Genomic DNA, 144,179 nt, shown 5'->3' on the forward strand with positions numbered 1-144,179 from the left:
TCTAGTTCACACTGTCCATACTAGATTAATATTGCTATCAACTGTGCTGAGATGATCTAGTTCACACTGTCCATACAACATCAACGATACTTACAACTGTGCTGAGATGATCTAGTTCACACTGTCCATACTAGATTAATATTGCTATCAACTGCTGAGGTGATCTAGTTCACACTGTCCATACTAGATTAATATTGCTAACAACTGTACTGAGGTGATCTAGTTCACACTGTCCATACTAGATTAATATTGCTATCAACTGTGCTGAGGTGATCTAGTTCACACTGTCCATACAAGATTAATATTACTCACAACTGTACTGAGGTGACTTAGTTCACACTGTCCATACTAGATTAATATTGCTAACAACTGTGCTGAGATGATCTAGTTCACATTGTCCATACTAGATTAATTTTACTCACAACTGTACTGAGATGATCTAGTCCACACTGTCCATACTAGATTAATATTGCTAACAGCTGTACTGAGATAATCTAGTTCACACTGTCCATACTAGATTAATATTGCTATCAACTGCTGAGGTGATCTAGTTCACACTGTCCATACTAGATTAATTTTACTCACAACTGTACTGAGGTGATCTAGTGCACACTGTCCATACTAGATTAATATTGCTATCAACTGCTGAGGTGATCTAGTTCACACTGTCCATACTAGATTAATATTGCTATCAACTGCTGAGGTGATCTAGTTCACACTGTCCATACTAGATTAATATTACTCACAACTGTACTGAGGTGATCTAGTGCACACTGTCCATACTAGATTAATATTGCTATCAACTGTACTGAGGTGATCTAGTTCACACTGTCCATACTAGATTAATATTGCTATCAACTGCTGAGGTGATCTAGTTCACACTGTCCATACTAGATTAATATTGCTAACAGCTGTGCTGAGATAATCTAGTTCACACTGTCCATACTAGATTAATATTGCTATCAACTGCTGAGGTGATCTAGTTCACACTGTCCATACTAGATTAATATTACTCACAACTGTACTGAGGTGATCTAGTGCACACTGTCCATACTAGATTAATATTGCTATCAACTGCTGAGGTGATCTAGTTCACACTGTCCATACTAGATTAATATTGCTATCAACTGCTGAGGTGATCTAGTTCACACTGTCCATACTAGATTAATATTACTCACAACTGTACTGAGGTGATCTAGTGCACACTGTCCATACTAGATTAATATTGCTATCAACTGTACTGAGGTGATCTAGTTCACACTGTCCATACTAGATTAATATTGCTATCAACTGCTGAGGTGATCTAGTTCACACTGTCCATACAAGATTAATATTACTCACAACTGTACTGAGGTGATCAAGTTCACACTATCCATACTAGATTAATATTGCGAACAACTATGCTGAGATGATCTAGTTCACATTGTCCATACTAGATTAATTTTACTCTCAACTGTACTGAGATGATCTAGTCCACACTGTCCATACTAGATTAATATTGCTAACAACTGTGCTGAGATAATCTAGTTCACACTGTCCATACTAGATTAATATTGCTATCAACTGCTGAGGTGATCTAGTTCACACTGTCCATACTAGATTAATATTACTCACAACTGTACTGAGGTGATCTAGTGCACACTGTCCATACTAGATTAATATTGCTAACAACTGTGCTGAGATGATCTAGTTCACACTGTCCATACTAGATTAATATTGCTATCAACTGCTGAGGTGATCTAGTTCACACTGTCCATACTAGATTAATATTACTCACAACTGTACTGAGGTGATCTAGTTCACACTGTCCATACTAGATTAATATTGCTAACAACTGTGCTGAGGTGATCTAGTGCACACTGTCCATACTAGATTAATATTACTCACAACTGTACTGAGGTGATCTAGTGCACACTGTCCATACTAGATTAATATTGCTATCAACTGCTGAGGTGATCTAGTTCACACTGTCCATACTAGATTAATATTGCTATCAACTGCTGAGGTGATCTAGTTCACACTGTCCATACTAGATTAATATTGCTATCAACTGTGCTGAGATGATCTAGTTCACACTGTCCATACAACATCAATATTACTAACAACTGTGCTTAGGTGATCCAGTTCACACTGTCCATACTAGATTAATATTGCTATCAACTGCTGAGGTGATCTAGTTCACACTCTCCATACTAGATTAATATTGCTAACAACTGTGCTGAGATGATCTAGTTCACACTGTCCATACTAGATTAATATTGCTATCAACTGTGCTGAGATGATCTAGTTCACACTGTCCATACAACATCAATATTACTAACAACTGTGCTGAGATGATCTAGTTCACACTGTCCATACTAGATTAATATTGCTATCAACTGCTGAGGTGATCTAGTTCACACTGTCCATACCAGGCGCGTATCCAGGATTTTCTAACCCGTGGGGCGCGAATTACTATCTAAGCGGAGCGCCACCATCGGTTGGCGCGGAGCGTACAAGAAAATTTCTGGTTTTGATACCCCCCCAGATCACCGGAAATGACACTTCTCGGGCTTGAAAATGACCAACCAAATGTACACTTTTGCCTGATAACCAAGCATGGGCGTCAGCAGGTTTCAGAAAGTGAGGGGGACACTATACTATCTAAGCGGAGCGCCACCATTGGTTGGCGCGTAGCGTACCAGAAAATTTTGGGTACATAAGACCCCCTAGATCGCAGGAGACGGCCTTCCTGAGTCGTTTTTAGTTACATCAGAACCAGATCTGTGAGGAGAAATTTTGTCTCACAAAACTAAATTCCGACAGAAAGTACTGGTAGAAAGATGCCGTTCTGACACCAAGGGAGACCAATTAAACAGCGTCCATCTCAAACGAAATATTTTCGGTAGTTTGGTATCATATAATACCCTGCATACAGGCAGAATACTGTCTGTAGGGCCTAAAATATATGATATTACCTTCCTGGTTGAGTCTTCGACTTGTTTTCAAGTTGAAATGCGTCGTTTTCTCTGATTCACAGTGTAGGGCAAGGGGAATTCCATTTCTGGCGAGAAGGGGTGCTTCCCCAAACACTCTAAAACATCGTTCAAACATCGCACAAACTTTTATCAGAGGTCTCGGACGAAGCGGGGAGGGTGAATATCAGAGGAAGGGGGATAAAGGGCCAAGCACTGTTCTAATTTCCAGTGCAATTTATTGATAATGATTCTTAAGTTAGATTCTACTTGAATCAGCTCAGCAATTGTGATAGAAAATCGCGCATATGCATGTGATTTTTTTAATATGTGCTCTGAAAAGTGGGGGGGGGGGACAAATGATATGATATCCCCTCCACTTTTGAAAGTGGGGGGACATGTCCCCCCGTCCCCCACCTGTTGACGCCCATGGAACCAAGTATTTCCCAATTTTTTTCCATCCATAACCTTTTTGAAGATTGTCACCAGTCACACATCATGTTCGACCTCATTGCATGTCCTATGGATCATTGCTTTTGTAGGCGATTCTACGTCACGGCCCACAATATCCGAAAGCCCCACTTTTCAAGGTTTTAAGCCCATTATTTGTTGAGAATTTGAAAATTCACATTTCTCGTGAATAAAAATCACTTGAAAACATACCCATAATGTTGCACAAAATTCAATCTATGGACAACCAATAGGGAAAAACCTCCTTCAACCCCTAATAGACAGGTACAAATTGCACGAGTAGAGGAAAGTATGATGAAGAATGTTGGTCAGTAAATTTTCGAAAATTCAGACACAGTTAATTTGTTGGTGTACAAATATTAAAACCTCTTATTATGGCTATTATAAAACTTGGTTGAAGGAAATGAAAAATTCCAGATATTTCCGATATCAGGTATATCGAAACTGAACACTACACACATAGGCGTAGGTCCCGTAGGAGGCGGGGCTGCAGCCCCCACCCCCCCCCCCCCCCGCAACCAATTTTTTTCGGGCACCTACTGAAAGAAAAATAAATAGCAATGAATAGCTTAAACATTATCTCCTGGTAATTAAAATAAAGTTCTAAGACATTTGGTTGTTTACATTAGCATCCGGCGGTATACTGTGCTACTTTCACGGACCGTAAGGTACACGATGCCATGCAATGTAATGACCGATGCTTGCTTACATGATATTGGCATCGATATGTTGAACGCGCGCAAAGCGCGCGAAAAAATTGGCTTTTTTTCGGGCAAGTCGTTACAGCCCCAAATCCAATTGGGCTACGCCTTCGACTACACACATAGACAGTTTTTGAGGCTGTTCATCGTGGAACAGGCATTTCAATGCTCACTGATATGATGTTATATCTGCTCTTTGCTTTACAAATTCGAACAGGCGTGTAGCGGGTAATTGCCAAGGGAGGGGCGAAGCCTGTATGCAAACTATCTAAGCGAAGCGCCACCATGTGTTGGCGCGAAGCGTACAAGAAAAAGTTTGGCAGAAAATGCCTCCCAGATCGCTGGAAATGACACTTCCCAGGCCTTGTAAGTTGCATCTAAGCATTGTCTATTTTGAAATTACTAGCGATGTCATAAAGAAAACTTGCTCGGGGGGGGGGGGGGCGGTCGCCCCCTTCCCGAAATGCGTCATGTTCCCGACGACCCCGTCGAGTTCAAGACCAGCCACAGTTGGTTCCATATAGCACAATTGTACAATTGTTTAAGGCGTCCATACACACACACGCGTTATGATAGATCATATAGTATTTATATAGATACATTAGTGAGAGAGGAAACATGGAAACGTCAAAAATGGAGATGTTGGTGTAAGGGGTAAGGTGAGGCGCACACCCCCTCCGTAATCCTTGATCTGTCACTGGCTACCCTGTGTATATAATAGGGATCAGCGCTTTAACTATGACTGTTCCTCTTTCTCTTCCCGAAGTCTTGGCTATCTTCTACTCCCTCCCTTTCTCCTTTTTCTCTCTTTTTTCTTCTTCTTTTCCCTTCCTTTCTCTCCTCCTTTTCTTTTTCCCCCTCCTTTTCCCTTTTTTCTTCTCTTTTTTTCTCTCCTCTTTTTCTTACCCGGGGGGCGCGCGCCCCCAACACCCCCCCCTGGATACGCACCTGCATACTAGATTAATATTGCTATCAACTGTGCTGAGATGATCTAGTTCACACTGTCCATACAACATCAATATTACTAACAACTGTGCTGAGATGATCTAGTTCACACTGTCCATACTAGATTAATATTGCTATCAACTGTACTGAGGTGATCTAGTTCACACTGTCCATACTAGATTAATATTGCTATCAACTGCTGAGGTGATCTAGTTCACACTTCTCCATACTAGATTAATATTGCTAACAACTGTGCTGAGATGATCTAGTTCACACTGTCCATACTAGATTAATATTGCTATCAACTGTGCTGAGATGATCTAGTTCACACTGTCCATACAACATCAATATTACTAACAACTGTGCTGAGATGATCTAGTTCACACTGTCCATACTAGATTAATATTGCTATCAACTGCTGAGGTGATCTAGTTCACACTGTCCATACTAGATTAATATTGCTAACAACTGTACTGAGGTGATCTAGTTCTCACTGTCCATACTAGATTAATATTGCTATCAACTGTGCTGAGGTGATCTAGTTCACACTGTCCATACAAGATTAATATTACGAACAACTGTACTGAGGTGATCTAGTTCACACTGTCCATACTAGATTAATATTGCTAACAACTGTGCTGAGATGATCTAGTTCACATTGTCCATACTAGATTAATTTTACTCACAACTGTGCTGAGATGATCTAGTTCACACTGTCCATACTAGATTAATATTGCTATCAACTGCTGAGGTGATCTAGTTCCCACTGTCCATACTAGATTAATATTACTCACAACTTTACTGGGGTGATCTAGTGCACACTGTCCATACTAGATTAATATTACTAACAACTTTACTTTACTGAGGTGATCTAGTTCACACTGTCCATACTAGATTAATATTACTAACAACTTTACTGAGGTGATCTAGTTCACACTGTCCATACTAGATTAATATTGCTTTCAACTGTGCTGAGGTGATCTAGTTCACACTGTCCATACTAGATTAATATTACTCACAACTGTACTGAGGTGATCTAGTGCACACTGTCCATACTAGATTTATATTACTAACAACTTTACTGAGGTGATCTAGTTCACACTGTCCATACTAGATTAATATTGCTATCAACTGCTGAAGTGATCTAGTTCACACTGTCCATACTAGATTAATAATGCTAACAACTGTACTAAGATGATCTAGTTCACACTGTCCATACTAGATTAATATTGCTATCAACTGCTGAGGTGATCTAGTTCACACTGTCCATACTAGATTAATATTACTCACAACTGTGCTGAGATGATCTAGTTCACACTGTCCATACAACATCAATATTACTAACAACTGTGCTGAGATGATCTAGTTCACACTGTCCATACTAGATTAATATTGCTATCAACTGCTGAGGTGATCTAGTTCACACTTCTCCATACTAGATTAATATTGCTAACAACTGTGCTGAGATGATCTAGTTCACACTGTCCATACTAGATTAATATTGCTATCAACTGTGCTGAGATGATCTAGTTCACACTGTCCATACAACATCAATATTACTAACAACTGTGCTGAGATGATCTAGTTCACACTGTCCATACTAGATTAATATTGCTATCAACTGTGCTGAGGTGATCTAGTTCACACTGTCCATACAAGAATAATATTACTCACAACTGTACTGAGGTGATCTAGTTCACACTGTCCATACTAGATTAATATTGCTAACAACTGTGCTGAGATGATCTAGTTCACATTGTCCATACTAGATTAATTTTACTCACAACTGTGCTGAGATGATCTAGTTCACACTGTCCATACTAGATTAATATTGCTATCAACTGCTGAGGTGATCTAGTTCCCACTGTCCATACTAGATTAATATTACTCACAACTTTACTGGGGTGATCTAGTGCACACTGTCCATACTAGATTAATATTACTAACAACTTTACTTTACTGAGGTGATCTAGTTCACACTGTCCATACTAGATTAATATTACTAACAACTTTACTGAGGTGATCTAGTTCACACTGTCCATACTAGATTAATATTGCTTTCAACTGTGCTGAGGTGATCTAGTTCACACTGTCCATACTAGATTAATATTACTCACAACTGTACTGAGGTGATCTAGTGCACACTGTCCATACTAGATTTATATTACTAACAACTTTACTAAGGTGATCTAGTTCACACTGTCCATACTAGATTAATATTGCTATCAACTGCTGAAGTGATCTAGTTCACACTGTCCATACTAGATTAATAATGCTAACAACTGTGCTAAGATGATCTAGTTCACACTGTCCATACTAGATTAATATTGCTATCAACTGCTGAGGTGATCTAGTTCACACTGTCCATACTAGATTAATATTACTCACAACTGTGCTGAGATGATCTAGTTCACACTGTCCATACTAGATTAATATTGCTATCAACTGCTGAGGTGATCTAGTTCCCACTGTCCATACTAGATTAATATTACTCACAACTTTACTGGGGTGATCTAGTGCACACTGTCCATACTAGATTAATATTACTAACAACCTTACTTTACTGAGGTGATCTAGTTCACACTGTCCATACTAGATTAATATTACTAACAACTTTACTGAGGTGATCTAGTTCACACTGTCCATACTAGATTAATATTGCTTTCAACTGTGCTGAGGTGATCTAGTTCACACTGTCCATACTAGATTAATATTACTCACAACTGTACTGAGGTGATCTAGTGCACACTGTCCATACTAGATTTATATTACTAACAACTTTACTGAGGTGATCTAGTGCACACTGTCCATACTAGATTTATATTACTAACAACTGTACTGAGGTGATCTAGTGCACACTGTCCATACTAGATTAATATTACTAACAACTTTACTTTACTGAGGTGATCTAGTTCACACTGTCCATACTAGATTAAAATTGCTAACAACTGTGCTGAGGTGATCTAGTTCACACTGTCCATACTAGATTAATATTGCTATCAACTGCTGAGGTGATCTAGTTCACACTTCTCCATACTAGATTAATATTGCTAACAACTGTGCTGAGATGATCTAGTTCACACTGTCCATACTAGATTAATATTGCTATCAACTGTGCTGAGGTGATCTAGTTCACACTGTCCATACAACATCAATATTACTAACAACTGTGCTGAGATGATCTAGTTCACACTGTCCATACTAGATTAATATTGCTACCAACTGCTGAGGTGATCTAGTTCACACTGTCCATACTAGATTAATATTGCCAACAACTGCTGAGGTGATCTAGTTCACACTTCTCCATACTAGATTAATATTGCTAACAACTGTGCTGAGATGATCTAGTTCACACTGTCCATACTAGATTAATATTGCTATCAACTGCTGAGGTGATCTAGTTCCCACTGTCCATACTAGATTAATATTACTCACAACTGTGTTGAGATGATCTAGTTCACACTGTCCATACTAGATTAATATTGCTATCAACTGCTGAGGTGATCTAGTTCCCACTGTCCATACTAGATTAATATTACTCACAACTTTACTGGGGTGATCTAGTGCACACTGTCCATACTAGATTTATATTACTAACAACTTTACTGAGGTGATCTAGTGCACACTGTCCATACTAGATTAATATTACTAACAACTTTACTTTACTGAGGTGATCTAGTTCACACTGTCCATACTAGATTAATATTACTAACAACTTTACTTTACTGAGGTGATCTAGTTCACACTGTCCATACTAGATTAATATTACTAACAACTTTACTGAGGTGATCTAGTTCACACTGTCCATACTAGATTAATATTGCTTTCAACTGTGCTGAGGTGATCTAGTTCACACTGTCCATACTAGATTAATATTACTCACAACTGTACTGAGGTGATCTAGTGCACACTGTCCATACTAGATTTATATTACTAACAACTTTACTGAGGTGATCTAGTGCACACTGTCCATACTAGATTTATATTACTAACAACTTTACTGAGGTGATCTAGTGCACACTGTCCATACTAGATTAATATTACTAACAACTTTACTTTACTGAGGTGATCTAGTTCACACTGTCCATACTAGATTAAAATTGCTAACAACTGTGCTGAGGTGATCTAGTTCACACTGTCCATACTAGATTAATATTGCTATCAACTGCTGAGGTGATCTAGTTCACACTTCTCCATACTAGATTAATATTGCTAACAGCTGTGCTGAGATGATCTAGTTCACACTGTCCATACAAGATTAATATTGCTATCAACTGTGCTGAGGTGATCTAGTTCACACTGTCCATACAACATCAATATTACTAACAACTGTGCTGAGATGATCTAGTTCACACTGTCCATACTAGATTAATATTGCTACCAACTGCTGAGGTGATCTAGTTCACACTGTCCATACTAGATTAATATTGCCAACAACTGCTGAGGTGATCTAGTTCACACTTCTCCATACTAGATTAATATTGCTAACAACTGTGCTGAGATGATCTAGTTCACACTGTCCATACTAGATTAATATTGCTATCAACTGTGCTGAGATGATCTAGTTCACACTGTCCATACAACATCAATGATACTTACAACTGTGCTGAGATGATCTAGTTCACACTGTCCATACTAGATTAATATTGCGATCAACTGCTGAGGTGATCTAGTTCACACTGACCATACTAGATTAATATTGCTAACAACTGTACTGAGGTGATCTAGTTCACACTGTCCATACTAGATTAATATTGCTATCAACTGTGCTGAGGTGATCTAGTTCACACTGTCCATACAAGATTAATATTACTCACAACTGTACTGAGGTGACTTAGTTCACACTGTCCATACTAGATTAATATTGCTAACAACTGTGCTGAGATGATCTAGTTCACATTGTCCATACTAGATTAATTTTACTCACAACTGTACTGAGATGATCTAGTCCACACTGTCCATACTAGATTAATATTGCTAACAGCTGTGCTGAGATAATCTAGTTCACACTGTCCATACTAGATTAATATTGCTATCAACTGCTGAGGTGATCTAGTTCACACTGTCCATACTAGATTAATATCACTCACAACTGTACTGAGGTGATCTAGTGCACACTGTCCATACTAGATTAATATTGCTATCAACTGCTGAGGTGATCTAGTTCACACTGTCCATACTAGATTAATATTGCTATCAACTGCTGAGGTGATCTAGTTCACACTGTCCATACTAGATTAATATTACTCACAACTGTACTGAGGTGATCTAGTGCACACTGTCCATACTAGATTAATATTGCTATCAACTGTACTGAGGTGATCTAGTTCACACTGTCCATACTAGATTAATATTGCTATCAACTGCTGAGGTGATCTAGTTCACACTGTCCATACTAGATTAATATTGCTAACAGCTGTGCTGAGATAATCTAGTTCACACTGTCCATACTAGATTAATATTGCTATCAACTGCTGAGGTGATCTAGTTCACACTGTCCATACTAGATTAATATTACTCACAACTGTACTGAGGTGATCTAGTGCACACTGTCCATACTAGATTAATATTGCTATCAACTGCTGAGGTGATCTAGTTCACACTGTCCATACTAGATTAATATTGCTATCAACTGCTGAGGTGATCTAGTTCACACTGTCCATACTAGATTAATATTACTCACAACTGTACTGAGGTGATCTAGTGCACACTGTCCATACTAGATTAATATTGCTATCAACTGTACTGAGGTGATCTAGTTCACACTGTCCATACTAGATTAATATTGCTATCAACTGCTGAGGTGATCTAGTTCACACTGTCCATACAAGATTAATATTACTCACAACTGTACTGAGGTGATCAAGTTCACACTATCCATACTAGATTAATATTGCGAACAACTGTGCTGAGATGATCTAGTTCACATTGTCCATACTAGATTAATTTTACTCTCAACTGTACAGAGATGATCTAGTCCACACTGTCCATACTAGATTAATATTGCTAACAACTGTGCTGAGATAATCTAGTTCACACTGTCCATACTAGATTAATATTGCTATCAACTGCTGAGGTGATCTAGTTCACACTGTCCATACTAGATTAATATTACTCACAACTGTACTGAGGTGATCTAGTGCACACTGTCCATACTAGATTAATATTGCTAACAACTGTGCTGAGATGATCTAGTTCACACTGTCCATACTAGATTAATATTGCTATCAACTGCTGAGGTGATCTAGTTCACACTGTCCATACTAGATTAATATTACTCACAACTGTACTGAGGTGATCTAGTTCACACTGTCCATACTAGATTAATATTGCTAACAACTGTGCTGAGGTGATCTAGTTCACACTGTCCATACTAGATTAATATTACTCACAACTGTACTGAGGTGATCTAGTGCACACTGTCCATACTAGATTAATATTGCTATCAACTGCTGAGGTGATCTAGTTCACACTGTCCATACTAGATTAATATTGCTATCAACTGCTGAGGTGATCTAGTTCACACTGTCCATACTAGATTAATATTGCTATCAACTGTGCTGAGATGATCTAGTTCACACTGTCCATACAACATCAATATTACTAACAACTGTGCTGAGATGATCTAGTTCACACTGTCCATACTAGATTAATATTGCTATCAACTGCTGAGGTGATCTAGTTCACACTGTCCATACTAGATTAATATTGCTATCAACTGTGCTGAGATGATCTAGTTCACACTGTCCATACAACATCAATATTACTAACAACTGTGCTGAGATGATCTAGTTCACACTGTCCATACTAGATTAATATTGCTATCAACTGTACTGAGGTGATCTAGTTCACACTGTCCATACTAGATTAATATTGCTATCAACTGCTGAGGTGATCTAGTTCACACTTCTCCATACTAGATTAATATTGCTAACAACTGTGCTGAGATGATCTAGTTCACACTGTCCATACTAGATTAATATTGCTATCAACTGTGCTGAGATGATCTAGTTCACACTGTCCATACAACATCAATATTACTAACAACTGTGCTGAGATGATCTAGTTCACACTGTCCATACTAGATTAATATTGCTATCAACTGCTGAGGTGATCTAGTTCACACTGTCCATACTAGATTAATATTGCTAACAACTGTACTGAGGTGATCTAGTTCTCACTGTCCATACTAGATTAATATTGCTATCAACTGTGCTGAGGTGATCTAGTTCACACTGTCCATACAAGATTAATATTACTCACAACTGTACTGAGGTGATCTAGTTCACACTGTCCATACTAGATTAATATTGCTAACAACTGTGCTGAGATGATCTAGTTCACATTGTCCATACTAGATTAATTTTACTCACAACTGTGCTGAGATGATCTAGTTCACACTGTCCATACTAGATTAATATTGCTATCAACTGCTGAGGTGATCTAGTTCCCACTGTCCATACTAGATTAATATTACTCACAACTTTACTGGGGTGATCTAGTGCACACTGTCCATACTAGATTAATATTACTAACAACTATACTTTACTGAGGTGATCTAGTTCACACTGTCCATACTAGATTAATATTACTAACAACTTTACTGAGGTGATCTAGTTCACACTGTCCATACTAGATTAATATTGCTTTCAACTGTGCTGAGGTGATCTAGTTCACACTGTCCATACTAGATTAATATTGCTATCAACTGCTGAGGTGATCTAGTTCACACTGTCCATACTAGATTAATATTGCTATCAACTGTGCTGAGATGATCTAGTTCACACTGTCCATACAACATCAATATTACTAACAACTGTGCTGAGATGATCTAGTTCACACTGTCCATACTAGATTAATATTGCTATCAACTGTACTGAGGTGATCTAGTTCACACTGTCCATACTAGATTAATATTGCTATCAACTGCTGAGGTGATCTAGTTCACACTTCTCCATACTAGATTAATATTGCTAACAACTGTGCTGAGATGATCTAGTTCACACTGTCCATACTAGATTAATATTGCTATCAACTGTGCTGAGATGATCTAGTTCACACTGTCCATACAACATCAATATTACTAACAACTGTGCTGAGATGATCTAGTTCACACTGTCCATACTAGATTAATATTGCTATCAACTGCTGAGGTGATCTAGTTCACACTGTCCATACTAGATTAATATTGCTAACAACTGTACTGAGGTGATCTAGTTCTCACTGTCCATACTAGATTAATATTGCTATCAACTGTGCTGAGGTGATCTAGTTCACACTGTCCATACAAGATTAATATTACTCACAACTGTACTGAGGTGATCTAGTTCACACTGTCCATACTAGATTAATATTGCTAACAACTGTGCTGAGATGATCTAGTTCACATTGTCCATACTAGATTAATTTTACTCACAACTGTGCTGAGATGATCTAGTTCACACTGTCCATACTAGATTAATATTGCTATCAACTGCTGAGGTGATCTAGTTCCCACTGTCCATACTAGATTAATATTACTCACAACTTTACTGGGGTGATCTAGTGCACACTGTCCATACTAGATTAATATTACTAACAACTATACTTTACTGAGGTGATCTAGTTCACACTGTCCATACTAGATTAATATTACTAACAACTTTACTGAGGTGATCTAGTTCACACTGTCCATACTAGATTAATATTGCTTTCAACTGTGCTGAGGTGATCTAGTTCACACTGTCCATACTAGATTAATATTACTCACAACTGTACTGAGGTGATCTAGTGCACACTGTCCATACTAGATTTATATTACTAACAACTTTACTGAGGTGATCTAGTGCACACTGTCCATACTAGATTTATATTACTAACAACTTTACTGAGGTGATCTAGTGCACACTGTCCATACTAGATTAATATTACTAACAACTTTACTTTACTGAGGTGATCTAGTTCACACTGTCCATACTAGATTAAAATTGCTAACAACTGTGCTGAGGTGATCTAGTTCACACTGTCCATACTAGATTAATATTGCTATCAACTGCTGAGGTGATCTAGTTCACACTTCTCCATACTAGATTAATATTGCTAACAACTGTGCTGAGATGATCTAGTTCACACTGTCCATACTAGATTAATATTGCTATCAACTGTGCTGAGGTGATCTAGTTCACACTGTCCATACAACATCAATATTACTAACAACTGTGCTGAGATGATCTAGTTCACACTGTCCATACTAGATTAATATTGCTACCAACTGCTGAGGTGATCTAGTTCACACTGACCATACTAGATTAATATTGCCAACAACTGCTGAGGTGATCTAGTTCACACTTCTCCATACTAGATTAATATTGCTAACAACTGTGCTGAGATGATCTAGTTCACACTGTCCATACTAGATTAATATTGCTATCAACTGCTGAGGTGATCTAGTTCCCACTGTCCATACTAGATTAATATTACTCACAACTGTGCTGAGATGATCTAATTCACACTGTCCATACTAGATTAATATTGCTATCAACTGCTGAGGTGATCTAGTTCCCACTGTCCATACTAGATTAATATTACTCACAACTTTACTGGGGTGATCTAGTGCACACTGTCCATACTAGATTAATATTACTAACAACTTTACTTTACTGAGGTGATCTAGTTCACACTGTCCATACTAGATTAATATTACTAACAACTTTACTGAGGTGATCTAGTTCACACTGTCCATACTAGATTAATATTGCTTTCAACTGTGCTGAGGTGATCTAGTTCACACTGTCCATACTAGTTTAATATTACTCACAACTGTACTGAGGTGATCTAGTGCACACTGTCCATACTAGATTTATATTACTAACAACTTTACTGAGGTGATCTAGTGCACACTGTCCATACTAGATTTATATTACTAACAACTTTACTGAGGTGATCTAGTGCACACTGTCCATACTAGATTAATATTACTAACAACTTTACTTTACTGAGGTGATCTAGTTCACACTGTCCATACTAGATTAAAATTGCTAACAACTGTGCTGAGGTGATCTAGTTCACACTGTCCATACTAGATTAATATTGCTATCAACTGCTGAGGTGATCTAGTTCACACTGTCCATACTAGATTAATATTGCTAACAACTGTGCTGAGATGATCTAGTTCACACTGTCCATACTAGATTAATATTGCTATCAACTGTGCTGAGGTGATCTAGTTCACACTGTCCATACAACATCAATATTACTAACAACTGTGCTGAGATGATCTAGTTCACACTGTCCATACTAGATTAATATTGCTACCAACTGCTGAGGTGATCTAGTTCACACTGTCCATACTAGATTAATATTGCCAACAACTGCTGAGGTGATCTAGTTCACACTTCTCCATACTAGATTAATATTGCTAACAACTGTGCTGAGATGATCTAGTTCACACTGTCCATACTAGATTAATATTGCTAACAGCTGTGCTGAGATAATCTAGTTCACACTGTCCATACTAGATTAATATTGCTATCAACTGCTGAGGTGATCTAGTTCACACTGTCCATACTAGATTAATATTACTCACAACTGTACTGAGGTGATCTAGTGCACACTGTCCATACTAGATTAATATTGCTATCAACTGCTGAGGTGATCTAGTTCACACTGTCCATACTAGATTAATATTGCTATCAACTGCTGAGGTGATCTAGTTCACACTGTCCATACTAGATTAATATTACTCACAACTGTACTGAGGTGATCTAGTGCACACTGTCCATACTAGATTAATATTGCTATCTGTGATGTTTCAAGATAGTAGATAGACAAACGATGTTTATGATTACGATGGATTTTATTCTGTCTTCTTTTGTTGACCACCTATCTGTGTCTTTTACACGTGATGCATGAACATTATTTATTATATATATCAGTGGGCAGTATTTACTTTTAGTATACTAATCAAAACATTACATCCCTCCCCTTTTAGTTAAAATGGAACAATCCTCTTAGAGTGTTAACATCGATACTCCATGTCTTGTGAAATAAGGAATGGGAAACAATAACATTTTTTTTTCTCTTATGGTATAACATGAAAATAATGCAGGCGATAATAAAAGAAAAGATGATGCTCAAAATGTCTCTGACTTTACGTATTTTACAAACATACAATACTTTAATGTGGCTGTGTGTTTAGAAAGTTCACAGTTTATATTTCCGATATTAATCTCCTTGGCGGTTTCGTACTTCGCTGAGAACGTCTTAACTCGTCGTTTTCAGCACTTTCCTCCTCTGTGATCTCCTCCGGTGGTTGCTCAGGTTCGCTAGGTTCTCCTTCGAAGCGTTTGAAGAATGAAGAATTCCGTGTGATTACCGAACCATTTCCCCCCTCCGCGGTTACGCAATTTCCATTGCGTTTCGTTACTGTCATCGGGTTAGGATCATAGGGGGTAGACAACATGTTCCGCTTTTTCTGTTTCACAAGGACTGTATCACCGATAGCTATGTTGGACTCGCGTGCATGAAGAGATTTGTCGGCATTCGCTTTCATTTTCCGCTTCATCTGAGCATCGCGTTCGCGAAGACCGGCGAAGTCGCTTAGCTTGCGTTTTGCATCTGGGAGCATGATGGACATTTTTCTCCCATACAGGAGTTCGAACGGGGATACATTCGTAGTGCTGTGTGGTGTAGCTCTGTATTGGCGCAGAAACTTACAAAGTTCTTGCTTCCAGTTTTTCTTTTGCTGTACAGACGCTCGAATCGACTTTACAAGCGTGCGGATGAAACGCTCGGCTTCACCATTGGCACGGGGCCACAGCGGGGTGCACTTCCTATGAGTGAAACCAAGATAGTTTGCAAACTTGGCAAAGTCCTCTGAGTTCATAGGTGGCCCATTGTCGGTACGTACCACCTTTGGAATTCCGTGTCGCGAAAATATTTTGTCTAATTCCGGGATCACAGTTTTCGCTTGTAGTGATGGTATTATTATAGCTTCTGGATAACGGCTGTAATCATCGATAACTACCATTATGTATTCTCCTCCCGCGAATGGCCCTTTGAAATCCATGGAGACCGACTCCCATGGGGTGCTGGGGAGTTCTGTCATTCGCAAGGGCTCTGGTGGGGTTGGAGATGGGGTCACGATTTGGCACGTTAGACAGCCTTTTACTTTGTATTCAACGGATCTATCAATACCAGGGAACCAAACTTTTTCTCGTAGAAGCTGCTTTGTTTTGACAATTCCTTGGTGCGACGCGTGTGCTAAGTCAACGGCTTGTTCGCGGAGTGATTTTGGTAAGACTATCCGCGTGTCTCTCAGGACAACACCGTCAACTACAGTGAACTCATTTTTCATGTGTCTGTAATCACGAACATTTTCGTCACTCCAATCACCTGATTTGAGAGCACTGCAGAGTGCTTGGATTTCGCTGTCTTGCTTAGATTCGCTTTGAACAACCTCAAATTTCATTGCTTTCGGTACAGCGTTACTGCAAATGTAGTTCACGTAATCCTCTATCATGGCGTTGTGACTTTCAGGATGTGAGTGGTACCGCAACAGATAGTCAGCTGGATTATCTCTGCCCGGTATGTGCTTGACTTCGAAGTCATACTGCTGAAGTTTCAACAGCCACAGTTCTATTCTCGCGTTACTCTTAGCGCCATGGTTGTTGAAAATGGGAAGTAGAGGCTTGTGGTCAGTGTGTACCTCGAAATGGCTGCCATACAGGTAAACTCTGAACTGTTCTACTCCGAACTTGATCGCGAGTGCTTCTCGCTCTATCTGCGCGTAGCGAGACTCTGCTGCAGACATTGCGCGACTGGCATAAGCGACAACCTTGTTTTCTTGACACAGCATAGCTGAAACGCCACACGGGCTTGCGTCAACGATCACCACAGATGGTTTGGAGCTGTCGAAATATGTTACGGTTGTTTCATTTGTCAGAGTACGTTTCAACTGTTCAAATGCCTGATTGCATTCATCTGACCATTCGAACTTGAAATCCTTCTTGGTTAGCTCGCGTAGGGGAGCGGTGATCGACGCATAGTTGGGTATAAACCTTGATACGTATTGCGTTAACCCGAGGAACGAGCGCACTGCGCTTGCGTCTATTGGGACTTCCGTGGTTTTGATGTCGTTAATTTTTGCTGGCTCAGGGCTGATTCCTTGAGCAGAAAATATGTGTCCGAAATAAACAACCTCTGGCTGCGCGATTTTGCATTTGTCGCGATTCAGGCATGCCCCACACTCGGCCAAGCGCTGAAGTACTCTGTGCAGGTTTTCATTGTGTTCCTGCTTTGATTGTCCATACACGATGATATCGTCCGAAATGTTTATTACTCCGGGTAATCCTGTTAGCATGTGACTGACCGCTTTCTGAAATTTCTCACTCGCTGCGTTAACACCGAACATTAGGCGCTTGTACCTGTACAAACCTTGGTGTGTTGTGAATGTTGTGATGTACCTACTTTCCTCGTCGAGCTCAAACTGGTGATATCCCGCGCTTAGGTCCAACGTACTGAACACGGTGGCACCATTCAAAGCACTTATCAGTTCGTCAACGGTAGGCATAGGGAATCGCTCGCGCTCAATGGCTTTGTTTGCTTCTCTCATATCCACACAAATGCGCACACCACCATTTTTCTTTGGTGGTGTCACAATTGGCGATACCCAGGGTGTTGGACCCTGCACTCGCTCAATGACATCCTCATCTAGAAGACGTTGAATTTCCTCATCGACATCCTTGCGGACGTGAAAAGGAATTGTTCGTAGCTTTTGAGTTTTTGGTTCTACGTTTGTGTCTATATGCAGCTTAATTGTCTCTGTGTTTATTTTCCCAATTCCGTTGAATAATTCAGGGTATCGAGAAAACATGTCTGATTCAATGCTGTTCGCAATGTACAGTAGTCCTAAATCTATACTTGTTTGATAACACAGAAGATTTCCACCAAACCCATCTACGACACAGAAACGTGTTTCGACTGTCTTCCCTTTCTCTGTTGTCACTTTCGCTCGAATTTCTCCAAGAGTTGGGAGTGGTGTCTGCGAGTTATACGCAAAGAGACTAGACGCACATGGCTTGAGGCAATTGTCCGGTGCCCCGGATTCATTTTTCAGTTTTTGAAAAGCGAGCTTATCTAGGACATTGACACTTGCTTGTGAGTCAATCCCCATGTTTATTTTAGTTCCTGCAATCTCTACTTTGCAAGACGGTAGAGATTTAAGTTTTGGGGCGTTTGTCGCAAAAACGTAATCACTTTTTTCTTCACTGATCTGCTTAACTCTGTTATCACTTGGCTTACTCCTACAGTATTTTGCATAGTGGTTTGCTTTACCACATTTGTAGCAGTCCTTGCCCTTTGCTGGACACTCACCGGTGTGGGGATAGACTCCTCCACAGTTACGGCACTTAGTGTTAGGCCTATCACCCCTAGTCTGCTGATTTCTGTTGGGCCTAGGTTTATTTGAAAACTTACTATTTGGACTGTTTTTGTTGGCCCTATAAATGGCATGTGTTGTTTCGTCGTGTTTCTCTTTTTGAAGCTGAGCTGTATCGCTCATCGCTATGTCCATCGCTAGCGCTAATTGAACAGCTTTGTCAAGCGTAAGACCGTCTTCCGATAATAATCGCTTCTGGATTTGCGGGTTAACGAGACCACATACAAGACGATCTCGTAGGCTCTCTGTTAGATTATTTCCAAATGCACACGTTGACGCTAATTTCCGAAGTTCGACAAGATATGCAGCGATTGTCTCATCGGATCGCTGATCTCTTTTATGAAAACGGAAACGCTCTGCTATTATCAGAGGCTTAGGCGCGAAGTAATCAGTTAATTTCTGTTTTAGCTGTGCGTAGGTTAGGTTTAATGGCTTGTCAGGCTCACACAAGTTCTTCAGTAACTGGTACGTTGATTGCCCAATTACAGTAACGAACGCTGATACTTGCTTGTTATCGGCTATCTCGTTTACGTTAACATAGGCCTCGAAACGTTCTAGGTACGAATGCCATTCTGATGATTCTCCGGAAAAATCCTCGATTTTTCCGATCATTGCCATGTTGAAAAATGTATCCTAAACTCGTCGCCAGAAGATGTGATGTTTCAAGATAGTAGATAGACAAACGATGTTTATGATTACGATGTATTTTATTCTGTCTTCTTTTGTTGACCACCTATCTGTGTCTTTTACACGTGATGCATGAACATTATTTATTATATATATCAGAGGGCAGTATTTACTTTTAGTATACTAATCAAAACATTACACTATCAACTGTACTGAGGTGATCTAGTTCACACTGTCCATACTAGATTAATATTGCTATCAACTGCTGAGGTGATCTAGTTCACACTGTCCATACTAGATTAATATTGCTAACAGCTGTGCTGAGATAATCTAGTTCACACTGTCCATACTAGATTAATATTGCTATCAACTGCTGAGGTGATCTAGTTCACACTGTCCATACTAGATTAATATTACTCACAACTGTACTGAGGTGATCTAGTGCACACTGTCCATACTAGATTAATATTGCTATCAACTGCTGAGGTGATCTAGTTCACACTGTCCATACTAGATTAATATTGCTATCAACTGCTGAGGTGATCTAGTTCACACTGTCCATACTAGATTAATATTACTCACAACTGTACTGAGGTGATCTAGTGCACACTGTCCATACTAGATTAATATTGCTATCAACTGTACTGAGGTGATCTAGTTCACACTGTCCATACTAGATTAATATTGCTATCAACTGTACTGAGGTGATCTAGTTCACACTGTCCATACTAGATTAATATTGCTATCAACTGCTGAGGTGATCTAGTTCACACTGTCCATACAAGATTAATATTACTCACAACTGTACTGAGGTGATCTAGTTCACACTATCCATACTAGATTAATATTGCGAACAACTGTGCTGAGATGATCTAGTTCACATTGTTCATACTAGATTAATTTTACTCTCAACTGTACTGAGATGATATAGTCCACACTGTCCATACTAGATTAATATTGCTCACAACTGTGCTGAGATATTCTAGTTCACACTGTCCATACTAGATTAATATTGCTATCAACTGCTGAGGTGATCTAGTTCACACTGTCCATACTAGATTAATATTACTCACAACTGTACTGAGGTGATCTAGTGCACACTGTCCATACTAGATTAATATTGCTATCAACTGTGCTGAGATGATCTAGTTCACACTGTCCATACTAGATTAATATTGCTACCAACTGCTGAGGTGATCTAGTTCACACTGTCCATACTAGATTAATATTGCCAACAACTGCTGAGGTGATCTAGTTCACACTTCTCCATACTAGATTAATATTGCTAACAACTGTGCTGAGATGATCTAGTTCACACTGTCCATACTAGATTAATATTGCTAACAGCTGTGCTGAGATAATCTAGTTCACACTGTCCATACTAGATTAATATTGCTATCAAATGCTGAGGTGATCTAGTTCACACTGTCCATACTAGATTAATATTACTCACAACTGTACTGAGGTGATCTAGTGCACACTGTCCATACTAGATTAATATTGCTATCAACTGCTGAGGTGATCTAGTTCACACTGTCCATACTAGATTAATATTGCTATCAACTGCTGAGGTGATCTAGTTCACACTGTCCATACTAGATTAATATTACTCACAACTGTACTGAGGTGATCTAGTGCACACTGTCCATACTAGATTAATATTGCTATCTGTGATGTTTCAAGATAGTAGATAGACAAACGATGTTTATGATTACGATGGATTTTATTCTGTCTTCTTTTGTTGACCACCTATCTGTGTCTTTTACACGTGATGCATGAACATTATTTATTATATATATCAGAGGGCAGTATTTACTTTTAGTATACTAATCAAAACATTACATCCCTCCCCTTTTAGTTAAAATGGAACAATCCTCTTAGAGTGTTAACATCGATACTCCATGTCTTGTGAAATAAGGAATGGGAAACAATAACATTTTTTTTTCTCTTATGGTATAACATGAAAATAATGCAGGCGATAATAAAAGAAAAGATGATGCTCAAAATGTCTCTGACTTTACGTATTTTACAAACATACAATACTTTAATGTGGCTGTGTGTTTAGAAAGTTCACAGTTTATATTTCCGATATTAATCTCCTTGGCGGTTTCGTACTTCGCTGAGAACGTCTTAACTCGTCGTTTTCAGCACTTTCCTCCTCTGTGATCTCCTCCGGTGGTTGCTCAGGTTCGCTAGGTTCTCCTTCGAAGCGTTTGAAGAATGAAGAATTCCGTGTGATTACCGAACCATTTCCCCCCTCCGCGGTTACGCAATTTCCATTGCGTTTCGTTACTGTCATCGGGTTAGGATCATAGGGGGTAGACAACATGTTCCGCTTTTTCTGTTTCACAAGGACTGTATCACCGATAGCTATGTTGGACTCGCGTGCATGAAGAGATTTGTCGGCATTCGCTTTCATTTTCCGCTTCATCTGAGCATCGCGTTCGCGAAGACCGGCGAAGTCGCTTAGCTTGCGTTTTGCATCTGGGAGCATGATGGACATTTTTCTCCCATACAGGAGTTCGAACGGGGATACATTCGTAGTGCTGTGTGGTGTAGCTCTGTATTGGCGCAGAAACTTACAAAGTTCTTGCTTCCAGTTTTTCTTTTGCTGTACAGACGCTCGAATCGACTTTACAAGCGTGCGGATGAAACGCTCGGCTTCACCATTGGCACGGGGCCACAGCGGGGTGCACTTCCTATGAGTGAAACCAAGATAGTTTGCAAACTTGGCAAAGTCCTCTGAGTTCATAGGTGGCCCATTGTCGGTACGTACCACCTTTGGAATTCCGTGTCGCGAAAATATTTTGTCTAATTCCGGGATCACAGTTTTCGCTTGTAGTGATGGTATTATTATAGCTTCTGGATAACGGCTGTAATCATCGATAACTACCATTATGTATTCTCCTCCCGCGAATGGCCCTTTGAAATCCATGGAGACCGACTCCCATGGGGTGCTGGGGAGTTCTGTCATTCGCAAGGGCTCTGGTGGGGTTGGAGATGGGGTCACGATTTGGCACGTTAGACAGCCTTTTACTTTGTATTCAACGGATCTATCAATACCAGGGAACCAAACTTTTTCTCGTAGAAGCTGCTTTGTTTTGACAATTCCTTGGTGCGACGCGTGTGCTAAGTCAACGGCTTGTTCGCGGAGTGATTTTGGTAAGACTATCCGCGTGTCTCTCAGGACAACACCGTCAACTACAGTGAACTCATTTTTCATGTGTCTGTAATCACGAACATTTTCGTCACTCCAATCACCTGATTTGAGAGCACTGCAGAGTGCTTGGATTTCGCTGTCTTGCTTAGATTCGCTTTGAACAACCTCAAATTTCATTGCTTTCGGTACAGCGTTACTGCAAATGTAGTTCACGTAATCCTCTATCATGGCGTTGTGACTTTCAGGATGTGAGTGGTACCGCGACAGATAGTCAGCTGGATTATCTCTGCCCGGTATGTGCTTGACTTCGAAGTCATACTGCTGAAGTTTCAACAGCCACAGTTCTATTCTCGCGTTACTCTTAGCGCCATGGTTGTTGAAAATGGGAAGTAGAGGCTTGTGGTCAGTGTGTACCTCGAAATGGCTGCCATACAGGTAAACTCTGAACCGTTCTACTCCGAACTTGATCGCGAGTGCTTCTCGCTCTATCTGCGCGTAGCGAGACTCTGCTGCAGACATTGCGCGACTGGCATAAGCGACAACCTTGTTTTCTTGACACAGCATAGCTGAAACGCCACACGGGCTTGCGTCAACGATCACCACAGATGGTTTGGAGCTGTCGAAATATGTTACGGTTGTTTCATTTGTCAGAGTACGTTTCAACTGTTCAAATGCCTGATTGCATTCATCTGACCATTCGAACTTGAAATCCTTCTTGGTTAGCTCGCGTAGGGGAGCGGTGATCGACGCATAGTTGGGTATAAACCTTGATACGTATTGCGTTAACCCGAGGAACGAGCGCACTGCGCTTGCGTCTATTGGGACTTCCGTGGTTTTGATGTCGTTAATTTTTGCTGGCTCAGGGCTGATTCCTTGAGCAGAAAATATGTGTCCGAAATAAACAACCTCTGGCTGCGCGATTTTGCATTTGTCGCGATTCAGGCATGCCCCACACTCGGCCAAGCGCTGAAGTACTCTGTGCAGGTTTTCATTGTGTTCCTGCTTTGATTGTCCATACACGATGATATCGTCCGAAATGTTTATTACTCCGGGTAATCCTGTTAGCATGTGACTGACCGCTTTCTGAAATTTCTCACTCGCTGCGTTAACACCGAACATTAGGCGCTTGTACCTGTACAAACCTTGGTGTGTTGTGAATGTTGTGATGTACCTACTTTCCTCGTCGAGCTCAAACTGGTGATATCCCGCGCTTAGGTCCAACGTACTGAACACGGTGGCACCGTTCAAAGCACTTATCAGTTCGTCAACGGTAGGCATAGGGAATCGCTCGCGCTCAATGGCTTTGTTTGCTTCTCTCATATCCACACAAATGCGCACACCACCATTTTTCTTTGGTGGTGTCACAATTGGCGATACCCAGGGTGTTGGACCCTGCACTCGCTCAATGACATCCTCATCTAGAAGACGTTGAATTTCCTCATCGACATCCTTGCGGACGTGAAAAGGAATTGTTCGTAGCTTTTGAGTTTTTGGTTCTACGTTTGTGTCTATATGCAGCTTAATTGTCTCTGTGTTTATTTTCCCAATTCCGTTGAATAATTCAGGGTATCGAGAAAACATGTCTGATTCAATGCTGTTCGCAATGTACAGTAGTCCTAAATCTATACTTGTTTGATAACACAGAAGATTTCCACCAAACCCATCTACGACACAGAAACGTGTTTCGACTGTCTTCCCTTTCTCTGTTGTCACTTTCGCTCGAATTTCTCCAAGAGTTGGGAGTGGTGTCTGCGAGTTATACGCAAAGAGACTAGACGCACATGGCTTGAGGCAATTGTCCGGTGCCCCGGATTCATTTTTCAGTTTTTGAAAAGCGAGCTTATCTAGGACATTGACACTTGCTTGTGAGTCAATCCCCATGTTTATTTTAGTTCCTGCAATCTCTACTTTGCAAGACGGTAGAGATTTAAGTTTTGGGGCGTTTGTCGCAAAAACGTAATCACTTTTTTCTTCACTGATCTGCTTAACTCTGTTATCACTTGGCTTACTCCTACAGTATTTTGCATAGTGGTTTGCTTTACCACATTTGTAGCAGTCCTTGCCCTTTGCTGGACACTCACCGGTGTGGGGATAGACTCCTCCACAGTTACGGCACTTAGTGTTAGGCCTATCACCCCTAGTCTGCTGATTTCTGTTGGGCCTAGGTTTATTTGAAAACTTACTATTTGGACTGTTTTTGTTGGCCCTATAAATGGCATGTGTTGTTTCGTCGTGTTTCTCTTTTTGAAGCTGAGCTGTATCGCTCATCGCTATGTCCATCGCTAGCGCTAATTGAACAGCTTTGTCAAGCGTAAGACCGTCTTCCGATAATAATCGCTTCTGGATTTGCGGGTTAACGAGACCACATACAAGACGATCTCGTAGGCTCTCTGTTAGATTATTTCCAAATGCACACGTTGACGCTAATTTCCGAAGTTCAACAAGATATGCAGCGATTGTCTCATCGGATCGCTGATCTCTTTTATGAAAACGGAAACGCTCTGCTATTATCAGAGGCTTAGGCGCGAAGTAATCAGTTAATTTCTGTTTTAGCTGTGCGTAGGTTAGGTTTAATGGCTTGTCAGGCTCACACAAGTTCTTCAGTAACTGGTACGTTGATTGCCCAATTACAGTAACGAACGCTGATACTTGCTTGTTATCGGCTATCTCGTTTACGTTAACATAGGCCTCGAAACGTTCTAGGTACGAATGCCATTCTGATGATTCTCCGGAAAAGTCCTCGATTTTTCCGATCATTGCCATGTTGAAAAATGTATCCTAAACTCGTCGCCAGAAGATGTGATGTTTCAAGATAGTAGATAGACAAACGATGTTTATGATTACGATGTATTTTATTCTGTCTTCTTTTGTTGACCACCTATCTGTGTCTTTTACACGTGATGCATGAACATTATTTATTATATATATCAGAGGGCAGTATTTACTTTTAGTATACTAATCAAAACATTACACTATCAACTGTACTGAGGTGATCTAGTTCACACTGTCCATACTAGATTAATATTGCTATCAACTGCTGAGGTGATCTAGTTCACACTGTCCATACTAGATTAATATTGCTAACAGCTGTGCTGAGATAATCTAGTTCACACTGTCCATACTAGATTAATATTGCTATCAACTGCTGAGGTGATCTAGTTCACACTGTCCATACTAGATTAATATTACTCACAACTGTACTGAGGTGATCTAGTGCACACTGTCCATACCAGATTAATATTGCTATCAACTGCTGAGGTGATCTAGTTCACACTGTCCATACTAGATTAATATTGCTATCAACTGCTGAGGTGATCTAGTTCACACTGTCCATACTAGATTAATATTACTCACAACTGTACTGAGGTGATCTAGTGCACACTGTCCATACTAGATTAATATTGCTATCAACTGTACTGAGGTGATCTAGTTCACACTGTCCATACTAGATTAATATTGCTATCAACTGTACTGAGGTGATCTAGTTCACACTGTCCATACTAGATTAATATTGCTATCAACTGCTGAGGTGATCTAGTTCACACTGTCCATACAAGATTAATATTACTCACAACTGTACTGAGGTGATCTAGTTCACACTATCCATACTAGATTAATATTGCGAACAACTGTGCTGAGATGATCTAGTTCACATTGTCCATACTAGATTAATTTTACTCTCAACTGTACTGAGATGATATAGTCCACACTGTCCATATTAGATTAATATTGCTAACAACTGTGCTGAGATATTCTAGTTCACACTGTCCATACTAGATTAATATTGCTATCAACTGCTGAGGTGATCTAGTTCACACTGTCCATACTAGATTAATATTACTCACAACTGTACTGAGGTGATCTAGTGCACACTGTCCATACTAGATTAATATTGCTAACAACTGTGCTGAGATGATCTAGTTCACACTGTCCATACTAGATTAATATTGCTATCAACTGCTGAGGTGATCTAGTTCACACTGTCCATACTAGATTAATATTACTCACAACTGTACTGAGGTGATCTAGTTCACACTGTCCATACTAGATTAATATTGCTAACAACTGTGCTGAGGTGATCTAGTGCACACTGTCCATACTAGATTAATATTACTCACAACTGTACTGAGGTGATCTAGTGCACACTGTCCATACTAGATTAATATTGCTATCAACTGCTGAGGTGATCTAGTTCACACTGTCCATACTAGATTAATATTGCTATCAACTGCTGAGGTGATCTAGTTCACACTGTCCATACTAGATTAATATTGCTATCAACTGTGCTGAGATGATCTAGTTCACACTGTCCATACAACATCAATATTACTAACAACTGTGCTTAGGTGATCCAGTTCACACTGTCCATACTAGATTAATATTGCTATCAACTGCTGAGGTGATCTAGTTCACACTCTCCATACTAGATTAATATTGCTAACAACTGTGCTGAGATGATCTAGTTCACACTGTCCATACTAGATTAATATTGCTATCAACTGTGCTGAGATGATCTAGTTCACACTGTCCATACAACATCAATATTACTAACAACTGTGCTGAGATGATCTAGTTCACACTGTCCATACTAGATTAATATTGCTATCAACTGCTGAGGTGATCTAGTTCACACTGTCCATACTAGATTAATATTGCTATCAACTGTGCTGAGATGATCTAGTTCACACTGTCCATACAACATCAATATTACTAACAACTGTGCTGAGATGATCTAGTTCACACTGTCCATACTAGATTAATATTGCTATCAACTGTACTGAGGTGATCTAGTTCACACTGTCCATACTAGATTAATATTGCTATCAACTGCTGAGGTGATCTAGTGCACACTTCTCCATACTAGATTAATATTGCTAACAACTGTGCTGAGATGATCTAGTTCACACTGTCCATACTAGATTAATATTGCTATCAACTGTGCTGAGATGATCTAGTTCACACTGTCCATACAACATCAATATTACTAACAACTGTGCTGAGATGATCTAGTTCACACTGTCCATACTAGATTAATATTGCTATCAACTGCTGAGGTGATCTAGTTCACACTGTCCATACTAGATTAATATTGCTAACAACTGTACTGAGGTGATCTAGTTCTCACTGTCCATACTAGATTAATATTGCTATCAACTGTGCTGAGGTGATCTAGTTCACACTGTCCATACAAGATTAATATTACTCACAACTGTACTGAGGTGATCTAGTTCACACTGTCCATACTAGATTAATATTGCTAACAACTGTGCTGAGATGATCTAGTTCACATTGTCCATACTAGATTAATTTTACTCACAACTGTACTGAGATGATCTAGTCCACACTGTCCATACTAGATTAATATTGCTAACAACTGTGCTGAGATAATCTAGTTCACACTGTTCATACTAGATTAATATTGCTATCAACTGCTGAGGTGATCTAGTTCACACTGTCCATACTAGATTAATATTACTCACAACTGTACTGAGGTGATCTAGTGCACACTGTCCATACTAGATTAATATTGCTATCAACTGTGCTGAGGTGATCTAGTTCACACTTTCCATACTAGATTAATTTTACTCACAACTGCACTGAGATGATCTAGTCCACACTGTCCATACTAGATTAATATTGCTAACAACTGTGCTGAGATAATCTAGTTCACACTGTCCATACTAGATTAATATTGCTATCAACTGCTGAGGTGATCTAGTTCCCACTGTCCATACTAGATTAATATTACTCACAACTGTACTGAGATGATCTAGTGCACACTGTCCATACTAGATTAATATTGCTATCAACTGCTGAGGTGATCTAGTTCACACTGTCCAAACTAGATTAATATTACTCACAACTGTACTGAGGTGATCTAGTTCACACTGTCCATACTAGATTAATATTGCTAACAACTGTGCTGAGATGATCTAGTTCACACTGTCCATACTAGATTAATATTGCTATCAACTGCTGAGGTGATCTAGTTCACACTGTCCATACTAGATTAATATTACTCACAACTGTACTGAGGTGATCTAGTTCACACTGTCCATACTAGATTAATATTGCTAACAACTGTGCTGAGATGATCTAGTTCACACTGTCCATACTAGATTAATATTGCTATCAACTGTGCTGAGATGATCTAGTTCACACTGTCCATACTAGATTAATATTGCTATCAACTGCTGAGGTGATCTAGTTCACACTGTCCATACTAGATTAATATTGCTAACAACTGTACTGAGGTGATCTAGTTCTCACTGTCCATACTAGATTAATATTGCTATCAACTGTGCTGAGGTGATCTAGTTCACACTGTCCATACAAGATTAATATTACTCACAACTGTACTGAGGTGATCTAGTTCACACTGTCCATACTAGATTAATATTGCTAACAACTGTGCTGAGATGATCTAGTTCACATTGTCCATACTAGATTAATTTTACTCACAACTGTACTGAGGTGATCTAGTCCACACTGTCCATACTAGATTAATATTGCTAACAACTGTGCTGAGATAATCTAGTTCACACTGTCCATACTAGATTAATATTGCTATCAACTGCTGAGGTGATCTAGTTCACACTGTCCATACTAGATTAATATTACTCACAACTGTACTGAGGTGATCTAGTGCTCACTGTCCATACTAGATTAATATTGCTATCAACTGCTGAGGTGATCTAGTTCACACTGTCCATACTAGATTAATATTGCTATCAACTGCTGAGGTGATCTAGTTCACACTGTCCATACTAGATTAATATTACTCACAACTGTACTGAGGTGATCTAGTGCACACTGTCCATACTAGATTAATATTGCTATCAACTGTACTGAGGTGATCTAGTTCACACTTTCCATACTAGATTAATTTTACTCACAACTGCACTGAGATGATCTAGTCCACACTGTCCATACTAGATTAATATTGCTAACAACTGTGCTGAGATAATCTAGTTCACACTGTCCATACTAGATTAATATTGCTATCAACTGCTGAGGTGATCTAGTTCCCACTGTCCATACTAGATTAATATTACTCACAACTGTACTGAGATGATCTAGTGCACACTGTCCATACTAGATTAATATTGCTATCAACTGCTGAGGTGATCTAGTTCACACTGTCCATACTAGATTAATATTACTCACAACTGTACTGAGGTGATCTAGTGCACACTGTCCATACTAGATTAATATTGCTAACAACTGTGCTGAGATGATCTAGTTCACACTGTCCATACTAGATTAATATTGCTATCAACTGCTGAGGTGATCTAGTTCACACTGTCCATACTAGATTAATATTACTCACAACTGTACTGAGGTGATCTAGTTCACACTGTCCATACTAGATTAATATTGCTAACAACTGTGCTGAGATGATCTAGTTCACACTGTCCATACTAGATTAATATTGCTATCAACAGCTGTGCTGAGATGATCTAGTTCACACTGTCCATACAACATCAATATTACTAACAACTGTGCTGAGATGATCTAGTTCACACTGTCCATACTAGATTAATATTGCTATCAACTGCTGAGATGATCTAGTTCACACTGTCCATACTAGATTAATATTGCTATCAACTGTGCTGAGATGATCTAGTTCACACTGTCCATACAACATCAATATTACTAACAACTGTGCTGAGATGATCTAGTTCACACTGTCCATACTAGATTAATATTGCTATCAACTGCTGAGGTGATCTAGTTCACACTGTCCATACTAGATTAATATTGCTATCAACTGCTGAGGTGATCTAGTTCACACTTCTCCATACTAGATTAATATTGCTAACAACTGTGCTGAGATGATCTAGTTCACACTGTCCATACTAGATTAATATTGCTATCAACTGTGCTGAGATGATCTAGTTCACACTGTCCATACAACATCAATATTACTAACAACTGTGCTGAGATGATCTAGTTCACACTGTCCATACTAGATTAATATTGCTATCAACTGCTGAGGTGATCTAGTTCACACTTCTCCATACTAGATTAATATTGCTAACAACTGTGCTGAGATGATCTAGTTCACACTGTCCATACTAGATTAATATTGCTATCAACTGTGCTGAGATGATCTAGTTCACACTGTCCATACAACATCAATATTACTAACAACTGTGCTGAGATGATCTAGTTCACACTGTCCATACTAGATTAATATTGCTATCAACTGCTGAGGTGATCTAGTTCACACTGTCCATACTAGATTAATATTGCTAACAACTGTACTGAGGTGATCTAGTTCTCACTGTCCATACTAGATTAATATTGCTATCAACTGTGCTGAGGTGATCTAGTTCACACTGTCCATACAAGATTAATATTACTCACAACTGTACTGAGGTGATCTAGTTCACACTGTCCATACTAGATTAATATTGCTAACAACTGTGCTGAGATGATCTAGTTCACATTGTCCATACTAGATTAATTTTACTCACAACTGTACTGAGATGATCTAGTCCACACTGTCCATACTAGATTAATATTGCTAACAACTGTGCTGAGATAATCTAGTTCACACTGTTCATACTAGATTAATATTGCTATCAACTGCTGAGGTGATCTAGTTCACACTGTCCATACTAGATTAATATTACTCACAACTGTACTGAGGTGATCTAGTGCACACTGTCCATACTAGATTAATATTGCTATCAACTGCTGAGGTGATCTAGTTCACACTGTAGATTAATATTGCTATCAACTGCTGAGGTGATCTAGTTCACACTGTCCATACTAGATTAATATTACTCACAACTGTACTGAGGTGATCTAGTGCACACTGTCCATACTAGATTAATATTGCTATCAACTGTGCTGAGGTGATCTAGTTCACACTTTCCATACTAGATTAATTTTACTCACAACTGCACTGAGATGATCTAGTCCACACTGTCCATACTAGATTAATATTGCTAACAACTGTGCTGAGATAATCTAGTTCACACTGTCCATACTAGATTAATATTGCTATCAACTGCTGAGGTGATCTAGTTCCCACTGTCCATACTAGATTAATATTACTCACAACTGTACTGAGATGATCTAGTGCACACTGTCCATACTAGATTAATATTGCTATCAACTGCTGAGGTGATCTAGTTCACACTGTCCAAACTAGATTAATATTACTCACAACTGTACTGAGGTGATCTAGTTCACACTGTCCATACTAGATTAATATTGCTAACAACTGTGCTGAGATGATCTAGTTCACACTGTCCATACTAGATTAATATTGCTATCAACTGCTGAGGTGATCTAGTTCACACTGTCCATACTAGATTAATATTACTCACAACTGTACTGAGGTGATCTAGTTCACACTGTCCATACTAGATTAATATTGCTAACAACTGTGCTGAGATGATCTAGTTCACACTGTCCATACTAGATTAATATTGCTATCAACTGTGCTGAGATGATCTAGTTCACACTGTCCATACTAGATTAATATTGCTATCAACTGCTGAGGTGATCTAGTTCACACTGTCCATACTAGATTAATATTGCTAACAACTGTACTGAGGTGATCTAGTTCTCACTGTCCATACTAGATTAATATTGCTATCAACTGTGCTGAGGTGATCTAGTTCACACTGTCCATACAAGATTAATATTACTCACAACTGTACTGAGGTGATCTAGTTCACACTGTCCATACTAGATTAATATTGCTAACAACTGTGCTGAGATGATCTAGTTCACATTGTCCATACTAGATTAATTTTACTCACAACTGTACTGAGATGATCTAGTCCACACTGTCCATACTAGATTAATATTGCTAACAACTGTGCTGAGATAATCTAGTTCACACTGTCCATACTAGATTAATATTGCTATCAACTGCTGAGGTGATCTAGTTCACACTGTCCATACTAGATTAATATTACTCACAACTGTACTGAGGTGATCTAGTGCACACTGTCCATACTAGATTAATATTGCTATCAACTGCTGAGGTGATCTAGTTCACACTGTCCATACTAGATTAATATTGCTATCAACTGCTGAGGTGATCTAGTTCACACTGTCCATACTAGATTAATATTACTCACAACTGTACTGAGGTGATCTAGTGCACACTGTCCATACTAGATTAATATTGCTATCAACTGTACTGAGGTGATCTAGTTCACACTTTCCATACTAGATTAATTTTACTCACAACTGCACTGAGATGATCTAGTCCACACTGTCCATACTAGATTAATATTGCTAACAACTGTGCTGAGATAATCTAGTTCACACTGTCCATACTAGATTAATATTGCTATCAACTGCCGAGGTGATCTAGTTCCCACTGTCCATACTAGATTAATATTACTCACAACTGTACTGAGATGATCTAGTGCACACTGTCCATACTAGATTAATATTGCTATCAACTGCTGAGGTGATCTAGTTCACACTGTCCATACTAGATTAATATTACTCACAACTGTACTGAGGTGATCTAGTGCACACTGTCCATACTAGATTAATATTGCTAACAACTGTGCTGAGATGATCTAGTTCACACTGTCCATACTAGATTAATATTGCTATCAACTGCTGAGGTGATCTAGTTCACACTGTCCATACTAGATTAATATTACTCACAACTGTACTGAGGTGATCTAGTTCACACTGTCCATACTAGATTAATATTGCTAACAACTGTGCTGAGATGATCTAGTTCACACTGTCCATACTAGATTAATATTGCTATCAACTGTGCTGAGATGATCTAGTTCACACTGTCCATACAACATCAATATTACTAACAACTGTGCTGAGATGATCTAGTTCACACTGTCCATACTAGATTAATATTGCTATCAACTGCTGAGATGATCTAGTTCACACTGTCCATACTAGATTAATATTGCTATCAACTGTGCTGAGATGATCTAGTTCACACTGTCCATACAACATCAATATTACTAACAACTGTGCTGAGATGATCTAGTTCACACTGTCCATACTAGATTAATATTGCTATCAACTGCTGAGGTGATCTAGTTCACACTGTCCATACTAGATTAATATTGCTATCAACTGCTGAGGTGATCTAGTGCACACTTCTCCATACTAGATTAATATTGCTAACAACTGTGCTGAGATGATCTAGTTCACACTGTCCATACTAGATTAATATTGCTATCAACTGTGCTGAGATGATCTAGTTCACACTGTCCATACAACATCAATATTACTAACAACTGTGCTGAGATGATCTAGTTCACACTGTCCATACTAGATTAATATTGCTATCAACTGCTGAGGTGATCTAGTTCACACTGTCCATACTAGATTAATATTGCTAACAACTGTACTGAGGTGATCTAGTTCACACTGTCCATACTAGATTAATATTGCTATCAACTGTACTGAGGTGATCTAGTTCACACTGTCCATACAAGATTAATATTACTCACAACTGTACTGAGGTGATCTAGTTCACACTGTCCATACTAGATTAATATTGCTAACAACTGTGCTGAGATGATCTAGTTCACATTGTCCATACTAGATTAATTTTACTCACAACTGTACTGAGATGATCTAGTCCACACTGTCCATACTAGATTAATATTGCTAACAACTGTGCTGAGATAATCTAGTTCACACTGTCCATACTAGATTAATATTGCTATCAACTGCTGAGGTGATCTAGTTCACACTGTCCATACTAGATTAATATTACTCACAACTGTACTGAGGTGATCTAGTGCACACTGTCCATACTAGATTAATATTGCTATCAACTGTACTGAGGTGATCTAGTTCACACTTTCCATACTAGATTAATTTTACTCACCACTGCACTGAGATGATCTAGTCCACACTGTCCATACTAGATTAATATTGCTAACAACTGTGCTGAGATAATCTAGTTCACACTGTCCATACTAGATTAATATTGCTATCAACTGCTGAGGTGATCTAGTTCCCACTGTCCATACTAGATTAATATTACTCACAACTGTACTGAGATGATCTAGTGGACACTGTCCATACTAGATTAATATTGCTAAGAACTGCTGAGGTGATCTAGTTCACACTGTCCATACTAGATTAATATTACTCACAACTGTACTGAGGTGATCTAGTGCACACTGTCCATACTAGATTAATATTGCTAACAACTGTGCTGAGATGATCTAGTTCACACTGTCCATACTAGATTAATATTGCTATCAACTGCTGAGGTGATCTAGTTCACACTGTCCATACTAGATTAATATTACTCACAACTGTACTGAGGTGATCTAGTTCACACTGTCCATACTAGATTAATATTGCTATCAACTGTGCTGAGATGATCTAGTTCACACTGTCCATACTAGATTTATATTACTATCAACTGTGCTGAGGTGATCTAGTTCACACTGTCCATACTAGATTAATATTGCTATCAACTGTGCTGAGATGATCTAGTTCACACTGTCCATACTAGATTAATATTGCTAACAACTGTGCTGAGATGATCTAGTTCACACTGTCCATACTAGATTTATATTACTATCAACTGTACTGAGGTGATCTAGTTCACACTGTCCATACTACAGGGATGAGACTGAGCCGGGGAAAAAAAATCTGAAATTGATAGATCGGCGTCCTGGGGGAGGGGTTTAAGGGGAGGGGGTGTCCCCCTCCCCTTTAGAATTTTTTTGTCAGGTAAAGAGGGCTTAAATGCAAAATGGTGGACTCTAGATGGAATCTATCACATCACGTAACTCGCCAAAAAATTGTGGAATTTCTGCTTGTATAATTTATCCATTAGCTTTTTTGAACCAAAAAAAGGCTTTTTTGCTTGCTTTGTGCTACTTGATTCCACCACTGGTCAAATTCGGTGTTCCTTCCCTTCACAGTCCAGCATGTTCGGCAAAAAAAAAAAAAAAAAAAATTAAGTAAAATAAAAAAAATAATAAAAAACGCGAATTACGAGAAAAAACGCGAAAATGAAAAAAAAAAAAATCTGAAATCCGCGTTTCCGCGGAAGAGTCTCATGCCTGATACTAGATTAATATTGCTAACAACTGTGTTGAGGTGATCTAGTGCACTATCCATACTAGATTAATAGCACAGATCATGTGGTTCATTCTCACATCATCTCTGCTCACCTAACTGACACAAGAAATGTCAGGTCCTGTGTATACTCAGCAAAGTGGATCCACTTATCTCCATTTGAGACTTCTGGCTTTGACCTCTGGGAAGAACAGGTTTCTTTTACTCATTGAAGTTGATCCATACATGAAGTAAGAACTTTATCCAAGCATTGCTTTGAGTTAGCCTGTTAATTAGGTTTCAGACATGAACAAAATATTTGACCACTAACAAAAATATGGCTATTGTATCACTCTGTTGGACCCGAATACCAAGCATATAACTACAAGAAACTTTGTTGTTGAATTTATCAAGCTTACAAGGATATCAAAATTTGTTGACCTCAAATTGAACTGAATTGAATTGGAAAAACGGGACTTTTCTACACACTAAGGTTGGATCAATATGCCAAGTATGAAGCAAGTCCAAACCTTGCATTGGAGTTAAAAAATTGTTTAACGAACTCCATATTTGGTATGTGGATCCACCTATTGTGAGTACAAGAACACTAGTTTTTTGTGAAGGTCATGGGGTCCATAAAGGTCAAAAGTATGAAAACCTTGTAAGCACTTCCAAGTCCAAAAGTAAAGGTTTGTGGATATGATTCTTGTATTCACATTGGTGAATCCTCATACAAATATCCATCATGTACTTTTTCAGTTATAATTACAATGCAAAGTATCACATTCATACGCATACACGAATGCTCATAACTTCCTTTTTGATTCCCTCGCCGAAGGCAAAAGGAATCTATCGATGTTGATGGGGAGTGTGTGAAGCTTTGGCTTGCAAACACTGTAACTCAAAAATTGAAGTTTGAGTGGACTCCATATTTGGTATGTGGATCCACCTTAGTGAGTACAAGAACCCTATACTTTTTGTTAAAGTCATTGGTCATGTGAAGTCACCAACACTAAATTCAAAAGTAATGTTGGTATGTGGAATCCTTTACTTCATTGTGAGGTCAACAGTGGTCAAGTCCAAAAACCTTGTAAAATCTAACTCCAAATGTGAGATGAAGTGCATACTTGCTATGTGGATCCACCTTAGTAAGTACAAGAACCCTATCATCAAAGTCTGAAATCTTTGTAAACATGACAACTCCAAAATTTAAGCTGCAATTAAAATACTAGTTCTCCGATGCCATTTTTTTGTTTTGGTTAACATGGAAGGGCTTGGTAAATTTGGTCAATATACAATATATCTGATCTGATCTTCCACAATACATGCAGTTATCCAGGAAATGAAATCTTCAAAGAGTTGATACTCAACACAAGAATGTTGTGTGATTTAAACACGTTCAGGTGACCGTTTATCAGTTTTCAAGGAGTCAACAGGTTATGGCCACGAAATTGGCCAAGCTAATAATAGCTATTCTCATTGATATATACATGATGACTGGATTTGGCAGTAACTTTCAGTGTATAAAAAATGTCATGTAGCTTTCATCCATTAATAACAATTGTTCTCTTATGATCTCACTTAAAATGAAAAATAAGCTGTACTGTTTTTATTTGTTTGCAAGGTGTCACATACACATACAGACAACATGTTGAATGATGAAAGGATAACATTAGGCAGCTGTTTAATCTTGATACCTTATAGTCCAAGCAAAACAAAAAACTTGAGGGCTAATAGTGTTCAAATAGCTATTTAAGTGGTCAAGACATTCACCTTTAAAATATGTTTATATTCTGCAATGCTTCTTGAAGGCTTCATACATGCCAGGTGCTCAGTGCAGGCCATAATCCACGGTTTTATAAATTCTAATAACTCAATCCAACTTGTTCTTTAAATTTCACATAGACAACCTAGTTTTGTTTATTTGTCCTTTAAATAATTTCACTTAGCTGTTTGGAATATGTAAAAAATGCACACTAACTACATTTAATATAAGGACAACTACACTTATGTACGACAGGAAAGTAAAGCTTTTGAAGGAAAATGTGCAAAGATGACAAACTACCTACAGTGATATCTAAGAGCATTGAAGGGATTTATTTGACAAATTTAAGTCACCTTTAGACATCTGAATCTTCATTCAGTACCCTGTCCGCTAAAAACGAGGTATTGAGATGAGGTTTCCTGTGTGCCTGTTGTGGGTAATTTTTATTAATCTTTTACAGTTATCCATAAATTTGGTAATACCTGTCAAGTAAAAATAAAAAGAAACTCCATAGTCCTTATTTGTCATATATTTGAGTATCAATTCATTGCTCCCAAAATACAACATAAGTTCAAACACCAAATACAATATAAGTTCCCAAAAAATAAGGCAAAAGATGGATATGGGCTGAACTAAAAGTGAAAGACTAACAACAGATAATGGAGGGGGAACCACAAAAGCTTTGCACATACAATCACATTGAGAAAAAAATCACACCTAGCAATATTTCTTATTCAGAACTATAGTAGCACCTAATTTTACCATTAGGAAACTGATATATATATATACCTCACTTCCGTGGATACCCCCTTCTAAAAGAGCCCTTTGTTCCAAGTAAACCCTTCCCTTCTGGCTCGGTCACCTGCTTCTTCCTGCCCAGAAACAATTCATTTCCTAGGAATGTCCTCCCCTTGCCTCATTAGTAGGCGAGGTTACTCTAAAACAAAGAGATTTTGTTGCTAGTTAACCAACCTTGACTATGCCAATGTAGTGAGAGAATGTTTTGTTTCCCTTTGTTATCCCTTACATGTCTTGCCCCTTGTGGCATGTGGGTGGGGTATATGTTGCTTGTCCCAAGATTGATTAATGGGGGAGGAAGTAGACCCTTCCTAGCATCTCTTTGTTTCCAAACTCACTCTCATGAACATCTGAGTTGCATGCCATGGTGCAAGAATCGTAGAGAAGACCCGAAGGTTTTATTTCATACTTAACAGGAACTATATGTGCGTAGCCTAAATGTTCTGGTTTTGAGGGGATGACAAATACTGCTATGGCTCAGAGCTAGACAGATACTGACCAACTGTATAGACGTCGGAAGGCCCCCAGTCAACACCTTGGTGAGGGTGTACTGTAATTAAATTGTACCTGTAGAATAATGTGCATGGTCCTTACCATTATTGAGCTAGTATCATGTTGTATGTAGTGCAAATATGCAATACACTAGAAATATATTTAGCCAGGGGGCTGCCTGAGCTAAATGTCTGGACTGTACTTTTTCTCTGTTGTTTAAAGCAACACTACTATTCAGCTAGGTGAGCGACCTATGCAGAGCACGAACCCTAGGGGCTTTTGAGGAAATACACTCTTGGTAATCTCATATGAGACCACAATTTGAGGTTACATTGTGCATTAGGAACTGAAATTGATACCATAAACAGGTTGTTATATACCATAAATTGCCATAAATACCATACCATGAAATACCATAAATTGCAGACACTAGATGTATTAGATAGCTTACTATAAACAAAGGATACAGTATTTACTTTGTAGGGGCCAGACAATTAGCGATTAATTAACATTAAGTTAACTATAATCAACAATAAAATTATCTGAAAATATAATGATCAAGGAAAATGTTAAATGATCACAGAAACTTATTTCCTGATAATGGAGGATCTAGGTTTATAATATTGTGAGAATGCTTTAAGGTTTTGGTAAGTTTCCTACTTGTTGGTGTGGTATGTTCCCATATCTGCATTCCACTACATAATAGCTTAACAAAACAATGAACAGGTTCATCCTCTGCAGGAATGAATTCATGTTACTTTCAACCAGTTTCTAAGTGCCATCGTTTATAAAGAAGGGGCCTTCAATAAGTGTAAGTAATAAAGCTCCTCTATTAATGAAGCTCTATAATGATGCTCCTATATCTGCTGGTTAGGATGGTTCTCAATTCTTTCAACGGTGCAGTTTTCCGAATTAGAGGTCAGAGATCATATGTAACTTGCTGCTTCCAAGACTTCATTCCATTGGCTCGAGATTTCCCACAGGGCTCAATATACTTCACTCTGCACTCAGTTCTTCCATTTGGTGCTCTGTGAAGTAAAGTTAGTAAAATCAGAGAAGCACATACAAATTTCTTACTTTAAGCAAACAGGTCATCAAAGGCAAACCAAACTAATAATCTTCTTGTTTCAGGATGTTAAATTATAATACTTCATATGCTTGAAAAGACTGGTTTAACATCACACAAGGAAGAAAGCGATCACAATTATGAATTTTTCAAATTTACTTATGCATGAGATTTACACTAACAAAGTGATTGTGTCACACAGGTTTACCTCCTTGTTACTTGTTCTGAAAAGGAAAAATCATACTGTGTGCAGGGTACTTTAATTATACACAAAGGTGACTGCTGTCCAAGCTCATAAAGTTCAGTTGACCTCACTTTCTTTGTTTAGTAACTGAGGTCAGAAATATGTCACTTTCACACATTAAATGGACCTGTATTCATTGCAGAAAATCTCTTTGGAAAATATTTCAGTTCCTTATTTGGCTGAGGAATTCCTCATACCCCTATGTTGTATATCTAACAACATGTTGTATATCTACCCACATCAATATTATACATCAGACCATGAAATTCATACAAAGGGAGTATGGCTTGAAAAGGTATATTCCAGAGGTGTATTGTAAGGTGTCATAGTGATCTGCCATTTATGTACATTGTGTTTGGCTAGTTCCGTGATTTTTTTTCAATGTTCGGTCCGGAGTTTTGTGCACCTGTTACCCGACAGGGATATGATAACGGGTACCCAGTTCTGATTTTTTCCTACCCGACTCAGGCCTAATCAATTAGCTGTGTTAATGTGTTAGCATCTATTAGCTGTGTTATCTATGAGTTAGCTGTGCTATCTAAATATGTTAGTATATATGTTAGCTGTACTATTTGTAATATGTCAGTATCTGTTAGCTGTGCTATCTTTATGTTAGCATATATGTTTAAGCATGTTAAATTGATACGTAATAGCGAAATAGCCGGACAAGAGTGTAGACCCCACGTAAGCTGCAGCACTCTGTAGCTATTATAGAGTGCTAACATACACAATGAATTACAACGAATTACACGGTCTACCTATCCAAACATACACATCAGAACAATGAATTACACGGTCTACATATCCAAACATACACATCAGAACAATGAATTACACGGTCTACATATCCAAACATACACATCAGAATAATGAATTACACGGTCTACCTATCCAAATATACACATCAGAACAATGAATTACACGGTCTACATATCCAAACATTCACATCAGAACAATGAATTACACGGTCTACATATCCAAACATACACATCAGAACAATGAATTACACGGTCTACCTATCCAAACATACACATCAGAACAATGAATTACACGGTCTACATATCCAAACATACACATCAGAACAATAAATAACACAGTCATATATCTCTGAAATCAGTTACTAGTGAAAAAATTGTTTTAGCCCCACAAACGGAAGTCACCCAAAGAGTTTGAGTCCCATAAAAAGGCTTGTATCCTGACCTACTTTACTAGCAAAGTTGTAAAGATGCGATCGTACCACTGCCTATACTGTGTGAATGCTTACACATTATATAGGGTAGATGGCCCTGCAGGGCCCTATGTTCTTTGTTGGCTGGGGCGGCACGCCAGGCCCTCTGTTTTCACCTGCCCTTTCAACCAAGTCTTCCATACTCGCCATTACTTGGTAGTAGCTCCATGTTTTGACCTTGCAGTGATTCCAAAAACCAACTCTTCAATCATCCCCGTACCTACAGTGTGCATATCTCTCTCTAAATTCGACACAGTTCACTGTACTACTGCATAAACATGGCCTGTTCAAAATTGGGAGTTCAAACAACACATGCGCAAATCCTCAAACCTGAACCAACATTTAGCCTGGGTGCTTTGCTTTGTTTGCAAACAACCAGCTCCACGAAAATTAGAGTCGGGCTATGTAAATAACTGTTTACGCAATGTCAAACTTCAATGGCCACTTTTGACAATGCATGAAGTACAGTCGTTTTCACATGAACGTAATGCCAAAAAATTGACTAAGCACATGGTCAAAGACACCGTGAAAAAGTTTGCAACAAAGAAACTACTGTGGTATGAATGCACATTTTACATTAGCAACTATCAATGCAGAGAGCACACGCATACTGTGAGATGAAAAATCCTTTCTAGTGTCAGATATGCAGCTTCCCACAAACTTTTAACAATTGTCAACAAGGTCTGGAGGCTTTGACCTCATATGACCTGTGATCTCTACATTAAAAGTAGGATAGGATTCTTGTACTCACTAAGGTGGATCCCCATACCAAGTATGAAGTACATGCAACCTTTACCCTTTAGTTATCCTGTTAACAAAGTGTTAAAACAAGAAATGGAGCACTAGTAACCTCTCTCCCATATAGTGGGACTTCCAGTCACTTCTGGTCACCCTACCATCAGTGAATGCCCCCATAGTGGTACTTCCAGTTACTTCTGGTCACCCTACCATCAGTGAATGACCCCATAGTGGTACTTCCAGTTACTTCTGGTCACCCTACCATCAGTGAATGCCCCCATAGTGGTACTTCCAGTCACTTCTGGTCACCCTACCATTGGTGAATGCCTGACACTCACTGCTCTGTAACATAAATGCTACCATGACAACCATTCCTATGATGACCGGAATTGCCATAGTAGGCTTAAATGATTAACCGACAACAAAACCTCACGGCTTCCTTATTGGAGGGATAAGATAACAATCCAATCTGTGAAATTTATTCTAATGTACATCATGGATAACCTTCGAAACTGATGTATCTGCCTTACAAATTTTGATTACTCACCGAATTTCTCAGAACTGCTTCTAGGCGTGTCTGTGCAAGTTGATCTTTAGTTCTGTCCTGATATTGGACCAATCTCTGGCGATCCTTAAGATCACAAAGTGCATCGATTATTACCATATGACATTGGTATCGGTTAGCAAGCACTAACCGTATCTCTACATCCTCCACCAATCGGAGATATTTATCCACAATCTGTGAAAATATGGCAGAATCCAGCAATTTAGGCAAGTGTGCTCAAGAGTGGTGCAAGAATGTTGGATCACTTTGCAGTTAAGTTAAGACACTATACATGGAACACTTTTACCTGAGGCCTCTTATCATTTGAGACTTTGAACCCTCCCCCATTCCTCCTTTGTTCTCATTAGATGTATGAATGTAAAAATAGTGACCTTACTAGTAAAAGAGAACAATCATATTATTCATTAAATAAAAAACCTGCCATTTTCAAAACAGCTTACATCAATTGGAGCATTCATTCCAGCCAAGATTTCAACCACTTTTTCAAATTTCATAGGGGCCTTGAATTTGGCCTTCCCTCTCCAATTCTGAAAATCAAAGAAAAGAAAAGGCAATAAAAACCAGAATGTCACGTGACTTCATTATTCCTTGCCAATATGAGAATAAACTTTAGATACAAGATTGCTAACGATCTGAATTGCTGAGCAGAAATGGCAAGTCTTGCAGAATTGAGTAATGCGTACCTATGCAAAGAGGGTCGAAGGTCAAGCAAACTTCACTTCTGCATAATTAGACTTATTCTGACTGTAACCAACAATTGACCTTGAATGACCTTTGATCTCCATGAAAAACACTAGGAATCATCTGCTCACCAAGGTCTACCAACATACCAAGTTTAAAGTTCAAGCAACTTTTACTTTATTGAGATATAGTGTTTACAAGTTATCAGCCTTTGACCTCTGGTGACCCCAAATGACCATTGACCTCCATGAAAAATAGGGATCATCTGCTCAACCAGGGCTATCATCAGTGTAAGTTTAAGTATTTTTACTTCTTGAGATACCGTGTTTACAAGGTTTTCAGCCTTTGACCTCTGGTGATCTCAAATGACCTTTGATGGAAAACATCTACTTACTAAGGGCTACCCACATACTTTTACTTCTTGAGATATCGTGTTTACGAGCCAAAGTGTCAAATACACACGCACACACAGCATTGCATAGATTCCTTCGGCAAGGAATAAAAATTGATCACTGTTAACATAGAGTTATGGACTCCTTACTTGGTATGTCGATGCCCTCAGTAAGGTCTTGGCTGCCATTTTCATTAGAGGAATCATTGAGGTCCCCAGTTGCCAAAAATAAATATTGAACGTCTTACAGCAAGCTTCCTCTAAAATTACAGCATTGATGAATCTCATAATTGGGTGATATTAACCCTTCATAATTAAAAGCTTTCAAGTAGTTTGGTGGAGTTTAAAGGTCATTTAAGACCAACAGTAGTCAAAAACTGAAACCTTATCTCATACTTAATAATGATGTACACCCCTTATTGCCTCTTAATGAGTTGTTGTATGCTATCCTTAGAGGTTATTTGAGGTAAGCAATATCAAAAATCTTAAAACTTTGTAAACAAGTCAACTCAATATTAACATCCAGTTTTGGTGTATCTCATACTTAACATGTAGATGCCTCTTAATGAGTTTCTTTGCTTCCTTGGTGTTTTGTGGCATTCAAAGGTCATTTGAGGTCTGCAATGGTCAAATCTGCAAACATTGTACAGGCTATTCAATCCACTTCAGTTTCAGTGTTTATGAATCACATAGTTCAAATATATATATATATATGTATATATATATATGTATATATATATATATATATATATATATATATATATATATATATATATATATATATATATATATATATATATATAATGAATGTGTAGCCAGTGGTATGACAGATACTACATTTAATACAGCAGAATCCCTGTAATTAGGAGTGACACAAAAGTCCAGGTTTCAATTTCTACCTTCGACTGATGAGTCCCAAAAGGACAAAACCAATCTGTGAAGTGTAAATTGTCTGGTGTGTTGATAGATATAATAGATATATATATTAATATATAATTTCTCAAATAAGGGAATGGACACAATATCAAGTAAGTTCTATATAATTCTTAGTTTGCTTACCTTTGCTGTAAACAGAGTTTCTATGCTGTCCCAGTCTTTGATCGTTGACCTAGCTCTTAGGGCAGTGTACAAGTATTGTTTATCTGTCAACTTGAAGTCTCTCTTGAATACCTGTGGACTGCTGTAAGATGTCTAAAGGAAAACATAACATCAATGTTAGTTACTTAATGATCACATTAATCTCATATCTCATATTTATCTTATTATATTAAGGTAGCAATTGCATAGTTATAAAGCATAAGTACACACACTCATAACATTGTATAAGTGTTCCTGTACTTCACTTTCCAAGATGTAATAAACGAAAGGCACAAATGTCACAAAGATTTTGACTATTATGTTCATTCGGAGATAACAACACAGATGTTTTTGCCAATTGCCTTCCTGATCTCTTGCCACTCAACTGTCACACTATGAACAAGGTTTTTAAGTCTTGGCAATTACTGACTTCAATGATTTGCAATGCTCTTCCACTAATGCATTTTACCTTTGCAATAATCATGAATACAAAGTTTTCAGACTCCGATCTGTTGACAGGGTCCTTGTTATCACCAAGGGTGATTGATACATCAAGTATGAAAAAACTTATATTGCCATTATGACATTTACAAGTTTTTCAAACTTTGAGCCCTTGCTGATCTCAAATAACATTCCACCTACCAGTATTTGTAGGGTTCACGTAATATACTTTGGATGTACATACTAAGTAAGAGCTCATCCAAGCTTTACTTTGCAATTATGGTGTGTATAAAGTTTTCAAATGATATTTGACCTCCAAAGTTTCAATAGGTTCTTGTCAGTGCTACAGTCAAGTACATTTATTCGATTCTGCTGGGGTAGAGACGCATAAATATAGTACTATTATAGAGTAATGCATTAGAATGCCAAAGGGTAATTATGCAAATTATGCAGCTTCCTGCCATTACATCAGTTTGACATAACTTGTTTTATTCAAGTACTGATAAACTAATCGTCATAACTTGCAAGTACCAAATATCCTAATGAAGGAAAACAATGCATTTATCACTGAAAATATTCAATACTCTAGGGTATCAAAGATGCACCAGAGATTTGTTATAGTATATCTGAAACAACCATCTAACCTCTGATTGTACTGCCAAATCCTAATAATGCACAGTCTTAACAGCATACGCTGATACAACAATGCCTCACTGTAATGCTGGTATCACAAAAACTTCAGAATCCTTGGTATAACACCAGGAAAGCAAACTAAACTATGAGAATACTTCAAACATATCCACTTAACAAAATTTAGATATTCTATTGAAGTTGAGTTGTCAATGTCACATGACACTGACCATTGTGAAAACTTTTTCTAGCCATGGTTAGATATCTGTACCAAATATTACATCAGAAACAAAGTTTGAAAACAAATATTCACCAGACATTTGTACTCAAGCAGTGACTTAAGGATGTACTTAATACTGAACTGACTTATTCTTCCAACTAAATGCTCTTTAAACTTAGATATAACCTATAAAGAAAAGGTCTTTTACCTCAGGATCAAAGTAGTGATATAAACAGCAATAAAACAGTGTTGTAATGAGAGGCTGAAAGTACAATGAAGCTTTCCTTGGATTCTCCTTGAATGGGGACTTCTCCTCATGCTGAAGTCTTGCATCTTCTGGCTAGATAACCAAAACAGATCAACAAGCTTAGTGATTCCTTGCCACATTTTATATAAAAACATCTAATGTAACTCCACACACAAGATGTTTTGTGTATTGACAATTCCTGACAGCAAGGTTCATTCACCAGTGTGGAACTACATACCAAGAGTAAAGTCCGTTCATATTTCACTTTGGAATTATTGTGCCAAAAAAGATCGTCAGACTTGATGTCTGTTAACTTTAGACCTATACTGTAAGCCAATATGGTCCTGCACTCACTAAGGTGGATCTACATATCATGTGTTATGTTCATCAAAGCTTTCATTTTAGGAGTTTGATCTCTGTTGCTCCTGTGGCATGCACATAAATGAATGTAGGTTTCTTTTATCCACTAGGCTGGATCTAAATAGGATTTCAAGCAACCGCCAAGGTTATTCCACTAATATCAAACTACACATCAAGTTCATTCATGCTTCACTTTAGGAGGCAGCTTGCTTACAAGGTTTGTAGAATTCTGTTTACCACAAATGATAGTAGGATTCTTGTAATCACTACTGTACATCTACATACAATGTGTGGAGTTCATCGAAGCTTTACATCTGGAGTTACCTTACTAATTAAACATGTTTTCAGAGTTTGATCTCTGTTGATGTTTGTCCTCCAAAGAAAACAGTGTTCTTGTTCGCACTACAGCAGATGTACAAGCATAGTACAAAATTCACAGAAGAGGTAGTTTTGTAGTAATTCAAGGTTTAGGAAGTTTGTAGGACTTTTCCTATGCTGACCACAAGTGACCTTTGAACTCCATCAACTTCAGACTTCTTAATGTACATACCAACTAGGAAGTTCAACCAGAATAAATTTTTATTTATCATGTTTACAAGGTTTTCAAACTTTGACTTCTGTTGACCTTCAAATTCCACAAATTGAAACAGTTTTTTTTTTGTACTTTCCAGGTGGATCTGAATACCATGTATGAAGAACAACCAAGCTGTACTTTTTGAGGTAACATTATACAAGCAGGTTCACACCTTCACAGCATGCACAACACAGGTTATTAGCATGCCTTGTTGAGTTGCCCTAGAGTAAGCAACAGCTTACCTAGATCAATGGTAACATAATTGTATGAGAAGTGTCATTATGACTTAAGAGCCACATACACTACTAATACTGATGGAAACACCTTTTTCATTACTATTTGACAAAAAGGCAATTAGCCCTACCCATCACCAAAGCTACCCCTACAAATGTCTCAGTATTGCTTCATTATAACACCTAATGTCACCTACCTCTTTTCCATGTTATCCAAAATACAAGAACTTGTACATTTTCCCAAATTTTCTTAACAATTACCTACCAGAGTAAGATGCTATGACATTGAACTGGACTACATATTGCCTAAATCCAAGGGATAACTGGTTGTTAAGGTTAGAATTATAACAAAGGATATTTGTCATAGTGTTCACATAATGTGCTGCACGATGCTATTACTTCGTCCTACATTGATCATTGGTTTGTTCTTGTGCACTAGCTGTTCACTTTTGTGTGTATGAAACTAAAGCATGTTGACAACCTAAGGTTTGACATTCCAATTATTATGTAAGGGAAACATATCTTAGTCTGCAAACATATCAGTTACAATAGGCCTTATAACAGAGAAAGCAAGTCAGCTGCCTGAGTGAAATAGCTATGTACTGTACTTTACCTAATTTCACATATTTAACCTAACAAGTATAAACTCACAGTTATTCTGTACTGTCAGTTTCAGCCCTTCACAACTTTAAATGCTTTTGTTGGTCAATGCTTTTGACAAACTGAGCAACTGTTTGGTCATAAATTAATCAAACAAGTTTTGACATCTCATGCCTGTACACCTTCTGTTACATCTCTATCAACAATAAATATTAATGGTAGAATGAGCATGTGGCAGGAAGCTGGCAGTCATTGAGGTAGTAAGGTATGAAAGGTTACCAGGTCACTCTAAACACTTTAGAGTAATGATGTTTGCAAAGAGACAGGAACATGAGGAGGTGGAAACTCTTGGTAAAGCTGACTTATTCGTCCAGCTTAAATTCCTAGAAGGAAAGCATTTTGAATGATGTCATGTTGGGTCCACCCATGAATCTCAATGACCAAATTTGCATTAATATAAAAATGAGGTCCCTGGGGTACATAGGTGACAACTTGGAGATCTTTGATATTGACCAAACATTCCACAGGCCTTTAAACTTAGCTGAAGAGACAGACCTACTGATAAATGATAGGAAATCCATCGGATTGGAAGTCAGTTGAAGGTTTTAAGACAGAAAGTTTGAACAGAAAATGAAATTAAATACCATGTTGATAGTACAGAATAAAGTCATAATTGGTATTACCTCTATAACAACCTGCTTGCTCAAGAGTGCATCGTATTGCTGGACTACTTCAGCTTCAAACTCTCTAGATTCAATTCCTCTGAAGGAAACTCTGTAATAATTACATAAAGATGTTAAGCTCTGACAAGGGGAAGCAATCAACAAGTTAACATGAAAGACTTAGTGAAAGGCTTAGTGATTCCTTGTCACATTATAAATGAGGAGAATACCTGTAAACTATGCACACAAGGTTCTTGCACTTTAATAAGATGGATCCACACACCACATACTGTATGAGTTCATTCAAGCTTTACTTTTGGAGTTATCCTGTTATGTTTGACCTGAATTGAACTTTGCCTCCACAGAAAAGAAGATGGTTCTTGTACACAATTAAAGGGTATGAAGACTCGCGCACAAACAAACGTCTCATGCCGTTTTGAATGAGGTGTAACACCATTGATCCCAGAAAATACACACACAGCTTGCTACCGTTGGTAATTAGACAATAGTGTACAGTCAATGCATACAGCTACGGTCAATACCCACAACACAGTGTACATAGCAGCCATGGACATCTCAGGTCTAGATAAAAGATAACAAGGTATCAGGTTTCATTACTGTCTGTATTTTGTAGCGACAAGAAGAAAACTTCACTTGCAAGCAACGGAAAGTTAACTTTTTCAGAGCGCGGCACACGGTTTGGGGCAAGTCTTCAATGCCTTTGAGCAGATCTACATACAAATATGAAGTTCATTCAAGCTCTACTTTTGTAGTTATCATGTTTAATAACAAGGGTTTGAGACTTTGAGCTCTTTTGACCTTAAGTAACATTTCATCTCAACAAAAAACAACAGGGATCTTCTCCCTAGTTGGATCAACACACTGTTTGCATTTTATGTAAGGTTTGCTATTGGAGTTATAAAGTTAATTTTTTTTTCAAATCTAAAGCTCTAGTGATCTCAAATGATCTTTGATCTCCAAAAAAACCCCAACTGGGTTCTTGTACTAATCAACATGGATCCACCTACCATGTGTGAAGTTAATCTAAGATTTACTTTTTATGTCATTGAGTTCACAAAGTTTTCAGACTTTCACCTCTGTTGACCTCAAGTGACCTGAGACCAAGTGACCATCATAGAAAACAATAGAGATCTTGAATTCGCTAAGGTGAATCCTTATCATACCAGGTATGAAGTTCATCAGTCATGTACTTTTTAGTTAGAGAGTTAACATGACATCACACACACACGCCAGGATACCCACTCAAGCCATCACCATCGAAAAGATTCCTTTTGCCTTCTGCAAGGATTCAAACATAAAATACATTTGGTGACCCACTTTCTTATTATTTTTAACACTTAAAAAGGAGCATATTTGGCCCCAAATAATAGCAAAACTTTACAAAACTACAGTCCAAGAGCATGGATATGTTTTGGTTTGGTCACCCGACAGTGTGCCCTTGCACAGTCACATGTTCAACTGCATTGTAGCCTGTGTACATTAAAACATTGATCAAATTTCTACTTAAAAGGTGACTTTAATTAGGGACAAAATTAATTTCAATATTTTGTAGTCCATTAAAACTGTTGTTATCAGTTCAGTACAATACATTACAAATTTGTCTAGGATTCGGTGTTGAATGTCATCCAAGGGTGCTCCATTGTTTATGAAGCTAACAGAACATGCTTTGGTAGAATTATGAGAATTTATAAAACAATGGATTAACATTTAAGCCTGCTACAAGGAGCAGACATCATCATCATCATCACTGTATTTCTAAAGGAACACTCCAGAGACTTTACATATTTTTAAGGTGACTTTCTTAAAACTGTAATAGCTATATAAAATGACTTCATTTTTGTTGTGTGTGTTTAATTATTGCAAATATTTGAACACGGATCGAAACAGTACAACACATGCATCCCTTCAAGGGCGGCGGAACCGGGGGGGCACAGGGGGCACGTGCCCCCCCCACTTTTCCTCAGGTTAAAAATGTGCCCTTTTTCTACATAAAAATTGAGGTGTCTCAAGTTAGCAAGAGGCCAGGGAACCAGAATGAACACTCGGGAAGGGCCGTTTCCGGCCATCTGAGGGGTTTGTAAAACCAAAAATTTTCTTGTACGCTCCGCGCCAACCGATGGTGGCGCTCCGCTCAGATAGTCGTGCATATAACTTTGCAAATCCTGGCTACGCCCCTGACTTTTAATGAATTTCTATGGGTCAAACTCAAAGCTATTTCGAATGGAAAAAAATTGGATAAGATATTAACAAGGAATACACTCTAATTCGGAAGATTCCTACATTAGCAACTAGCATGATTTCACCTCATTTTGTCTCAAAAGAAAACTTGTTCCTTGTTTTCCAATTTGCACATTGGGCTAGTAAGCATATTTTCCTTGAGGGGGGGGGGGGGCGTTGATGGAGTGATGTGTATACGCAAATAAGATAATACAATAAGAGTTATAAAGGGTACTAAATATAAGGCTGCATCAGTCCAATCGAATTTCTGCAAAGTGCCCTTTGATGTCGGTGCCCCCCCAGATTAAAAGTGCTTCCGCCGCCCTTGCATCCCTTGCACTGTAGGCCTTCATTACCATCAGATAAGAAGATTGTGTGTGGTCATGTGACAAGAACTCACTTAGTTGTTAGATTGTCTGAAAGGATATACCTTTTTTAAGAAAGCACATTTACTTTTGTTTAAATAAAATTGAGGTAAGGCTCAACCAGAGCTACAAGTGTATGTAGAAATAGGGAAAACAGACTCCTAAAACTTCACTCAAATGCTTTTACACATAAAGAATATATGTTTAAACTGCAACAATTTCAATTCAAGCTGATGAGAAAAATATTCACAGCTCTTATTTTGGCACAAATGAACAGATTTTTGTCAGATAAAAAGGCATAACCCCCCACAGAACTAGGTAAATAGCCAGATATCAGATTTAAAGTCACCCATGACAAGAACACTTAAATAATAATACCTGCTACAATATGTATATAATATCATAACAAAGGCTTACACATCTGGATGACTATCATTGAAGGGATAAAAGTGTACATTTGACTTACGAATAACAATTGGATACGGCCCTACATCTAGCCTCTGGGTTAAGCTCTTCTGAAGCAATCTTAAACCTCCACATCTAAAGATGAAAAGTTTAAAACTGATTAAAAGTAAATATGCAGCTTCAAAATAGTTTATTTAAGAATTGAAATAACATGATTTGTTTTGGTAGGGGTAGATCATTTCTACATTTCAATACAAAGGGATCATTGTTACATTTGAAATCAGTTCAAAGACACTTCTTATATTGAAGGGATTATTTGAAAATAAAAAAAATTAATGGACCTCTGTTTCCTCTAATAATGTATTTACAATCAACATGGCCATACCGTACCATACAGAAACATTGTTGCATTTTCTACTGTGGCGGCCTTAAGCAGAGGGTTCAATGTGTGGTTTCTGTGGTAATTGACTCTCTCCTCCAATTACAGCGAATGTTTTATTTTTGGGTGCCCAATTTCTGTTATTTATAAATTTGCTCAAAATTTCTTGTAACTATCTGACTAATGTAGAGCAAGTGAGTTAAATTTGTTCAATTAATCAAGAACCAGAAAAGATCAGAGGTGTCCATCTCTTATATGCAGAACTCACCTATGGGCAACAACCAATTAACTCACTGGTAAGGAGTTTACAGTGTAACATTTTTATTCAAAATGTTTAAATATCCAGAAAGAACAGTCTTCCTAGGTGAAACGTAGACACATAGATGTATGAGCAAATGGATATTTTCTTTTACCAACTTTGACCTAGCAAATCAGATCTGCCACCAACCAGTCCTTTAATAGATGTTGTTCATGAATGAGTTACATGACATTGGTTTATACACTGTGAAACATTTTCACAACTTACTGCCAAAGTCATCTAGTATAAATCACAGAGAAATGACCAATTTTGAGATAACCTGTTGACCTCTTGAGCCAATACATTGACCAAAAGACGGTATTAGCATGGTAGGACTCACAAATTATTTGTAGCTTTAATTTTGGGGTTAGCATGTTTATAAGGATTTATTACTTTGACACATTTGGATTCTTGCACTTACTAAGCTGGTTCTACATACTGAGTATGAATTCCCACAAATATGTACTTTTTGACTAATCATGTTTACCAAGTTTTCAGACTTAAATGGATATTAAGACTGATCCACATACCAAGTATGAAATTATCCACCATGAACTTTTTGAGTTACAGTGTTTACAAGCAAGTGTCACATACTCACACACACATTCATACACACCCCATCACCATTACAAGGATTCCTTCAGCCTCTGGCAAGGAATAAAAAAAAAAAAATTGTCAATGAAGAAAACCTCAAACCCACAAATTTCATGTTGTTCTCTTACTCACAACACACTTACTCGGCCAAGACAAAAGCAATGGCTTTGGGTCAAACAGTTTTAGATTAGATATTTTGTAACCTTTACAACCATGCAAAAATCTTGCCAATTGGTTTGGTAGTTTCTTTGGACTTGCCGGCTATTTGTTACAAAAATTAAGTGACAGATCTTCCTCTAATAGCTAAGTGATTTGCACAGTGGTCAACAAAGATCACATCACCAAAGTATAGTTTTCATTTTGTTTCATGTATAAATATATAAGTATTAAAATGCTATTCATTCCTTCAATCGTCTCTTCAGAAGTATAGTTTTGGTTCGTTGGCTGTTTACAGTAAATTGCATTTTGATTATCATTTTAGAGTGCATCATTTTTCTGTTTGATTTGTCCTGCTGTTGTGTTCCCTTTCTTTCTCCTCTGTATTTTCTCTTCTATTTCTTTAGGTAACAATTGTTTCTCTCCTTAAGGTGCCAGACTGGAAAAGCTCTGCTTATTTCTAGCCTTCCTACCCATCAATTACCTATAAGTTGTCTTTTGTTTGTCTCAATAAACTGAATATACCCTTTATTGGGATCGAACTTTGCTGCCGGTTGCAGCTCAGAGGTGCTGCAAGGTTCTCCCAAGCCTAGCTATATAGCTATTGTACAGAAGACCAGCTACCTCTAATGCTCTTTGGGAATTGTTTGTGACAATATGGATGCAGCCAGCATTTCAATGATTCTGTGAAATTTGTTAGGTTGTTCATCACTTTCTTTTAGGATATCAATATCATATTGCACAGAAATATCAATGTTACAATTTTGTATTATCTACTAGGATACAGAGACTATACTGTAATGTTGCAAGTGTCAAGCGAAAACCACTTATCCCAGAAAGTGGCTCCTGGACCTCAGAGCTTAATTTCACTATTGGCCACATATTAAGCTAGACTGTGTTAAGATTGTGCTGTAATGAGGAATGGATATGTGCACAAATTAAAGAGTCAGTAGACACATGATCCTAAACCCTTTCATGCACAAGGAACATCTCCATATGAACGAGTTTGTATCATAGAATCTGTGGTGTACCAATTGCACAATGTGATGGGACAAACAGCTGAAAACTTTTCCATGAGTGCAAATCAGTTGTGTTTTAATGGTAAATTCACAGTAGAAGTTCTCTCTCCCCCCCCCCCCCCCCTAATTGTTATAAATAAAAGGATACTGGACTGATCAGCTGTATTTATAAACAAAAGCGTTATTTCTGTAAACCTCAAATAGTGTCTTCAAAGAATTTCCTTGTTTTAGTGTATCACATATTTCACAAGCGCACTCATTGATATGCATATTATTCGCACCAAAATCAAGAGGAACTGTGACTGGGTAATTGTTTGTCATTATGCCAGGAGACAACTCAAACTGATTTACAGTTCATGAGATTTTGTGTTTATCAACTGATTTCAACTTAAAATTCATAAGCCCCAAGATACAAATCAGGGATGTGCCCAGGATTTCCTGAGTGTCGGGTATACTGATCGCCTTCCTGGGGGAAGGGTTTAAGGGGGAGGGGGTGTCCCCCTGCACTTTGAGAGATTTATCGATTTTTGAAGGTGCTCAGATGCCAAATGCTGGCACTTGTGTAGCTTTTTAAGCATATACACTAGTTTTGCTAACAATCTACATTTTTTTATTTGTTTTTAGTGAAATATTATGTATCTGGTAAAAGTTATTAGTTTATTCAAAGAGATTTTACAAGGGACCGATTGAGAGCCGTAAGATATGTTTCTCACATGCGTTACTGATGCATTATTTTTCTGTATGATTTTGGCATAGACTAGGCACAATTTATTTTGAATACATTGTTAGGAATGTTGGGAATTTAGATGAAAATAGGGCTGGGCGGGATTCACGATTTTTAAGACAGTGCTGGGCGGTAATTTCTAGTGCTGGGAGGGGCTGCCCAGTGCCGCCCTGCGTGGGCACATCCCTGCAAATGATGACATGGTCTACCCATATATCTATCTCAAATAGGAATTTTTCAAATATGAAAAGAAGATACTGCTTTGTAGAAATTGCATTTGTACGTTTTTCACTGTAAATCCTGCCCACTCATTTAATAATATGCATGTAATCTGCACCCAAATCAACAGGGACCACTAGTGGCTCATGAGGAATCAGTGTACAAAGTATCAATTAAAATCCTGCCAATTGTTCTTGAGATTTAGTGCTTACGCTTTATACAGATACATACAAACACACACACCTGTGAGCCATCAACATTGCATTTTTTGCACCCAGTCAAGAATAAAATACACTACAGCTGTCAAGAATACATTTAAGCAGCATGTATGCATCAAGTACAAAATGCATCAAATCTTAAATTAATGAGTTTGAAGGTTTACTAGATTTCACCACAGGTAACCTCATATTACTTTTAACTACCACAAAAAACTATCATAGAGCTAGCACACATTAAGGGACACCTAACAACCAATTACAAACTTCATCAAGCTGTGGTTTTTTAAGAGATTTATTTTAAAGGCATTTACATTTTGACCCACTGTCAACCTCAAAATGAGCCTAAACCAAACCCAGTACCAATGTGAAATCCACTAAGAGACACCTACGTACTAAATATGAGAGATTAATCAAAGCTAGACTTATTGAATTAGCATATTTACAACATATACTCACACTTTAATAACCTACTACTTCATATGACCAGTGACCTCCATTATACACTACTAAATAGCTAGTTCTCATTAAAGGGCACGTATAACCCATTTAAAGGTTTTAGTTCTTGATAGAGCTTTTAAGGGAAGGAAGAAAGAAATACTTACCCACATACACACACCAAGGTCAGGTCCACCACCCAAATAAACCACACTAACAACATTGAGATTCATTACAGCATCATTGCAATTAACTTATCTTTCAAATGAATGAACTGATAGATGTAGGTAACCACAGACACATGTTTGATTATTATGATATACTTACAGCTGCATCATCTGTTCTTGCCAGTTTCCTGTGTATAAGAAGAAAAAATTCTACTGAAGCCAGGAAGTACAACTACTTATATGTGGGTATACATGCAGCCAATTTAGAATTTAGCTTGGTTGTCCAGTTGCATTTATCAACAATTGTTAATAATTCATCGGTTTCATGATAAAATTTCAAAATTTAGAAATACTTCCAAATTGAGATATCAAAAGTTAAAAGTTTGATGTAAAACATACATTGTTGAAACATCAAAATGAAACATTGAAATTTACAGATAAAGCATGAAACTTGACAGAGGTAACTTCAAAATTTGGAGATATACCACAGAAACTGAGAGATAAGATGTAATGAATTTAAGGTAAGATGTCCAAATTTCCACACAAATAATGTGATTTTATGATGAAACTTCATCAAACCAAGGGATATAATGTTGGAATTTGAGGATAAAACACCCACATATGATTTCAATGGTAGAACTTGAGATGATACTCACAATTCTGTGAAAACAAAAACCAGAAAGCCAGCAGGCTTATATGGAATCAACTGATTGATAGAACAACTGAGGAAAATGTATCCTAAAGTCAAATATCAGAACATCAGAAAAGAGTTCTAAATAACTCTGACCATTAAAGTTACTACCCTTCTGAGAGTTGATGATAGTAGTGCAGACAGTGAGTGTAGGTGGTTGTTTTAATTACTAATACTATTTCAAGTTTTAACCATTCTTAATGATTCTTTTTTCGTGTGGATAAAATCACTCACCACCGAAAACGATAAAATAATACCGGTGAAAAATACTCAAAATTGAAATCTTCAATCCATCGCAACAGCAACAGTGTACGTTAAATACTACATTCCCTCTTACAAAACATAGCACATATCTTCCAAACAATTACTGATTTCCAGCTAATTGAAAGTGGTATACAAGGGTAGGCAAAAGTGTATTTTTCTTTATTGGCAAACCGATGATTAGGCAAAATTTCCCATTGACTTAGTGTGGAGTTAGGCTACCATGTGGTCGAAGATAGCAGCAATAATGAACATATTCGGTGAATATTTTTAGTGCTAGCTAATTGCAACATAATTTGAGCGAATAAACAGATGGTTCGGCTACATTTCCATGTTTACTCTTTGTTATTTTAGGGGACCATATGGTCGGAGATTTGTGGGCATTTTAAGCAAACATATTTTGTCAGTTGTTCATAACAACAGGAGTATCGATTGAAACGTATATTTCGGAGGTGTAATGTAAGGTGTCAAAGTGATCTGCCATTTATGTACATTGTGCTTTGTGTTTGGCTAGTTCCGTGATTTTTCGATATTCTGTCCGGAATTTCAGGTACCTGTTAGCCAATGGTAACACGTACCCGGTTCCGATTTCTTGCTTCCTGACTCAGGCATTTACCAAAGGGTAAATTACATAGCTTTATGTCAATTTTAAGCTTCAGTGTAAGCAATTTCCAGTTTAACTGATATGTGACAAACCCTTGCAGCCAGCTGTCAGTCTCAGCAGGGAAGCACTACAAGTAAGCAACCTAAATAGGCAGCTTATATTTGATGAACAAAGAATGGAAATATTTAACCAAAAAGTAAAATTTAAAGTGATTTGAAAGATCAAAATATATAATCATGGATATGGGTAGGTGAACATTTCGGTCCAAAGAGGATAGGTAAGGTGACACAGCCATACAGACAGACAAAAGCACAGGTGGATTGTGCTGGCCACTTCCGAGTTGGGTAATAATCTTCCCAGAGTTGTAATATCCCTACCTCACTGTCTTTGTCTTCCCATATTATATTCAAACTGTGAAGAGGCAAATGTGGAACTCTTACCCCATTTCTTTGGCCACATCGTCATCTTGTCGGACTTTAAGGAATGCTATATATTGGTTTGCAGCATCTGGTCTCTTGTGGAGTTCTTCATGAAAAAGTGATTTCGAAAGGGTTCTTTTAAGAAACATAACCACCTGTTCATAAAGCAAAAGTGGGGTTATAAAGCAGAATTATAATAGCCAGGTAGTATAACATTTTGAAATAACTTTTGAGGATAAGCCAAAGTACCTGATGACAAACAGCTTACAGTAAAGAAATGAGTGCAGGCCATCAGGGTGGTTACTTGCAACAAATTAAAAAGAATGCTAGTGTTCAAATGATGGTTACACCACAGATAACAAAAAAGTCTAGGCAAAGAACCAAATTTAAAGATAATAAAGTTATTGTAATATGACAGAAAATGGACCTCTGGAGAATTAATTTCCCTGATAAACTCTATCATATCAAAATGTTCGTTGACCTTCATGCACAATAAGTGCATCATAATATCTTTGACTATTGAGTTACAGTAGTTTTATAGTTAGTGTGCAATATTTTCACTTGTTGACCTTTAGAAAAATGTTGTTCATTCATTAGCAAGTTATTGTTCAGCAACAAATGGGTATATGAGTGATATATTCCTCATTCTTATTGCTATATCTAACATCATTGCCTACACCTAATCATGTGTACATAATACAAATCCTTAACCTGATCATCTCTTATCAGCCAGTTTTCATACTTCTAGGTAATTAAATGCTTTGTACACTCTGATTTCCATACCCTGTAATATCCCATTGCTCCATGGTTTTAGGTTACATTAGGACCTTATGTTTTATGATTTACTTTAGAAGGCACAAAACAACAGTATGCATTTAACTTTTGGGATAAAACCAGAAAGCCACTTGGCTTTGTGATTCCTTGCTATGCAATTTGTTCAAAGTTCCAAAGAACTATCTAATGTAAAGCTTAATCAGAAAATATGGAAAAGATGCCTAATGTAGAGCAAGTGAATTAAATTTGTCCAAAAATTAAGTGAGAACCAGAAAATATCAGAGATTTCCAGCTTTTATTTGTAGCACTCAATTGTGGGCATCAAACAATGAATTAACTGGTAAGGGTTTTACAGTGTAGAATTTTTATTCCAAAATGTTTAAATATACTGAAAGAACAGTCTAGATGAAATATAGACACATACAGTAGGTGTTCTACGTATGAACAAATGGTCAATTTCTTTTACCAATTTTGAGCAAGCAAATCAGATCTGTCATCGCTCCTTTAATAATTGTTATTCGAGATAACCTGTTAATCCCTTGAGCCAAATTTGAGACCATTGGGATAACCTACTGACCCCTTGAAGCTCAGAGTGTGGAAAACTAACAAGGGCCTCTTGTGTGTTTAAAGCATCTACCACATGTGTATCAACTATTTGAAGCAGATTTCATTTCCAGGATGACTAAACATGTATTGTTGAATATCACTTGAGATCTATTTATATTTGGCATGTCCAAACTATGTTTACCAAATGAATCAGAAACAGATTAATTGTAGCTTTAATATTTGAGTGTAATGTTTACAAAGATTACATACTTTGACACATGTTGGTTTTATAACAATTTTGATAGTGTTCTCGCACTCACCAAGCTGGTTCTACATACTAAGTATGAAGTTCCACAAGTTATCACGATTTCAAATGTTTACAGACTTTGACTTATGTTGACTGCAAATTTCCTTTGACCTCTACCAAATTCAATTGGGTTCTTTTACTCACCAAGCTGGATCTACATACCATGTAAACAGATGCACTTTTTGAGTTATTGTGTTAACAAAGTTATCATAATCTGACCTCTGTTGACCCCAAATATGCATATATGCATATGTGAGCTCCTTTGTTGTTCAGGTTCTGGATATGCAGCATTTTTAAGATTTTCACATTTTGCCTTCTGCTGACCACAAATGACCTTTTACCTCCACCTAAAACCTTCTTGTACTAATTATGGGGAAGCCACGTGCCAATTGAAAACTGATTATTACAGTCTTAATTACTAAAGTCTATATAGCATCATCCATTAGGCATCTTGTGACATAATTTTAATAATTTCTTACTTCATGAGAAATATCCATATGTTATACTTACTGCTAATATTGCATTACCATCATGATAACCTACAACAGCATCAAGCAATGCTAGTTTATCCTTCAAGGACTTGTATGGCTCTAGAGAAAAGTTTTCCCCTGTGATGATGCGAGATACAAGGTCTGCTATTGACAAAGGAGACCACCTTGACTTTTTTAAGTTCTGCAAATGAAAAAAAGGCATTTTCTGTATCAAATCAATACTTGGACAAAGAAGAACACCATGCACATCCTTTAAGTAACTACTGGTTGATGGCTAAAGTTGCTGCAACAATTTCATGTGGAATGGGAATGTCACATTTACAAGATTTCCAATCTTTCACGACTGTTCACCTCAATGTCATTTGACCTCCACCATCAGCAATAGTTTTTAAGTATTATGTGGGACATCCACATATGACATCCATTTACACTTTTCTTTTAAGGACAACAATTTAAAAAAAAAACATCAAATTTTGATCTGCTAAACTTAAAGGACCCTTACTTTGAGCAAACACAACAGGCTTCCTGTACTCACAACATTTCTTTTATTCATTCCAAAAATGAACAACATATTCATAACTAGTAGCATAAAGAATGTGAAAGATATTAATATAACAATAATAACAAAGATTTATAATGCACACAGAAAAGGGCACTCAAGGCAAAGAAGTTGATGAACTCCTACAAAATTAATGTAAGGTGTCCATTTATTTATTATTGCTATTGTTACATGCAAATTTAAGAAATCCTCATATCATACCAAAATATACAGTACAAATATTTCAAAATCTATTTTATTTACTGTGCTGCAGTCTTGAGAAGTACTTGAAACTTTTTTACAGACTAAGCTTCAAGTTTATGCTCTTATATTCTTATATACATCTTTACTTACACCATCTACAATACTCAATTTTTAATTGAGAAAAGATGACAAATTTCTAAGGAATTTCAAGAACACTGTCTACTGACATCAAAATGAAGCTTCAAAATGCATGCAAAGTCTGATTCCACAACTGCTTGTACGATCTGTACATTTTCACATAATTTTCACTGTATCATGCTAAAAGAGGAGGGAAAGATCACTTTAACAATATTTATGAAACTTTTAAGCTTCTCAATGGCAATAAATCACTTATCATTCTGGCCTGTGAGTTCAGAACACTAAAACTGATGTTACTGTATAACAGGGAGCCACATGTATACTTTTGCAACCCTCTCGGCATTCCATAGTACTACTCTAGTGTCCCCACTGTAGCAATACACCATATATTTAGTGAAGAACTGTGTATTATAAGCTGATCATAGATGAAGAATACATGAGTGATGTATGTTTGTAGCTTACAGGACCATTAGTATAATGATTGCAGTATCACTATTACTTTTATTCTGACAACACTGTGTTGATGTCAGGAAAATGCTTGCGATGCCCCATTTGTCCTTCCAGTATTACAAATTTTCTGATCATATTGAGATAAGTAAAAAAACATTCAGAGCAATGTATATATTAGATTTAACTGTTATATTAATTGCTGACCACCATAGAGGAGTAACAACCATCAGGCTCTTGTATATTTCATATATCAAAAGTACTTGGATTAAATTGTACCCTTACTCATATTCTAACCAGATGAAAACCCTTCCCAATGTTTACTTGCCGTTAAATATAGCACATAAGCAGCACAAGAGTATCTTGTAAGCTAAACCTGGCTGAAGTTCATACTGCAGATGGAGAGCAGTATAAATCTAAAGAGAGTCATTGCTTACATGGTTTGATGGCTGGGAATCATGGGCACTGCAAACCTTAAATCAGCTTTCACCTATACCAAATTGTGGAGCAATTTTACTTGTCATTCCTTTGGGTAATCTATGATGTATATATAATCTCTTATAAAGAACTTCTGTTGTTTTAACATTTGAAACACTGCTTGCCCCAAGTGACCTTTGACTGTCACCAAAAGTAATAGGATTCTTGTACTCACTATAAGAAAGACACATGCCTAATATGAGCTATGTGATTTAACCTTTCTTGGGATTCATGTATTCAATGTTTGTGTTTATAAAGCTTTACAGAGTGTGATGTCTGATGACCCCAAATGACCTTTGACCTCTACCCAAAACAATAAGTCTCTTGTATTCATAATAGGGAAGCGACATGTAAACCATGAGAGTCAATAAAGTTTCCTATCTGCCGATATCGTGTTTACAAGGATTTCAAGTTTCGCCCTCTGCTGACCCCAAATGACCTTTGACCTCCTTCCAAAACAATAGGGTTCTTGTACAAATTATGGGGAAGCCATATGCCAGACGCTACCCAATCTTGAGATTATTTACAAGCTAGGGCATCACATACACACAACAACACACACATATGCCAACTTGACTGCATAGGTTATTTGTCTGCCTATGGCAAGTAACTAAAAAGCTGTACTACACAGGTGGTAAGCATGTGGATACCCAAAAGCAGTACTCAGACTGAGTTATTTGGTGCCCAGATAATGAGATAAAAAGGGCTCCATTTAAACTGCAGTAACATCATCCTATGGATAGAGTCCAATGTTGGTCTTTGTTTTATATGATACCTACAGAGAACTACAATGACTTACCACTAATTTTCTTTCTAAGGATTTATTCTCAGCCACTAATCTTGCTGTCTCGGTCATTGTTTGCTTGCTGTCGTTTCTCATTGCTGTTGAAGAGAAAGTGATCCATTTCATATAAAGTTGCACAAAAAATTTATGGAACCAAATCTACATACATAAATCACAAATGAGTGGGAGGGCTTCTAAGGCAACAAACTGATATTTTTTCAAACAACAAATAATATGTTTTGCACTTCGTAGAAACAACTACTGTGAAAATGATTACATATTTTCTTTTAGGATCTCTTAAGAGTTGTGGAATGAGCATTGTATCCTTTTTGATATATTTTTGAGAACTATAAACAAAGTTAGAAGAATACCATACAGACACCAGCACATGCTGGAATACTCTACTGACATTTAAAATTAATAAGCTGAATTGCTTCATAGAGTTCTGGGTACAAAAGACTTTAAAACAACTTGACATGTTTATACCATTTCATAGTTTAGTACACGATATTAATTTGAAATCTTACAGCAGGCATTTCCAGATTTCTCATTTTTGCAAGATACTCTCACTATTACCTGATGAATAAAATTTCTAATGCACATTATCACATTTATGACTGTTAAGTCACCAGGCATAGACTGAAGCATACAAACTTTGTGCAGAGTGGACATAGCTTTTCTTGAACTTTCCAAAATGTTAGCACCTTGCATAGAATGACTAAATATCAATGCTGATCCTTTCTGACTAAAGTGATGACATCAGCATTTGAGTATACAACAGAATCCACTGTGAACTCAGCAAAAGTCATTAATCAGTCAGTGGTAAAGATAGTTCACCATTGTTAAGATCAAGCAACTTATTGGGTTGTCAACCTGTCACTGGAGCACATCCACTACATGACATTGAACTTCTGTCATCATCCAAAGATTCTAGTCAAACCAGGAATCTCTGAGACATTACAATTCCTTCCGTTTCAAATATGTCTTGAAAACTATGTCACCTTGAATTAGTTTTGTCCAAGAGTAAGGTCAGAAACCAAAAATGCTGTAGCTCAAATGACAGGTATCTGTAATAATCATATATTGGCCAATTTGGCCACTGTTGAGAAATTTACAATAAATCATTATTTACATTAATTTCCAAAAGTCAACAAGCAAAAGTTGATCAAGTTCTGCAGATGACAGACCAACATATAGTCAAATGAATTGCCATGCAATTGCATAGCCTAGGTCATGTACATACTCTTACACGTGCAATTATATAAAAACAAACATCCAAAATAACATGCCTTTGTTTTTAACATACACTTTCAAAATGAAAAGCACAAACCTTGGAAAAAAGCACCCCACACCATCCTTCATTCATACTCGACGTACCATATTAGATTAACATGTTCGCACGTGGATAAACACGTAATCCGTACACTAACAGAAATTGGGGGTTCCCAACTATTCTATGATATTGGAATAGGGAAACCCTTCAAGTTCAAAAGTTCACAATGAAAAGTTTTCAACTATCAACAAGATACCACGTGTTTGGAACTTTAGACAAGAAGAATGTAACATAGGGGCTATGTACAGGTGCGTATCCAGGGGGGGCGTTGGGGGCGCGCGCCCCCCGGGTAAGGAAAAGAGGAGAGAAAAAAAGAGAAGAGAAAAGGGAAAAGGAGGGGGAAAAAAGAAAAGGAGGAGAGGAAGGAAGGGAAAAGAAAAAGAAAAAAAAGAGAGAAAAAGGAAAAAAGGAGGGAGTAGAAGATAGCCAAGACCTCGGGAAGAGAAAGAGGAACAGTCATAGTTAAAGCGCTGATCCCTATAATATACACAGGGTAGCCAGTGACAGATCAAGGATTACGGAGGGGGTGTGCGCCTCACCCTACCCCTTACACCGACAACTCCATTTTTGACGTTTCCATTTTTCCTCTCTCACTAATGTATCTATATAAATACTATATATGGTCTATCATAACGCGTGTGTGTGTATGGACGCCTTAAACAATTGTACAATTGTGCTATATGGAACCAACTGTGCACTGGTCTTGAACTCGACCGAGTCGTCGGGGTACATGACGCATTTCGGGAAGGGGGCGACCGCCCCCCCCCCCGAGCAAATTTTGTTTATGACATCGCTAGTAATATCAAAATAGACAATGCTTAGATGCAACTTACAAGGCCTGGGAAGTGTCATTTCCAGCGATCTGGGAGGCATTTTCGGCCAAAATTTTTCTTTTACGCTTCGCGCCAACACATGGTGGCGCTTCGCTTAGATAGTTTGCCCCTCCCTTGGCAATTACTCGCTACACGCCTGTTCGAATTTGTAAAGCAAAGAGCAGATATAACATCATATCAGTGAGCATTGAAATGCATGTTCCACGATGAACAGCCTCAAAAACTGTCTATGTGTGTAGTTAAAGGCGTAGGAGCCCAATTGGATTTGGGGGCTGTAATGACTTGCCCGAAAAAAAGCCAAAATTTTTCGCGCGCAAAGCGCGCGTTCAACATACCGATGCCAGTACCATATAAGCAAGCATCGGTCATTACAGTGCATGGCATCGTGTACCACACGGTCCGTCAAAGTTGCACAGTATACCGCTGGATGCTATGTAAACAACCAAATGTCTTATGTAGATGGAGAAAAACCATACAGATCCATTTATGTCAAAACTCTCTTTTACAGTAGTAATGTCGGCCAAGCTTACAACTTTATTTTAATTACCAAGGAGATCATTTTTAAGCTATTCATTGCTATTTATTTTTCTTTCAGTAGGTGCCCGAAAAAGATGGGGAAAAATTTGGTTGCGGGGGGGGGGAGGGGGGCTGCAGCCACCGCCTTCTACGGGACCTACGCCTATGTGTTTAGTGTTCGCTTTCGATATACCTGATATCGGAAATATCTGCTATTTTTCATTTCCTTCAACCAAGTTTTATAATAGCCATTATAACAGGTTGCAATATTTCTACACCAAGAAATTAACTGTGTCGGAATTTTCCAAAATTTCCTCACCAACATTCTTCATCATACTTTCCTCTACTCGTGCAACTTTGACCTGTCTGTTAGGGGATCAAGGAGGTTTTATATATTGCTTGTACCATAGATTGAATTTTGTGCAACATTATGGGTATGTTTTCAAGTGATTTTATTCACGAGAAATGGGAATTTTCAAATTCTCAACAAATAATGGGCTTAAAACCTTGAAAAGTCGGGCTTTCTGATATTGTGGGCCGTGACGTAGAATCACCTACAAAAGCAATGATCCATAGGAAATGCAATCAGGTCGAACATGATGTGTGACTGGTGACAATCTTCAAAAAGGTTATGGATGGAAAAAAACTTTGGGGAAATACTTGGTTCTCAGGCAAAAGTGTATCTGGTTGGTCATTTTCAAGCCCGAGAAGTGCTATTTCCGGTGATCTGGGGGGTATCAAAACCAGAAATTTTCTTGTACGCTGCGCGCCAACCGATGGTGGCGCTCCGCTTAGATAGTAATTTGCGCCCCCTGGGTTAGAAAATCCTGGATACGCGCCTGATGTAAATACGGGATTATAAACTACATTCATGAGAATAGTACAGATTTATTTATATCGTTAATCGGCTGCTGTTTTCTGCAGAAAATATACTTTCAATAAGTACCGTATCCATCTTTCATACAAAAAGTTTTTAAAAATGAAAAAGGTAGGCAAAGATAACTACAAATGACATCGAGGAACCCTCCGTAATTATAAACTAATCCATTTCATTACAGCATCAAATCTCAAGTACCGTACTGCACTATGTGTACCATGGTACTGTAATAATATACAGTCCTGGGTGAAGATGGATTTAAGCGGATATATTCCATGCGGTTTTGGCTCAAAATGTATTAAATCGTTATAATTATTATATCAAAATGAGGTGAAATACATGTGGTAAGATTTTATACATGGGAACCTTCACAATCATTGTTTGAAGGAAGAATACACAACGAAAATTTCAGAATAACTTTGAGGTCCCGTAACATGTTGAGCGCAAGTAACATTAGATATTTGGTGTAGCCTAGGTCCAAATTACTACGTGAAAGTTGATTCGTTAATATATAGGTTTAGGCCAGTACGATTGGTACATTGATCAGAATGTTATTCAAACTAGGAACACAGACACCAGAAATAACATGTTTTCTTTTCTTTATTTCAAATAGCAATACATAGATATTTTTATTATGTCCGGGATTCCCAGGAACGATACCGAAACGAATGTAATAATCGGTTGTTTTCCCACTCCCGGTAGTAGTTACACATTGTACTGTAATCGGGACAAGCCAATACCAGGATTGGGATACCAGGATTCACTTGACTACCGGGATCCCGCACAACGCTAGTTAGTAGATATGGGAAAGATGAAGTTAATGATAAAAATCGATGACCTGCTTTAATTTAACTCACATACCTTCTTCAATGGAAGAAGTACTATCAGCTGACATTGTTGGAGATGGCACGTCTGGAAACTGTTTTTTACCTGAAAAATAAAGTATGAAGTTCAGTTCTTAACAGTAACATTTCCCATTTTCATTTAAACACTACTAGGAATACTCTGTCATGAAAATGCCTGTGACTGAAGTACCAACTCATTTCCTGGATCACACTTGTCATGTATTTTTACATGCTGCTTTGCTTGGTTCATGAAACTGCTTTTTACAAACGGTTCATCATGAATATTCAATAAATAGCAAAGACATTTGCAAATTGTACTGTGGGGAGGGTGATCAAAAGTCATATGATGACACAGTCTAATGGTTGATACAAAATGCAATTACAAGTATGTTACATGTCCTAAGCATGATTTCTTGTGACATTTAAATAGTGGCTTTTTCTCAAGATCATGGACATAATGGAACAGAAAATATAGTGTCGCTTTAGCTTTGCTCCAATGTAGCAGTTTAGAACTTAAACACAACATTCATGGATAAGCTCTTTTTAATTTTAAATCCAACTGTTCTGCAGAAAACAGTGAGGTCAGTGATTAGAGAGTAAGTTGAAGGACACTGGGAATTTAGAAACCCAAGCAAGGAAGAATCAAGTTTCATGCTACAAGTGACAGACAGTGTACTCATAATATGTGCTTACCACTTGAATCACTAGCTGATCGCTTGTGAGAAATTTCATTTATCTGTGGAACTCTACTTGAAGACAAATTGATGCTGTCTTTCTCATTTCCCACTAACTTAGAGTAATGGACACTGCCAGTAGTGGCTGTGGACATTTCAATTGGAGGGCGGCTGGCATTCACGGTACCCCTGGCAGACAGGATCGGAGGGTTGGAAGGACGCTTAGGTGGAACTGATGATTCTGATTAAGAAAGAATATTGCAAACTGATTATGGATAAATTTACAATAAAGGAAATCAGATAAAAATAACATGCATGAGTATAAAAGAGTTCCCCATACAATGCTTCACTTCACCATCTTTTTAAAATCATAGCTTTTGCAAGAACTTTGAGAACAAAGACCAAAGCCACTAAAGCCTGGGTAATGCCTTTTGTTTTGAAACAATAAAACTCCACTGAAAAAGCCAAATTATGCAGTGGTATGCTGAAGACATCTAGACTCCTTTGGTATCAACAACCCAAAGGTAAAACTGCAAAAGTTACTTGCTACTACAGGTCAAATAGAGTAATACTTTTCACTTGTGTTTCCTTTTTTCATTAAAAGGTGGTGCCAGGACAGCTGAACATGGTCAACCATGTTTCCACTGTAACAGCCGAAAGATGACCTCTGACCTACTGTACTTTTCTACACTGTGGACTGTGCCTGTCCACAAACTTACTTAATCCAAAGGTTACCAATGATCTGAGCAAATCTCTACAAAGATCTGTTAGAATCTCTTCATTTCTATCGTACTGCCAGCTGCTCATTGTTACCAACTTTGGACAAAATTAGGGTTAAAGCATGTTATGAGCTAACAGGATTATACTTAGGGCTAAAGCATGTTATAAGGGTTAAAGCATGTTGGTTAAAGCATGTTATGACCTTAACAGGACTTTACTTAGGGTTAAAGCATGTTATTAGGGTTACAGCATGTTATTAGGGTTAAAGCATGTTTTAAGGGTTAAAGCATGTTATTAGGGTTAAAGCATGTTGGTTAAAGCATGTTATGACCTTAACAGGACTTTACTTAGGGTTAAAGCATGTTATTAGGGTTAAAGCATGTTATTGGGGTTAAAGCATGTTATGACCTTAACAGGACTTTACTTAGGGTTAAAGCATGTTATTAGGGTTGAAGCATGTTATTAGGGTTGAAGCATGTTATTAGGGTTAAAGCATGTTATGACCTTAACAGGACTTTACCCCTTCTCCTTGAACACAATTTTTTCCCACCTGATCATGGTCACCTGTGTTCATCCAGATCCAAATCCATGAGATAAGTAGTTTTAGGTATTTGATCTTTAAATCCCTTTGATCCCAAAGGACTTGCAAGGACAACAACTTGGAAAACGTTGATATGCAATTCACTTGAACTGGATAGACATAAACATGGAAGAACTTGCAGAGAGATTACCATATGACATGAAGCACTATTAGTTTAAAAAGCCAATTGAGCTACACCTGCAGTAATATACTGTAATGTGCAAGTTTTACTTTAGAACTATTAGTCAAAAGTCAAATGAAGAGACATTACTATTTTAGCTAAATTTTAAAAACCTCATGCCAAATAATTATCATCTAGTAACTAAATTAATGTGACATTGGATACTTCAATCAGCTCAGCTAATATTTGTTTGTTTCTAATGTAAAGAATGAAAATTATCTAGAAACTATAGTTTTAGACCTTTCTTCAGGTGCGAGACACCATACATAAAATGTAGACTCACATCAAGCATCGTCATGATGCATGATAATAGTAATGACAGTTTATTTGATACTGAGAAAAACTTCCCAAATAAAAAAATTGAAGCAGCATATTGTAGTTGGTAAACAATTTTTCCAAATTAACAGAGTTCTGCTCTACATATGATTGCAATTGATCATACAAAGCCATACACTCACTCTCACTGTTCCCAGAACTAAACTGAAAACCTATGGCGACTGTGCCTTTCCATCAGCCGGGCCCAAGCTCCGGAATGGTCTGCCTACAGTATATCTGTGCGAAGTTCTCCCACTCTCAGTCAGTTCAAGTCTTGCTTGAAGACTCATTTTTTCAAGTTGGCGTTCTATTAGGGTTGTACAGCGCTATTGAATACTTCGTAGATTTTAGCGCTTTATAAGTTCATTTATTATTATTTATTATTATTTAAAGATATTCTCAATTAGGGGTTCTCACCCATGAAGGTCAATAGGCAAGTACTTAACAAACTTGATTACAATTCTTGTTGAAGTATATTACACATATTTAAAGCGAATTGAAAAAAAGTTTAAACTTTCAAAATTTACGTTTCCACTTGAAATGTAAACTTGACTAGTTATGGTAAGAACATTTTTGTTACAGCTTGGTTGAAGTATGCTACAACCAGAAAGCCAGTTGGCTTTGTGACTCCTTGCCATGTAATATGCTTACAAATTCCAAATGACCATCTGCAAAAGTGAATTAAATTTGTCCAACATTTAAGTGAGAACCAGAAAAGATCAGACATTTCCAGCTCCTATTTGTGGCACGCCCTTGTGGGCATCAATCATTTCATTCACTGGAAAGGATTTTACAGTATAGAAGTGTTATTCCAAACTGTTTCAATATCCAGAAAGAACAGTCTTCCTATGTGAAACACAGAGATGCTTGAGCAAATGGACATATCCTTTTATCAATTTAGAGCTAGCAAATCAGCTCTGCCACCAACCATCCCTTAATAATGGTTATTAAGGGATGAGAGTTACATAACACTTTTTATTCATTGTGAAATATTTCCATAACCTACTTCCAAAGCCAAAGTCATCTAGTTTAAATCACAGAGAATAAGGACAAGTTTGAGACCATTTGAGATAACCTGTTGACTGACCCCTGAGCCAAGGTTTTAAACCACCTGTTGACTCCTTGAAGAGTGTGAATACTGGTAAGGGCCACTTGAGTGTGTTTAAAGCACTCAACACAGAATATCAACTCTTTGAAACAGATTACATTTCCTGGAAGACTGTATGTATAGGTGAAGACCTACCATAGTCTATAGAGCCCTTTCACAAAACTTAACTAAAATTTACCAATAAATGTTCACCAAAAGCAAATTATAGCATCAAATAAACCACAGATTAATCGTAGCTATAATTTTAGAGTGTTCATGTTTACAAGGTTTTCAGACTTTGACACCCGGTGAACTCACATGACTTTTGACCACTACCAATTTCAAGGTGGTTCTCGGACTCACCAATCTGTATCTACAGTAAGTACTATGCATGAAGTTCAACAAAGATGTCCTTTTGGAGTTATCATGCTTACAAGGTTTCCAGACCTTGACTTTAATACATGTTGACCGCAAGTGACCATTGACCTCCACCAATTTCAACAAAGTTACTATACTCACCAAGCTGGATTTACAAGTGTGCAGCTCAACAAAGATGTACTTTTTGAGTAAAAGTGTTTACAAAGTTTCAGACTTTGACCCTAATGACCTTTGAACTTCACAGAAAAGATTTTTACCTTTGAAATTATTGTCTAAAGGATTTCTGGCTATGTTGACCTCAGTTATTGAGTTTTTGCCTTTACAAGGTTTTCACATTTTGACCTATTCTGACCTAACATAATCTCCGGCCTCCACCGATAACAACTGTGACTTATCTCATACTCACTACAGGTAAGCTCGATCCACAAACCATGAACTTACAGTACCAAGGTTCACTTTTGTGGTTATCATGTTTACAAGGATTTCTGTCTTTCAAATATGTTGACCTCAAATGAAACATTGACCTCCCCTAATTTCATTAGCATTCTTGTCCACACTGAGGGTGGTGGTATCATGTATGAAGGTCACACAAAATTTCCTTTTGTACAGTAGTTATTGTGCTAAGAATGTTTCCTAACTGTGACTTTGTTGAACACAAATGACACTTGAACTCCCACAATTCAACAGCATTCTTGTCCAAACCAAGGGGACAAGAATTGGGACAAATAGCATGATTCTATGTTTCTGTTTGGTTTTTTTTATTTTTTATCTCTCCACCCTGATGTGACAATCCAAGTTTAAGGATGAAAAGGCAACCCCAAATCTCAGTGATCAATATCACACCACACCCATGCCACCACATGCAATAACTTTGCCAACTCTGAGACTTACTGATAACATTGCCAGTCCAGTCAATGGTGTCTTCTGGTTCTTCTGGATCATCTAGGCCAGCTTCCCTCAACTTATTAGCAAATGACTGCTTTTTGTAATCAAATTTCTCTGTCAAACTATTAGATGAGTCCTGTAGAAAAACAACTGAACATATTTTGATTGGTCCAAGTTAGGAATTAAATTTCAAATCCAGCCGGATTAGAGGAATTTTTCAAATCTGTTATTTGGCTGGTTTTGTTTCTACATCAAGCAGGATTTGTGGGATTCATATTTTAAAACACAAATATGTGTTTTATTTGTTTTGTTTTTAAATTAGTAGTTTAATCCATTTTAGGGAAACTATGTATGAATTTGAGCCCCATCATACCACACCCACCCTTCTTTTTCACCATATTTGTTCACCTAGCTCTGACACAGCCCTTAAATATAGTGTTTGCCTACATGCCAACACTATATAACAGTAGGTGAAAGTTTATGCTATGTTGCAGTCCACATTAAAATCCTACTGAACTGCTTGCATATAATGATCTTACTGTATTTCCAAGTTGCATAATTTAATAGAATCACCTACAATTTGAATCAAATGTAGTGATAAAATCAACGCCCAATGGCAATGGGAGTTAACTGTGTAAAATCGCTCACTATTTTTACGTACATTATGTACCTGTACAGAGATTTTGCAGGTGTGGTGACTTTTTACAAAGTGTAGTGATACTAAATGAACTTTTAAGGGAACTCAAACATGAAATAATAATTTTGCCGAAATAACATTACATATCTCGAATTGAACAACAGGAAGTTTATTGGATTGAACCTGACCAATGAAAGCAGTTAGTCCGACACTAAGTAATCGATTGATAATCATAATAATTGTCAGTACCAAGCGTAACCTTAACTTGGTAATGATACTATCACATACACTGATAGAGTAGTCTGATGTCATGTCCAGTGAAAGTTACAGATGGTCAGCCAATGTTGTTTATTTGTGGTCACTTTTTTCATATATTATGATTTAAACACTTTACATAACCCACAATTTAAATAGCTCATTTTTGCTGTAAACAACTAACACTTTACAGCGATATCCTAAGTTAGGTCAAACTTCTTAGGCTTATATCACACAAACAATTAGAGATAAAACATTGCGAGTAAATTAAACAGTTTTGCGAGTTGAATTTTAACCTCAGTCGCCAGTTGGCAAGTACAGTAGTTTTAAAGAAAATTGTTGAGGCCTGATATACATCCCTAGGGACATCAAACTGAGTGTGTAAGTGCCAGGAAATGAGAAGTGTCTCAAGTGTCTTATGTCATCACAGGGTCTGAGGTCCAATGTTCAATAACCTAAAAATAGCACTTTAGCTATTATATTTATGTGCCGAAATTACAAAGTTGCTGAAACCCTCAACCTTTGAGGATATCAGACTCTGCACATTTAAAGTACATAAATATTAAATGCAAAGGTCATGTGCGAATTAAAGAAAACTTTTCTGTGGAAAACCGTTTCAGATCTACTTATTAAATGTAAACCCAATGGACATTAAACTTGGTGGATATGTGCCTAGGTATGAGATATAATGTCACTGCAGTGAATTATGTCTAGGGTCAAAGGCCAGAAGTCAAATAACCACACTGGCCATTGTTCGATTACCAAAATGACAAAGAAATCAAACCTACAGAACCATTTACGATACCATCCTCTGAAAGTTTACCATTCATTCATGTAACATTCAGTAATGAAAAGGTTGAATGGTTTATGGGGGTTGAGGGATCAAAGTTGGCCAATTTTTTCCACGTTACAAAAAATTATGTTTGTGCCAAAATGAAAACATTTAAGAAAGTGTCATAGTATACAGAAAGAAATGACTGTATGAATCAAATGTTTGAATGAATATTTAAAGCATACATACAGTATATGATTAACATACAATATCAGAGAAAATGTGGTTATTATAATTCAAGGTTCCTTTACTTCAAATTTTGTCACAGAGTCACAGAATGACCTCCTACTAGTAATAAACCCAAATTTTGGGATGAGATCAGCAACTTCATGAATTAACTACTTGTTAAGGATGTACTCTCCTTCTTTAAGAAACTTACTTCAATGTCATCAAAGAAGTTTTTCCTTCCGGAGGGCCTTGACCAATAAGCTTCATCATCATCCATGCTGTTTGAACATTTAATCTGTGAAAAAACAAATTCCCAGTAGATGTAAATACACAAGTATTTCTGCTGGCAGCTGGCAGACTATTAAATAATGTAGTATTTAATTCAACATTGTGTTTAAGATGGAAATACTCAGCAGTTCAGAAAAGATTAGAAACATTGAATGAGCAGTTAGTGAGAACAGGTTGGTGCAAAATCATGAATGTCTGTATATGATGCATAAAATACCATCAGTGCAAAAAGTTGTGGTTCAATGTTTTCTTTCATCCTGACATGTGGATACAGTTGCTAAAGAAAGTTGCTGCAGTTTTTTGTTTTAATAAAACAATAAGTCACAACTATTTGCCAAGTTTGGGATTAAAGTTGAAGGTTTACAGTCTTGTATGAGGCTTGTTTACAGTCTTGTTTACAGTCTTGTTTACAGTCTTGTTTACAGTCTTGTTTACAGTCTTGTTTACAGTCTTGTATGAGGCTAACGCCTCCTCACATGACTTTACAACTTAACCCCTGGTCATTGGTAACTTGTCACACCCACACACCAAAGTGTGCACAATTCAATCAATCTCTCCTGGGGCACCACAGTGCACCACAACCACGTGTCCCCCGGGGGACTTCCCATAGGGTGCAGCCACAAACCGGCGCACGCAACTATATTTACAAGTTACCTCGCAGGTCCCCATTTATACACCTGGGTGAAGAGAGGCAATGGAGATAAAGCGCCTTGCCCAAGGACACAACGCAATGATCTGGCCAGGGCTTGAACCTGTAATCCTTAGATCACAAGTCCACTGCCTTAACCACTTGACCACAACGCCCTCACATTGGCTTTACTTTCTTCAATAAATGAAGAATCTAACCAGAATGCAAAAATGCATTGTGGCTTTGATGATGTAACATGAGCAGTTTTCTCAATGAATCTGACGTAATGTATAGTGAGGGTGTACATGTTTAAAAGGTTACATGATTTTAATTCTGATGACCCCAAATGACCTTTGACCTCCACCAAAACAATAGGCTACTTAAAATCAATGTGGTACTTCTATACACTGAATAAGAGGTCGGCCCAAGCTTCCAGTATTGAGATCTTGTGATTACAAGGTTTTCATAGTTTGACCCCTGGTGACCCCAAATGACCTTTGATCTCCACCAAAACAATAGACTTTTAGAACTCAATGTGGTTCTTCTACACACTAAATATGAAGTCTGCCCATGCTACCCATCTTGAGATATCGTGTTTACAAGGCTTTCACAATTTGACCCCTGGTGACCCCAAATGACCTTTGACCTCCACTAAAAACAATAGGCTTCTTTTACTCAATGTGGTTCTTCTACACATCAAATATAAAATTGGTCTGACCCTCACTTCTTGAGATATCATGTTTACAAGGTTTTCACAATTTGACCCTTGGTGACCCCAAATGACCTCCACCAAAAACGATAGGCTTCTTGTACTTAATGTGGTTCAACTACACACCAAATATGAAATTGGTCTGAACTTCCCATCTTGAGAAAACGTGTTTTCAAGCTGGGCGTCACAAACCCACACACACCATACGAATGAAAAGGTAACGATTATCATCAAAACCAAAAAGCAGTCCAGGTGAAGTAAACAAATAGACACGAATGATAGCGACATACAGTATAAGTTTCACAAGCTTAGTAGGCAAAGCTGTGAAAACTTGGCTGCATAGCTGCAACAAGTACCAAACTTAGCATTAATGTAATTATTCTGCGAAAATGAGTATTTTAGAAAGGTAGAACGTAGTTTAAACCATACTAAGTAAGCATTAACTTGTTAGTTATCCACTAACTTGACTATGCAGTCAAGATTTATGGTAAACTTAGTAAATAACCTTCAAAATTAACAGCAACACTACACCAAACATTTCTTGTCTGATTTACAGGCTGACAGAAAATAGCTGTCTACTATGTAACCTTGGAAGTACCAATTCATAAGTTTTCACTCTCAAAATAGGACAAATGACAATGTTGTGCATTATGATACCAATGACAGGGTTGGGGATCCATTTTTTGTGAGAATGTTCTTTGGTTGAGTTATTAGAATTCTGAAAACAATTATGGACTTGTATTAACAGAAGACTGAACTGATGTTACGATGCCACATCAATTTTAACCGTATGAGCATGTCAGATGTGCAGAAACATGGCCGATTAAAACAGAGATACAGGTATTTATAGAAACATTAGTAGCATTAACAACCAAACAACCAGAAAGGTACAATGTTCATATTATCATAATGCAACATTAGTTTCTCAAACAACAGTGATCGTGACAACAAAATTGTTTGGAGCACAAAATTGGGGGTCTATGAATGTATTCGTGAAAATTCATCATTTTATATTGCAAAAATTGACCAAACTGTTCAAATGTACAAACAGAGATAAGGAAGACAGTTCGCGAATGACAGTTTAAACGGAAATGAAAATAAACAGGAAAAGTCCACAGAAATGTGAGAGATTGCAATCAAGCTTTCTGCAAGAAGACATTTATGTTTGTTTAACTTGATAACTTCAGAGGTAGAGAATAATTTCAAAAAAGAAATAGCTGACGGGAGAAGGACAGAACCAAAGCAAAGGACAAACTCTAAGTAAATTTGCAGACAAAACAATTTAGAGACGCGAGTTGAATTTGTCTAGTCAGAGTTAGTCTGTGTCATAAGGCTGATTGCATGCACACACACACCCCGAACACATAATTTGACTAAAACAAACCCAAAAGTGAACTGTGTTGTTAGCATGCAGATTTATCTACAGATCCTTGAATGTGAAAGCTGTGTATCTTACGATTACCAGTGCTAGTCATTTGTAGGTTAATTGTTCTGCTTTCTGCACTGATTTAGATAAACTGATATAGTAACACATATGTCACTACCTACCTAGTGTGGTGCTGCTGTTGTCAACAAGTTCTAGCTGTACATTAACAAAGCTATTTTGCAGTGCTCCCGAACTTGCTAAAAGAAACTATATAACGTAACTGGAACGCCACATTACATTAAACTTGGAGGACTCTGAGAAAGGTAAGCCAATTTACAAATGAACGGTTACATAAACACAGCCATTAAGTAGATAACTCATGTGTTAATACTTATTCCAATTGAAGAAAGTTACTCAAGGCCTAAAGCTTAACATTAGGCCTAGAAACTTCACCTACCCCCCCCCCCCCAGGCACTATACTGTACCTAGGCTTTAGTGGCTAAGTAATAACTCCTTATCACTTTTACAGCACATGAAACACTGAATGTAATCTAATGTGTAACGTGCAAATCAAACTTTTGTACTGGATAAGGTGGATCCACATACCAAGTATGACGTCCATCTAATTATACATTTTGACTTATCCCGTTTACCAGAGTTTCATAATTTAACAAGTTGACCTCAAATGACCTTTGACCACTGCTGAAGCAATACAGATCTTGTACTCATTACGTTGCATCCATGATACACTTTATACCAAGTTTTACTCTTGGGATTACAGTTAACAAGGTTTCTGACTTTGACCTCAAATGACCTTTGACTCCCCAGAAAGCAAAAGGGTACCTGTACTTTACTAAGGTGGTTCCACCCTACCATGAATGAAATTCATCCAAGCTTTACTTCTGGAGGTATCATCTTTACAAGGTTTTGGACTTCTTGACTTTATTATAAAGTGACCTTTAACTATCACAGAAAACAACAGGATTCTCTTAATTTATATATATTAGGGGATCCACATGACAAGTAAGAAGTTAGTCCAAACCTACGTGCTTCATTTTGTTCGTATAACCTAGCCCTACAATATGGGCTAGTCTGTATCTCTCGTTTGGCTAGTTAGTCCAGAATGGAAAGGTGGATCTTCAGGGGAAAGCAGACCTCACAGTTATTTTCACGTGGCGTGACAGATATAGGCTACAGTAGTGCCACTTACAGAAGAGTCTGGAGCGAGCCACTTGTTGGAAAATTAAATTTATACCATTCTATAAGGTTACTCGACCGTAACTTGATTGTGCTCTACTCTTACAAATTAGCATAATAATAGTAAATACCAGCAATTAGCGTGGCAAACTCTTAAAGTAACATGATTCTGCATCAACATATACTGTATATGGCTACTGTTGAGTCGTAAACACATTGAACAATACCATCAAGTTCTTGAAGTGAACTTTTGTGGTACAATGGCTTTAACATTTGATCAGACGAAACTAGGTACAAACTAGGTACAAACTAGGACATGAAACATTACTGCTTTTGGAGAACAATGTTTACTGTTCCTTGAAACGTGCATTTCTTGAATATATACATTTGCTGCTGTACAGTATTCCCAATCAGTAACGTTAGGCTGTGGCCTATCATTTAGATGTAACTTACGTAAGTGCAGCGGCGGCGGAACCGGGGGGGGGGCTTGGGGGGCTCAGCCCCCCCAATGAAAAAGTTGAGGGGGCAAATGCATGATAAGCCCCCCCAATATTTACCAAGGCTCCGAAACGTGCATCTGTCCATTTTTCAATGCATACTTGTCGATCTGTCCGATGCACACGTATACTATATAGGTGTAATCATTTTAGTAATTGCTGGGGGACCCTCGGCCCGTCCCCTGGCTATAGACCACATTGTCACCCCAACCGCGTCTTCACGCCCCGTGAAAAGTGGAAGCAGTGAGTGTGAGTACCAGAAAGCGTAACACAACTTCGTCTTAGGCCAATGACTTGCCTCATTTCAGCCAGTTCTCCAACATCCCCTTACTTAGTGGCGGAGCGTCCATATATACAGTCAGGGGCGGATGCCCCCCCCCCCTGACGGACTCAAATGGACTGCTGGCACCCTTTTCAGCTTTTCACTATACTTTTTACTTATTCGCTATTATTGACTATTTTATTGCGCTCTCATATACCTATTGACATTTGTCATATTCTGTTGGTGTAATTTTCCGACAAAATGGCGACGACACCTATTTATTCTCCGTTTATCTGCAAATTAGCAAGGCCCGGAAAGGGTCATTTCCTGCAATCTAGGGAGTATCTTTACTCAAAATTTTCTGTACGCTCCGCGCCAACCTGTGGTGGCGTTCCGCTTAGATAGTGTCGAAAGCGCCCCTACAGACCATTCTTGCCCCCCCCGACCAATACCCCTAGCTCCGCCACTGCCCTTACTACACTCAAAAACGTCTTTGCGAGTACACTACGAGTATAATAGCTACTCTCTTAAAACAACATCGAATATACAAATTACAATGTTTTTACAGACTTTTACGTGCAATCTGAGATTGCAGACTTGAGACCCATATTTTAGGGCTAGGTATTCGCAGCATAAAACACACGGGAAGTGCCGTTTCCGGCCATCTGGGGATTTGAAATAACCCAAACTTTTCTTGTACGCTCCGCGCCAACCGATGGTGGCGCTCCGCTTAGATAGTCTCCACACATTAGCCCCCCCCAATAATTTTTCCGTTCCGCCGCGCCTGCGTAAGTGTTAATATCAACAGTGTTCTGACATTGACTAGTCATCAGTGTTGTACAACTGTCTTTTGGTGGTTCAATTCCTTGGAATGCTGCTTTCAGCAAATTTGAACATTGCCTCTATTGTTTATTCAACGCCTCAAAAATTTTAAGAACATTAAATTGCCAGCATTGCTAATTGTTGTTGGGTCTGTAGGGCCATGGTTTGTTTCTGACGATGAGTGTCTCTGTGCGGGTCCCCTTCTGCTGGAACCTTCCTGCGGAAAATTCTTTGGCCAGAAAAGGAGAGCCAGTATCCTAGATCTTGCCTCCAACCAAGGCCACAATATTGGAGATACCATTGGTCGACCGTCTCACGATGAGACTATCTACCGAGTCCAGGTTTTTCAATGATTATCCAGGATTTTCAACCGAAAATCCATGTTTTTCAACAATATACCTGGTTTAACGCTAGAAACACCAGGAATATCGCTGATAAACTTGGAATATCCAACAAACACTTAGATAAACCTGGAATATTGATCCAAAACTTGGATTATTGCCGATAATCTTGAAAAACCTGGATTGTCGGTTCAAAAAATGACTACTGACAAAATCCTTGATTTTCGACAGATAATCGAACAATTTTCCTGGCTTATTCCCAAAAATCCAAGATTATCACAAGAAAATGCAGGGTTATCGGCGATAAATTTGTATTACCATGTTATAAACTTGGATTTTTTGACTGATAAACTTGGATTTTCAACCGATAATCAAAGTTTATCCTGAATTAACCTGGATTCTCACATGAAAAATTTTATATCTTGGAAAAGGTGTAAAGAAAACCGAAAGGTTCCAAGAGAGACATATTACAAAGTACCCGGAGACGGTCTTTCGTGGTCAACAGCCTGAGTGTGTCTGAGTAGTTTATTTTCACTACATTATTAGAATACAATACATTGGTATGCATGGCCTTTCATAAGGTATGCACGGCCGTTCATAATACTTAGGGTGGTGTGCACACGATCTACATATTGCACACAAACTTCTTTTATTTGCACATGTCACTAAACTCTTAATATATAACAATCCTCCCTTGTAGCTAAGAGACCACTATTTTATTATTGCAACAACGAACATATAATATAGCAAAATATTCACGGAAAATATCAATTCACTTTGACAAGTAATCTACTACAAAAATACTACACGACTAAACTATTGGAGATATCAAAATATACAACTTTCACATACACAAACCAATAACATCACTGACATACCGAATCATGAAACATGATATAAAGATACACTATTGATGTCTGTCGAACATAAAGTTACAAATTTAAAAACTTAGGTGGTCGGACAACTCTACCGGACCTGGTTTTTACGACACAAGAATCTCCAGGACTAGAAAGTTTTGAACTAGGTTCGGTTTTTGCTGGCGTAGAAATAGGGGTTTGCTCATCAAAGTGTTGAAATTTAGAATCAATAGGAATATTAGATGAAGCTTTAGATGGAGACGTATTAACAGATGGTGAGGGATCTGGCTTGATTTCTGGAACCATAGAAGTATGTGGTACAGAAGGAAACCTTATGGCACTGGGTGAAAACCTGGTATCCTGATTTGGATTTTCAATATCCATTTCAGGATTAGCATTTTGACGTTTAGAATCATCATGCCTGAGGTGATTAGCATGCACATACCGACGGTTGTTCCCTGGTGTTCTAACCAAATAGGTTTGTGGACCTTTAACCTCAACTATTGTCCCAGGTATCCACTTAACCTTTCCTCCTCTCAAATGTCGGACTTTTACCGACTGGTATAGGTCGAAGGATAACATTTTCTTGATAGAATTTAGATTTAGCCTGACGGTACTCAACCGAACGTTTTAGAGATGGCTTAACAAGTGTAAGCTTGGTTCGGGGAGCTCTTTTCAAAAAGAGCTCTGCTGGGGTCTTTTCAGTAGTTGTGTGGGGAATATTTCTATACTGAAATAGAATGTGTGCAACCTTATGCTGTAAACTAGCAAACTTTGTTTCTGATTTCTTAAACATTCTCTTGAAAGTTTGAACATGTCTTTCTGCCAAGCCATTGCTAGAAGGGTGGTATGGAGGGGTCAAAGTACAGTATGTTGAACAGAGTTAGTTTGAAGAAAACTTTTAAATTCCTCTGCAATGAACTGTGGACCATTATCAGTCACAACTTGTACAGGAAGACCAAACTGAGCAAATACTGTTCGCAACTTGGACACCGTAGCCGAAGCTGTTGTACTCGACATGGGGAAAACTTCAAGCCACTTAGAATGACTATCAACCAGTAACAGAAACTGTTGGCCATTAATTTCTGCAAAGTCTAGGTGAATTCTCTGCCATGGTTCGGTAGCCCAAGGCCAAAGAATTAGGGGTGTTTTCCTTGGGGTGTTCTGTTCATTTGAACAAACAGAACAATATCTAACTAGGTCCTCAATGTCATAATCCATGCCTGGCCACCAGACAAAAGATCTACCCAGAGATTTCATACGAGACATACCGGTGTGACAATCATGCAATTCATTTAAAATGTGTTGCTGACATTGTTGCGGAATAATAACACGTCTACCCCATAATATGCAACAATTTTCTTATGAAAGCTCTAACCGTCTTGTCCAATATGGTTTCAATTCCTCCTCCTCACAATGTTTTGGCCATCCAGACAAGGTATATTCGTATACTTTTGTTAAAACAATGTCTTTGTTAGTGGCCTTCGCAATCGTCTCAGCTGTAACAGGAAGCTGATCGACTACGGTAGAAAAAACATAACATTCATCAGGATCTGTAATTTGAGTTAATTTGTCTTGTAATGGCAATCTACTTAAAAGATCCGCATTGGCGTTTTGTGTAGAAGTGCGATAGACTCATATTGATAACCCGCTAAAATTAGAGCCCAGCGTTGCATCCGCGCTGCAGCTAAAGGCGGTATCGCTGACTTTGGACCAAATATGCGGGTCAAAGGTTGGTGGTCTGTCACCAAGGTAAATTTACAACCATAAAGATACAAGTGGAACTTCTTTAACCCGAATATTATAGCAAGCCCCTCTTTATCAATTTGGGCATAGTTTTTCTCTGCTGAACTGAGTGTCCTGGAAGCATAGGCTATAGGACGCTCAGTACCATCGCTTAACTTGTGGCTTATAATCGCACCTAACCCATAGGGACTCGCGTCTACGCTCAATACCAGTGTTTTCGTAGGGTCATAATGAATTAGTACTTTATCACCTGTTAGGACAGTTTTTACATACATGAAAGCTTGCTCGCACTCATTGGACCAACTCCATTCCGACTTGTGTTGCAGCAATGTATACAAGGGGTGAAGTTTGGAAGCTAAATTTTCAACAAACTTGCCATAGTAATTAACTATTCCCAAAAACAACTTTAGCTCTGAAACATTGGTAGGTCTTGGCGCACGCATTATTGCTTCAATTTTGCCTTGAACTGGTTGAATGCCCTTACCGCTTAGATCATGACCTAAATATTGGACTTGTGGTTTGAAGAATTGACATTTGCTTGCATTTAAGCGCACATTATACTTATCAAGTCTATCGAACAGAAGTCTTAGAATCTTAAGATGTTCTTCGACATTGTTTGTCGCAACAAGAATATCATCCACATAACAAAATACACGAGGAATACCAGTCAATATTTTGTCCATAGTGGATTGAAATAGCACAGGAACCGTTTTTACGCCGAAACAGAGACGCTTAGGAGCTAATAAACCTTTATGCGTATTCAAAACTAGCAACTGCGCCGATTCTGCATCTAAGAACAATTGATTGAATGCACCAGTTAGATCGATTACAGAATATACTTTGGGTTGTGAGCCTTCCTGAGCCAATTTCGCAAACAAATCTTGCACATTAGGAAGCCATCATCTTCAATTACACTATTGACCTGTTTGTAGTCTCCACAGACCCTTACAGATCCATTTGCTTTAGGTACATGTACAGTGGGGGACGCCCACTTACTAGACGTTACTGGGGTTAGGATATCTGCTTCAATTAGCCTATTATATTCTTGTTCCACCTTGTCAACCATGGAATAAGGAACGGCTCTAGACTTTTGATACTGTAAGTCGATTTTGCATTCGGTTTTAATTTCAGAGAAGCTGTAAAATCTTTAATCCCTGTATCTTTATCAGAAAATAGTTTACGATGCTTCTCTAGAAGCTCACGAAAACCTTCAGGATCACAAGGTTGGCAAGTAGGAAGCACAATTTCAGATTTTCTTAAAGCACCAATGTCACCCAAGTGATTTTGACCTTTTTGTCTCAACTGCGGTTCGGATTTCACAGTGAATATTTGGTTCCAATCTAAGTTTATCTTTTGCAATAAATCTCGACCAAACAAAGATGGGCATTTACCTTGTACAATAATGATATCAGCCAGGTGGGAAGGGCTAGACTTAAACTTAACAGGTACACTAACGTAGCCTAATGTAGGAATTAGCTCACCTGTATAACTGCGTAAAGCAAAATCACACTTCTTTAAAGGGTACATATTGGCTAACTCTGACATGTAAGCAGATTCTGAAATCGTTGACCTAGTAGCACCAGTGTCAATTTCCATTGAAATATTCTCTGCCTTCCCTTTCCCTACCGACATACGAATCATGTAAGGTGACACACTGTAATTACTAGTGACATTGTATAGTCCAAAACCTTCAGACTGGTACCTTTCATCCTGAACACCATCAAGATACACGCTGTCCTCTGCCTTCTGATTGCCATCGGCCACGTGCTTGGTATTAGCATGTCCCGCTTTGAAATGATTTGGTCTTAACCCTCCTCTGTGCCTGGTGTTGGTATTTTCACTGGAACCATGTTGTCCTCCAGAGCGACATACCCGCTGTAAGTGACCTTTCCGTTTACAGTTATGGCACGTAACTTCCTTGCATGGGCAATCAGCTCGCTTGTGCTCACCTCCACAGCCCTTACATTTGTAACGAAATGAGCCTCGACTGCCATGGGCTTTGCCTTTGAAGCGATGGGTTGGTTGTCCACTATACACGGCATTAGTTGCGTCTATATTAGTTGTATGCAGGTAATCTTTGGTAGCAATACAGTATAAGCCATTTCATCAGCTAAGCATTTATTTTTAGCCTTGTCAAAAATTAGATCAGCCATGGATAGTAGATGCGTTTGAGTTTTGGACATTTTGGCATGTAATCCAGAAACCAAACGGTCACGTAGGGCTTCTTCCAAAAAGGTCCCGAAATTGCAATGGGCACTTACGTTTTTGAGTCTGACTATGAAGCATGATATAGATTTGTTCTCCCCTTGGGTAGCTGTCCAGAATCTATGTCTTTCTGCGATGACGATTGGACGTGGTGAATAGTGATCCTGTAGTAGTTTCTTTAAATCTCCGTAACTCTTAGTGTTCGGTAGATTAGGACTACATAAATCTTTCAATAATCTGTAGGCGATTACACCCACCACAGCAAGGAAAAAGTTAGCACGTTTTTCCTCTGCTACATCATTCGCTGCGATGAAAGCGTCACATCTATCTGCGTAATCTGCAAACAGTTCCAGCTTTTCGTCGAAAACTCCGACATGGCCGAAAACAGCCATTATTTCATTGGCTTGTTTAGCGTATATTATATAACAGCATCCTCGTCGCCAATTTTATATCTTGGAAAAGGTGTAAAGAAAACCGAAAGGTTCCAAGAGAGACATATTACAAAGTACCCGGACGGTCTTTCGTGGTCAACAGCCTGAGTGTGTCTGAGTAGTTTATTTTCATTACATTATTAGAATACAATACATTGGTATGCATGGCCTTTCATAAGGTATGCACGGCCGTTCATAATACTTAGGGTGGTGTGCACACGATCTACATATTGCACACGAACTTCTTTTATTTGCACATGTCACTAAACTCTTAATATATAACAAAAAACATTAATAATTGGTTCAAAACGTTGACTACTGGCTAAAATCCTGGATTTTACCCCGATTATCAGCCAGATTATCAGAGTTTATCGAATGATATTCCAAGTTTATCTGTTGATAATCAAGCTTCATCAGTTAAGCAACCTGGATCATCTGATAAAGTTTTCTTTAAATTCCTGTTTTTTTTTTACCGGTAAATCCAAGAATGTTGCAGATAAACTTTTCAACTATAATCCAGGTTTGCCTGATTATCCAGGTTTTTGCGGATAGTCCATTTTTTTGCCAATAATCCAGGTATTTTGCTGATAATCCACGTTTTGTGACCGACAATCCAAGTTTTGGCAGATACTCCAGGTTTTTTAAGCGATAATCCATCTTTATCTTTGAAAGACTTGAATATTCTGTTCATAAACCTGGATTATCTAGTGAAAAATGAGGATTGTCAGTCAATATTCCTGGAATATCGAATGATTGGGCTTTTAACTTGCCATATAGAACCATCTTTTGTAGAAACTTGTGACGACAAGGCCTACGTTATGATATCTGAGCACACACAAATGATAGCCTATACCACAAATTTCAGTATCCCTACACAGAGTAAAGTAACATTACAAATAGTTGCAGTTAATCAACAAACTTGTGGTCATTGAGCACTGAAGATGCAATGACAATTGGTAAGGTACTATTTGCCATTCAAATTTACAGAGTCACAAAAACCACCTGTAAAATGTATAAGAATGGCTGATTAAATGGTAGTGTAAACACTGCAAAGTTGCACAAATATATGTATAAAATTATGTTTTAATTAGCAGGTTACTGGACCCTTATTTACACAAAAGCCCAAAAATAACATTTTGTATTACTGATCCTTTGTGTTATCAGTCTCTAAGCCCAAAGGCCCTCCCAACTTATGTTACAGTCTTTACCAAAGAAACTGGTTCATTTTCAGTGTGGCATACGTTGTGAGCGCCTTTGCTGTCGCTTAACTGCTTTACTTAGTTTTAGGCTAGCCTGTAGTACTTCGAAGATCTAGCCAAGCCCTGGCGTAAGTTGCTGTCAGTATTAGGCTACTGTTTCTACTTAACTGAATGACAGTTACACTGTTACGAGGCTGTATCACGTAATTTACTGTTTCTTACCTGCGTCGAGTTCCTAAAAAAACCGGGCTTTGCCAAAAATGTTAAGTTGTCTCCTACAGTAGTATGTACCCTCTAACTCAGCCCCACATACAAAATTATGACTGTAATCTAACGGAGGCGTAGAAGGTACATTCACGTTGCAAATTGCAAAACGTTAACAATAGTGAACAATGAACACTTTTGGTCCTTTTCAGGATTTTTATCGTTTTACACACTTAGCATCTCGTCAAAACGGTTCTTTTCATCTGTCTTTTTTTTTTAACGTTTTGAAGAGTGTGTAAGACGTCAACTTGATGTCTTTCCTACCCTTCTGTACAAGGTTCCAGCCAAGTTTGTAAAGAAGAGGGAGGTCCAATGTGTACCCGGCTAGAGTTCCTTTATACTGAGAGTAGTAAAAACAAAAATGTACCTTCTAAAAGTTGGCCTGAAAATATTTCTCTTATCTCTCTTTTTAATTCTCATTAAGAGGATCATTTAGCTATTGGTATGAAGAAGGCTTCATAGTAAAATGTCTGTGTCTAATTTCCACTAATTAAATTTCTCACTAACCTGCTTTTACTAGATTTAGACAAAGTTCGCTCCAATTTTTATAGCGAAACAAAACAGAGTGAATGGAAACCTGCAGAAGGAACTGCACAGTCATCGAGCGGGAGGAAACCCGTCGAGAAAGGAGAAACGGATCTATGACCCGATTCTCCTTGGGAGGTAAGAATCTTGTTGTTGTGAAGCGGTATCGAGGTGTTCCGTACGTTATAACAGGCGCGGCGGAACGGAAAAATTATTGGGGGGGCTAATGTGTGGAGACTATCTAAGCGGAGCGCCACCATCGGTTGGCGCGGAGCGTACAAGAAAATTTTGGGTTACTTCAAATCCCCAGATGGCCGGAAACGGCACTTCCCGTGTGTTTTATGCTGCGAATACCTAGCTCTAAAATATGGGTCTCAAGTCTGCAATCTCAGATTGCACGTAAAAGTCTGTAAAAACATTGTAATTTGTATATTCGATGTTGTTTTAAGAGAGTAGCTATTATACTCGTAGTGTACTCGCAAAGACGTTTTTGAGTGTAGTAAGGGCAGTGGCGGAGCTAGGGGTATTGGTCGGGGGGGCAAGAATGGTCTGTAGGGGCGCTTTCGACACTATCTAAGCGGAGCGCCACCACAGGTTGGCGCGGAGCGTACAGAAAAATTTTGAGTAAAGATACTCCCTAGATTGCAGGAAATGACCCTTTCCGGGCCTTGTTAATTTGCAGGTAAACGGAGAATAAATAGGTGTCGTCGCCATTTTGTCGGAAAATTACACCAACAGAATATGACAAATGTCAATAGGTATATGAGAGCGCAATAAAATAGTCAATAATAGCGAATAAGTAAAAAGTATAGTGAAAAGCTGAAAAGGGCGCCAGCAGTCCATTTGAGTCTGTCAGGGGGGGGCACCCCCCTGACTGCAGGGGCGTAGCGAAGGGGTTTTTGTTGGGGGGTGTGGAGAATTTGATTTGCCGACGGATCTGGAAGTGGTGACTGAAATGGGGGAGGGGTCTAAGGGGAGGGGGTGTCCCCCTCCCCTTTGGAAATTTTTTAGTTTTGAAACGTCCTTAGATGCAATCTGGTGCATATTTTAAGTCAAATTTGATTTGCCGACGGATCTGGAAGTGGTGACTGAAATGGGGGAGGGGTCTAAGGGGAGGGGGTCTCCCCCTCCCCTTTGGAAAATTTTTAGTTTCGAAACGTCCTTAGATGCAATCTGGTGTATATTTTAAATAAAATTTGATTTGCCGACGGATCTGGAAGTGGTGACTGAAATGGGGGTGTCCCCCTCCCTTTGGAAAATTTATAGTTTTGAAACGTCCTTAGATGCAATCTGGTGTATATTTTAAGTCAAATTTGATTTGCCGACGGATCTGGAAGTGGTGACTGAAATGGGTGAGGGGTCTAATTTTTAGTTCTGAAACGTCCTTAGATGCAATCTGATGTATATTTTAAGTCAAATTTGATTTGCCGACGGATCTGGAAGTGGTGACTGAAATGGGGGAGTGGTCTAAGGGGAGGGAGTGTCCCCTCCCCTTTGGAAAATGTTTAGTTTTGAAACGTCCTTAGATGCAATCTGGTGCATATTTTAAGTCAAATTTGATTTGCCGACGGATCTGGAAGTGGTGACTGAAATGGGGGAGGGGTCTAAGGGTAGGGGGTCTACCCCTCCCCTTTGGAAAAATTAGTTTGAACGTCCTTAGATGCAATCTGGTGCATATTTTAAGTCAAATTTGGCACGGAAGAAGCTCCCGTTCTCCTTTTTCTATTCAGCTTTCCTTCTTTCTTCCCCTTCCGCTCTCTTCACCTTTTCTCCTTTTGCCGACAGACCCAAAATTTGCCGACAGCGACCAAATTATTGGGGGGGTGTGACACCCCCCCACACCCCCCGCTCGCTACGCCCCTGCCTGACTGTATATATGGACGCTCCGCCACTAAGTAAGGGATGTTGGAGAACTGGCTGAAATGAGGCAAGTCATTGGCCTAAGACGAAGTTGTGTTACGCTTACTGGTACTCACACTCACTGCTTCCACTTTTCACGGGGCGTGAAGACGCGGTTGGGGTGACAATGTGGTCTATATCCAGGGGACGGGCCGAGGGTCCCCCAGCATTTACTAAAATTATTACACCTATATAGTATACGTGTGCATCGGACAGATCGACAAGTATGCATTGAAAAATGGACAGATGCACGTTTCGGAGCCTTGGTAAATATTGGGGGGGCTTATCATGCATTTGCCCCCTCAACTTTTTCATTGGGGGGGCTGAGCCCCCCCAAGCCCCCCCCCCCGGTTCCGCCGCCGCTGCACTTACGTAAGTTACATCTAAATGATAGGCCACAGCCTAACGCTACTGATTGGGAATACTGTACAGCAGCAAATGTATATATTCAAGAAATGCACGTTTCAAGGAACAGTAAACATTGTTCTCCAAAAGCCCCCCCGGTTCCGCCGCCACTGCGTTATAACATCAGGGTATATTTTGGCAGGAAGATACTCTTTCACCGAAAAGGGAGGTATTAATTTGAAAGTGGAGGAATGGAACAAATTGTACGAACATATCCATTGCATCCACAACCCAGTGCACAAGTTGAACAGTGGTGTTTTAGTCGTTCAGATCATAACGGGGACATGGAGTTGCCATAGGCGTAGGAGGCGGGGGGCTGCAGCCCCCAACCATTTTTTTTGGGTGAAAATTCGGGCAATTTGCTTAGAATTTTTCGGCACCTACTGGAAGAATAATTATTTGCAATGTGTTTTTCATTTTTTTGGTGAAAATTCGGCAATATGCTGAGAATGATTCGGGCATCTACTGAAAGAATAATAATTTGCAATGTGTTTTTCAATATTTTGGTGAAAATTCGGGCAATATGCTGAGAATTTTTTCGGGCACCTACTGAAAGAATAATAATTTGCATTTTTTTTCCAATTTTTTTTTGGTGAAAATTTGGGCAATATGCTGAGAATTTTGTGTGCACCTACCAGTGGCGGAGCGTCCATACAGTCAAAGGGGGCGGATGCCCCCCTGACGGACTCAAATGGACTGCTGGCGCCCTTTCAGCTTTATACCACTTTTTACTTATTCGCGATTATTGACTTTTTATTGCGCTCTCAAATACATATTGACATTTGTCACATTTTGTTGGTGCAATTTTCTGACAAATGGCGATGACACCTATTTATTCTTCGCTTATCTGCAAATTAGCAAGGCCCGGAAAGGGTCATTTCCGGCGATCTAGGGAGTAATTTGACTCAAAAAAATTCTGTACGTTCCGCGCCAACCTGTGGTGGCGCTCCGCTTAGATAGTGTCAAAAGCGCCCCTACAGACCATTCTTGCCCCCCCCCCGACCAATACCCACTAGCTCCGCCACTGGCACCTAGTGAAAGATGAAGAATTTGCAATGTGTTTTTCAATGGTTAAACTTATATTATTATTATTATAATTATTGTTGTAACGACTTCCCCAATAATTCTAACCAATATGGAAGGGTAATAACACGGAAAATGATTTTATGTTATTGGCAGGTGATGTAATAACTGATGGATGCCTATATGATATGCACATAAACATGTGGAACGTGCGCCGAGCGCGCGAAAAAATTTTGGTAATATTTTTCGGGCAAGTCGTTACAGCCCCCCCCCCCCCCCCAAATCAAATGAGGCGCCTACGCCTATGGGAGTTGCGATATGGATTGGCTGAACTTTGGGTCGAGACCGATATGTACCTCAACGACTTGCAGCATTTGGTGAGAGAAGAATGGGTCATCGACGCCACGAGAGATTACCTGCTTAAAGACAGTAGAAATTCAGACCGTCCGAGCAGTGATGCTACAACTACGAACGAACTGGTCGCATCACCAGAACTGGTGATAGAAGCAATCGAAAACGAAATCATCCTTGGACACCTTGAAAATGAGTATATACCACGGTCAGGGACGTCGCTAGAGGAGGGGGGGGGGTGTCTCATCCCCAAACTTGGTAAAACTGACGATAGTTGGACAATTTGACCTGCGACAGTCGGAATTTCGGACTGTCGCACTCTAATTTACCTAACCCTATTATATATTCCTGTGATTGTGAATGACCTAAAAATTGAAAGTTTCAGTCAAAAATAACCTTAAATGAGTCATATTACCACGTTTCCCTTGCCACTTTGAGAAATTTTATCTCGCGATCTTTATACTCCACAAAACTACTTATGATTTTGAATACTCTAAAAAAATGTCTAATAATAAAACTACTGCAAGACGTTCGCCAGCTTCAATTCGGTTTATTTATGCACTAATTTTGCTACTGGGTGGGTTGGACCCTGTTCGCTAGCTTCAAGTAAGATCAGGATATAACGTCTCTATGGTATACAATGCTACGGAAGCTTAAAAAAGACATCAACATAAGAAAAACTGACATTTTTCAGTAAAATTTATATTGACAACTTATCATCTCTTCAATTCAACATTTTTCTGCTGCAAAATGTTCATTTGTTCACTTCATCCCAACTGAGCAATCGAAAAAAATTCTGCAAAATGTTTATTTGACAACTTATCGTATCTCGTCAACTCAACATTTTTCTGCAAAATGTTCAATTTTTTCACTTCATCCCAACTGAGCAATTGAACAATTTTTTGCAAAATTTGTAATTGACAACTTATCGTATCTCGCCAACTCAACATTGTTCTGCAAAGTTTTTAATTGTTCACTTCATTCCAAATGCTCAGTTGGAATGAAATGAACAATTGAACATTTTTCAGTGATAAATGACTGATAAGTAGCCCCGCCCCCCCCCCCCCCAGAAAATAATATTAAGCGCGCGAGGAAAAAGCACTGTATATTTTGGTAATTCACTATGTCGTCGAATATAATTTGGTGAAGAAATAACAGCTTTCCCCTTTGTTACATTAACCTAGCTTTTGAAGTCAGTAGTCTATGTAGCCTTCAAGCAGATAACTTATACTCAGTTGCTTACTTGCTTAACCAGACTGATTAATACGTTTGTGAAGTGAGGGCCAGTGGTACATATGTATCGAAAAAAAGTTCGGAACAAAAGTGCGGTCGCGAAAGATGGGGTGATTTACTAACACTGACCGCATCGTTGACGAGTAGCGCGGGGGGTGGGGGTATAAGGCAGCAGTCGGAATTTTCTGGCTCCGAAACCCATCAAGTTGGAATTTCAGCCACTACCCCCCCCCCCCCAACCATCAGGCCTTAGCTACGTCCCTGACCACGGTGGATGGGGTAGTCGACTATTCGTCATTCAATTTGAGCTGTACATTGTAACAAATCTGTTGCTATATGCAAAGAAAAAGAAAAGGAATAAAACTGCAAAGAAAATAAAATAAATAAAAAGGAATAAAAGTGAGAAACGAGACATGTTTGTATTTGTATTTTGTCTTTCCTGGTTAACCGTCACCCCTTAGTATTTCATTTTGTATTTTTTTTTTACAACCACCACGCTTAGCATAGCTCCCCTCACTTAGGATCCCCCCCCCCCTCTGTCCATCGACGCTTGCACGTTGGTTTTAATATATGGCGCCGGTCAATGGTGACGTGTTCGCTCGAGCTCCGAAAATTCTAATGATTTTTCTCCTTCTACTAACATCTGTGAACTGTTTACTGTAAGTTATTATTTGCACATATTATTCTATTATTCTAGTTTTCTATTCTAAGGAGCTTGAGGAATGTTTTAATTTTCGATGTGTAATTTTATTGCTCATTGATTGAATAAAGAATCTATCTATCTATTCTGTATCAAATTTAGATCCTTGGTAATTCTTATACAGATACAGATTCAGAATGGTCGTAGACAGGTTCGTCTACACAAGGAATTTATATCTCGATGAAGCCATTGGACGAGTTGGTCGTTGATGTCTGGGGTACCGAGTAAACCAAAGAGGTAATTTCCAACCTCAACTTTTTTTTTTGCAGGAGAAAATAGACAGCTTACTGACCACATACGGTAGACAATAACCCTTGTAAACAACCCTTGTAAACTGGTTTTGTTGTACTCTGATCGAAACAGACTCGGTTTAAAAACGATTGAATGTCGGTTTTGTCGGCGGGCGGCAAACCGTTAGAGTCAAAGTATTCTCCGATTCGATTTTATTCGATGATATTTTCCATTTCGGCATACACGACGACCTTTACGGTGGTGGGCAACGGTCGTCCAAATTGCATCCTCAAGGTAAAATTTCCTTGCTTCAAAAGGTTGTAGTGTCCAAGATAAATCGGGTGTTAAATCAAACGCATACAAAGTGTAACCTCCGGGGTAAACCTCGCGACTGATGACATTGCCTTCGTCATGGTTGGTTTTATCGGTTCCAGAGAACTGTGTGGTAGGCTCTGATGTAATTTGCTCCACTATCTGTCGTGAACGTAGGTTTGAGGGGCTCTTTGGGGATTTTCTCACCGTCAAACAATTTAAATGGTTTGAAATGGATTTCCCGATACGACTCATGCAAGGTCGTGTTTCGTACGCAGCCTACGATGATTCCTTTTGGGAGTTGTCCCAGAATGATGTGTTCCTGAACAAACGACATATCTCCCATGGGAATCGACAACGGATGGGGTACGGTACTTGGCAGTGGATTTTTCAAGCGTTCGAGCGTGAGCGACGGTTCAGTTCCAAACAAAGATCGAGGCGTCTTTGACCACAACTTTGTACATGACGTCAAATTAAGAGATCTCAGAATAACCTTTCTGTCCTTAACATTTATACGCTTTTAAATATCTTCATCATGGAACTAGATAATTGGTGATGTTAACAAATTTCAACTATTCATAGGATATGCGTAAATCAAGGGCGTAGGAACCGGGGGGGGGCTGGGGGGCGCCAGCCCCCAGTGAAAAATGTGGAGGGCGGAAGTATCATTCCGCCCCCCCCCCGCTTCGCAAGTCAGAAAACCCCTTTTTCATTTCCAAATGAGAAAAAAAATCTCATTTGGAGCACCAAATTGCATCTAAGGCCTGGTGAAAATACAAAATTAAGTTTACAAAATGGAGTGGGTGTTGAAGTGTGCTATATTGCACCAAATTGCATCTGAGGCTACCTGGAAATGCCAAAAATTCCCCTCCCCTTAGACCCCTCCCCCAGGCCGGCTTTCAGTCTTCAGCCCCCCCACTCAAAAGTACCTTCCTACGCCACTGGCGTAAATAATCACTTACAGCGTTTAATGATTGGTTGATCGCCCGCTGTCATCGTCCTGTTTTTTTCTAGATCCTGTGCAGGAGCCCTTTCATGATATTAATATTTACCACAGTTGAATCCGACTACTGAAATTTGTCTACAGAAATGTATCAGGGAGACTAGTGCAGGCTGCAAAACACGTATTCACCAGCTGCGGAGTCGTCTCCGTGTTCGGCCAATGGACTCGTTGTCTTTATCATACTCTTCAAGCTTGTCATCGCATTCGAAAGGAGACCACTCTCCGAAATATGTTCAAAAGCATGCAGTTTGACTTATTTCAGTGATTACGTCATCATCCAGTTGGGAATCGTTACCAACCGAAATAAAACATTCGGGATGTTTGTATCCCAGTACGTTGGAACAAACGATAATACTGAGCAACTTGTGTTTGCGGATGTTATTTAACTTTTCGCTTTTCGAGCGAACGTTCACTTCATCGAGATATGTCTCGATGTCGTAGTTATTCCATTCAGATAGAAACGATGTCGTGGATCAACTACAATACCTTACCTGTCCAACGTATCAAATACGGAATATGACAATTTCAATACACCGGCAGGATACGTCAAAATAAAAAAAAATCTGAATTTTAACGTTAGCTGAAATATTACAAGTCGTCAAAATGAAAAAAATCTGAAAATTGACGTTTTGTTGAGATACGACAAATCGTCAAAATTAGAAAAATCTGAAAATTGACGTTTTGCTGAGATACAAATCGTCAAAACGACAACTTTCAGATTTTTGTCATTTTGATGAGTTATTGTATCTCGGCAAAACGTCAATTTCAGAACTTTGTCAATTTGACGACTTGTTGTATCTCGGCAAAAACGTCAATTTTCAGAGTTTTGTCAATTTGACGACTTGTTGTATATCGGCAAAACGTCAATTTTCAATATTTTGTCATTTTGACGACTTGTTGTATCTCGGCAAAACGTCAATTTTCAATATTTTGTCATTTTGACGACTTGTTGTATTTTGGCAAAACGTTAATTTTCAGAATTTTGTCACTTTTAAGACTTGTTGCATCTCGACAAATTTAATAATTCTGTTGTTTTGACGAGTTGTTAAACTCGGCAAAACGTCATTTTTCTGAATTTTTGTCATTTTGACGAGTTTGTTACTTTTTCATTACCATGTCCCTTCTACGCTTCCGTACATGTCCCCTATGAGCTCTAGTAACACTGGTGCATTTTCGACCAAAACGGGCCATTTCCTGCCACGCAGTAGGTTCAAAACGGGGGCTAGGGTACATTTCCCGGAGGGGGGTGTCCCCTCTCCCCTCAAGATGCACACCCTGAGTTATCTACCAAAAGGGGACGTAATCAGATGTTAAGGCCAGCGTCAATCATGTTTTTCACAAGACTTATTAAAGTGTTCGTTTTTTATTCATGAAGCCAACTAGCGCGTGCTTTCGTTTGCCGCATTTCTGAGACAGGAGAAAACTTCAAGTTTGTTTCTTTGCATAGTACAGTAAGGAACCGTTATAGTAGTACAATTACATGCTTATCCCGCGGGGTCACTCAAAGATTTGTTCAATTTAGGATTGGTCTGTTATTTGCAGACCCTTCTTTTAAGGCAGACTATCTGATTGTGATATAGATAAGGAGTCACACAAGAAGCAGAACATTCTCTTTCATCGTAGTAGTCACACATATATTCTAATGCGAACTTTTATTTCATTTCAAATATTTATTATTACATGATAAAAGTAAAATGCCATTTGGCAAAACTCTGAAGGTCATTAAAACATAATAAAAGTATGTAGAAAATTCTAAAGGATTTCTTAAGTGGATGGAAAGAAATAACTGATAGCACTCCAGTATACTCTCTATTATGTTCTCACAGCTCTCTGAATTCCTTAACAACTTTCAGCTAGTATAAATATAGTTATAATCTAGTATTATCATACAAAAACATTGAAACTTGGTAAGGAGTTACTGGTAATGTGAATGCTACATGGAAAGTAGCAAAACTCTTGTTTATGTATTTCTTACAAACATAACACCTGTAAAAATAACTGTTTAAGAAGTCAATATACATTTCTTTTATGTTGCAAATAATAATAAAAGCCTTGCCAGAGACCATTCAGTGGGTTAACATAATACACAAGCAGCTGAATTTTCTGGTGTTACTTGTAAGGTTGTGTTTATGTAATCAAAGAGAAAGAAAACGGTTAGCTCCATATGATATGACAAAATATCATTTCTCACTGTCGTATTGGAATATGATAGTGAGAAATTATAATACTTTATCATATTCCAAATCAATTGGAATTGATTCGGGAAAGTCCCTTTGAGAGGTACTTGATCATTTTTAGGGTATTATATATCTTAGCTTGATTTGTTAAATTTTGACACTGTGATGCAATTGAATCACTTTATATTCTGTAAGTGCATATCTCATTTTCACATCATCCCTATCCTATGCTCCTAAGTAAAATTGATGAAAAGATTCTTTGCTTCTAAATAAGGACATTGGTAGTACTTAAAGGATGACTTTAAGTAGAATATTAGTTTTGATATGTTACAGTCCAAGACAAAAGAAAAGTGATGTTTCTCTTGCTATTTGGGTTTACAAGTTATATACCTTTAAAATATACTAATTCCTGGAATGCTCCTTTAGGGTAAATAAATGATGACCTTGGCTCCTCAGTGCAGGCCTTATTGTTAATGCTAATTGACTCACAACCCAACCAAAGCATATTCTTTAAACTTCACATAAACAACAGAGGACCCTTGGATGACATTCAACACCATTTGTCCTTGAGAAATACGAAGCATGTTATATACATGCCATTTGAGGCTATAAAAGTCTTAAATTTCTCCCATTGGGTTTTGTGTTGCATCTGAGGAACCAATCTATGGTCTTGGGTATTAGACTTCATGGTGCAGTCACTTTCACTGATTAACTCCAACTGTTTAAAGGCTCATTCTCACTTCTCAAACATTAAAAGTGGTATAGAAATACAACCTGGACTGATTAAAGTGTTTTAATGGTCTACAGCATATCAAATTAATTTTGTGCCAAAAGTCATCCTTTAAATCAGCAGTCTCATTCCCCAAGGTTTATATACATACACAATATTACAAGAAAGAAACTATTAATGCAAAGTCCAGGATACAAGAGCACAGGTCTGAGGATGAATTTGAATTAGTATGAAAAAATGTACATGTTTCAATCTTACATCATAAGTGCTTTGAGGAGGGAGGGTTTTGCTTGCAGGGGACATTTGTAAATCTTCATAATATATGACATTCTTTCATATTTTCTATATGATCCTCCTGATCTGTTCCAAGTGTTTATGGCAATTCGCAACATGTGTTCCATCAACAAGCTGAAGCAGAATATCATGCCAAGTTACTGTTTCACTGAAATGTTTGTACTACTATCTAGAAGCAATGAACAGTTCACTCAATACAACTACCTAAAATTCTATCTTTACTATCACGATGCAAACGTGTCAAATTTGGTTTTTATTATGATGATGTAATTATGTCACACCAGCCTTTGCTATCATGATGCAACTGTGCAATGCACAATATATATTCACTATCACCTGGGATGGAGGATATCTTATGAAGGAGATCCATTTGAATTACCACCAGTAATACCATTTTTGCTCACTCTTACACCGTCTGTATTACCCAAAAAAGCTTTCACTTCTAATAGAATTGTAGGATGTAAGAAGACCCAAATATGTTTGATAAAAATGTTTACCAGCTGAAAATACTTGATTGAGATTTACAAATTTTGAAATGAGGTGATGCTTTTAGTAGTAGTTTTGAACTATAAAATTGATAAAATCCATGAGGAATTGCCATTTGAATTTCTTGTCAGATAAAACTTGTACACATAGCATTCTTTTCTTCCCAGAAAAAAGGGGAAGGCCTCGACACTGAGAAGATAAACTGTTATTAATTAAACTTGAAAAAATATCTTAACTTCATAATTGTAAATGGACTAGCCAGTCTTATTGAAATCATTGTACATCATTCTCACTAACACATGCCTGGTATCATGACGCAGCTGCATCATACTTAGTGGGCATCCATCTTTCTTGCACTATGATGATATTGTCTTCTCTGTATCTTCAACTATTGTTGGTAGTAGCTGACCAGGACTTGTTCTGTGTACATGGTTTTCATGATCCGCTACTGGGACAAGGCTTGAAAGATTGTCTGGTCGAGTTTGATCACTTTTTGTTGATCTTTTGCTTGATTGGGAACCGCCTGCAGCTGTATAAGGCATCTCATGATCTTTCCTTGAAAAGGCATCGAAGGAGGAATTAGGAGCAATATCTTGGAAAGGCAACTGAGGTGAAAAGCCACTTGACTCTGAGCTTGGACAGTTAACTAATCTGGAGGCAACAGTTGGTGGAATGCTGTTAAGCTGGAAGGTTGCTGATTCAGATTGTTGAACACAGTTAGGATTGACAAAGCCATTTCCTTGGGATGATCCTTGTGACTGTACACTCTCTCCAGAGCTACTTCTTGTCTCAGTGGAAGAATCCTTTTTCCTCTTTCGTCTTTTTGCTAATGGAGCATTGGACACATCCATGAGAAGGAAACGATGAAAAGCATTCATAGTTGCCTTCATTCGGTTATGGGTAGCTACACCATTGGAGTTGAGTACCCCAGGAGTCATCAGAGGTGTTGAGCTATTTTGACTGTCACCTTGAATCCATACGTTGGAAGCAAGGTCATCAATTGTCAACCTGTTACTAGGATTCACAGTTAAAAGACCTATAAATGAAACAATGTTTTGCCATGAGAAGGGAAACAGGATATGCTTTTTGGAACGGCCAGAACTGATGTGGATATTTGCAGACTGCCTGGTGTTAACATGCATTATATCAAGCTGTTCTAAGCATTTTGAAATCTAGGTTGGAGACATGAAATCACCTTAACCATAAAACAGTGTACACAAGCACTTAAATAATTTTAACAAAAAAAGCCAAAATAGAAATTTTGTATAATTGTTATATCAAGAGCAAACTTATTGTATTGATAGCTAGTTTGTCATGCACATCTAAAGTTGATGTTACGATACTTAAAATGAAGCTTGTGTGTTTACACACAATTGTCTGAATATATATAATGTATTTTCCTGTTCTGATCACAGTATGACTTTCTCATACATCACCGCAAGTCAAAACTTCACGGTAGAGAAAGGTTTAACATTTTGGAAACCTATACTTTTTATAGGCTCAAAAGCATGGGCACAGTTCACTTGTAAGTTTTCATGAGTAATTTGTACAAGCTATGTCACAAACCTTTGATTAAGCTTTGAGCTGGCATGGAGACAGATTTCCACTCACTTCCTTCCAAGGAAAAGTCCCCTTCTTCAATTCTTCTCATGATCTGGCTTGCACTGTTGTCACCACTAAGACGAGCTTTCAGAAATGGAACATGACCTGATAGCATAGTGTACTGAGGGAGAATGGGAATACCTTGAGCAGCAATGATATAGCCAGCCAAGCATAGAGTATTAACTTTACATGTAAAGTGCGTCCATACATGTTTGCTTGCATTATACAAGCACTTGTAACAGGAGTGCATACAAATTCTTGAGCTCTGTTGGCCATTACCTCTCTGTATATGTCGTGGGCTTGTTAGTTGTTATTTCTCACCAGAATTTAGTTCATTTTGCTAGAAATATAAACATATCATAGCTTGAAATGGTTGAATCAGCTTCAGAACTGACCTCTTGCAAAACCAAGTAAATCAAGATCATCTAATTTCTTAAGCATGATCAGCTTTTCCAATTTTACTACAATGGTTTTTACTTTGACCCCTGTTGGCCTAAAATGATCTTCAGAGGAAACAATAATACTTACTTGTAAGTGCAAATACCAAGTATGAATTTCATTAAAGCTTACCTTTAGAGTTATCATGCTTAAATTATGTTTCACTAATTTGAGCGCTGGTGACCATTGACCATTACAGAGAACATTCGTATTCTAATTACGAAAGTGTATCCAGATAAAAAGTATGATATTCATCCAAGCTTTCCTTGTGGACTTACCATGTTTACATTTTTCAGACTTTGACCTCTGATGACCTTTCAGGATCTTTCACTGATACAACTCTTAAAACGATTCTTGCACATGTTAAAGTGGATCCACATAACTTAGTATGTACATATTTGTTGTGATTATAGTTTAAGTTGATGAATTTATCAACAATACTATATCTCAGATATTTTATCATGAACAGAGTTAATTATGGCAGTAGGAAACTCTTGTGAATATGACATCTTGAAAATGAAATACCTGATATTGGTTTGTTTGAGGCCATTTGTGTTCAAGTCAATAAGGGGCCAAGAAAGAAGTCCAGAAGCCAGAAGGCTTTGTCATTCCTTGCCATAAAATTTGTCCAAAAATTTGTCCACCACAACACCGCAAATTTAACCTTTCTTAAATATTGAAGTTGAAATATTAAATCATAGAATAAAAGTATAGCTTGTTTTAGTGTGGTTTTCAGAGTAATGATAATAACGGCTCTCAGATCTGTAAATGACTAAAACTACTTCTGTAAATATCTGCATTCTCACATGATGTTATGAGGAGGCTTCTTTGTGGAAGTGTATACCGCTTATGAGTTTCACATATAAAACTTGATTTTGGATCAATTTGTTCTGTACACAGATGGTATAGCCTAGAATTAGACAAATTAACTCCACATGAACTGAAGATATATCACATCATCATGAACCCATCAACATCTGATCAATGTGATAAGGCTTAGATCACACCACACAAAAGGGATAAGAAAAGAAGCCTTTATCTCGAATTGGCCTCTTATGAACTTAAAAATTGGCCTAAAACTGAAGTACAACTTTTGGACCCATAAATAGTATGAACAAGTTTGATTCAAAGAAAACATATAAACCCTAGGAGTAGATGTATATGTGATCTTTGCAACCTTACCCTCTTTTGACACCCATGACCTTTAACCTACAAATGATATTACCCATCATGTGCTGATCAGCATGAATAAGCTTGATCAAAGTCAAAATATCAAAAAAAGTCAAATGAACTTTTTTGTTGTGACCTTTTGATCCCAAATGAATGAAAAATAAAGCTAACTTTTTTACCCATCATCTGCTGATCACTATGACCAAATTTGATGAACATGAAATATAAATCATAGGAGGAGTGGGATTTATGTGATTTTTGACCACTTTTAACCCCAAGTGACATTTGATCTTAGAATAAAGTATAACATTTACAAAACAGGTTAAAGACCAACTATGGAGACTTTTCGATGAACATAAAATCCCACCATTTTTCATGTATGTAATCCTTAACTGACTCCAATTACATTGCTGTAATTAACTTTACCAATTTCGGACGTTAAATAAGTGAAAAATGGGACGAAAAGTCAGCTTCTATTTCAGACATTCCTGAAACATTCCTAAGACATCAGGTGACCATGTGACGTCAATGTTGGTATACCTCACTCACAACTATACTTTTAGTGTGTAAAGTCGTATACTTGAGCTGCCAAAAACATCAACGATATTACTCCTTTTTCCTCAAAATGTCACAATTCTGTGTTGTTGGAGGTTGCAGTTATACCTCATCCAACAAAAGCATCAGCTTTTTTAGATTTCCGAGTAAAAGAACCGACGTAAAACGCCGCAGAATTTGGATCAATTTTTTGAGATCCACGCGGAAAGATTTTTCAGCACCCGGGGTATCTCATGCCCATGAGTCCACATGCATGACCCTGCTTCTGTGTATGCTGCAAATGTCTCATTCTGTGAAAATTATATACTGTCGATAGCTGTGTCGGACCATGGTCGGACATAGCTAATGTGAAATTGACCGTAAACACGCCCTGGACGTCCTTACATGTAACATTATATCACGCAATTGACAGTAATATATTTACTGTAAGAGATGACCGTATATATATATCGTGCCAAGGGTATAGCATAGTACATGTACGGTAGTTAGTTACAACTCTCGCCGGCGTTGGCTCACAGCATGTGTAAATAGCCATGTTAGGATTTCTCTATTTCATTTGTTGTATTCCAGTATCGTGAGTTCGTGATACATGTGTAATATTGTCCGTTCTGTTTATTCCGACATCTGCATGGTCCAAGGAGTTGAATAAAAACGGTAGTATGTAGCGATCGGACGTTTCATTTCGTTAGTGACTGTCTTGTGATTGTGGGATGTTAGTACTGGTCAAGGCCTGTTTCAACTAGACCTAACTCTATGGAATTACACAGACTCACGGTAGTTTTTCGCCCAGGATTGAACAAGAAACGTGGATTAGGATATTCACTGCTAAATTTGTTTATTGACAGGATACTTTTTCTGTGTTTGTATACTTTTGGATATTAAAACGAGTAAGTACTATGTAAGTATATTGTACCGTACGGACCTATTGACGCTACGCTATGTAAAAGATGCCTCCATTTGAGTGGAAATTTTGTTAATAAAATAAGCAATTTAACTAAAATTTCTGCTTATAATTGTCTTAAAACTTGTTGTTAACCTTCATGTGTTCTTGTTTTAAGCTAACAGCTTTTCAAACGCTCGAAATTGGAAGTCAAAAACAGTACAATTGTTCGCTATCTGTGTACAAACAGTGCCTATATCAGCGTTTGATTTTCGCGGTATACAAACTTTGACGTCACACGGTGACCAGAGGCTCCTTTGGGTCAATCTCTGTTTTCAGACATTCCAGAGGTTCATGTCACGTGACTACCCAAAATTTCCATTTTCGTGGTCGTTTTTGATGGGTTATAGTAGGTTTGCGAAGATTATTTTTTACACATGTTGATTATGGGTATGTAAACTCCTAAATTAATGGAAAATCTCAAAAAAAAAAAATTGCCTCCATATTTGGTCTTTAAGTGACATGTAAAACCAGAAAGCACACTAAAAGGCTAAGTGAATCCTAACCACACGTTTTGCAGCTTTACTTTGGCAGTTACTGCATTTACAATGTTTTAAGACCATGATCTCTATTGACTCAAGTGATCTTTAATGTCCAGTCAATGTAGTGGGTTCTTGATCTTACTCAGTTGGATCTACATACACGATATGATGTTTGTGCACAAAATATAGGTCATGATAGTTACCCAAAATTCTATTTGGGTGTTGAAGTTACTGTGTATACGAGGTTTGGAGACTTTGACCTGTATTAAAACAAATGACCTATGCTCTAAATAACCAGAAAAAAAACATTCATTAAAACACTACCACAAATGACACAACTTAAAGTACTTTCTACTCATTTTTCAGTATTTCAAAGGTCAAAGATGATTTCAGTATAACATCTGGATGTGAATGCTACTTTTGTAGTGTTGAATGATATTTCACGGTCTATTATCTAAACTGATGAAGAACATGCTGAACCAGACAGCCAGTTGGCTCTGTGATTCCTTGCCATACAATTTGCCCAAAATTCCAAATAAATATCTGAGTAATGTAGAGCAAGTGACTTGAATTTGTCCAAGAATTAAGTGAGAGCCAGAGAAGATCAGAGATTTCCAGCTCTTATTTGTAGCTCCCTTGTGGGTATCTATCATTTAATCCACTGGTAAGTATTTTACAGTGTAGAGTTTTTATTCCAAAATGTTTCAATATCCAGAAAGAACAGTCTTCCTATGTAAAACATACACACATAGATGTATGAATAAAGTCAACTCTGCCAGCTTGCAACCATCCCTTTATTATAAATAAATGAGGCTCTTCATGTTACTGCCAAAGCAAAAGTCAACTAGTATAAATCATGGAGAAAGAAAGGGCCGATTTTTTCCACCATTTGAGATAACCTGTTGACCCTTGAAGCTCTGGGAACCCCCCATAAGTGCCTGCTGAGTGTGTTAAAGAGAGTGCATTAACGATTATCAGCAGATTTCATATCCTGGATGACTAAGTTTTATTGAAGACCTATAGAGCCCCTTTGCAAACTAAACTGAACTAAATTTGACCAACTATGTTCACCAAAAGAAAATCATAGCATTGGAAAATTCCCAGGTTAATTGTAGCTTTCATTTTGGAGTAATCATGTTTGCAGACTTTGACACCTGTTGAGCTCATTTGACCTTTACCAATTTCAAAAGGGTTCTGTATCTAAGCTGTATCTACATACTAAGAAAGAAGTTCAACAAAGATGAACTTTTTGAGTTATTGTGTTCACAAAGTTTTCATACATTGACCTCTGGAGACCCCAAATTACCAATCCATTTAATAGAAAAGAGTAGGGTTCTTGTACTCAATAAGACGGATCCACACACTAAGTATGAACTTAATCCACATTGAACGTTTTGAGTTATAGTATTTACAAGCAAGTGTCACAGACACATATACACTATCACCATCGCATAGATTCTGCCTCTGGCAAGGAATCAAAAGTCAATAGGATTCATGTCTTCATCAGATGAATCTACATACCTAGTTTGAAATTCATCCAACCATCACATGTACTAGCCTTTGGCCTACATGGACCTCAAATGACCTTTGATCCTCATGTTTACAATAGGCTTCTTGTAATCTTCTAGGGAGATCTACTTACCTTGTATGAAGTTGTGCATATCTTCAGTTTACCAGGTTTTCCGCATCTTGTATCGGGTATAGGGTTCTGTACTCACCAATTAGAATCTGTTTACCAAATATGAAGTTCAACCAAACAGTACTTTTTGAAATTTCCTGTTTACATGGGATGCCACAGATATGCACACAGACTTGACTGCATAGCTTACTCGCCTGCCTTAGGCATGTAACCGATAAATAAATAAATATAATACTGCTCTTACCAGGATAACGCCTAAACTCCAGATATCACATGATGCATCATAGCCACCTTCCTTTTCTGATGTTCTCTTTAGTACCTCTGGGGCTGCATAGTGAAGTGAGAAACAGGGAGTCATCAATGGCTGGTTACTGTTGGTGATCTTTGCAAACCCAAAATCAACTATCTTGAGCTCTGCATCTTCAGACTCATTTGTGAAGAGAAGATTCTGAAGGAAAGAAAGAGATACAGGCAAATGAGAAAGAGAAACTGTTAGGACATAAGGATGGAAGGACACATGAGAAAAAAACTTTTGTCACACAATATCTCCAAAAGTATGCCTTGGCTAAAGTTGTATGTAGAATGTTGTTCAAACTTAATGAGTACAGATCCCTACTTTGTTTATTCTTGCCTAGCATGTTGTTGAGCTCCTCTGCTTAATATAATCATGTGCAATCAAGCACATTTGAAATTTTAAAACTAGTGATCATTCTCTTTATATTTGAGATGAAAGTCATCTTGTTATGCACATTTATGATTTTTTAAGAACTAATTCTATTGAACTTTTACCACATTTAATGCTTACAGCTGTTGTTGTGAGTTTTCAGTTCTGTGTCAGTTGTGCTTTGGTACAATCTTTAGAAAAAGTTTTCTTTTACATCAAAACATGAACTTACTCATATTACTAAACAAAATTTACTTGTTGAGTGAAATTCATTCCTGAGACATGATCATAATAGTATAGCAGGCAGTTATTTTTATGACACTTAAGTGACCATGAATGTGGGAGTAGCCCGCAAGGGCTTATGATTACAGCTTACATGTCGGGTGGCTTCCAAGTCAACATTTAAACTCCAATTTGGAATCTTTGCACTTTAGGAAGTCATTTCAGATGGAAAATCCTATATTGCTCTTGAATGAAAATCCCACCTAACTACGACCCAGATGGGGATCAAACCCTGAACCACACGATTGCTAAGCCTCATTGCTTCAGATGCTACCACCTTTATCCACTCGGCCACAGCATCAGAAATGGTTTGAAAATACACTTTATGGAAAAATGTCCCAACTGGGTGTCATGTGTAGTTTCTATATCCTTTCAAACAAACTCTAAATATTATACCTCTTTTTGATGTAAGAACACCATGCATGGTGTCAGCCTTAATATCAGGGACTGAATCAATTTGCTAGGTTGTTGATTTTGATAGAGTAGATGTAAACTATTTTGAGTCATGTATATAGTAAGACAGTAAACAACTGCTCATTTGACCCACAACTGATTTATACTGCAAGGCGGCATATTTTTATTTACTACTTATATGCTAAAATTATTTTTTTTCAAAATCAACACATGTTTTCCCTCCAATGATGAAAACATGAAAATTTTTGAAACTCTACAGCCTTGCAAGTCTAACAGTGAATAGCCCATTGAAAATGTGGTATGCCTGATTGAAGAATTCCTTTAGGCATTTGTTAGGGTATATTGGTATAAAATTGCTATAATTAAGCAATAGGAGAGATTTACAGTTCATTTTGCAAACCAAATGCACTACGGCTAGCACACTAGGAGGTCTTTTTATAGATTGGTTGTAAAGTCTGTAGATATAGTACCACATTGATCTCCCCTTACTGTTAAATGGTGATGTCTGTTGTGTAATTGTAGACCAATCACATGTTGCTTGATTCTTCCAAGTATGGAAACATTCTGCTTAACTTTTATGTAGACCATCTACCTATGAGCTGCCCAAGAGTACAAAGGTCAAGTTTTTGTTGAAATGAAAGTGTGCAAGCACCCAATGAGGGGAGATTGCTTAGGTCATACAGTACAGTGTACACATGTAAAGAAAAGGGAAGTAGTTGCTCAAAACTTTCTCAGACAAGTCTAGTAACAAATTTTCATCAAACTCTACACTTGAACACATCCGGATACAATGGAATATCATCAAATAATGCATTTACCGAAGCGTACACATGACTTTTTCTTTCCCTTTAATTATTTTAAATATGTAACTGAAAATGGATCATGAATATTAGTGATATTTACAAATTTCCAGACCCAGTAGTCATTTTCAGTCGGTCCTCCTGGTCCATTAAGATCAATTAAAACTATCAACATTGGTTATCTTACATACATCTTACAACCAAATTACATCAGACCTATCTCTGCAATGACATTGTGGTTTACAAAGTAGCTGTTACACATGCATACTAACCTCTGGTTTGAGATCCCTGTGTACAATGCCTTTCCCATGCATGAACTGGACAGCTGAGACCAGCTGCCTCATAATGGCGCTGGCCTCATTCTCATCAAAGTGCTGTTTCTTCTGAATCCGGCTCAGGAGCTCCCCTCCACTGCATAGTTCCATGACAATATATGTATGAAGCTGAGAATATTAAATATCTAAGATATTTCCATCTGTTTGCCATACTTGAAACACCTGTTTCAATCACAATGTTGATGATTTACATTCAGTAGGACTCATTCCTCTCATGAACATAAAATGCCATTCACAGGTCTAACAGTATTTAATCTGCTCTTAATATGTTGCTACTAACTAAGGTTCATCACATTTTGTTGTAGAGAGTAGAGCGGTATTTCCCATAGGTGTTCCTTTCATTTTTGTTTAAAATTCTGGCATTAACGACTATCACAAAATATGATAGTAGAAAAAGATATTCAATGTAGCACTGATTGAAACAAAATCTCATTCAACAGCTATGAAACAAACAAATCAAAAAGATAGGAATTGTTTCTACTCATTTAGCTACTTAAAGCTATTCAATACTCAATATTTGTTATATACACAAATGTCAGAAAATACACAATTAAAGCATTTCAAACAATGATCTAAAGGACCTAAGATATGCTTCATGTAAGCTCAACAACTTGTCAATATAATGTCAGCTCAAATTCAGTGAGCATCTGTGCATTTAAATGGAACAAGAGACATTTTGCCCAGTTTCAAACATTGTTTCAAAATGAAACAATAAGAAGCATTAAACTGAAAACTCTTAGTTACCATGAAACATTCTACAAACTGAAAACTCTACATTTTTCTTGTGATTCATTGATAGATACATCGATGTACACAACAAATGACACAGGACCACCAGCATTGCTGATATTCACAAAAGATGGAGACTGTAGGGTAACACTCACATCATCCACATCATCCTCATGTAGTTTAATGATACTGTAGGGTAACACTCACATCATCCACAGATTTCCTCATGTAGTTTAATGATACTGTAGGGTAACACTCACATCATCCACATGTAGTTTAATGATACTGTAGGGTAACACTCACATCATCCACATAATCCTCATGTAGTTTAATGATACTGTAGGGTAACACTCACATCATCCACATGTAGTATAATGATACTGTAGGGTAACACTCACATCATCCACATCATCCTCATGTAGTTTAATGATAATGTAGGGTAACACTCACATCATCCACATCATCCTCATGTAGTTTAATGCTACTGTAGGGTAACACTCACATCATCCACATCACCCTGATGTAGTTTAATGATACTGTAGGGTAACACTCACATCATCCACATCATCCTCATGTAGTTTAATGATACTGTAGGGTAACACTCACATCATCCACATAATCCTCATTTAGTTTAATGATACTGTAGGGTAACACTCACATCATCCACATCATCCTCATGTAGTTTCAGGGATGAGACTGAGCCGGGGAAAAAAAATCTGAAATTTATCGATAGCCGTCCTGCGGGAGGGGTTTAAGGGGAAGGGGTGTCCCCCTCCCCTTTAGAAATTTTTTGTCAGGTAAGGAGGGCTTAGATGCAAATGGTGGACTCTAGATGGAATCTATCACATCACGTAACTCGCCAAAAAAGTGTGGAATTTCTGCTTGTATAATTTATCCATTAGCTTTTTTGAACCAAAAAAAGGCTTTTTTGCTTGCTTTGTGCTACTTGATTCCACCACTGGTCAAATTCGGTGTTCCTTCCCTTCACAGTCCAGCATGTTCGGCAAAAAAAAAAAAAAAAAAAAAAAAAAAAAAAAAAAAAAAAAAATAATAATAATAAAAAAAATAATAAAAAACGTGAATTACGAGAAAAAACGCGAAAATGAGAAGAAAAAAAATCGGAAATCCGCGTTTCCGCGGAAGAGTCTCATGCCTGTAGTTTAATGATACTGTAGGGTAACACTCACATCATCCACATAATCCTCATGTAGTTTAATGATACTGTAGGGTAACACTCACATCATCCACATCACCCTGATGTAGTTTAATGATACTGTAGGGTAACACTCACATCATCCACATCATCCTCATGTAGTTTAATGATACTGTAGGGTAACACTCACATCATCCACATAATCCTCATGTAGTTTAATGATACTGTAGGGTAACACTCACATCATCCACATAATCCTCATGTAGTTTAATGATACTGTAGGGTAACACTCACATCATCCACATAATCCTCATGTAGTTTAATGATACTGTAGGTTAACACTCACATCATCCACATAATCCTCATGTAGTTTAATGATCACATCATCCACATAATCCTCATGTAGTTTAATGATACTGTAGGGTAACACTCACATCATCCTCATGTAGTTTAATGATACTGTAGGGTAACACTCACATCATCCACATAATCCTCAAATAGTTTAATGATACTGTAGGGTAACACTCACATCATCCACATAATCCTCATGTAGTTTAATAATACTGTAGGGTAACACTCACATCATCCCCATCATCCTCATGTAGTTTAATGATACTGTAGGGTAACACTCACATCATCCACATAATCCTCATGTAGTTTAATGATACTGTAGGGTAACACTCACATCATCCACATAATCCTCATGTAGTTTAATGATATTTGGGTGTCCTTGACAGTACTTTAATGTCTTCAGCTCATTCTGTATGCAAACCCTTCTTGTTGTAATTTTTACTGCATATTCTTTGTTTGAGGCTCGGTGAACACATCTCCTGTTGTGGTGTAAAAAAAATACGACAGAGAACTGTCAATGCATTCACAACTTCCACAGCAATCTTAAATAAATGAAATTACCCATTCATCATTTGTTCAGGATGTTGTAAGGTACAATGCTCATAGAAACATTTGAAGTAGGTTTCTCTCTCACCTGGTTTGAACAAACATCTAATATAGAACACTTAATGCAATAGATTTTTTTCCTATTACATAATAGCCTTTCCTTAGTTCCTTTTGTCACCATGATGACAGTTTTGCAGTCATTTTTATATAGCTCACCAGCTTTGCTTCATTGCTGCATGAATTATTCTGGGATCCATGGGCCCATGGTTAGAATTCATAAGGACATAACCTATCAGGACTCATAGGGTTAGAGTGAGTTTGAGATGAAACATAAGGGCCTGGAAGCCTAAGGAGCATCTGGTGGGGATCTTGACGATGAAGCCCTCAGAGAACCTCTGCATGTTAATTGCATAGCAGGCTATTGACTGGCTATACTTCTTCAAATTGAAATAAGTAAACCGGAAAGCCAGCCAGCTTAGGGATTCCTTGCCACTTATAACATTTTATGTAAATTGCAAACAAGGTTTTTAATGAAATGGATCCACATACTGTACCAACTATACAGTGCATCTAAGTTTTACTTTTGGAGTTAATCTGATAACAAGGTTTCATACTATGACCCACAAATGTCAACAGGATTCTTGTACTTACTATAAAGGTGGATCCACACAACACAGAAAATAAAGCACGAGCACAACTTTGTAACAGTCGTCTAATTGTCCGAGAGACCTTAGTTTCTTTTGGACAACCAAATTTACCTTTGAGGAAACTAGTGCCAGAAAATTTAGGTACATGTACTGTGTTAACAAGTGATCAACCTTTCGTTTGCTTTATAACAATCCAGACAAATCCTATCGTTAGGACATTTTGTCACAATACATACGATACTGTCAGTGGCTGTAATGATTTCTTAGGAAGGAAGAGACAAGAAAGGGGCTGGAAGTATAAATGTCTTTTAGGACAATTTGGTGCAATTGATCCTAGTGAAAGAGGTAATAACAGTGACTCAGTGATGCAAACATATTGAACTGGGGCAAAGCTTCTGGACACTTTCCTGGAAAAGAAAGCTCTTATCAATCTAATGCACTTTGAAGATTAGTTAGTAAATTGTATTTTTCTTAGCCTGAATTGTGTTTAATTTTGATTTGGCTACACATATTTGGATTTCATTGTGAAACAACAACATTAAGATATTTAAATGCTCATATACAATCTTAATTTGACAATTAATAATACTTACCTACAAACAGAAAAGCTGCCATCCCCAAGTGGCTGTGAGTCCATGTCAATATCATAAACTTTGGTAAAAGAAGATTCCTGCAAAAGAAAGGAGACAACAAATTGGCTAAAGGATAGTACCCTCACATTAAGGAACATCATCAGTCACAGTAAGAAAACAGTGAGAGGTATTTCTATATAATTCTATGTTAACTACAGGATACGTATAAAATCTGTCTAGTTTCCCATTTTGAGATAAAAGATTCCCTAGTGTGATGTCTTCCAACTAATGACCCCCATGCAAATTGTCTGGTAGTTCAGATTGGGAAACCACCTGTCAAGTACTACATCAGTCAACGATCCCCTTCTTGAGATACCATGTTTACAATCAATGTCACACATACATACACCAACATGAGTACATGGGTTCCCTATCTATGGCAAATAATCTAGGGTGATGACCCTCCCAGTGATTCTTTGCCACACATGAAAATTAAAACCAACCATTTTGTACTCACAAAGGAGGATCAACATACCTACTGTAAACTGGAGATTGCTAGCTTCACAAGGTTTCAAGACCTTGAGCTCTGTTATCTTTTGACCATCACAGAAAGCAATAACGTTCTTCTATTCACTATAGTGCATCTACCAGAACTATGTATGAAGTTACATTGCCAAGTACTTCTTGAGTTATCATGTCTACATGCCAATATTTTACACATACATGCAACCACACTTGCAGGGTATATCAACCCAATATGCAGTATCTGCATATACAGTATAAGATTCATCCAAGATTCCCTTCTAGAGTTATTCTCTTTACAAAGTTTTCACACTGACCTCTGCTGATCTTTGATCTCCACTAAAACAACAGGGTAAATCGCACCCACATTCTAAATATGAAATGCATCAAAGCCTCTTGTTCTTGAGATGTTATAATTACATTGTTTAAACTTTGTGATTTGCTGACCTGACATGACCTTTGAATTCTCACCAGAAAGCCAAAAGGCTCAGTGATTATAATTGACTGCAGAAACGATTTTTAACTATTGCAACCAGCAAGCTATTTGGATGTGGACCTACATCATCTGTCAATCATTCTTGAACAAAACATTCCACTATCAAGCTATAAAAACTCTTCCAAGTTGTTTTGACTGGCAGCATGCATCTGCTGAAATCGAACATTAAATATATCAATTGAGTAGCAGATAAATTCAGATATTTGCATTTTACACTAACTAAAACCTATTACAAAAATCTTGCTGAAGCCCATTCATAAAGCAAATTGGAAATTAATATCCGCTCCAAAATATATTTTGGAAATTAATATCTGCTCCAAAATAAATTCTCATATAATTGGCAGTCAAAGTTCAGAGATTTGATTTATTGATGATGCAGACCGTGAGGAGTATCTGCATATTACGTATGAGATTCACTAAGATTCTGTTCTTGAAAAAATATTGTTAACATGTTTCAGAATGTTCTTTGCTGACCTTCAATCTCCAAATAAAAAGAATAGGGTACAGATATCTGCCGACCTTAAATGACCTTTACCTCTAATAACAAGAATACTGTTTATTACTCAATATCGAGTGTCTGCATAGGAAGTATAAGATGCATCAAAAGTTTCCATTCCTGAAGTAGGTTCACATGCACATAAATCCAAATACTCACACATGCCATCAGCACAGCATAGACTACTCATGCCTACAGGAAGAAATGATAAAAATGTGAAACATATCCATTTTATGCTACCTTAAGCTTGGCTATTTCTTTAACTTGCTTCTGTGTTGGTCTGATGTTAGTCTTGCCTCCATCAATCATGTCACTCATCAAAACATTATTACTGTAGAGTACTGAAGGAGAAACAAATGAGTATCCCTACAAAGGAAATAAATGTAAAAGAAAATTTATAGTGAAGGTGTAACAATTAGCACATTATTGTTGCTTCGGAATTAGTGTTCAACCGATTATGCATAACAGAAAATACCGATTACCGATTATTTTTTTCATAATCGTACCGATTCCGATTCCGATTATTTGAAAATGAGAAAATATCCTGTCTATACGAAATCGGCAATAAAGTTTGACAGAAACAATTATTGTTGTGATTTTCCGTTTCCTTTTGCTTCGTTGTTATACAATGCTCTAAGGGATCATTTTGTATGAACCAAATTACCTCTGGAGTTTCTCGGAAAGAAAAACAAAAGTTTTTTTTTTAAATTTCCAAAATACGGAAATATGACATCCTACCTAGTCAGCACTGTGCTGAGCGAATGGCCTAACCACCTCGACGGGAATGTCACCTGTTAATGGCTTGAAATGGGTTAAGAATAGTTACTCAAAATATCCATCTCAAAAAGTATCTCAGACAAACCATCCATCTTCAATCTTTACCAAAGTGTAAATTTTAATGACATATTGCCTTCATTCCGACATTATTTTGTACTTATTTTCAGTATTATACCGTTTATGAACAAATAGAAATGTTACGAATTTGAAGTTAAACATACCTATTCGTTACCTATTTAACTCCATTCAGGTTCAATTAGAAAATGTAAGCTTAGGCCAATCAAACTGAAAAGCAAATTTTACCATCGTATCTTGTTTAAAATTACTCTAAAATGTAATACCAGATTGGTGTAAAGAAATAATAACAACTAGAAACTACTCCAATATAAAATATAACATTCCCTCTTTAAGACATATCACTTACAGTACCTTCCAAACAAATGCCGATTTCCAGCAAATATAAAGTTGTAAACTAAGCTACGCATTTTTTTTTTTTGCAAACCGATGGTTAGGCTACATTTCCCATTGACTTAGTGTGGTTGTTAGGCTAACATGTGGTCGAAGATTGCAGTTTCCGTGGATATTTTTATTATTTATTTGCGACACAACTAGAGCGAATAAACAGATGGCAAGGTTAGATTTCCATGCAGTTGACTTAGTGTGAAGTAAGGCTATCATGTGGTCGGAGATTTGTGAGGATTTTAGGTTATTTTCGCTGGTACTGAAATTGCTTCGTGCAGGCCGTAATTTGCTTCGGGAACTTCCCGGTGATTGTGCGTGACTCTCTCGCACTGCTTCAAATTTGATGCGGGATGTGAAAACTGTTTGCGCGATTCGCGCTGCAACTGCAATTCCTAGCTAAAGCAAACGCATGTCACAATTAATTTTACACAGACACCTGATATAACGAGGGCGATTTTCTTATATTTCGTTTTTCTTTTTCGCACTCGTAATTGTGCTTTAGGAGGTCTTTTTAGCACTTGCGAGGGCGAATCTGTCTTATTTTAATATTTCGTAGTAAAAGAACAAACCTAATACATCAGTTGATATTTTCAACTCCCATATGTTTTTGAATAATGATATTTTCACCTTCCATATGTTTTTGAATAATCGGTATCACATAACTGGTATTCCACGTAATTTTTACCGATTCCGATTATGTTCCGATTATGCAATATTCGTACCGATTCAGATTCCGATTAGGTTAATCGGTTGAACACTATTCGGAATGTCCAATTTAGTTATGGCTGGCTTCCCATGCTCACTTTGAAAAACAAGGCAAACAACTGTTCTGACAAACAACTGTTAACATGGTTAAATGTCTCCATACAAAATGCATTTGATATCTGAATTTGTTTACATGTATCCACCAAAGTGAGGGTTCTAGTATGCAAAAGTTTTCTGTAGAAGGACGTTCAAATATTCCAGGCTAGGCTCCAGCCTAACGCGATTGCAGGCACATATTTTGCACATTGAAATTAAGCTACACCGCAATCAACACACTCGATCAGACATCGGATAAATGTGAACCAGGCCAGTCATGAAGTAATTGTAAAAAATGTTTGAAGAAATGACAAATACTTTGGCAGTTGTAAAAGATTAATAACTTACGAATTTTAATTTTAAAGTACACAATAATCAAACATTACTAGGACTAAATGTTGCCCTGCAGAACAAAAGTATTACTGACAAGTAAACGCATGAATCTAACCAGAGCAGGTGCATGCAGATTTAACACAGTACAATGCTGGTGTAGCATTGTGAGAACCTGTACATTTGCAATGACGCTGACAAACTGCTTTAGTGTTGTCTTTGACAGGTTAGGCTATTTTTCATGAGCAGATTATGTGTAGTGCTAGCTTGTAGTCGAGTAATCGCAACTTTGGTTTTGAGCGCGATTAATCGAACTTCCAAAGTGTAATCGTGACTACTGGCAATTAGTTTGATTACGGTATATTACTATTGTTCACATATCACGCCTGTAAGGCATGAAGCTTGCTCTATTGTCAAAGGCAGTTCGCTTTTGTCAAGAACAAATTACCTGTGGAAGTATTCATGGAGAATTGTCAATCTTTGTGGTCACTTAGGATGACTATTGTTTTTATTCATGTCATAGACCTGCCTCCTCACTAACTCAGGCCTTGTTCACACTTAAGAACGTAAGTGTAATTATTGATATTAAGGCCCGAGGAGGATCATCTAGTTAAGAGCAAGACACATTCACATTTAAGAACGAGTGAGGTTCGTATTAAGTCTGCTTGGGAGATTAATATACTGTGCAGGCGTGAAAAGGTCATATGAGCTGTTTAAATTTTCCCTGTGCTTTGCCATTGCCACATGTGCTGTACAAATTAAGTACTTACTACTCCGTACACCACTGCACCGCAACGTTCAATCACATAAACAGTATACTGTATTCAAACTACTCCGAACCCACTACCATTATCCCTACACGTAAACCCAGATTTGAATTTTTTCCAAACCCTTCAAATGGATGAGCGAATGATCTTGCTAGTCAGTGTTTTACTGCTGATGTCGTATTTGAGGCTAATCCAACATGGAAGGCATTTAATGTTAGGTCTAAAGACCTAGTAAGGTCTATGCATAGGCTAATGTAACTTCATTTCAGGTTAGGCCAGACTTAATGGTTTTATCATTTTACAACTGCTGTAGCAACCATACCAAGAATCATTCATTTTGAGATAAAAATTTTAAAAAAAGTTGTCAGTTCGGCATACAATGAATTAAAGTTATTAGATTATGTGGACTGTCGTTCAGTTTGTTTTGGTCTCACAAACTTTTTCAGCAGTGTTGGTTGAATCGGTTGAAAGAAAAATGACGTGGGTTCATGTATAGCATTGTTTGGTAGTGTTTCAGCTAAGAAAGGCAACAGTCTGATAAGTGTACAAACAAACACACATACATACAGCACGTTCAGAAATACCCGCCCATTTGCAACTGGAAAGAGCGAATATATATCACTTAACTGGAAATCTTGGGTCACCATTAAGTCCTTGACCGTTCACATTACATTTATTAAGAATACAAAGAGGGATCGAAGAAACCCTGAAAGAAGGATTATTCTTAAGACCGCACGCAGTCTTGAAGTATGAGTATGCAAGCTTTCACACTAAGAACATTAATCCCCCTTGCGGACTTGAATTACGGGTGCGTTCTTCATTGTGAACAAGGCCTCACAGACTCAGTGTAGTTCTGATCAGTCAAGTGTGAAGCAGTGGAGTATGTGACCCTACAAGGCTTGTCAACAAACAACGTTCCAACTGCGGAGGAGATTTGGCAATTATCTCTAAGTGTGCTTAAGGAAAAACAGTTGTCAAAGGGTTACCATGTTCACTAGGCATGGAACCAACAGATTGTTCCACATCACAAGTACAATCCTGCTGCCTGATATGCTAATTGAACAAATCAATACAGAAACTGTGTGCTGGATGCACCTACTAAACATAAAATGTAAATTAGTGTCGCATGTTTGTTAACTTTTGTCGCTTTCTTGACATTTATATGTAAAATTTTGGCTGGAGTAACACTTAAGACTTCTTGAATTAGCTCTTCAATTTTTAAGCAAGTGGCTAATATTGTAAAATTCTAGACCTGACTCAGTAAGGTGTATCTACGTACCAAGTGTGAAGTTTCAACCGACATATAATTTTTGAGTTATAATGTTCACATCTGACATCCACACTCATAACCATCACATAGGTTCCTACCAGAATCACTGTGAAATTAAAATATAACAAATTCCCCCATCATTAAATTTTGTCTTAAAATTTTGTTTAAAATAAACATTCTCAATAATTGGACATGAAAAGTGCTAACCCTGAAAACCCTCGCATCAGCAGTTTTTGGAACAGCAGCTGGAGAATATGCAGGAGACAATGAAGTAAATTCCTCAGCAAAGTTACTGACATCTAGTTCACTGTTAATGTGAGGCTGGAATGGAGCTGGAACCTTCTTACCAGCAAGCTCAGTCCAGTTTAAGCTCTACAAAGGAACACAAAAAAAATCACCTGACAAATTTTCTTTCTCTACACATCATCACATTGGGTAGCTTTTAAGTTATATTAATACAACAATTTTTTGTAAAATTTAGGGTCAGTTTGATTTTTAAGCATGTTATAAAGAAACTGACCTAAATATGGTGTGGAACATTAGCTGAAAGAACTGTTTTGATCATTGTAGGAAAACTTTGCAGATGTAATGCTTCTCTTGCATATAAAGTGAAAATTAAAATACACTTGACACAATTTAACCTCAAATGGCTAAGAATCTACAATGTCAAAGCATGTTACTGAAAGTGCTATGAGTATGTTTGCTAAAAAGTTTGCAAATTTGAGTCAATGGGATATGGAGTATTGGGAAATGTCATATTGGGAAAAGAAAGTTGATGTGACACCAGGATGGGACTTCATGGGGGGTATTTTAGGGGTTTGGCACAATTTGGTAAAGAAACCATTGATGGCTTCACAGTATATGTTATACTGTGAAGCAATCAATGTTATCTTTACTAAATTGTGTTCACAAATTACTTTTGCCTCCAAACTCTTTAACAACTGTTAGCAATTAATGAACCTTTCATGGCTTTATTTGGCAATTTTGTAACAACTCCACTTTGCTATATTTACTAACATCTCATGTAAGTGGGTGACCTCTGATAATTGTCTTAAATCAGACCTTGCAAAAGATAGTCTTGGACCTTTCCATTTCAGATTAAGGTGTGTGAAAGTCTTACAATACAAGGGCATTGATTCTCCGAAACAATTTTATTGTTAAGTGCAATATTACACAGACGGCATGGTCTCACTATATGGTATGTAGTACTCAAGACTATGTATCAAACCTAATATAGATTGTGCACCTTCAGTAATTGAAATCTTGCTCAATAATGAATACAGGCAAGAAGCTACCAAGGGGAATCTATACATCAACTTTGAAGTTCATCACAGGAGACCATTGCATTTCTCTAAGGTCATCACCATGGAGTTGGATGCCATTGCAATGATTCCTTTACTCTCTGCTTGTTCACACTTTACAGACTTACCATTATTCCAATAAATACTGTATATTCTTTGGTAATACTTACATTAAAGAATGGATGTCTTCTTATTTCTTCTATGCCAGTTGGTCCAGCTCCTAACCTTCTGCCAGGTTCCTTCACAAGCAATTTACTGATAAAGTCTCTGGCTTCTTTGGAAAATTTATGAGGCATTGGAGGGTTGACATTTAATATTCGCCTGTTGAAAGTAAGAGTTAACTTTTAACTAGTGTTAGTTATATTTCATTCTTCCCCAAATTCATCATTTCACTGTTTATTTGTGTATCAAACTCATGTGCAAAAGTCATCATTTTATTGGCAGGTCAAAGTGCATTATATGAGCAGAAGGAAATTCTTGGCAACTTGCCAAGAATTATTGGCCCTGTGCCATAATGACGAGGGCGTTCATGATGCTACAATGACATTTTACTAAAAAAAAATATACAATATATCCTTTTGCTTACACCAAGTTTGGGGTCAGAAGAGCTGGGGACCTGGTACCCCCTTGGCGTTTGATGTACGCCACGGTCGTGGTGATGTCCAATCATACTATGACGATATGGCCCGCTAGGTGATCCGCCCAATGGCATATGGCTCTCAGGACTGCCTCCATCTCTAGGACGTTGATGTGTAGCTCTGACTCCAACCACTTGCTTGAGGGGGTAAGTGCGTACCCGAGAGCTGTTACCCATCACCCGTCGGGTACCCGAAAAATTTGTTTACCCTTGTGTATCGCGATTTTCAAGAAATTACACATTGGATGCTACACTAAATGAATTATAAGATAAGGTATATAACCTTCGTCAATAATTTCTATTTGCTTTTGGCTCTTTCAGAAACTTGTCAATAACTTCATATAATTAACATCACTACTAACATCGCACTACCGCGGCTGCTTATGTTTGATCTTCACCTCTATTGGATTAGACCAAAATAAAATCCAATTCAGCTCTTAAACAGTTTTTATTATTTTACAGGCCCAGCTGCAGGATTGCATGGTTCCCACAATTTGATCGCATTAGGAATAAACGTTTAGTAAAAAGCCACTTGCGATTATTATTGTTTAGTTATCCGTCTATAATCCATTAGTAACATCTCGTAAATGTATTGCCAGTCTTTCCTTCTATGAAATAATAATAGAAGTAGTACATTCGAGTAACCATGAATATATTTTTCATCAACTTCAGACATCTTGTAATTAAACACCTACCTTGAAATTTCCCCTTGGGAATTTTTTTCTCCTTCCACAGTAAATGGTGAGGCACCTGTCAAGAGTTCATAAGTCAAGACCCCTAAAGACCACCAATCAACAGCCTTATTGTGTCCATCACTGCCACCCCTGACAACTTCTGGCGCCATGTATTCTATGGTACCACAGAAAGAATATGTTCTTCCATCCTATGAAGCAACAAACAATTTTTACATCAGTATTAGTCAAGATTATGCTTACTAGTAATTATGCAACAATTACTCTAACTGAGAAAAAGACAATTTAATCCTAGCTGATAAATCATAACTATCCTCTATTTTAGACAATAACAGACCTTCCCCAAAAATTTCAGGTCCCCATAGATACAATTAACATAATCTGAGAATACTTGGCTGACTATGGAAGGGGGTAGCATAAATAATAACATTACATACATCCAAATTCTCTTCCGTTCAAAATAAAGTGAATGGAGCTCATAACCCCTGGCCTAGTTACCAACAAAATCCTAAATGTTTGATAAAGAATGAGTTTATGACCATCCATGTTCAAACTTTCAGGTGAGGTAGTAGCACCTTATCTGAACTCATAGAAACGATTCTAGTGACCATACTGGTATCTGAAAATCATAACGTAATCAGGCAAAAACTCATCAAACAGATGTTATCCATCGATTTTAACAGAATTGCCCTGAGAAAGTTCACAATAATTCCGTAGCTTGTGGTTACTGATTCATTAAAAAATTCAAACTAGCATTTTTAGAAACATTCACATATTTTGCATCATTTTCAATTTTTTGGGTGGATTCAAACCAGTAACCTCATTACTACAGGTTTTCTACTGAGAGGGTTACCCTGCTCTTAGTGGATGAGTGGTAAATGCTTTGAATGGCTAATAGTTAATACATATGATACTTACTGAATCAGGCAGGAATTCCTTACTCAGTCCAAAATCTGTTAGGATGACATGACCTTCATTATCAAGAAGAATATTTTCAAGCTTGATATCTCTGTAAATAATGCCCAACTGAAAACAAAGGAAAGAAAATTTGGAAAAGGCAGCACTTAACTAGCAAACCAAAATGAAAAAAACAAAACAGAAAGGCAGTTTGCTCTGTGATTTATTGCCACATTTAATAAGACAACATTCAACAGTATTAAACACTGCGATTCTTAAGTGCTGGCATTAGTGACTTTGAGTGATCAGCAAGGTTTTTGCACTGATGCAAACCCACATACCATTATCAAGTTCATTCATAGTTTCCTTGTGCATATGTGTTTACAAGGTTTCCAGATTTTATCTTCTGACTACAGGTACCTCAAATTACCCTATAACCTAATAATAGACTCTAAGGTAAATGCCAAGTAAAAAAATTATCCTAGCATTAAAAATGCATTTTCACCCTTTGAGTGTTTTTTTTGTGTTCATATTTTTACCTGCCACTTGTACTAATCAAAAGCGATCCACATACAAGCGAAGAATTTTATCCAAGCTTTACCTTTACAGTCATCTTGCTTACAAGGTTCTAAGACTTTGACCTCTGTTGCCCAAAACATGGCATCTTGTAAAGTGGAATTTTCTAGAGGTGAGTGGGCATGTATAAAAGTAAAGACTTGAAAAGGAGGCACATGTCATATTTTGGATGAGATTTGGGCAAGAGGTGAAAATTGGAAGGTGCATTCCTGTCTGGGTAATACTTCCATGTTCAATTTGGTACAGATAATTAGAGGCAATGTGTGTGTGGAAGGACATTTACAAGCTTTGTAATGACGAACATTGGCCTATATCCAAATATGTCAAAATTTCTCTTTACATACTTTATGTAGATGTTCCAAAGCTAAGGCAATCTCAGCGATGTAGACTTTAACTTGCTCTTCCGTGAAATGTTCTCTCTGATAAAGATGGGTGAACAATTCACCTCCACTGACATAGTCTGTAAAGGAATGGAGAACTAATAAGATTTGGCAGTAGGACAATCGGGTTCAATTTCAACAAAAATGTTCAAATAACACTAAGAAAACATTCATTCACAAAAAGGAACTGTACTAGTGGAAGCATATAGATGTCTGCTATTAAATGTGTGTTATAAAATGTTTACAATTGTTAATAGTGATTATATGATCTCAGTTGTGCCAACTTACCCACCCGTTGATTTCCAAATTTGATGTCAAAAGTTTCTATCTTAACATCCCGTAAATTTTCTAGTCAGTCTTTACTTCTACGAAATAATTGTGAGATTTCTGTCAATATTTATGCTTGAATCACGAATGTATAGAATAGCTACAGTATAACTCTGAGAGCAAAGCAAATGCTATGCAGAGCATGCAAAGGACACATGCACTTGACAAACTGTGTTTGGCTAAAATCCCCACAAATCTCTGACTTCATGGTAGCCTAACACCACAATAAGTCAACATGGAAATCTAGCCTAACTATCTGTTTATAATTAGGAAATTGTGTCGCAGTTAGCTGGTCCTGAAAATATTCACCGAATTTGTTTTCGTTATTGCTGCTTTCTTCGACCACATGGAAGCCTAACAAGTGCTACACTAAGTCAATGGGAAAATCTAGCCTAACTAATCTGTCCATTCTCGGAAATTATGTCACAGTTAGCTGGCCCTAAAAATATTTAAAAAACTTTCTGCTACTTAATTCATGCTATAACGATAACATTAGGACAACATAGTGTGCCAGTGAAATGCTATGCACACCATCACTATACTACGAACACTTTGCGACAGCCGATATAACATTAGGTATTTGCAATAGGCGTAATAGAAAAGATATTAGGATGGACTCCTCATATTTTGTCAAGATAGACTATGTGACGGCCAATTTAATGTGGGCGGTACTGTAGGGCATTGACCGGAGGGTCGGTCATAGAGGGCATACAGTATTTAAAGGTTACCAGTTCTAGGATATTCAAGGCACGGTAGAATGAGAGTACAGTAGTAATGTCGTGGGGAGAGAGGTTAGTAAATTTATCATGTTTGCAAGCCAAGGCATCACACACGTGCACCTGATCATCTGCAAAGATTCCTTTTGCCTCTGGCAAGTAATCGAAAAGCTAGGCTTGGCCATCAATGTTCATTGATATAAGGGAATGGAGGGGAGTGGGAGAATGCTTGTCTCAATCTACAGCCCCTGTCACATTTAACTGAATTCACCTTTTTGGTGACCACTTGTTAGTTTTCATGTCACAGTTGTTACTGCAATATGTCATTGGGAATCTTCATACATCACACTGTGTACCTTTTCGTTGCGGATGCGCCATTTGAGTATTGAGGTGGCTACCAACCCTATGTGCAACCACATAGAAAAATAGTGTGACTGCAACAAAAAATGTAAAACTGACCTAGAATAAGATGGAGTTTGGAGTCTGTTTGGAAGGCATAGTGGAGGGTCACCAAAAATGGGCATTGTCTGACATGTTCCAGCACCTGTCTCTCAGTCATTGTGTGTTCAGCCGTCTTTGACTTCTGGACGATGGTGGCCTTCTTCAACACTTTCATAGCATACAACTTCCCTGCATTATGACCATCTATCTTCCTCACTAAGAACACTTTACCATATGCTGAAGCAATATAAAAAGGAACCAGAGTAATACCTATCAAGCAGTTTCTTGCCACACAAGAAGAAACAAAGAATAGGGAAAGCCAATTGCTAATACAATATTTTATTTTATATCAGACCTATCAACAGTAACACTGCACACAAGATGTTTAATTGTGACCACTTCTTACTTCAAGTGATCTGCAAGGTCTTTACATTAATGTGGACCAACATGTCAACTATGAAGTTCATTCATGCTTTCGTTTAGAAAAGTGTTTTCAAGATTTTCAGACATTGACTTTGTTGACCTGAAACAATATCCGACCTCCACAAAAGCAATAGGGCTCTTGTAGTCACTAACGTGAATCTTTCCACCAATTATTCAGTTAATCCAAGCTTTAAATGTTGAGTTATTTGGTTTACATGATTCCACAGTTAACTTCAATGCCTTCACATGAACTTTGACTTTTAGTTTCTTGTTCTCAATAATAATAACAATAATAATAAAATAATATTAATAATAGTAATAATAATATTGAGGATTTATAATGCACAAACATATCCACCGATAATGGTGCTCAAGGTGCATATAACAATATTGCCCTGGTCAATGATAACCTGTCAAACATAGAGATAATCCCTCCGCAGAGCAGCAGCTAAACAAACAAATGAACTTCATACTTGTATGGTATATAGATCCTCCTTAGTGAGTAAAAGAACCGTATTAAAATTGGTGGAAGTTAAGGGTTATTTGAGGTCTGAACCTGGTAAATATTGATCAAAAGTGCAAATTACTTGAATGTCACATTTGTAATTCAGATCTCCTTGTGATTAGTACAAGTACTGTACCTATTGAAATTGTCATGGGTAAAGTCACTTCAGTTAATATTGGTCAAATGCTACAAACTTTGTAAACAAGAACCCTATTGAAATTCGTTGAGGTCAAACATTTTAGGTTCATATTGGTCAAAGTCTGGAAACATTGTAACCACAAAATAATGCTTGGATGGACTTGATACTTGGCATGAACTATATAGATCGACGTGGCTTATTGGCAGACTTTTTCCTTTAACTTTAATATTTAACATTCCACAAATTCAATTGGGTTCTCTTTCTCACTAAGATTTGACCTGTTTCAAATACCAATTGTACATTCCAAGGGCTTGTCATGTCTGTGTATTTGTTGGTAAGAATTTCCTTTACCACTTACCAAAATCTGTTCACATGAATTAGTCAAAGCCCATGACAGCTCTGGGTATTTTTATGGCCACAGGATTTTACCTTTCACAGGAAACATTATTTTTTTCTACTGTATGTCCAGTGATCGTGGTGGGAACCCATTTTCTTTGAAAACTTTTGGGAACCTCTTTTTTTCTTATTAGACCTGTATCCTAGGATACCACAGTCACCTTGTCAAAGTTGCAAGTTCTTCCTCTTAATTGTTCATGAAATTTCATTCTGGCTTAAAAAATATGGAAGGTGACCTTCCAAAATGAGAAAGGAACTAAAGTATGTTTTAAATGGTCAAACTACAAAACTTTTCACACCAGGGTTGCCAGGTCATCATTTTAAAGTCCAAAATGTTTAAACTTTCCTGGGCCAGAGGTAAATGAGAGGTCTGTGAAAACAGCATTTTGGCCATTTTCTTGCATTTTCAATGGCCTACCAATTTAAAACAAACTTATACCTGAAACTTGGTTAAGTTCTCCCTAACATTGATTTACACTGTTTCATGTTGTTTAATAGTCCAACATAAGGTTGGATAAAGACCTACCTGTCAGTAAAGATATTTTTAAGGCATTTTAAAGACATTTTTACCATGGATGTTTCACTCCATTACGGTTCAGTTAAGTGACCCTAGTTGCAACAAATTGTGTACCCACCAGCAGAATCAATTGTCACAAAATATTGAATCTCTTTGAAAGTTGTTTTAAAGGGACAACATTGAAAAAACCTTGGGAGTTCAATCAATTCTGTTTTCAATGGTAAAGTGCTGCTGGATAATGTAAACAAAATCGACCATAATGGTAGCATTGTTACTAACCCTGATGGGATGGGTGACATTTTAAGTAATTTCTTCACTAGTATTGGATCTGCTTACCAAAAGGATATCCCAAATATTTCTCTACAAAGTTTGAGCACTATCTTAATCATGCTAATATTAAATCTATATCTTACCCAGGCTACAGTATATGTCTAGTGGTGAAATCACTTGTATTATCTGTAATCTTAGGAAAGAGTTTGAAAATATCCCTCCAAGCAAACTTAAATGGCATAGCTGGTGGTTTTTGACATCCTCTAATTCTTTCAAGTCTATGTTACATTGAATATTTACACTTGTACCTTTCTATTGATGGAATGGCACATTGTTATATTTTCTTTCGGGACTCTGTAAAACTTGATCAAACCTAGCACTTTTGGACAAGGAATTTAAAAGAAGGTTTTTTCAACAATTAAGTTTTAATTCCAATCATGGACAGAAATCGGTTGCTGATTCCATTGAATACGCTTTTAAAACAATGCCTTTATTATGTTATGAACAGAAGAACAGTGTCTATAAAGTGATACTGAGAATATGTTTAGTACAACATAGCGAAACGTTTCCCGCGAACCTGGTTTGGACGTTTCCCAAGTGTATCCAATCATGCCGCTATGCCTGGAGTTAACTCATTATATGAACACAGATTATGTCATTCACCAGAAGAAAAAGGTTAGACTTTCTTGAATTGGGTATTATTTAGAAAAATATTTGGCATGTAGCAACATTTTCATTCCAATTCTTAGGAAACTGAATCCCCATGCATGTTCAGTAGCTCCAAATTTTTACTTTAAAACATATTGTACTTCATTCTTTGGCAGTTTTCATTTGAAAAGGAATTTCATGAACTTAATGAAACAGGATTTGCAAAAGGTACACCTTTGGCAAAGTGAATGTGGCAGGGTGCACATGATATGCATGCCAATTATACAACATACTGTAGTTATTAAAGACGTCCCCATCAGTTTGTTCAAGTCTGAGAGTCATGTCAGAAGGGTTGCCAGGAGTTCTGGGCATGGAACCGGACAGTTTTTTTTACAATGAACTGTGATATCCTGGGTCCTAATACAGGTATGTTATATGAAGAAAATCAACACACTATTAAACTGTGTGCAGCAACACAACTTAGGGGAAATGCAAAATTAACATTTGATGTTCTAGACAGGCAGGCCATTACCATCCCTTCTAGATTCCTTGAAAATTGTTCCAAAAGATAAACTGGCTACTGAGTTATATCACAAACTAAGTAATGGAAGAGACTTGAAATATATGATTTTGCAGGCCTCAAAGAAAAAGAATATAAACACTTTCAAGGCATTCAAATTGCATCATCATTTAAAGGTTGAAATATTTCCACACAGATATCAGACACTTCCAGATGGGTTATCATCTAACCTTTCAACCACTCATGGCAATATTTTGAGAAACTTACCTCCAGTACCAAGCACCTTGAGAAGTTCAAAACTGTGTGCTCCTACTTTCTCAGCATGGCCGGTCAAATTAGCTGTAAGAAACATAAAGCCAACATGCTTATTAATTCCATGCCAAGTTTACTTCTGCAATGATCATACTAACTCGGTTTTCAGACTTTCACTGCTATTGACCACAAGTGACCACCAATCTCCACCAATTTCATTAGGGTTCTTGCCTACATTACTGCATATCTACATGTCACATTCATCCAAGTTCATCCTATCTTCACTCTGTGAGTTCTTGTATTTATCATTTTCAGACTTTTCTTTTCTGTTGATCTCAAATGACCATTGACCTCCACTAATTACGACACAGTTTATTGAACTCACCAAGAGGGAAGTACAAAGCAAGTATAAATTTCATCAAAATTTCAGTTTGTGAGTTATCATGTTTACAAGTTTTTAGACTTTAACCACTGTTGACCACAAATAATGTACCTCCACCAACTCATTCAGGGGACTTGTACTTGCCAATGGGCATATTCATATTTATTGAGCTGAATTTTATCAAAGGGATCTTCCTTTGAATGAACAGACACTTGAATCCATTATAGCTACAATGGGAATATTCCAATATTGTAAAGCATTGTATTTACTCTCCAGTTTTCACACTTCATCATAACTAAATTGCTTTTAGCATGATATACTGTACTGTACACTTACCTTCCAGAACAATGACATTCCAGATGCTAGGGTTTTTCCTTGATGATACACATGTAAGATTTTACTTGGAATATTCTCATCTCCACTTGTGATTGACTCTTTGGAGAAATTTTCACTAATTAACAGTAATAGTGTAAGAGGTGCTCTTTAGTTCCACCAATTGATGAACGTACAAGATCCCAAATTAGAAGTTTCCCACAAGCTTGTTTGGCTAGTTTGTGCATCCACAGCATACTAGGCAAATCTGAATTTGCATTAAGGTCTCCCAATCATTTTATAACATACCTGTTGTACAGTTCTCTTCACTAGGTGTGATTGAACTCCCTATTTTACATTTAATTGAGAATGAAGACAATGAAAGCTTTAACCAAATTTGTTTTGAAGTGATAAAGGTGGTTAATTGTAGGTTTTGAAGCCTAACAGTTAATCAAGCTCCATAACAAGACCCCTATTCTGTACCCTTTAGTGTATGCTAGGGGCAGTCCCATAGCCAGGCCAGGACTAGGGGCCCCAATTGCAGACTGCTGTATCACCATCTCTGCCACCATCATGTATACAATACTTACAAATATAGCATAACTTCCAAGCAAGCTTGCCTTATTGCATCCTTTCCAAATTTCCCATGAGTGGATTGGCCAATAGTCCCTTACCAATTGTCTGCAGACATCTTTAGTGCCCAATGAACACAAAGTATGCAACAACTTGTAACATTACTTTCCCATGTATCTATGTAAATAAACACTCTTTTAAATTTATTTTATCTACCACAGCAGGTGAGGTCAATAAGGCCCCTTTTTGTTTCATTAGTACTCTGGTGCTAAAACAAGCCTACAATGTTTCTCTTTTTCTTCAGTTGATGAGTCACCAGCCCTGGCAACATATGCACTTGCTACTGAAAATGCAGTGTCAACATATTATGTAATAGCAGTGCCTGTTGACCAGTGGCAACAGTTTATTAAAAGCAACATTTTGCATCCTTTTCTATGATTTTTCTCAACCTCACTGACTCCACTATGCCATAACGACATACATAACAAGCTTATCTACTTTAATCTTACTTCAAATGGTGGTATAAAAGTCGAAAAGTGTGCAACTTTCAACTTTGTTTTTCTCCAAGATAGTTTCCGTTGGGATCCCAATAAACCTCGCACTTAATATGAATATTTAAACACTACGAAAGTCATTGACCAATAGGCCTACGTAAAACAACACCATGCTTGATTTGTGTCTAGTCTATATGGCAGTTGTACCAGGGAGTTCCATAACAACTCCTTGGCTGTACCAATGCAAAGTCTTGAATCTATTTTTAGCAACGGCTCATAACTAAACCTGCATCTCTCATTGGTTGAATTCAAACTAGTGGGTTTGGGGGAACTGTATGCGATTAATTTTAACTGTGGAATTTGTCGTGGACACTTTTCTGATTATCTGCAAATATCCTTAATAACTCGCCAATTAACATTGTTAGAAGGTAAAACTTGGCTAATATCTCAGTTTGCCGTTTTGTGATTGATATATATGTAAAAAACTTGATGGACATGTCAAAAAAGTAGAAAACGGCAACCAAACGCAAAATGCTGCTTTAAGTTAAGACAGGACGAGGCCATCTCCAGATTGGGCAGATTGGTTACTACACTGTACCTCTGTTTTAGTCCCCCCCCCCCCTGTTACTCTTCCTGCTTAATGTATAATCAGAGCATTCCTACCTACCAAGCAGTGAAGATCACCTTTTGTAGTTGTTTTAGATTAATACCTATTACTGTGCAGAAAGTTTATGTTTGTATCAAATTCATCCGGATGCTGGTTAATAGTCTCGCTCTCGACTATAAATAACTATAAAATATGAGAACGTTGACTGGAAGCATCATTATTAGATTCATTACCATATCCATAATTTACAAAACTCTCTTCTGCCTCACCTTAATTTATTTAGAGGAAACCGGAATGCTATTCTGCTTATATATATATTATTTGGAGGACACCGGAAGTGTTTATATCTGGAGGACACCGGAAGCATTCTATTTACTATTTACACTTGGAAACTGTGGCAGAACTACATTTACTCCTCACTGAATGGGAACATTAACTTATTATTTAAAATTACTACGGAGACCCCAGCCGAACTACTGTACATTAATCACCAGAAAGAAACAGAACAAGGAACCATCCCGCAACATCTTTTACACAGAACAGTTTATTTATATTTTTAAGCTTTTCGTTGGAGGCGCCCCAACAGTAAGGCTATCATTTTCCTAATTTTTTATTTTGGTCATAGTATATTAATATTATATTAATTTATACAGTAATATATTATAGGGCTGTAACGGTTAAACGGTTAACCAACCGAATGGCTGGATAAACGTCCGCCGTACATCGTATAAGTTTAACCGTTTTTGTAAAGCCAATTACGCAGTCGCCAAGGCGCGTCTTCACATCACTTTGTTCCCGAAATAGACCGCAACATTTCCTTGCCGAAAATCACGTAACAATGGCAAACTTTATCACGCATCCATACAAAAGATTTTTAAGATCGGCGGTACGATTGAAGGGATTACCAAGCGGTAAGTGACCCATGGAGCGCCTATTGTTACCCCGTTCGACAACGTGGCGAGTCTGCATCTAATCCTTTCAAATTTATATTGTATTTAAGTAGTAATCGTTTTCTTTCGTATGGAGTTGACTTCAGTTCAGTGTTCCCTCTAAGGTGCGGGATTCCCTTCAACTGACTCAGTAATCCCACAAAGAAAACATTTGTCTGCTGGAAATCCCCGCATCGTTTTCTTGCATTCGTGATAAGTTTATACTCAATGCACAACGTATTCACTTGATTGCATAGAGAAAAACACTCTGCAAATCAGTAGAGAAATTAACAATTGTGTACGGAAGGTAAACTGGTACACCTTCAAATATTACGAAAGATCGAGCAAAACACTTTCGAAAAATTCACGCGAAACTGGCATATCGTGCTAAATGCTACAATGTCATGTAAACAAGGCTCTAGTACACCCTTTTATGAATAAATCGTAAGACCACATCTGGTGTTAAGCGGGGGAAAAAAGTATTTTCTAGAATTTCCAAAATACGGAGAAAATAATATCCTACCATACCATTAAGCCTATAGCAAATAGCCTAACCACCTCGTCGGTTACGGATCTCACGTAACTACAAAAACACAACTAATTGTATATTGCGAAGTTTACGTTTTCTACAAGAACATGGAAACAATATAAAGCATTTAGTTAATCATGCCAAGTGGCCTTAAACATGTGATTACAAGGTTTACTTTCATGAAGATGGCCATAGCTACTGTAGGGGCCTTGATATCGTGCTATGCTTGTATGGTATGGACTGTGCGGTGTATTAAGAGGAATAGATTGATTTGTTCATGCGGAGAAGTCAGTTGGCTGTTTACTTACCTAACTGTTATGTGGAATCGTGGATACTTTACCTTCTTTTCTTGAACGTCTAAGATAATAATTCGCATAACTTTACCGACCCTTTACTGACTGACCTAATTAATTCTAGTCCATGAAATGTTCCTTGGCAAGATGCCGAAAAAATGTTAACAAACAGGTGTTAGACAGGGGATGAGCTCACAGTTGTTTGGCAAGGTACCTGGGAAAATGTAGCCTACCGTAGTATTTCAGTAGGGTTAAACACTGCAGTTGTAAATTGATGTACGTATAGTGCAAGCTATTCATTGTTAGGCAGTCTAGAAACGGGGCTTTGCCGAACGTTGTTTGTTTCATAATATTGCAAAGTTTTGTAAGTTAAACTTTTTAAAGATTGTAAGACAGATTAAATATTTTTTCATTTTGTAACATAATATGGCTACTCTAACTTGTCATTTCAAAATTTTCATCAGTTTCGTGACAATTTAAATTCAAAAAGTTGTCAGTATTTTGCATCCACAGCTGCGAATTTTTTATCGCCAGACACACCAAATTTTCCAGGGGCGTTTACCCCTGGACCCCCACAAGGGGTTCCACCACTTGACCCAACCGGGGGACTACCCCACGCCATTATGCTCGCACGCTTCTCGTGCTAATTGTGCTCGCTGCGCGAACTGGGTTTTCCAACACTGCCCCCCTACCCTCTGCCTACCCCGCCACAATGCACAAATTCAATATATTTGTGACCCATTGTTGCACTTGTAATTGCGTAGGCCTAGCCCTACTACCGTACACTCCTGTAGTAATCGCTTCCTAACAACCGACTTTCTTAACCTTGGCCTAGCTGGTGAAAGTCTTGTAGTCTAACACTCCATATGATCGCAAACTTTAATACGCAATGCCAATATTAAGTAGGCCTAGTAATATTAGGCTTAGAACTGCCATACAATGCCCACGCTATTACAGTAGGGGCTACGCAATTAACGAGGAAATATTTGCTTCAAAAGTCTCTGTCACAGTTACCGATTAACTAAAAAGAGAAACAAAAATCTGTTAAAAACTTAATGAAATCGTGCGATTCATCTTTTTTAATGCAACGATCGTCAAAACTAAGCATATATACAACCAACTTCTTGACAAACATTTTACGGAAAAATACGGAAGCGTAGAAGGGACATTGCATTGACGAGTTACCAACTTGACAAAACGACAATTATCTGCAAATTGACGAGTTGACGAGATGGTAACATGACAAAATTCAGAAAATTGACGTTTTGACGAGATAACGGATCTCGTCAATGCATCAATTTTCTGCAAATTGACGAGTTGCACACTTACTACCATCTCGACAAGATGACAAAGTTCAGAAATTTGACGTTTTGACGAGATAACGGATCTCGTCAATGCATCAATTTTCTGCAAATTGACAAGTTGCACACTTACTACCATGTCGACAAAATGACAAAATTCAGAAAATTGACGTTTTGACGAGATAACGGATCTCGTCAATGCAGCAATTTTCTGCAAATTGACGAGTTGCACAGTTACTACCATCTCGACAAAATGACAAAATTCAGAAAATTGACGTTTTGACGCGATAACGGATCTCATCAATGCATCAATTTTCTGCAAATTGACGACTTGCACACTTACTACCATCTCGACAAAATGACAAAATTCAGAACATTGACGTTTTGACGAGATAACGGATCTCGTCAATGCATCAATTTTCTGCAAATTGACGAGTTGCACACTTACTACCATCTCGACAAAATGACAAAATTCAGAACATTGACGTTTTGACGCGATAACGGATCTCGTCAATGCATAAATTTTCTGCAAATTGACGACTTGCACACTTACTACTCAACTCGTCAATTTGCAGATAATTGTTGTTTTGTCAAGTTGGTAACTCGTCAATGTCCCTTCTACGCTTCCGTAGAAAAACGATACTTGCAGCGCTATTTTCACCCGAACCGAATTGTACAGTTGCTTATAACAGCGTTTTCGACTTGAATATATTGCGCATTTATATGCATCTGTGTTATAACATGATAACACGTGTTATGCTAGAGGCGCATTTTATTGCGGCCTGTGTTAAAAATAAATAAAAAATATAAAAACATTTTATATTATATAAAAATATAAACAAATATAAACTAAAAATAAAAATTTTAAAAAAAATTATACCACTACGATTTACTGTATTGTATCTTTAACATATCTAGCTCTCGTATGCTCCCAAAACATAGCTCTTGTTTGCTCCCAAAACATAACACGTGTTAGTGTGTTATAACACCCTGGCATATAAATGCATAATATGCTACACGTTAAGAACAAATATAAGCTCACACCTTTTCGGCTTGGGTGCTATTTTGAGAATGTACTTCCGCATTAAAAGTGATGGCGCTCTTTCGGAATTATTCTCTGAGCTATATAACTCTGATTTTTGGCTCTTATTTTGAGGCAACAACACGGGTTACGTTTAAACGTTAACCGTTCGGTTAATAGAAACAGTTATTAACCGGTTAGTGAATTAACCGGAATGACACGGCCCTAATATATTATAATAAATTATATTAATCGTCTTAAGTTCCCTGCACTCTGTTGTCCAGTTTCTTATTTAATTTGTATGTCTCTCCAAGATAATGCTCAGGAGTCATCATACTTCCTGAGCATTAGGATTTCCAAAGACCAAACCCTAGTGTTTGATTTCTCAGAGATACACATTTTCACCTTCTAAAATGGTTACGTCTAATCAGCCAATCATGAGCACTGATGGGTTACATTTGCACACGATAATTTGGAACAGTCTACATACATTAATAACAATACATGTATGCCTTTTTGTCTAGCAAGGAATCTACAGTTTCTCATCGTCATAGCGTTGCAATGCAATCTAACTAATAGAAACCGGCACTGGTAAAACGTGCTGTAAAAGTTAAAGAATGTTTGAAGTAGATCTAAGACACGTGAGTAAAATACAGACATTTTTGCATGCCCAGCTTTCTGTCAATGTCATCTCTATGCATAGGTGGCAGAAGATATCTCATATTGGGGGCCAAAGAATGATTTGGCTGGTTTTTACATATGGACCAGTTCATAGTGGAAAATTATCGAGGGGGCATGCCCAGCTTCATATGATATCGTCAATAGTGAACCTGTACTGTAAGTTCAGGGATAATGAGCACTGTAAAAAAGTGAATGATACCTTTTCTTACGTACTAAAAATATGAAGCAGTTCTGGGAAACATGAAGTAAAGACAAATAAGAACAATTAGATGTCACTCTCTTAAAAGGATTGTCTGGTGGCCCAAAGAAGTTACCTTAAAAAATGATAAATAATTTTCCAAACATGTTGTCAAAGTATGAGAACTTTAAATGTTGCGTTTGACAGAGAAAAGATTTTTTAATCGTTAAGGATGGACACTTCCAATATGATTTGAACAGTACAGAACGTGACGTCAACTATGCTAATGCATGATTGCGACATAACCCACGCTCCGTACAGTACCTACAGTAATCACAACAAAAACCATGTTTGTATACAGATTAATTTCTTCCTGAATTTTTGGTGAAATTTCTTATAAATTAGATATGTTTTCAAAGACTCCTTAATCCGCCATGTGTAGTAGATCGGTGGTTTCGTGGTCTTTTGGTAACACAAGGTAAGTTTTAACAGGGCAGTTCCGTAAACTAGTAAACCTTTTCACCAAAACTTAAAAAACGTTGAATCATTACATGTAGGGTATCAGATGAAAGCTAAAACTCTGAAGTTTCATAATATTTAGCTAATTTTCACAGAACACATTGTTTTCAGGCAGATTAAGGTGTGTATTAGTCAACTGAAAAAATCTCAAATTTGCTTCACAAAAATCACCCAAAAACAAAATGCCTATTTTTGCCTCTGTATCTTCAGAGGAATAAATATTCTTAGATTTGCTGAAGTGATATAATATAAAGATTCAGTTGACAAACAGATAAAGTTGCAGGGATTTTCAGTTTTCTGAGAATAATTTTTTTTACAAATGTCAATTGTCATGTGTACGTCCGTCACAGAAAAATCACATTTTTTAAAATTTCATACAGAAGAAAGTACCCAGATTTCAAGACATCTACAATTCAATGCACATTTTGAACACTCAATAACTACATTATGTGCCTTTAATCCCTAGGATTTTATTTTTCAGAAAATGCTGTGACAGACGTACGTATTTTCGTACATCCGTCACGTACATCCGTCACGCGTACGTCCGTCACATTATTTTTGTTTAGATAAACGATGTATTTTAACATGTTTATCACTACATTACAGGGCAGGTCCAAGCTATTTGAACTGTGACGTACGGGACATTTCAGAGACTTAAATTTGTCTAAAAGTTATATAAAATCTATTTTCCAGAAACTTTTTCAGGTTTTTATATTTGTTATTGCTGCTACTTTATTACAAACTCATGAAGATTCCTACACTTGCTTTAATTAGGTCCCATCTTAATTAATGTGCAGTGTGACGTACGGGACCAGAGAATTTTGTGTTTTTTTTACAAAAGAGCAAAGCTGAAACCGCTCTGAAATTAGGAGGGCAGTGATCAAGCTGTTATAACTAGTGAATAGCCTAACCTTCCAAGGGCTAAGCTGTAACATATTAGAAAAAAATATGAAGCCATTCCAGTACAGTGGTTACACAAATGAAAATTGTCCTGTGACGTACGGGACATGTGACGTACGGGACAATTTGTCCATATACAATTTAAATATACAATTAAATTGACTATTGGTAATTTCATGCCATATTTCCTTCTTTCTGGGATACGGAAAAGAGCAGTGACTGTACTTGTGAGATCATTCCACATAAAAAATGGAATGCATAAAGTATTAATCTACTCTACACATACATCAAGTGCTCATAACATCAATTCTAGCTTTTTTAGACCACAAATGATTCAAGATGCAAAGTTTTGGTGCAAAACTGTTTTGGTATGTATACTGTACAACACTGTATCATACTCCCCACTATTGACCCTGAAGTTGAAATATGATCCATCCCATTCAAATATACCAAAATGTCCACAGTAATGCCACGTAATGTCCATCTATGAAACTAGTACAACAAAGAAAACTCTATAGACTACTGGTTACCAGACCAAATAGTCAGAACATCAATTCTTGCTTTGTTAGACCACAAATGATTCAAGATGCAAAGTTTTGGTGCAAAACTGTTTTGGTATGTACAGTATACTGTACAACACTGTACCATACTCCCCACTAATGACCCTGAAGTTGAAATATGATCCATCCCATTCAAAAATCAAAATACCTGTATACCAAAATGTCCACAGTAATGCCACGTAATGTCCATCTATGAAACTAGTACAACAAAGAAAACTCTATAGACCTAATACTGGTTACCAGACCAAATAGTCAGAACATCAATTCTTGCTTTGTTTGACCACAAATGATTCAAGGTGCAAAGTTTTGGTGCAAAACTGTTTAAAAATTATATATACTGTACAACACTGTATAATACTCCCCACTAATGACCCTGAAGTTGAAATATGATTCATCCCATTCAAAAATCAAAATACCTGTATACCAAAATGTCCACAGTAATGCCACGTAATGTCCATCTATGAAACTACATAGTACAACAAAGAAAACTCTATAGACCTAATACTGGTTATTGGACAAACTCATGAGTGATTGTCCTATGCAAAATTGGGCGAGCGAAACTCTACACTTGTAACTAAAAATCTCAATGTCTACTATCTAAGTTCAGGAAACAAGAACATAGTTGCACATTATCATAGTCACACTTCACAATAGGCCTACAAAATTTTGAAATGCAAACTCAACATTCTTGAAGTCGTCCTCATTCAGTGTCAATGTTGAATAGTATTGTAGATGATTCTGTATCCCCCCCACGCACAATTGACTTCCCAATAGTCAAACAACACCCGGGCTGTTGGTGGTCATCAGTCAATAGTTTATTTGCTGCCATGATGTGCTCTTCAGGCATGCAGGGATTATAAGTTGCAACTACCAGCTTTCAACAAAATAAACTTGTAAGCGTTGGAAGGTTTCCAGTAGAGGTCCCCATTGGAGCCCATGCATGTTTATTATGTATAAATACAGGGTTTCCACCACACTATGTCCCGTACGTCACATTTTGTCCCGTACGTCACATTTTTAAATTTGATAATTAGATTTGCAGTGAATATTATTTCAATTTTTTGGGGATGGATATTGTTGAGCAATGTTCTTAATTAGAACTTTACAGAATATCACAAAAAAAAAAATTGTTCCTCCATATCAAAACTTGAAAAAAGTGCTGAAAATTGTGACGTACGGGATATCAGTATTTGGACACTAGCTAATTAGCATATTTAATTAATGAACCCCCAAACATAATATGTCAAAATTATTGGAAGGAACTGTGTATCATGTCCCACATAACTTATATTCAATAAGTTCATATTGCTGGCAGCGAAATAGGATTCCAAATGTCCCGTACGTCACACTGCAATTTGAATTTATGCAAATTAGCTGGCTGTAATTGTTTGAATAGGGAAAAAAATTCAAAGAAATTATGAAAATCTGAAACTTCAATAATTCAGCTTTAACATGACACCACATTTAGGGTGTTTCAGTAAAGTTTGAAATTTGGCTTCTAGGGATAAAATAGCTTGGACCTGCCCTACATCTGAATTTACCGTAATAATCAAACCCATTTAGTCATTAACACAGATATTAGGTAGTTTTGTGGTTGCTTCATTAGCATAAATGTAGTGGTATGCAAACATTGCATACTTCAGTGTCAACTAGCATATTTGTGTTATTGGTTAGCACTTGGCAAGACATCAAAGAAATGGCATGGTATTGAACAACATGTTCAGTATGCTATTGTCTACATTGATATAACACTTTCATCTAAAAGCCTTGTTCACATTAGAAAACACACAGAGGGGATGCGACTGAATCATATCCCCTGCTTGAGATCAACATCCTAGTGTAAATGCTATCATTCTCAGGGTCAGACCGCGACATGTTGGTCCCCTGTTCTGGGGGATATCAGTTCCAGAGTGTGAACAATCGGGGACCAAGGTGACTGGAGATCAAGGAAAACAAACTAAATAACACCATGCCTGTTCCACTCACTATTAGGCAAACTAACCATGGACATATATGGAACTATTAGACAAACTATTTGTTTGTGTACAACATTGTTTCTTGTAGTTCTGCCATTTATTCTTCCCTCTGACCATGAGGTTTCCTTTCGATATCCAACATACTGTATATATTACACTGTGTTCAACTAGTTTTTAGTAAATAATAAATCAGGTTTGAAGGAAGGTTGTCTGAGAGTCATCAAGAACTGTTATTGCAATTGTTAGTAATTAGTATTTTGTTACTGCTGTAGTATGCATGTTATTGTTTTGATGTAATTTGTTCTACATTTACTTTAGGTTCATTACCCTTTGTGTTGGGTTTCAGGTATCATTATGTGGAAGAAAAGTTAATTTTGAACCACATGTGCTCATAGTTTTATGTTGGTGGACAGAGTTACCAGATGGTTCTTAACTTCACAGTGTTTGTGTGTATTACAGTACCTTTATTCATGTTTCATAGTTGCTATACTAACCAAGGGTGGGCTGCTGTATCTCTGTATCTTAACATGAGATATTTAAGAACTATTGCCAGTAAATGCTCTCATAGCTATTCAGCAATACTGCTGAATAGCTATTTGTAGTATGCACACCCTGGTTATAACACTGACTTCACTTGTTATAACAGTGTTATAACACTGACTTCTTTCTCCCACTTTCACCTCAATCTTGAATCAATATACATTGCATGCAGAAGTTAGTGACACTCATCTTTATTAGAAATTAGCCATACACTTTGTGCATTCCAACTTTTGTGAGGGTCACCCTACAAATATTTTAACTTCCTGTTCATTGACTCAGAGTGGGCAATCAGAGCTGGAGCATGAGTTCAAGTGTGAACACTACAGGAGATTTTGGAAACGTATTTGCTGTTAAATTGTCAACACAGGACTAAGAACAGGGGATCCAATGTGAACACAGCCGAAGAGCTCCTGAAGCAATGCAACACAATGTATCACACATCTGAAGTTCTGAATTTCTTGTTTGCTGAAATGTGCTGTTATATCATTCATACAGAAGCTTGCAGTACATGTATTTAATAAAAAAAAAATGTCAGGTAAATAAACAGGGTGTGAAGAAAAGTGAAAGAAAAATGGTTTGGTGCTCATACCATCTTAATGGTAATAAAGACCCATCATTCTGACCCACTAGAGAACTTCAACTCCCTAGGGGTCTAACATCTATATTGTTTGAAATGATGCACACAAAAGTTTAAATGAGCTTACCATTATCATTTCAAGTGATGATTTGCATACAACTTAAAGAGAAATATTGATTTTTAAACCTTCTTTTCACTATTACTTTTACTAGAAGTTTTTCCATTAGCCACAAGTAAATGAGCTGCATTATTGTGTACATCTGTCAACAATGGTAACTCTGGGTGAAGCTCTGTCACAAATTGAAATTTTAGGGATACCAAGTAGCACTTTTGTTTGTGACGGACGTACATTTAATATATAATTTCACACGTGTACGTCCGTCACAAAAAATTGTATGTCCGTCACAGGAATTTTTGAATATATTGCAGGGAAGTGATAAAGGTTTCAACTGCTTGTTTACTGATATGTGTAGTTAAGAGTCTTCTTCATACTGTAACATGTATAGTACTTTTAATTTGCATCCCATCCCAATTCACAGAAATTTTCAAAAGAAAATTACGATCTGAAAAAGTCACTTTCTCTGGGTACGTCCGTCACAGGGAGGTTTTTTGAGTATTTTTGTAATTTATTTAGATGGACAAGGAATGAAACTCCATAAAAGAATAGTACAAGGTAGATGTTCCATAAAACCCAAATGAAAAGTTATCTCCTATATATAGCCATTGAGATATGGATCAACAAACTGTCCGAAGTGTACGTCCGACTTTACGGGATCAGCAAACTCTTCGTTGTTTATACATCGCGCTATCCAGCTCCAGCGCGAAGAATGGTCGCTTGTGTAGGCTACTCTAACATTTACAATCGGACAGTTCTGCGAAGCCTAAGCTTCGCGGTACTACATTCTGCTCTGACATAGCTTCCGCCAAGTTTCATCTTTCAGTGTTCCGAGTGCTTTTCAAGTTTCTTTTTACTGTAAATTTGATCTGTGAATTTTATTTCAGTTTATGAACAGAACAGTTTATGAACTGTGGTTTGAGTGTGAGAGTATATTTTGTGCAACGCTATACGTATTAGTGCTGTGCCGTTTAAACGTGCAAACGAACGAAACATCGTTAAAACGTTTAATAAAACCTGATGAACGTTTAAACGAAACTATGATATCAACTGAAAATTAAATTATTGGCAAAAATTGCGTATCAATTCCCGTGTTTATTTTGTCTACTACGCGAAATAACAACACACAACTTACGATCCTACTATTGTCCCCCCCCCCCCGATGTATCCGGCGATATGAATGGCTTGTATGCACTACATTTCTGATGTATAAATAACAGATTACTCTGCGCTAATAGATTTTCTACCGGCTTTAAAGGCATGCACACTGCTTGCTTTAAGCTTTTTGTAAAACTTACCGATTAATCGGCGCTAACAGATTTTTTAATACAGGCATGAATAGCTTGCGCTCTGCAACGCTGTTATCCTTTTGTGAAAACTTCCTGATTCGCGGCACATGTGTACTTTATATCGAGCCGACAGCGGCGGCGCAGATAATCCAGTCAATGCATGTTCGATCGAAATAATTACAATCCCTGACCATCACGTTGAACTCTCCCACCAGACAATACCGGGTCGAATACTCGACTTGGTAATAGTTGTTCAAATACATGATCAAAGGAAATGTGTCAATTGGATATCGTAAAAAATTGCTTTATAATATAATTGGTCCAATAAATTCAGTAGTGGCTGACAAAGTGTTCGAAGGTACCAAATTGCACAAGGCTCTAGCCATGTTCGAGGGTGGTGTCTTGGCGGTAAAATAATTCTCTTCAAGGAGTGAAGAGAATCTACTGTCTTCACTTTGAGTACAAGTTGAAAAAATATCGCTGGCAAAAGTGGAGATTTGGTCAGCAAATGTTAAAGTTGTTCACGTTAAGGTTCGAAACATGTGTACATCAACGTAACTTACGTAAGCGAACAACCAACAGAAGAAATAGTGAAAGGAAACTAACAAAGAAAATAAAATCTATAAGCGCACAAAGAAAAGTTGTCCAACGGCAACATCTGTAATTTCCAGCCATATATGCAACATTTTCACTCCTTTAGTATTCCTTGGCTCAACCCTGACGCCAGGTGTGTCTGTGAATAATGGACTGTGATTGGTCTAATGTTACTTTTTGCATTTTTGTTGTTCAACTAACAGAGCCCTGTTCAAATGTTTTCTCACTGCTACATGTAGGTGTGTGTTCTGGGCCAGCTGTGTGCGTGGCTGTACATGTCGTATGGTATTTTGGATTGGGCAATGTACCTTTCAAGTTTTAACGATCATTTTTTGGACACGAACTGTGCGCAATGTGTTTGAAAAGATTTTCCATATCTTCTACTGTTAAATTGAAGTAAAATAATGAAAACATCACAAAGAGGACAAACACGTTGGATATAACAATTTATTTTGAACTGCATATCGTCATTTGAGTGTGTACTTGTCACAACTACTAACGTTAGCCACCAAGGTCAGTTCAATACTACAAGGTCACCAAACTGATTCACGCATAAAAGAAACTGCATAGCCTAATGTTAGGCCTAGCTTTCATCACTCAGCACTGGTATATGGCATGTGCCGATCGTAGCTGATAATGTCGTCTAGCAGAAAAGCTATTTCTCTTGTTGCAATTTTCTTTCATATTGCAAAAAGAACAGTAAATAGGAGAAACCAAAGTCAACAAATGATGGATGGAAGCTTTAACTTTGTTTTTTCCAGTATTTGCAATTCACATTGCAGTTTTCTTAAAATAAAAAATAGTACCGAAATTAGGTCGGAAAAGACCGATTTCGGTACTAAAACTATTTCTCGCGATTTTCTCGAACGTTTAAGCGTTTAAACGAAAGAAAAATGGGCCTTTTAAATGTTTAGGTCTCTAAACGAAAACTCACAGCCCTAACCTAATACGTATATACCAACTGGGCATGGTACAGAAGGATACACACTCGCGATATGCACGTTATATAATGGGCAATCACAAAACGTCAAATGGGGACAATTTTTATTTGGTTAGAAAGAGAAAAATAATAACTACAAGGACAATGTATCAAAATCTTCCACCAGACAATTCCTTTAACATTTGAGAATACCATTTTAAAGAAAGGAAAAGTTCTTTTCGACAGACAGCTACTTGACATTACTATATTATGATTACATGATAAATATATAGGTTTGAGATATAAAAATGTGCAAAAAATGTCTAATATTCAAACTGCCACCATACCATGACAGAGTTGAGTGCCAAAGCTGAAATTTGGTGCATTAGTAGATATAATATGTATGTGTAACTGGTGTAAATTTCAAAAAATGTTTCAATTGATTGCGGGGTCAACCAGGGTCATGAAGGGAGCCCTCTTTTTGACCTTTTTCTGGCTGGAGCCAACTTTGGGCCCAAGCCATTTCTTATTTAATGCATTGGTGAGCTTATAACTGATTATGGGTATAGAAATGCAACTATATATATTACCCAAGGAATATAGGATTCATGTGACCCCTCATGTGGGCACAGGGTGACCCTAAAAATCACCAAAAACATTTTCGGCTGAATAAAGTACCTACTGTACTTTGGGTGATCATAACCAGAAAAATAAGGGAGATACAGTTAAATTGAGTGCAGATTCATGAATTTTGGCAAGAAGTTAGATAGAATACCACATTTGAGCTCTCTACCTGGTACAAAGACTGAATTATGAGCTTTCAAAGTTGGAAAATATCACAAAAGTTACTTTTCATGAGTCGTGCAAGCGGATAATGGCCATTTTGACCAAATTTCAACAGGCTATACCTCGAAAACGACATGGAGTACGATTTTACTTTTTTGTATGTGTTCTTTTGGGACATACTCAATCATTCTTGTGAAATTTCATCTAAATCTGAGAGGGTCACCTGGGAACTTTCAGAAAATTTGGGGATTTGAGGTGGAATGACCCTCATGCTATCACCATCGCATAGATTCCTTGAACCTTCGGGCAAGGAATCAAAAAACTGGTTGAAAGGGCAGGGCGGGTGAAAGAGGGGCAGGCCAGGCCGCCCCTGTTAAACAGCGGAGCTAAGGCACTGGGCCATCTACCCTTTATATTGTGTAGGACATTGATCGGATCCCATCCTTATAACTACACTATTAAGTAGGTCATACGATAAGCACAATTGTGTTTCATTTTCACAATCTTTTACAGGAAGCAAACTTTTGGGGTGACATGCGTTGGTGGGACGCAAACATCTCTTGCTCTAGTAACATTACTGCTTTGTTTACACTTTGGGAATTCTGGCCATTTTCGTTAAGGCTTTGTAGGTTCATATTGTGATTGAAAATGTGGTGACAACTTGACTAACAAACACAGCAACTACAGTGTCTTTCAGTGCAGCTACAT

General features: G+C 37.7%; 2 protein-coding genes across 3 annotated transcripts in view; both read right to left on the reverse strand.

The window, feature by feature from the left end:
* Nucleotides 1-38,591: 38,591 nt before the first annotated feature.
* On the reverse strand, nucleotides 38,592-87,263 carry LOC139970538 (spermatogenesis-defective protein 39 homolog). Its single transcript, XM_071976324.1, has 16 exons — nucleotides 87,109-87,263; nucleotides 74,550-74,633; nucleotides 72,453-72,582; nucleotides 68,320-68,541; nucleotides 67,643-67,711; nucleotides 63,238-63,320; nucleotides 60,654-60,815; nucleotides 58,538-58,671; nucleotides 56,702-56,729; nucleotides 52,394-52,467; nucleotides 49,346-49,436; nucleotides 46,857-46,988; nucleotides 45,340-45,471; nucleotides 43,649-43,735; nucleotides 43,191-43,382; nucleotides 38,592-40,395 (listed from the first exon to the last, which is right to left on the reverse strand). The coding sequence occupies exons 2-16, from the start codon at nucleotides 74,613-74,615 to the stop codon at nucleotides 40,375-40,377; spliced, it is 1,623 nt and encodes a 540-aa protein (XP_071832425.1). The 5' UTR covers nucleotides 74,616-74,633; nucleotides 87,109-87,263; the 3' UTR covers nucleotides 38,592-40,374.
* A 9,176-nt stretch (nucleotides 87,264-96,439) lies between these two features.
* The window catches only part of LOC139970535 (ribosomal protein S6 kinase alpha-5-like), a 48,490-nt gene continuing 750 nt past the window's right edge, over nucleotides 96,440-144,179 (reverse strand). For both annotated transcript variants that reach the window (XM_071976314.1, XM_071976316.1), the window contains exons 2-15: nucleotides 127,412-127,483; nucleotides 123,745-123,963; nucleotides 122,207-122,322; nucleotides 121,308-121,415; nucleotides 120,393-120,580; nucleotides 119,231-119,381; nucleotides 117,967-118,131; nucleotides 113,593-113,718; nucleotides 111,860-111,936; nucleotides 110,408-110,552; nucleotides 107,778-107,948; nucleotides 105,590-105,793; nucleotides 100,086-100,242; nucleotides 96,440-99,555 (exon numbers count right to left, since the gene is read on the reverse strand). In XM_071976314.1, the coding sequence (XP_071832415.1) occupies nucleotides 98,876-99,555; nucleotides 100,086-100,242; nucleotides 105,590-105,793; nucleotides 107,778-107,948; nucleotides 110,408-110,552; nucleotides 111,860-111,936; nucleotides 113,593-113,718; nucleotides 117,967-118,131; nucleotides 119,231-119,381; nucleotides 120,393-120,580; nucleotides 121,308-121,415; nucleotides 122,207-122,322; nucleotides 123,745-123,963; nucleotides 127,412-127,483 (2,579 nt within the window). In that variant the 3' untranslated portion in view covers nucleotides 96,440-98,875. The remainder of the gene's footprint in view (nucleotides 99,556-100,085; nucleotides 100,243-105,589; nucleotides 105,794-107,777; nucleotides 107,949-110,407; nucleotides 110,553-111,859; nucleotides 111,937-113,592; nucleotides 113,719-117,966; nucleotides 118,132-119,230; nucleotides 119,382-120,392; nucleotides 120,581-121,307; nucleotides 121,416-122,206; nucleotides 122,323-123,744; nucleotides 123,964-127,411; nucleotides 127,484-144,179) is intronic.

Source organism: Apostichopus japonicus, chromosome 8, assembly GCF_037975245.1.
Source record: "Apostichopus japonicus isolate 1M-3 chromosome 8, ASM3797524v1, whole genome shotgun sequence".
NCBI lineage: Eukaryota > Metazoa > Echinodermata > Holothuroidea > Aspidochirotida > Stichopodidae > Apostichopus > Apostichopus japonicus.

Coding starts and splice junctions, on each gene's coding strand:
- LOC139970538 (XM_071976324.1), bottom strand. CDS start 74,615: ATGGATGATGATGAAGCTTATTGGTCAAGGCCCTCCGGAAGGAAAAAC. Junction 72,583..74,549: donor ACTTCTTTGATGACATTGAA/GTAAGTTTCTTA, acceptor GTTTTTCTACAG/GACTCATCTAATAGTTTGAC. Junction 46,989..49,345: donor GCAAGCAGGTTGTTATAGAG/GTAATACCAATT, acceptor TTGGTTATCTAG/CCAGAAGATGCAAGACTTCA.